General features: G+C 37.2%; 1 protein-coding gene across 3 annotated transcripts; it reads right to left on the reverse strand.

Moving 5' to 3' along the window:
* Positions 1-24085: 24085 nt before the first annotated feature.
* Positions 24086-100574, reverse strand: LOC111153578 (G kinase anchoring protein 1). 3 transcript variants are annotated; one of them, XM_022512700.1, is made up of 13 exons: positions 100549-100574; positions 99964-100097; positions 88867-89119; positions 87486-87629; positions 77274-77351; positions 72603-72726; positions 70281-70303; positions 45587-45736; positions 34481-34582; positions 30953-31016; positions 27717-27787; positions 27121-27198; positions 24086-24418 (listed from the first exon to the last, which is right to left on the reverse strand). In XM_022512700.1, exons 3-13 carry the CDS (start codon positions 89074-89076, stop codon positions 24371-24373), a joined length of 1092 nt encoding a protein of 363 aa, XP_022368408.1. In that variant the 5' UTR covers positions 89077-89119; positions 99964-100097; positions 100549-100574; the 3' UTR covers positions 24086-24370. The 3 variants fall into 3 exon arrangements, with proteins under 3 accessions (XP_022368408.1, XP_022368407.1, XP_022368409.1); XM_022512699.1 differs by lacking the exon at positions 100549-100574 and having other exon boundaries at positions 99964-100121; XM_022512701.1 differs by lacking the exons at positions 45587-45736; positions 100549-100574 and having other exon boundaries at positions 99964-100121.
* Between the last annotated feature and the right edge of the window lie 16386 nt (positions 100575-116960).

A 116960-nucleotide genomic window follows, 5' to 3' on the forward strand; every position in this document is an offset into this window, starting at 1 on the left:
ACTTTTTATTTTGAAATAATGATAGCCTCACAGGAAGTTGCACAAATAGTACAGAGACCCAGATACTCTTCACCCAGTTTTCCCCAGTGGTGACATCTTAACCTGTTGCCTATGATCAAACTAGGAAATTGACATCAACTAGACTGCACGCCTTATTCAGTTTGCACCATGATTTTTAACCTGTATTCATTTGTGTACAGGTGTGTGTTTGTGTGGTTCTCTCCAGTTTAATCCAATGTATAGATTTGGGTAACCATAACCACAGTCAAGACACAGAATGATTCTACCAACCAGTAGAACTTTTTAAAATTTTAACTTTAATTTTTTTTTTAAGATTTTATTTATTTGTCAGAAAGAGAGAGAGAAAGCACAAATGCAGGCAGAGAGGCAGGCAGAGGTGGAGAGAGAGGCGGAGCAAGAGGCAGGGTTACCCCAATGTGGGGCTCAAACTCATGACTCTGAGGTCATTGCATGCTCTACTGACTGAGCCAGCCAGGCACTGTTTCTTAACCTTCTTGTAAGGCAGGGTTTCTCAACCTTGACACCACTGACATTTAGGGTCAGATAATGCTTTCTTGTGGGGGCTTCCCCTGCATTTAGCAGCATCTCTGACCTCTACTCACTAAATGCCAGTAGTGCCCCCAGCCCATCCCACCCCTAGCATGAGAATCAAATGACTCTAAATTCTGCCTAATGTCTCCAGGAGACAAACTGCCCCTGGTTGAGAACCACTGCTGTACAAAGAACCATATTTCATTAAAGTCTCTTTAATTCTGAGTCACTTTAATAGTCATGATAAACCCTTATGGATTTTCCCCCAATTTGGGTAAGTATTTCCAGGATTCCATTATGAACTTGAATTTAACCACAGTTGTTTCTTTTCACCTCCTCAGTTCTTATCAGTAGTCTGGAATTTCCCAGGGCCTTATGAAAATGTCTAAAAATATTCTAGGACTATTCTCCTTTGACCTCTCTTATGAACAGGTACTACTGATATCCTGACTCACTGTCCCTAGCGCAAGCATTGACTATCTTACAAAAGTGGTAAGACTGGTTCTCCCGGAAACATATAAATACAACAATAAATATTTTTATAATTAGACAGACTCAAGCTGAGCTTTATTCTGTATAGAATTCCAAGTCCAGTGATTTCTTTTCAGAAGACAACTTTATTCAAAACATAAGTATTTTGAATGTGTTTCCTGACCTTAGGAGGTTACATTACATGAAGAGTCTGCCCTCGTGTTGCATGAACCGAGTAAAGGAACCATGGGGAAATTTTAGGTGCTCTCTGTAGGTTAAAGTGTGCAAAACCTACTGCATGAAGCAAATCATTTAGGAATTCCAGAGGATAAAATGCTTCTGGGAAACAAAAATTCTTCTGGGTGTTGGAGAGTTTTATAGCACTCAAGAAGTTAACCTGTTGACGGGCACCTGGGTGGCTCAGTTGCTTAAGTGTCTGCCTTTGGCTCAAATCATGATCCTGGGGTTCTGGGGTCAAGCCTCCCTGCTCAGTGAGGAACCTGCTTATCCCCTGTCCTATGCCCTTCCCCCCATGCTCTCTCTCTCAAGTAAATAAATAAAATCTTAAAAAAAAAAAAAAGAAGTTAACCTGTTGAGATATTTTATACAGGAAGCTGAGAGGTGTTTTTTAAAAAGTGTATAATCTTCTTATCATTCTATTTCATCCAAGTAGTTCTTACAAACTTAGTTTCCAAATGGGTTAAAAGTGAAGACAGAACAGCCGTGGGTTATCTGAGTTGTTCTATCATCTATCAAGTACTGTGAACAGTCTGATATTTTTCCCTATTACAAGCTAACAGTTTCAGGAATGCTGGCAAGAAGATACAAGACTCCTAGACCAGAAACAAAATACTTTGTTACTAACAGCAGTAACAGTAGCCAGTGTTTCAGCATTTTCTTGCACCAGTTCCCCAAGCCCTAACTTCTGCAGAAGGATACAGAGGGGGCCAATGACACCTGTGCACACAGTGGGTTGCATTCTAAGAGAGGAACCCCAAACTTGGGGAACTTGGATCTGCTAAGTGGGCAGTAAACCTGCAGATCTTCGCTCTGCGGGGAGATCTGATAGCCTCAAAGATGTTCACTATACAAATATCTTTGAAAAACAAGTCCAGAACAAAGGCAGTTTTCTATTGTAGCTATGACCAATAACCACAAATTCAGTGGCTTGAAAGGAGAGATTTGTTATTTTATAATTCTGGAGGTCAGAAGTCCAAAGCGGATCTTTCTTTTTCTTTTTCTCCCCAGTTTTATTGAGATAGGACTGACATATTGTATAAACTTAAGGTGTAAAACATGGTTTGATGTATGCATATATTGCAAAATGATTACCATTAATTAATAATAATACCATTAATTAATAATTACTATTAATTAATACCTATCATCTCACATAGTTACATTTGTTCTTTGTGATTAGAAGTTTTAAGATATACTCTTAGTAACCTTCACATATTCAATATGGTATTGTTAACTATAGTCATGATGCTGTACCTGACATCCCGAGAGTTTAATCTTACACCTGAAAGTGTGTACCATTTTGTTTTCATTTTTTGTCATTGTCTTATCTAAATTCAAGTTAGTTAACATGTTGTGTATTATTAATTTCAGGGTAGAATTTAGTGATTCATCAGTTGTATATAATATTCAGTGCTCATTATTGACGTAAACCAAGTGCCCTCCTTAATGCCCTTCACCCAATTACCCCAGCTCCCCACTCTCCCAACCCCCCTTCCCTCCAAAATGAATCTAAAGGGCAAAAATCAGAGGCTGTGTTCCTTCTGGAGGCTCTAGAGGAGAATCTGTTCCTTGCCGTTTTCAGCCTGTAGAGAGCGTTCACATTCTTTGGCTTGGGACCAAGTTACTCCAATCTCCGCTTCCATTGTCAATCTCTGACTTTCCTGACCCCCTCTCTCACTTATAAGGACCCTTGTGATGACATTGCCCGTCCCAGATAATCCAGGATAATTTCCCTATCTCAGGACCCTAACCACAGCTGTAGAATGCCTTTTGTGTTTCAAATGACAGATTCATAGGTTCCAGGGATTAGCATGTGGACATCTGGGAGAGCCATTATTCTGCCCACCACCCCATGCAGTGAGCGCCTGTATTCCCAATATGTGCAGAAGTAGGAAAGACCCACAAAGAACTACCTCCTGGGAATATCTAGCCCTTGTTTCTACACTTTCTTGGCTTCTGGCAAACTTTCCCATGAGTATGCCACTCTGTTCATCATTCTGATTAAACTGCCCACCAGAGGCTGGGGGTAAAACCCATTCAGTTTGTTTCATACAGCCCTTAATAAAGCTAATATCAACAGGATTCTAAGTAGCAGGATGAGGCCAGCCGTTAGTAATTGTACTCCTCAGGGGTCCAGACCAAATCAGCTGAACTAATCCCATAAACCAACAAGGTCTACTTTGGCTGCCTCCTAGATATTTTCTGTATTGACTTTTCCCCTTGGCCCAAGGTCATTAATCTAGGTAAAGCAGGTGCATTAGCAATTGTATGTCCTTCGCTGTGGCCCCCACGGAGGAAATCTAGGGCATTTGTATGAATGATAAAGCTTACTTGAGTGCCTTCCAGGGCAATGGGAAACATTGATCTCTTCAGCTAAAGTCAGGACAAACTTTATTCCACTGCTTCTAACTGGGCGGTTGGTTCTCATCATACAAATAACTGCACGCAGGTTGCATACAAACAGCAAGTTATCCCTAGGAGAAACTCATCCAAGTTATCAAGGGCAGCATCATTTAGGAGAGTTCTCCCTGTTATCTCTCTAGGGCTCTGGGATCTCCCAATGGTATTTTCTTAAACACTTGAAGTTCTCTTTTGACCACTCCCAAGGTGCAAGCCACTGTTGTTTTCAAGAGGAAGCAAGTTAACTCCTGACTTCCACATAAAAAGCCCAGTCCTGGGAGCTCACAAGCTGCACCTGCCCCCTTCCCAGTTGTGATCTACATCAGTTGGGGGGCACAGGTTGACAGTGTCTTCATGGTGGCCTCTCAGCCAGTTGGTAGGCCTTTGGGTTCCTCGATCTGCTTGAATTGAGCCTAGTCCTTATTTACGGAGTCTAGTCGAAACTGTCCAGGTGGCATTCATTCAGTCCACAGGACTAGTGAAGGCTCCAGGAATGCGAGTGGGAAAGATATACAGAGATACTGACAATAATTTGCATGAAAGGTTCAGGGGCTGGGCCGTTCCCTGCCATTTTCAATCAGCCTCTTATTAAGTCCATGGAGAATGGTGATCAGTTGTGGTCAGAGCTATCTGGTGGGGTACAGCAGACCCAACAGTCAATTAAATTTGGTATTGGCTCAGGGGAACCTTACCTGAGTGCTTTCCTTTATGAAGAAAGGTCCAGGGGTAGCTTGGAAATATGGAGGATTATTACTGTCTCTCCCTCTCCTGTGCTTCCCAAGGTCCAAGACGTTCTTTCCCCTGGTGTTGGGATTGCTTACTTCCACCACCAAAATACCAGTGTTTCCCCTCTCACTTTTTCCCTAGCCATCTCCCACTTACACCCAGACCTAGTGTCCAGATGGTAAGATGCAAAAGGGATGAGGACATTTTTCTAAAACTTATGGAGACCCATTATGTTCCATGTGGGCCCTCACAGGCCACTATAAGGGAACACGGAGAGACTCTGCTCAGCTATGTAGTTATTATCTCTATGCACTAGGCCCATATCAGTCCAACAGGAGAATCCAGGTAGCTGACATAGAATTAACTTTAAATCCCTTAGGTCCCCATCCAGAAGGGGGGGGGCAGTACCAAGGGGTCCCACCAACTTGGTGCCACCAAGAGAGTATACCAACCAGGCCAGTCTGCAGTTGACATTAGGGGAAAGAGAAGCGGCAGGCCCAAGAATGCCTCGGGGAGACTGCTGGATTTTCAAAGTCTATGTGAACTCCTCACCCCACCCATTTGTCCTTCTCATAATCCAGGGAGTGGCCAAGAGGAGATGCTTCCTTTCTGCGAACAGCCACATGCAGTGACCAAAATATCCCAGCTAATGTCTATGAACTAGGAGAAGGCGAGGGATAGCGAGTAAGAAATCTTTTTGAGTTGATTTCTGAAGTGAACTGTTCCAACACTCGACACTACCAATGCCTGTGATTAGCAGAAAGCATGGGAAGTCCATTAAGTACCTTGACCATTAGCACGTCATCGAGTGGCTTTTGCAATAAAAAGTACACCATTTTCGGGCTGCAAACAGTCCAGAAAGCCTAACACGTGACACAGATTAGCTTCAAGAACCACATGATGTGAGTCGAGTCAGTCAATTGGACTGGAACAGTAACACTGAAGCTCAAACAGCGTCTAAGGCAGGGAGGCGCCCCTGGTCGCCTGGGGAGAGGATCACAAGTCTAAAGGAATCCAGGAGTAGGCGGGGCCACACTCTAGCAGGGTGGGCTCCTTCACTGTGAAACAAATGTGTCACCTTTAGTCAGGGGTCCTGGTATGGCAGACAGTGGTAGGGTAGTTTCTCTTTGCATGAGAAACATTAATTCCTATACTCTGCACCCAGTCTATGACTGGTGCGGACTGTGCCCGGCACGGTGACGGATGCAGATGGCAGTGGTGGTCAGGGCAGCACAAAGCTCTGCCAGAAGCTGGACTCTAGGCAGTCTCCTCAGAATGGGCCCTTCCAGGGACATCACCGTGAGAGACGCATGTGGTTGGCTCCACAGCTGTCGTTTGTTTCCATAGTTCACGTCCCCAAAGAGGAGGGATCTATTCCATCTGCCAGTCTGTGGCTTTCCAAGCTCAAACCAAAGAGCCAGACCATTGGCAACAGCCCAAGAGTCAATAGGGCAGAAATAGAGGGGCCTTAAATTCTGCCCACTGAGGGTTCCACTTTTGGTTCTACACGTTGACACTGACTTGAACGGCTGTTACAGTTCTGAAACTATAGCCAAAGCATCAGTGAATCAAACCCAGGCATGTAGGGGGAACTGTGGATCGAGAGCTCCATTGAACCAGTTGTTTTGCTTCCAGCAGAAAAGTCAAAGGGAGGAGAAGGCAAGGATAGAGCTTCTCTCAGGGGGTAGCTCCCAGTTGTTCTTATAAAGCCAAGGTGACACAAGGGCCAGAGCAGATGCAGTCTTGGATATGCCATTTCCATCTGACAAGCAAGACTTATCGAGGCTTTCTCACTTGGACAGTCATTCAGTCCAAGTTGACCCACCCCAAAATAGGAGTAGCAAGCTGCCAGTTGCAAGACCTTTACCAGTCAGGCCCTCAGTTGCAACAAGAGCTCAGTAGCTGCTCTTCAAAAGGGGTGGGGTGTACGCAGTACCTGGGTTAAGGAGGCTGGGTCCCAAAGCCCTCGCTGGCACCTCTGGCAAGAGGAAGCTCTGATTGGCAAGATCATCAGACCCACGGACTTGTAGCTCAAACTGTGGAGGTTCAGAGGTACTAGCATTTCCCTAAGTGATTGCTCTCCCCAGTCAGGAGAATCTTGCCTGGCACTTACAGTAGAGGAACACAAGCATCTAACACATCAATTCCTCATAGACATTCAGATGTAAAACTAACGACAATAGCACTTTGAACTGCCTGGAGTGCCCCAGCTGCAGGGTCCTGGTAGTCTCTCTCCCCAGAGGAAGCCTGCCCAAATCCTATTGGCTGAGTCCACATGCCAGGTCTCTGTGGAACTGTTAGAATGCTGGCTTGGGCATGTGTCTCCAGCACAGCCACACAGGGGTGAGTTCCTCTCCTCCCCAAAGTTGCCCAGCATACTTGTTGGCTGCATAGACCTTTGGTTCCCCTTGGTGACAGGGCAACCTTGGGGCTCTCCTAATCATCTTTCCCTTAAAGCAGCAGAGGCTGGCACACAGGAAGAAGGAGGGATGTAAGGGGCATGTAAGGAGGGTGATTGCGTGTTGGAAGCGAGGTGCCTTGACCGTGGGAAGTGGTGCAGTGGTTGACTGCAGCTTAAGCGGACTTCCAGTGTTATCCATGTGGCCCAAGCCCTGTGTTAAGCAGCAGAGCCAGCATTCGCTCACATGATTCCCGCTTTAGGAATTGTGTCAGGCCACTGCCACGTTTCCCAGCTGTGGCTGGGGTTTGTGTCCCGTGGCAGATGACCTTTTTTGAGAAGTCCTCCTTAATCTGAGGCATCTCCTGCCTGTTATTGAAATAACATCTCTCAAATTCAATGTCAGATTCAATGTCAATACTAGGGGAAATTTTTCCATGTTGGAAGGGCAGATTGTAAGAGTTTATCTATGTTTCTTTGAGTCTGTTTCTCAAGCTTTGGGTGGTTACCTCATCAGAAGCTTTTGATCTTGATGAAGTCCCAAAAGTTCATTTTCGCTTTTGTTTCCTTTGCCTTTGGAGACATATCTTGAAAGAAGTTGCTGTGGCTGATATTGAAGAGGTTACTGCCTGTGTTCTCCTCTAGGATTCTGATGGATTCCTGTCTCACGTTGGGTTACCTCATCAGCATCGTAAACTCAATGTGGGGTGGAGAAAATAGTTAAATTCTTTTCCACAAGAATTAGTTGGCCTCAGAAAAAGCTGAGAGGGCCAAACCTCCTCCTAACAGTTTGGATTGTAAGTGCGTGCACACACACACACACACACACACACACACACACACAAAACAACAAGAACTCTGACCTTACTGTCATCTCTGGATAGATCTAAGATTAGCATGATAGACTTAAGGGAAAGACAGCTTAGCAGTTGCCTTTTTAAAAAAGTTTATTTATTTATTCGTTTATTTATTTATTTATTTAATAATCTCTATGCCCAACATGGGCTTCCAACTCATGACCCCACGATCAAGAGTCATATGCTCTTCCAACTGAGCCACCCAGGTCCCCCAGCTGGTGCCATTCTTAAGAAGCATTGTAGGCCCACTCCCTCATCTCCCAAGCCAATCAGTTGAAGTTCTAAAAATTCTAAAAATTCTCCAGGTTTCTGCCCATAGCAGTTGTGAATTTCCCTTTCATGTTCACTGTGCTACATGTCTCTGTCACTGCTTTCTGAATCACCCTTCTGAGTCATACCATCAGCATTTAAAACCTAAGGCTTTGCAGAGACGAAGGCAATGTTCAGCTAAATGACGACCATTAGGTACACCGTCAACACAGCCCAAAATGCACAATCTGGATTTTCTGAATTCTTAGTAGACAGACACTCGCTAGCTCGTTGAAGGGTGCCACATCCCACAGTCACCTGAGCCTCACTTCAGAAAAGTTAGAGTTTTCCATTTAGTCGAAAGTCTGGATAAGTAATACTTTTGAGTCTCTGATTAATATAAGAGCAATAAAACCATAGGAACCTTTATTAAATAGCTCGAGGGAGCCAGGACAAAGAGAAAAAAAGTTTCCATTAAATGCTGATGACATTAGCCCCAAATAGCCTGATAATTTGAAATAGGGAAACTGCCTCTGTGATTTCACCTCCAAAGATCAGAGGACGGTTTTATTCTCTCCTGGGTGAGCAACTGGAAGTAGAAATCAACTGTTGAGCAAACACAACTGAAGAGGGGGTTATTACTTCAATTATTTTTCTTTTTCCTATTTGCAAAGCTATCAGAAGGGGGCAGGGACTTGGTTCAATGCATGCCATGTTCTGTTTGTTCTATTTTCCATCCTTCAGTTGCTTGTTTTCTGAGTTTTACTTCAGTTAAATTCTCTTGTTTGAGCTGCTTTCTTGTTTAAGGCTCAGGAGGCACTAGACTGTCTTAACAGAGTTGTTTGTCAAACACATTAGGCTTCCCTAAAGAAAAAGTTAATGAAGAAAGTTTATATTCAGAACTCTCGTTCTGAGAGAGTTCTGAGAGAGAGAGAGAGAGAGAGAGAGAGAGAAGCCTAGTTTCTTCTTAGAAGGATTTAAATAGTTATTTTTATTTAAGGGGCTGGGATCTAGGATCCTTTTCATTTTCTAGCATACCATGAACTTCCTTGTGCAGAGTATTTAAACAAGAGATACTTGCAAACAGCATCCGTTTTTTACTAATTTTGTGATACATAATAGTATATATAGAAAGTGCATTATAGGGGTGCCTGGGTGGCTCAGTGGGTTAGAGCCTCTGCCTTCGGCTCAGGTCATGATCTCAGGGTCCTGGAATTGAGCCCTGCATCGGGCTCTCTGCTCAGTGGGGAGCCTGCTTCCTCCTCTCTCTGCCTGCCTCTCTGCCTACTTGTGGTCTCTGTCAAATAAATAAATAAAATCTTTTAAAAAATTATTTAAAAAAAGAAAGTGTATTATATATACATGTATGTGTATATATATGTATGTGTGTGTACACACACACACACACACACACACACACGTCAACCATATTTACATAGAGATATAATTATATCCAAGATCAGTAAATAGAATATTCTCAGCACCCCGGAAGACTCCATTAACTGTGTGTCTTCCTATCATAATCTTCTCCCATCTGCTAGAGATAATAAAGTAACTTTCAGGATAATCATTTGATTTTATGTTTTTATCTCCTAAAATAATATGCAATGAAGTTAATTTTGCCCACTTTCAAATTTCCTTTGCATAAATGCATACTATTTGTATTCTTTTCTGTCTTCCTTCTCTCACTTAGTATTACATTTGTAAGATCCACCCGTCGTATTGTTCTCTATACGTGGATGGGGCTTGTTAATCCATCTTAGATGGACGCCCCCCCCCGTTTTTTCCTATTACAAACAATGCTCTTGTCAATATCCTTATACATATAAAACATAAGGTTCTCCAAGGTATATATACTTATGGGAGGAACTGTTGGGTTATGGGGTCTGTGAGTCTTCAGCTTTGCCAAATAACGCCAAAAGATCTTCCAAAGTGGTCACGACAATTTACACTCCTACCAGCTTTGTATGAGAACTTCAATTGACCCCAAATTTCACCAACTATTGGTATTATCAGACCTTTACACTTCTACCATTTTGGTAGTGGTTTGTGATTGGAATGTAAATTTTCATATTTTTATTGGTCATTTAGATTTCTCTTTATGTAAAGAGCCTGATATTCTTTTGCCTATATTTTTCTGTTTGGTTTTAACAATCTGCTGGCTACATAATTGTGATTTCAATTTTTATTTCCCTTATTACTAATAAAGCTAATCATTTTTTTTAAAGATTTTATTTATTTATTTGACAGACAGAGATCACAAGTAGGCAGAGAGGCAGGCAGAGAGAGAGAGAGAGGAGGAAGCAGGCTCCCCGCTGAGCAGAGAGCCCGATGTGGGGCTCGATCCCAGGACCCTGGGATCATGACCTGAGCCAAAGGCAGAGGCTTTAACCCACTGAGCCACCCAGGCGCCCCAAGCTAATCACTTTTTTATATGTTTACTGGCCATTTGGATTTCCTCTTCTGTGAAGTACCTGTTCAAGACTCTTGCCTATTTTGAAATTTCAGTCTTTTGTCAGTTATATATATTTCAAATAGCTTTCCACACTCAGTTGTTTGCTTTTTTAGTCTTCATACTATGCATTCATGAAAAGAGGTACTTTTAATTTTAACTTAAGATAGTTGATCTTTTCCTTTATGACTAGCGTTTTTGCACTTTTTTCAGACCCTGAGGTCATGAACGTATTCTCCTATGTTATTAGTTCCTAGAGCTGCCATAACGAATTGCCACAAGCTGGGTGGCTTTAAACAACAGAAATTCATTTTCCCACAGTTCTGGAGGCGAGAAGACGGAAATTAAGGTGTTGGTAGTGTTGGTTTCTTCCGGAGGCTCTGAGAAGGGAATCCGTCCCATGCTTCTATGCCAGCCAGCTCTCGGCTTGCTGTCAGCAGCTCTTGGCGTTCTTTGGTTGCTAGTTCCAGAACTCCGGTCTCTGCCTCCTGCTCACATGGCCTTCTGCCTTGTGCTTCTCCTGTGCATCTCTTCTTTCTCACATAAAGACACTCACAGTTGGATTTAGGGTCCACCTTAATCCAGGATAATCTCATCTCGTGATCCTTATCTTAATTACATCTGCAAAGACTCCCATGGGGGGCCTGGGGGGCTCAGTTGGTTGAGCAACTCCCTTCGGCTCAAGTCATGATCCTGGAGTCCTGGAATCGAGTCCCACATCAGGCTCCCTGCTCGGCGGGGAGTGTGCTTCTCCCGCTGACCTCTCCCCTCTCATGTTCTCTCACTTTCATTCTCTCTCTCAAATAAATAAATAAAATCTTTTTTTAAAAAAAAAGACTCTTTATACCAAAAAAGGTCACATTCGGAGGTTCCAGATGAACATTTTATTCAAGCCATTATAGTTATATCCTAAAAGTTTAGGGTTTTGCCATTCACATATAGTTCTTCAATCTATCCATAATTAATGTACTCCTATGAATGGTATGAGGTAAGAGGGTTTTATTTAAAGATTTATTTATTATTTTAGAGGCCAGAGAGAGACAGAGATAGAGGGGTAGAATCTCAAGCAGGTTATTTCAAGTCTATAAATCCACTTGGAGATAATTAAAATCTTTAAAATATAGAACATAGATACATGTATTTATTTAGATTTTTATTGCCTCTCAGTAAACTTTTATACTTTTCTTTTTAGCGGTCTTGCACACCTTTTTTTGGATTAGTGTTATATACTAATGTTATCTTAAATTATATCTCTTAAAATTTTCTTTTACATTATTTAATGGGATGTATAGAAATGAAATACAATTGTGTGTGTATGTGTGTGTCTGTGTGTGTTTGGCTAAGATGAATTTTAGTTGTTCTCTTTGCTTGTCTAGATTTTTTTTAACATGGAACATATACAGTAGGAATTTTTATTTATTTTATTTTAATTCTTTCATTTTTTATAAACATATAATGTATTATTAGACCCAGGGGTACAGGTCTGTGAATCGCCAGGTTTACACACTTCACAGCACTCACCATAGCACATACCCTCCCCAATGTCCATAACCCCACCATCCTCTCTCTCTAACCCTTCCCCCCAACCCCCCTCAGTTTGTTTTGTGACATTAAGAGTCTCTTATGGTTTGTCTCCCTCCCCATCCCATCTTGTTTCATTTATTCTTTTCCTAACCCCCAAACCCCCCACGTTGCATCTCCACTTCCTCATATCAGGGAGATCATATGATAGTTGTCTTTCTCCGATTGACTTATTTCGTATAGCAGGAATTTTTAAATCTACTTTTTTGAGATATCATTTACACACTATAAAACACACTCAATTTTAAGTGCATGGTTCTGTGAATCTTAATATGTGTACACCTGTATAACCACAACCACAACCAAGACACAGAACATTTCTATCATCCTGGAAAATTCCTTGAGCGCTTTTCCAATTAATCCCTTTTTCCCACTCACCCCGCACACCATGGGTCCAGGAAACTATTCATCCGTTTGACTCTCATTATAGATCACCTTTTTAAGAGTTTCATATAAATAAAATCAGTATGTAATCTTTCATGTCTGGTTTGCTTTATTCCGGAAAATTACTTTAGCAAATTACATATAACAATACATTAAAGAAATCATTCACCCCAGTCAGATGGGATTTATTCTTGGGATGCAAGGATGGTTCCATAGACACCAATCAATGTCACATATATCAACAAAACAAAGGATAAAAATCATGATCAACTCAGTAGATGCCACAAAAACACTTGATAGGATTCAACAACCATTTATGATAAAAACTCTCAACATAATAAAGGCCATATATGAAAACCCACTGCTAACATCATCCTCAATGATGAAAAACTAAGAACTTTCCTCCTAAGTTCAGGAAAAAATCAAGGATGTCCACTCTTACCACTTTTATTCAACATAGTACTAGAAGTTCCAACCAGAGCAGTCAGATAAGAAAAAGAAATAAAAGCATATTGGTAAGAAGTTAAACTGTTACTACTGACAAATGACATGATACTACACATAGAAAATCCTAAAGACTACACCAAGAAACTACTAGGAGTAACTAATTCAGTAAAAGCGGCAGGATACAAAAAGAAATTAGTAGTGTTTCTACACACTAACAAGTTGCAGAAAGAGAAATTTAAAAAAATAACACCATTTACAATTGCATCAAAAACTATGAAATACCTAGGATTAAACTTAACCAAAGAGGTAAAAGACCTGTTCTCTGAAAATTATAAGACTCTTAGGAAAGAAATTGAAGATGACACACAGAAAAATGGAAACATATTCCATGGTCATGGATTGGAAGAATTAATATTGTCAAAATGTCCATTACCCAAAGCAATCTACAGATTCAATGCAATTCCTATCAAATACCAACAGCATTTTTTGCAAAACTGGAATAATGCTAAAATTTGTACAGAACCCCAGAAGACTTTGAATAACCAAAGCAATCCTGAGAAACAAGAACAAAGCTGGGGGTATCACAATTCCAGATTTCAAGATACACTACAAAGCTGTAATAATCAAAACAGTAATGGTGCTGGCACAAAAATATAGATCAGTGGAACAGAATAGAGACCACAGGAATAAACTCACATTTTTATGGCCAATTAATATACGACAAAGGAAGCAACAACATACAATGGGGTAAAGACAGTCTTTTTGACAGATGGTGCTGGGAAAACTGGACAGCTCTATGTAAAAGAATGAAACTGGACCACTTTCTAACACCATACACAAAAATAAACTCAAGATGTATTAATGTCCTAAATGTGAAACTTAAAGCCATAAAAATCCTAGAAGTGAACCAAGACAGTAACTTCTCTGACATTAGCTATAGCAACATTTTTCTAGCTAGGTCTTCTAAGGCAAGGGAAACAAAAGCAAAAATAAACTACTGGGACTACACCTCTGCACAGAGGAAGAAACCGTCAACAAAACAAAAAGATAACCTACTGAGTGGGAGAAGATAACTGCAAATGATATATCCAATAAGGAGTTAATAGAAAAAAAAAATATATGCTCATACAACTCAACACCAAAAAAGCAAACCACCTTATTAAAAAATGGGCAGAGGACCCAAATAGACATTTTTTCCAAAGAGGACAGACAGATGGTCTGCAGATACATGAAATGATGCTCAACATCACTCAGCATCAGGGAAATACAAGTCAAAACCAGGTATCACCACACATCTGTCAGAATGGCTAAAATTAACAACACAGGAAACAACAGATGTTGGTGAAGATATGGAGAAAGGGGAACCCTCTTACACTGTCGATGGGAATGCAAACTGGCGCAGCCACTCTGGAAAACAGTATGCAGGTTCCTCAAAAAGTTAAAAATAGAGCTACCCTACAATCTAGCAATTGCACATTTACCTTTAGATCTTAAAAGCATTTCAGATATTACCTAAGAAAAATTTCATTTTACAGATAAAGAAATCAAAGTGAAATTGAAGTTTTGTGAACTTAAAATACTTGGGAAATATTTTGAAAGTTGCCAATAGAAATGACTAGTATGTATACCAGAAAAAGCAAAGGTAATGTCATGATTATCAAACTTAAACGTGTGTAAGCTTTTCCTGGGGGAGTTTGTTAGAATTTTAGATACCCAGGCCTGCCTCCAGAAATACTGATTCACCACAGCTGGAGTGAAGGCCAAAATCACATGTTTTTAACAAATACCACCAGGTAAGTTTAATGCAGCTGATTTGCAAACCACTTTGAGAAACAGTTACAGTGGAATGAAACTGCATTCAGAATTCTAGTTCCTGGCCCCATGATTTGGTCACTGGGTGACTTTGTGTAAATCACTGTTTAATCTAATTAAAAACTACTGATATCCTGCTTCCACATGAAAGCAGCTTCCCTTTTATTCTTCTAGTGATATAGTTCATAGAATATAAATTATCCACAGGAAATAGTGTTGCCTTCTGTCTCTTCAGTGGGGAGTCTAGATGAAGGTCTCCAGCCAAAGATAAAAAGAGACCTTCTTGCCACTCCAGGAAGACACAGTACCTTGAAGGTGGGTGGAAAGAGCTGAAGAAGAGTAACTGTTCCATCACCTTGGGGTAGGAGAGGTGCCTCTAGGGAAGTCAGGGAGGAACAGTTTATTTACTGAGTCATAGCATATTTAACACATACTTATGTGGCCTTCTTAATTCAAGCTGCATAAGAGTATAGGCCCTCTATTTTAGGCTCACTGGATGCCCTACTGGCTCTTAGTGAGAACTACTATGTTTGTGGCTTGACTCTGTGCATTTAAGCCACTCAACTTTATATTTCTAAGATAGCATGTTTTACTGTATTCAAACCACTGCAATGTAACCAATATGCATCACCTTGTTTATTACTGAGGCATTTGGCCTTCTCGTGCATACAGCGTCTTGTATGCCAGTGGTCAGTTTGAATTTTATTTTCTGTGTATTGTGAAGGCAATGAGGGGTTTTAGACAAAGGAATGGCATAGTCTGATCTACAGTTTTGAAAAGTTGACCTGGTTGTATGTGAATGAATAGTGTGGGCATATGAACAGATGCAGGAAGACCAATTAGGAGGCTTCTGCACTAGTCTGACATAGAGATGATAACTGGGGACACGGTACTGGCAATGAGGCTGGAGAGATATGGGTACATTTGAGATATATTTGGAAGAGAATTTGACAGCTCTAAGAGATGGCATGATGAGAATAGAATATCAATGACAATAGAAGCATGTGGATGGATATTTGAATTATTTATTGAGAGAGGAAAAAATTGGTGGGGTGATAGTTTTGAGATGTGCCTTAAAATATCCAAGTAAGGATAAGTACAGTTGACCCTTAAACAACACAGGTTTGAACTGCGTGGGTCCACACGTGATTTTTTTCAGTATAGTACAGTAGTGTAAATGTAGTGTAAATGTATTTTTCTTCATGATTTTAATAGCATTTTATCTAGCTTATTTTAAGAATACACTACATAATACATAGAACATAAAAAATATGTGTTAATTGACTATGTTAACAGTAAGGTTTCCAGTCAACAGCAGGTTATCAGTAGTTAAGTTTCTGGGGAGTCAAAATCATATGCAAATTTTTTACTGTGCATGAGGTCATTGCCCCTAACCCAGGAGTTGTTCAAGGGTCAACTGTAATTGAATATGTTATCTGTAGCCAACCAATCTCTGAGAAGCCAGGTATGGAAATGTAAGTTTGAGAGACATGAATGTACTACTAGTATTTAAAGCACAGTAACAGATGAACTCACTAAGCAGCATGAGGAAAGCAGACAATTCAGAATGAAGTCATGGAGCGCCATAGCATTAAGAAGTCAGACAAGGAAGATCTTGCAGAGGAGACCATATGGCAAGATAGGAAGGAAAGGAGAATTTGATGATGTAAATGCTTTGCTGATGTACTCTTCCTAGGACTGCCATAACAAATTACCAAAACGTGGTGGCTTAAAATAACAAATTTATTCTCTCATAGTTCTGGAGGCTAGAAGTCTGAAATCAAAGTGTTGGCAGGGCCATGCCCCCACTGAATGCTTTTGGGAAGAATCTTTCTTGGCCTCTTTTAGTTTCTGGTTGTTCCTGGCAATCTTTCCCATTCCTTGGCTGAATACTGCACCACTCCAATATCTGCCTCTGTTGAAACATGGCCTTCCTCCCTATGTGTATGTGTCCAACCCCCCCTCCCTTTTCTCTTACAAAGATAACAGTCTCTGGATTAGGGCCTAATCTCTCTAATCTCACTCAAATACAGTATGACCTCATCTTAACTTGATTTCATGTGCAAAGACCCTAAGTCCGAGTAAGGTCACGTTCACAGGTCTTGGGGGTTAGGACTTGAACAGGTCTTTTGAGGGGGAGGTGCACAATTCAACCCATTATGTTTGAATATTATCAATTTGTGATCAGCATCTGTTCTCACTTTCTTCAAAAGGAAAAGGTATAAACTGTCACTCTCTGCCATATTCTGTTGGTCAAAGAATACTCTTGAACTACCCAGATTCAAGGGACAGGGACACAAACCCCTCACCTTTCTGTGAGAAAAATATGAAAGAATTGGTAGCTATTGCTCTACTACAATCTGCCCTCTGACCATAAACCAAATATACTCATTCACTACCATGACTCCCAAGGTTTCATGTCATTGCAACCTCAGCTCCAAGTCCAGGATGTCAGCGTCCAAATCAGGCCCAGGTGTAGCTCCTCTCAATTTTAGTTCTCTGGATTATCGAGAGACAAATTATCTACCCCTGCCCACACACAGGATTATCACAATAGACACTTCTACTCAGAAAGGAGGAAATTATGAGACACTCAAAAGTTACTGGTCTACTTAGCAAATCTGAACTCTAGTGAGGCATATGTTGCCAATCTCTTGAGTAGAGCCTAATTCAGCTCTGTTTTTGGCTCATCTTAAAAAAAAAAAAAAAAAGTAGCCCTTATTTATGTCTGGATAGCTTCCTCAGACTGCTTCCTGCCAGTAGAAGTTTGATGATCCGAAGGTCTTTTATTTTGTACTGTTCTTACCCCTTCAGGTCAAGCTTTAAATTTTTTGTGCATTTCTTGCAATCAGCTTCACTAGGGAAAAAAACATATCCATACTTGTTTCGGAGACAAAAACTTCTCTACTCTGCTGTCCATTTGGCTGTAGCCCAATGCCCTTAGGATTCTTTGTAGCTCTGCCAGGCACTCACTAAGTCTCTGAAGTCTTAACCAAGGGTCTTAAACAAGTACACCTTTGAGATCTTTATCCTGGAATCTTTATTGTTATCCCTCTAATTTGATCTTTGCCCTGAAGCCCTTTATTATTTTGAAAATCTTTGGCAGGGAAAGCCCGAGTTTAAGTTTTATTTTTGAACCCAACAATTCCTGACTCCTTTATATTTTCTTTAAATTCTGCTCAAGAACTTGTTGCTTTAGTTCATAATTTTCTTCCTGTATTATAGCACAAGCAGTTACAAAACACCAGTTGTAACTCTCTATATTGTATGAAAAACCCTCCCAGCCAGACTTACCCTCATGAGATTTTCTATTTTCCATGCTACTATAGGCAATAATGTTGCCAATCTGTTGTCATTTCAAAACAAGAAGCCTTCTTTTTTTCCAGCTTTTAAGCTCTCACCAAAAGTCTCAAGTCCCTTCACACCCATGAACAAGACCCTTAGGGTCTTTCCACCTTTGGCCAACACCAATATCATATGCACTGAGTTTTATTACAACATTACCATTCTTCTAAGTAACAAATTTTGCCTTGGTTATTTATTGGTGCATAACAAACTATTCTCAAACTTAGTACCTTAGAAAAACAATTTGTTATCTCTCACTGTGCAAAGGGTTGTCTGGGCAGTTCTCACTCGACACCTCATGTGGTTGCAGTCAGAGTGCAGTTCAGGCTAGGGTCATCATGAAGCTTCGACTGGGAGAGATGCCCCAAATGGCGAGCTCACATGGCCTACCGTTGCTGCTGGCCATTGGCTAGGCTGTGGTCATCAACCAGAGTCCCTATAGGTGGTCTTCCATGTGACTTGAATTTTTTAAAGCATAGAGATCTCAACATAGTTACACATGGTATCTGACTTTCCACACAGGGAGCACTCCAAGAGGGTAGAAGTAGAAGTTGCTAGTGTCTTAAGGCCCGGGCTTAAAACAGGTATAGCGTTATTTTTGCCATATTCTATTGGCTAAAACAGTCACAGAATCCACCCAAATTCAAGAGGAGGAATCACAAATGCCACTTCTTGATAGAAGATAGGTCAAATAATTCCTGGCCAAATTAGAGGAAGGGGCAGTCCAGAATATTTGTGTACAGTGAATTTCACACTCACAGGCATGCGCACACGCACACACACACACTTTCCCTGATTCTGTTTGTTTTTCTCTTTTTCATTTTAGCCCAGTGGTTTTCAACCTGGCTGGCAGAACTGACAAACATAAAGAAAAGTAGACAAACCCATAATCACAGTCTGATTTAACATATCTCTCATTAACTGATAGGACAGAGGGTAGAATCATTAAGTATATACTAGATATCAAGAAACTTGATCTAATTGGGCATACATAGAAAATAACTACAGAACACACATTCTTTTTAAGCCCACACATAACACTTACTAGGTAGGTCACATATTGGTGCCTAAGGCAAATCTCAAGAAATATCAAAGCATGTTCACTTACCCCATTTATTGTTTGCAGTTGTATGTCAATTATATCTCAATAAGGTTATGTTTTAAAAAACTAATTTTTTTAAAAAGATTCTATTTGTTTATTTGACAGAGAGAGATCACAAGTAGACAGAGAGGCAGGCAGAGAGAGAGAGGGAAGCAGGCTCCCTGCTGAGCAGAGAGCCTGACGCGGGACTCGATCCCAGGACCCTGAGATCATGACCCGAGCTGAAGGCAGTGGCCCAACCCACTGAGCCACCCAGGCGCCCTTTAAAAAACTAATTTTATACACTATGGTTGTATATATATACTGAGGTATGGAGAAGAAAATTACCGCCTTACTTAAATTCACGATGAGGAGCATACTATGTTTAATATTTATAAAATTCACATCTTAATTTGTAATATGAATATCAAAAAAGTTAATATTGGAAATGTCACCAGAACAGTATGACATGGTTAATGGCAGTAAAACTTCTAAAATTTTTTAAATGGGAAGTAAAACAGGGAAACATCAAGCTGGTTGGTTATATTTTATAAGTTTTCTTATAGCCATACATACATTCATATGATTCACAACAGTACCTTCTCTGCACCAGTTCTATTGTAATGAAGGGTTCTGAATTGAAAGATAAAACAAAACTTCCACATGTCTCTTAAAAATCAACATAATTCAACTGAACATGTCAATATAAGGGGTAAGTTAATACAACCTACTCCCATAAAAGCAAATTACTTAACAAGTGTTTTTCCTTTTTCTTAATTACAAAAAACAGTACATTAGATGAAATTTTGGGGAGAATAAACAATTAACTCATAATTCCCCATAACCCCCTTCCCAAAACAAGAAGTTTTTTATTTCAGAATTATTACTTTCCAGTTTGTCTATGTGCACATATATTTTCACATAGCTATAACCAGTGTACAAGTTATTAGTTTTTATATTTAAACGTTGTTTAACACACTCCATATTTTTACACAGTCATCCTAATTATAATTTTTTTAAAGGCTGCAAAATAACAATTCCCACTGATGTGTTATATTATTTAGTCATTCAAGTTGGATCTTGGGTGAGACATTGGACATTTGGGTTACTTAATGGTTCCCTACTATACATACTGTTATACCTGTCTGGATCTTTTATTTTTATTTTTTTTAATATTTTATTTATTTATTTGACAGAGGGAGAGAGATCACAAGTAGGCAGAGCAGCAGGCAGAGGGAGAGGGGGAAGCAGGCTCCCTGTTGAGCAGAGAGCCCAATATGGGGCTCAATCCCAGGACCCTGAGATCATGACCCAGGCCCAAAGCTGAGGCTTAACCCACTGAGCCACCCAGGTGCCTCTGTCTGCATCTTTTAAAACTTATTCTTCTCTCAAATTATTTTCTAAGGGTAAGTTATCCAGTACCAGTCATTTGTGGGTATAAATATTTTTCTGGCTCTTGAAACATTACTATAGTGCTTTTCATAAAGGCAAAAACCAAAGTATAACGCTGCTAATAGTACATATAATAGTATCCCCTTCTTAGCAACCCCACTTGCAGTGGATACTCATGTTAGGTAACATTTTGAATTCAATTAAAAATTTACCCCAGGAAAACTCCTCAGTGTCAGACTTTAGAGAGTCTTAGACTTTCACTTACCATCTTTCTTGTTGCTTCAGTAATTTTTCATTCCCATACTGTACAAAAGTCATCAAAGTTTACTAATGTCTGTGTCATTGTTTCTTTTTTAAATCATTCAATTCTGCTCACACATTCTTAAATTGTTATATGGAAAAGGTTATATAATTCCACTAACAGAGAGCAGCTTAGCTTAGAATTAAACTACAAATTACAGAGGGTTGATAAGGCAATGAAATTGTGTGATGGCAAGAAAATACCTAATTCGTGGGCTCACAAGACCATCCCTCACCCCCACCCCCAATCTCTTTGTTATCTCGACTGGCTCCTTTGTGTTCATGAACTCTGCAAAGTTCTCCTCAGTCCCACAAAAAACAAACCAATCCTCAATCAATCCTGTGGCCCCTTCAAGGCACCTTGAGGCCCCTTTAATTGCTAAAAGTGTTAAAGAGTTTAACTTGTTTCTCAATGCCTTGCTCTGTGCCACTGAAGAACTACTTTGAAGGTCATTAATGTGTCCTTCAGCTGTCCTATAGTTTTTCCTTGGGCTTATAAACAGACCTCTTTACAACAATATTCATGACCATTCTACCCACCTAACTACTACCATTCCCAAAGTCTGTCCTCAGCAATACCTCTCTTCAAAAACTTTTGCCTTTGAGTGTGTCAACTATTCATAGACCTCAAATTGAATGAATTAAATTCATACTGTTAACTCTAGTCTTTTCTCAAAGGACCAGAACTGAATTCCTACCTCGATGGACTCTACTGTTAGATGCTCTGTGGCCAAATTCAATTTAAGAAGTCAAAGCCCATTCTGTCCATTATGCTACATTCATTCCACCATCAGTCCACCCTGCTAATGGCACTATCATTCTCACTCTCATTTAGGCCTGAGATCCTGTTTACATCTCTGATGCTCTTGTTCATTTTCTCTACACAAGTTTGCTAGATTCCACCTTGGGAATATTTGTTACTCTATTTTCTGACTCCTACTGCCACCTCTCTAGTTCAGATCCTCTTTACCCCCTATTTCTATTATTGGAGCTTCCTTGACACTCTTCCAAATTAAATTCTTCTAAAATTTGCTATTACATCATTGCCATTTCAATCTTCTTAAAGGGCAACTTGGATTACATCACTCCTTTGTCCATAAACCTTCCCATGCCTACAGATTTTATAGAGATTTCCTAATCTGAAATTTAAGATGATAGCTATCCCCAAAACACCTCTCTGGCTGTCTCATTACTGTCCTATACTCCAAGCAAAATGAAGGCAGTCTCCTTCCTCAACACATTCTTTATCTTTCTGTTCCCTGAACACTCCATTGTTTCTCTTTTTTCCATCTTTTTCCTCTTCCTTTTTCGTTACATGACCTATACACTTAAAAGCTGCCTGTCCTTCAGGAAGCAGTTAAAAAACATTATTTTTTCTACAAATAACATCTGACTTTCCTATCAAATACACTCTCCTTATGGAATCCATTGTATTCTATCTTGAATTTTAGTTACTTATGTGCTGTTTTTTTTTTTTGTATTCCTATTAGACTGAAAATAATTTGAAGGAAGAGATTGCATCTTAGTTTTTTTAACCCAATACTTTCACTAGCTTTTCTCATTTGACACCCAATTTCACTCTGTTCAGTCATTTATGGAATATTCACTATGAGTCAAGGACATACAACTAATAATAGAAGTGGGACTTCGACATAGTTCTAGTTCCTCTGGCTTTATTAACACACTACAGAAAACATCAAAAATCCCAGAGAGGCCAAAAATATTTGCTGTATTTAATTAACCAGCTATATAGCCATAATCACATTTTAAGAAAGAACTTATTAATGGAGTTTGAAATAATTAAAATAAATTGCCCAAGATACCCCTTTAAAATGGTAAGATGCATTTTTTCTGTGCTCCAACAGCAATCTGAATATATGACTATTTATTGGAATATTTTATGAGTATTTCTTTACATTTCTGTTTTCTTCCAATTGACCATGGATGTATTTGCATCTATTGTACTTAGCACAACATCTAGCACATGATAAGCTATCAATAATTTCAATGAACATTCAGGAAATGGAAAAGAATCTAAATAATATTTATTAAAAGAGAATGCCCAAGAAATCAATTTAATGGAAAAGAAACCCCAATGATCACTGATTGTGTTTTCTCTCCCTTACTAGATAAAGCTTTCCTGGATGAAACTAAAGTATCAGCCTAGAGGTGATAGATTAAGCCATAGAAGTCGATGTATCAGTGAAGGAAAAAGAATTCAGAGAGAAAAACAGAGCAATGCTTACAGTATCCCCGAGACTATCCAACTCAAAAGAGGATGATCAATGATGTTTTCTATGTGCCCACGTGATTTTAAATCAAGATATCCCAGTAGAAAATGGCATACCTGTTCAGCATTTACTCTGTGCCAGGCACTATGCTAGATGCTAGATAATGTACTAAATGGATGATTTGCAGGCATCAAAAGCAGATGATACAGTGTGCTTCAGTAATTCGGTTCATAAACTACTTGGGTAAATCAGTTATAAATGAAACCATTCAAGTTCTGTCTAGCTTGTTCATATAGGACAACATTAGAAATTTGATTTTGTTCACCAGAGTTGAAAATTATGGCACCATGGAATACAAACATATATAGTTAATGAATTAATTAGGTTCTAATGGCACTTATTCTTAAAGGTAATATCAGGAAAAAAAACTATCTAAAAAAGCTTTACCACTTTATTGAACAATTATTCACCATCTATTCTGTGCCACACAAAGGATTAAGTGCTGGGTATATAGGGAAAATAAGAAGTCACAAATCTTTGCAAGGTTCATGTAACCTCATGGAAGAACCCAGACATAAAAGCAATGATGACATTAAGTATTTCTTTCAAACACTTACATGAAGTGGAATTTTTCATATAATGCTGGTTTTGGAGGTCAAGGTCAGTATTTATATATTCATTTTTGTTGTAAAACCAAAAAACCCTTTGTATTTTAATGAATCATATTTGTATTTCACTGACTATACTAAAAACAAAGTCAATCCCATATACTACTATTTATTTTAGCTATTGATGAAACCCATGACAAATCTCTCATTCATTCTTCCCCGACTTTAACATTCTTTCTTTTCTCAGTGTGTCATGTTTCTGTCCACAAGACAGAGTGTTCTTTAAACGAGTATTTCAGTACAGGTTTTGCTCCTTCTGCCTGGAATGCCTCTCAACAAATTTATAGCAAAGTTATCTACCCCCCTAAAACTACCTCATGCAAGTTTTCTCAATTTCCAAACAATACGCTATCATACTCTAATATGTATGGTAATTATTTTTGCTGTTGTCTTTACACCTCCCCCACTTCTACATCTCCTGAGCATAAGCTACTTAAACAATCCATCCAATTAATTAATAATACTTTCACATTGTTTCTGAAATTTAAAAAATCAAACATATTAATGGAAGAGTAAATTAATTTTATTGACTGATGAAAAACTAAAGTGATAAGAAGTATGGATAATAAACAACAATCATTGAGTTCTGCTGGAATTCTATTTTTCTTCTTTTCACTTTAAGCCAAAAAGACATAAAATTATAGACAGTCTGTTAGTGAGCTAATCATTTTAAAGTTTCTTCAACAAAAACTGCATAGTTTAGCAGTTGCACAGCATTAAATATATACATTTTGCAAAACCCTGAAAGTTTTAATTTTTGTGTTGACCTCAAAGGCTAATGGAATCACCTACACTGGTCGGATTCAGAGTTTCTTTTCCCTTTTCTGCCACCCTGTAAAGAAAAATAGGGCAAATTATTTAGGAAGTATCATTTTGGGGGCATTTTCATTTTAAGAATAAATGAAACCAAAGGCATTTTGAGTATGAGAAAGAAGCAATTTTTTGAGTTTGTTGCAAATTTGAATGTGCATACCACTGAATTATTTTTACAAGGTTTTTTTTTATTATGTTCAGTTAGCCACTGTATAGTATATCATTAGTTTTTGATATAGTGTTCAACTATTCATTAGTTGTGTACAACACCCAATGCTCACCACAACACATGCCCTCCTTTCTACAAATGGTTAAAGCATGTTGTATGAAGCAGTTACTCCTACTTGAATTAGTTTAGACTTAGTAAGATCACCAATATTTTATTTTTTAGAGCTCATTTGGACTGTCTCAGGTTTTTAAAAATATGTAATTTTTTTTACATTTTTTTAAATTTTATTTTTCATAAACATATAATATCTTTTTATCCCCAGGGGTACAGGTCTGTGAATCGCCAGGTTTACACACTTCACAGCACTCACCATAGCACATACCCTCCCCATTTTTGATCAATACTAAAATAAATAATTTGCTTCATATAATCAGCAAATTTGCTAATTCAGTTCATTACCTTTAAGAATAACTCAATTTCTTTTTTTTTTTAAGATTTTATTTATTTATCTGAGAGAGAGAGCATGAGAGTAGAGAGGTCAGCAGGAGAAGCAGACTCCCTGCCAAGCAGAGAGCCTGACGTGGGACTCGATCGTGGGACTCCAGGATCATGACCTGAGCCAAAGGCAGTTGCTCAACCAACTGAGCCACCCAGGTGCCCAAGAATAACTCAATTTCTAATCCAAGTTAGTCTTGTTCATATTAGATAGGATTAGAAATCTGATTTTGTTCATCAGTGGGTTGAAAAGTAGGTTATACTTTTCATATTGCTCAGTGACATTTATGAATCTGTATTTAATTTGCTCCAAATGAAACTCTAACCTATGAGGTAGGAGCATAAAAGATAAGAAGTATTTTACATTTATTACTTTTAACATAACATTTTCTGACTGATTTAAAAAGAAAATACTCATTGTAGAAATACAGAAAGTACCAAGGTAAAATAAAGAATATTAAAATCATCCTTACCCACTCTACCTCCCATTTTAACCATAAGTAGTGGTCTGATGTATTTTTCCTTACAATAACTTCATAGTTTTCCCCTCTATTTTTATAAATTATAGCAACAATACCCAAACTTAGTTGATCAATAGAATCACCTTAATGGTAGTATTTTTCAAATTCTGATGTCTAGATTTTGTCTCAGATCTATTTATTTATAATTACCAGAGGTGAGCTGAACAATCTGTAATTCAAAAAGTTCCCAAGTGATTCTTGGTCACTTTTGTGGTCGGCCAAGTCTGGGAACTAGTACTTGTCTGTGGAAGTGCATTTCTTAAAGTGGTGGTGGTTCTGTCAGGGGCACATGGAATCCAGACCCATTTACTAGTGATGGCAGCTACTCTTTGTTGCTTTCATCCTTGTTCTGCTTATAACTTCCCTCTTGGTGGTCACAAACATTTCTACACCAACATTTTTTATTAAAAAAAAAATCAAGTGTAAGAATGCCCTTATTCATTCCTGACCACATTAAAGTTTTGCACAGGTTCATTCAGAGGGGAAAAAAAAAAAAAAGCAGAAGAGGGTATATGGGACTTAAGATGTGTAATGCAACGTATTAAAAACAAAATTTATTTCCTGTAGCAGGAAAACACAAATATATTTACTAAAAACTCTCCTACAAAGTAGATATCCACTATGCGAAGGACCAGTGTTACACAGCTTAAAACTCTTACCTTGTTTTTCAACAAGATTAAAAACAAAAACAAAACAGAACAAAAAACCCTACACGAAATTCAAGGATCCTTTTTGAAGTCTCCCAGGCAAAGAGAATTCTCCTTCCTAGACTGATGAGAGGTCAAACCTCGGACTGTTCAAACTTCTATGTTCTCCAGGCCAATAGTGGTGGCTTTCAAACCTTTTTGATTATGACTCCTCACATTAATTAACACATTTTCATATCATGACTTAGACACACATACATACATACAAATATTTATGTGTGTGTGTGTATACACACATATACATATACTGAAACAAATAACTGATTTTTTTTTTACTGCTTTGTCCAGAAAAAAATGCTGAATGCCAGCTTGTAAATGCAGAAGAAATAATAGAATTAGAAAAAGTTTCTGTTTTGCAACCACCAAAAGAATGACTGATACAAATATCATCAATGGATGCTAAAACCACTGGGTAAAAAGGAAAGGATATTCACACAATCTCAAAGTATCACTTCACATATTTATTAATTATAAAGGAGAAAAGATATCTTTACAATGGAGATATCTTTACAATGGAGATATCAACTGCTGTACCCAAGTGATCAAATTGATATAGTAGGACAAATGTCATTTATGTACCTTCCCTCAATACGATTCACTGACACATATGCCACATCATATCAAGGATTTTACTTTAGTTATTGTTGTATATACCAATATTTAGAAAAACTCTAACATTTTCTAAAGTGTAAATTATATGACCAATAATAACAAAATTATTAATATGTTTGGCAAACAGATTTTGGACTGAATAAAATAGTGCTTTATTCTCACACAGTATCTATGGTATTACTTGTGATGAGAACACTTTCAAATTATAAAAGCATACCTGGTATTTGGCTAGTTCTGCTTGTAATACTTTCACTTTAGATCTTTCTTGTTCTAATGCAGCATGAAGTGAAGTCACCTAAAACAAAATACTCAATTTAAAAGACTTTGTCTCTTTAGGCAAATACTCTTAATTCTTAACATTTACTCACAATGGTGAATTTGACTCAGAGAACCACCACCCACCCACCAAGCACACACACAATTTCAGTTAGGCATTTTACTCATTTATATATAAAAGACAGATAGGAGAAACTCACTATTCTAAGAGAAAATGCAGAGTAAGGATGGGAAGGAAAGAAAGTCAAATCCATGAATAGGGTAAGTTCTATGTGCCCTTTTTATTTCTATATTAGTCTGCATCAACTAATATACAACCTTATCTTCCCTTAGGCTTTAGGACATACCTACCTCCCTCAGCACAGTAAAAAGAACCTTAATTCATTTGCTATTACATGAAAATAAGGGAGTATAATTTGTTTCACTTTATCACAGTGCTGATGGGCTATATTTTTGTTTAATCGAGTTTCATAATTTAGGACTAAAGAGAAATAGCCTTAAGAAAACCAGTCCTGTATATTTCACAGTTTTTCTTACCTGTATAGTTAGCTCGTTCTTGATACTTTGTGATTCATCAACTTGCAGAAGTATTTCTGCTTTATCTTTCACTGACAAGAAAGGAAAAACAGCAGTATTATCTTTTCAATCACTCAAATATTTGAACAATATTTTAGTGAACCAAGACAGCAGTGCAGGTGGGCGAAGACTAACTGTCCTTATACAGAATGGATGTATTTCTTAATTCTATATAGCTCTTATTTTTTTCCACTGGTAAATTCTGATCATCATTATTACTACAGCAGTTTTTTTTGAAAATTTTACATTTCCTGTGGTGTTAAAATATTAATTGTATAGATATCTTGAAAAATTTTTTCCAGCTATTCTAAAGAGGACAAGGACATAACCAATTTCCCATAGGGATGAAGAAAATATCTTGACTTATCTTAAAACAAGATTTTAAAAACAAGGTAGAATGTTTTTGTTTCGTTTTGTTAAATTGTCAGGGTGAGCAATACTGTAAGGCCCACAAAAAATGATTTTTAACTGACTGTTCATACCAGTAAAGCACTGTCAAGTAAATGTAGCTCCTATGATCATAACTGATTATATACAGCTGTGGTCCTTTGTCTAGAGGTTTTCCCTCTTTGGGGAAGCAAGAGATCTATCTACATTTCAACCCCTAGGTTTCCTAGGCTTCAAAGATCTCTACATGGCTAACAACTTCTTTAATCCATGGTAATGGTTATAATGTATGAAAAAATAACTCCTCAACTTTAAAAAAAACTAGGAGAGACTGAAGAGGTAAAACTATAATTAGTGAAGGAGGAAAAGATCAAATATATGAGTACTGTTAACACCACAGCTCTACCAATATAACACTGTAATTCAAATTTATCTGTCATAGTTTAATGCAGTAAGGTAAGACAGTGCATCAAGAATCAAATCACAGTCTCTCAAGATTCAACTTGGTAACTTTTACATCCCCCCTCCCCAGAATTAGGCATACTCACTGAGAACAAGTGATTTTTAATAATTATGTAACATTTCAATTATAGTCAATTTTCTAGTAACACGCTTGTTTTGAAAACACAAATTTGTTTCATTGAGATTGCTGTATTACGGAAAATCCTGAACAGATCATGAATTTTGCATTTGCTTGAGCATAATTTCACAAATACAGAAAACAGCACCCATGCACACACCTCAAATATCGACCAGCTCTCTCTGTCCACTGTTACTAAACCACACCAACTTTCCACTCTTCCATTGCTTCACAGTAACACACAATCTGTGGACCCTCTGAGGCCTATTTCCACAAGCAAACTAAAGGCAGCCTTTCAAGTAAAGTGCCATATTTATTATAGTATTTGTGTTTAATCACTTTAACATGTATAAAACTGTGTTACTATTTTTATTAGGTTCCCAACTTTTTTTTTTAATGTGTCTCTGATGACTTTTCTTTTCCTTTGAGTGTTGCACTTTCCTAACCCCTTTCCCCATAAACTGTGTGGTTTTAACTGTGTGCTTTTGCAGAGATGGGTGATGTATGTGTTGCGTTATAAAGGAGCTGACTGTATTCACATTCACGTTATCAATGCTAGCATATGTGTGCTCTAACGTACTGTATTTTTCATGTAATGGTTCTATATAAAATTCTTCCACTTGGATTTTTTTTATTTAAATTCAATTAGCCAATATGTAGTACATCATTAGTTTTTGATGTAGTGTTCAATGACTCATTTGTTGTGTATAACACCCAGTGATCATCACACCACATGCCCTCCTTAACGCCCATCACTGATCTATTTGTATTTTTTTTTTTAAGTAATCTCTACACCCAACATGGGAACTCATGACCCCAAAATCAAGAGTTGCATGCTTTACCAACTGAGTCAGCCTGGCATCCCTATTTGGACTTTTTTAATAGTATACAGTATGGACAACACTGATGTTATTTACTGGTAGCCATTTTAATGTATTTTTGATAGAAAGCTTTTATCAGTTAACTTTCTAACATTTCACAAATGTTTCCCTAAATAGGAATATTACTTTGTTTTTACATATTTAAAAAATCATGCATCCAATGTCCAATGAACCCCTAATTTCTTCAATTAGAAATATAGCTTGTAAACAATTTTTTTCATAATTTTGTTCATTGAATGATCCACATGGAAATCTGAAACATGCACAGATCTAAATTAATCTCAAAATGTTGATATCTAATTGTCCAAATAATACCTTTCCCCATTATTAACTTCTACTTTATCATAGTTAAGCTATATAAGTTAGATTATAAAAAAATAGTAAAGTTATTAAACAGTAAGTTCGAATCTATTTTAACACCATATATTCTTTTCAGCTGAACATGATTCTTGGTTTTTACTCATATGTTTTGATAACTGCTTTTTAATACAGTTAAAATTTTTACTGAACAATTCCACTCCCAGTATCTTCAATTTTTGGTATCTTGTTTATTCTGATTCAAGATGAGTTTCACAATTTCTTGAACACTATACAGTACTCACAAGAAGTCTATTTGGGATATCACTGACACTTATTAACAGGGGCTTCATACAACATATACTTTACTAAATGTGATTATCTCTAATCATTTTTTTATTGATTTCCTCGGCTTCCTGCTGGTGAAATATTGCCAAAGTTTAGAGTGGCTGCAAAAGTATAGTTGGGAAGGGGCACCTGGGTGGCTCAGCTCGGTTAAGCGTCCAACCCTTGATTTTGGCTCAGGTCATGATCTCAGGGTTGTGAGACTGAGCCCTATATTAGGCTCCGTGCTCAGCACAGAATCTGCTTGTCCCTCTCCCTCTGCTCTTCCCCCTGCTCATGTGCACACACACATACACACTCTCTCTCCCACTCTAAAATAAATAAATGATTTTTTTTTTTAAAAAGACTGGGGGGAAGGAAAGAAGGAAAATTTAAAATGATGATAGACATTCTCCCTCTAATAATTAAGAAGAGAATCTTAAGCAAGGTCTATTCTTGTTTTCTTGCTGAATGTAGTCCAATACTTTATAAAAATTGAAATTTCAAGCTTTCTCTTACCTGAATAGTTGGAAACTTGTGTTATACTAAGATGCTGTAATACTAAGGTGCTGTAAGACCAAGTTGTAATAGTAAAATTATCAGCAACAATTCAATCTGAATCCCTCTAGGAAATTTTTTTATTTTATCGAGTTAATCATATATCTTGAAAAATCATCTTCAATTTTTTTAAGGTTACTTTTAATTCCAAAAACAGACAAATCACTTACTTTCACCTTCCTGAAGCATTTTCAATAACTGTGCATTTCTTGCTTTTACTTCTTTATACTTTGCCTAATAGTCAAAGAAAAAAGATTAAATTTTTTTAAAGTAAATGATGTAATTAATGACTTACTCTGAATTTATGGAGCTATGAATCTAGGCTTGCTGAAAGACAGAAACTACTTTTGAAAGAAACAGGATGGAGGATCCTATCTCCTTCTACATTAATTCCATGGTATAATAATAGAAATTAATACTATAAGTGGTTGAAAAATAAAGAAGAAAGAGATAAAACTGGAGAAAATTCAGGATAATACTAAATTTTCTTGAAGTTCTTTTTTTTCCCTTAAACAAAAACCCATACAATATAAAATAATTAGATGAAAACAAAGAAAGATGATTCGTAGCTCTAGATCAAGACTGTCCAGTTCTATATTAGAAGTTTCTGCATCTGTTCTATGTCTGCCATTTTCCAATATGTGGCTACTAACTACTGAGAGTGCATAGGCACATACACACAGTACTTACAGAACTGTACAGCACAGTACTATGTCTCCTCATTTAAGGCTTTATTAATCTCTCATTATTTCATTAACTATACGTTGTTAAAGTAACTTTTCGCTGATATGAATTAATAATTTACTGGAATATCTTTCAATTTCTTTATCCAAATGATTTAGCTTCTTCTCATACATAGATGACATAATTATACACTTACAAACAAGAGGAAATACCTTCTCACATTAACATCTTTTTTCCAAGGAATTTTCCCCCTACAATATCCTTATTCAATGTATCTTAAACAGATTTACTTATAAATATTTAATATATTAATACATTGGAGAAAACAATACATTAACTACATTGTGGAAAAACAGAAGATCAGAGAAAGAAAGCAGATCAGTATAAGAAACTTGTCATTTCTTCTCTTAACACATATGTACATAAGTCAGAAGTTACTGATTCCAAAATCTTTCTTGTAAAACGTATTTAATGTATTTTACATCAAAAGCCCGTAAAGATGGCTTTTACTAAACACTATCCAGTAAACTGCTAATAATAAACCAGTAATGACATTCATAATGTTGCAGACAATACCCTGAACAGAAATAAACACCACAGTAAATACAAAGGGAGCAGAACTTCTGAGAAGCTTAGGAATGAATGAGGGAGGTAAGTCAGACAGACACATAAAAATATGAAGGGGAAAAACATACATAGTTAACTACAAGTATATTCACTATGAATATTTATCCACTGTGAATATGAAACTTTCTAAGAAATTCTCTATCAGGGTCTCAATCAATGTTAATATCTTGCTAAACTCTATATCCAGCTCAAGACTTTTGTCCAAGGTACACATCAGTGTCCCCAGAGACCTCTCATAGCAGACTTCAGGTCTAAAATCAACTCATTTGCAAAAACTGCAAGTGAGCAAAATCACCTATGAAAAATCCTAGGCTGTCCGTAAAAATAGCATATATAGTTTTGTATATACAACCAGAACAGCAAATGTATCTATAAAAGCAAAACATACTAATGTCATGCATTTTATAAGAACATAAATGAAATATACAAGACCCTTAATAGTATTTTTAACTTCATGAAAAAGAGAGCACTTAAGTTAAATGATACATTGTGACTTTAGCTGCTGCGTTCTGAACATCTATGCCTACATCTATAGCCCTTTCAAACTTGGCATATACAAAATGGGATATTAGTCCCCTCTGCCCAAACCTGTTCAAAATGTGCTCTTCCTCTCACACTCCACACTTGTTCATTGCTTTACTACAGTGTCTTCACTCCAGGCCTCATACATATATGTATATATATCTTATAAATATATTTATATACATCTTATAATATATTTCAGCCAAATTTTTAGGTAAGAATTAAAGTATATATTCATTTAGCACCAATCCAATGGTTCTCATTGTGGTTCTTTTTTTTCTGCCTACAATTTATGAAGCTTTAGGTTTATTTATTTAATTCTATTTTCTTCATCATGGTAAGAGTACTCTTTAATCCCCATCACCTATTTCTCCCCATCCCTCCCCCGACACCTCCCTCTGGTAACCATCAGTTTGTTCTCTATAGTTAAGAGTCTGTGTCTTGGTTTGTCTCTATTTTTCTCCCCTTTTGTTTTGTTTTGTTTCTTAAATTCCACATATGAGTGAGATCATATGGTGTTTGTCTTTCTCTAACTTATTTCACTTTGCATTATATGCTCTAGATCCACCATTGTTGCAAATGGCAAGATTTCACTCTTTTTATGGCTGAATTATATTCCATCTCTTTCTCTCTCTCTCTCTCTCTCTCACACACACACACACACACACACACACACACACACACACACACATGCTGCACCTTCTCTATCTTTGTTGTGCCCAAAAAAAGAAAAGGAAAATATAAATCACAAAGAAAAAGCTAAGGGAGATGGGTGGATATAGTCCAAAAAGGCTTTAGCAGGGATGATTCCTAAAGACATGTGTAGCAGAGAAAGGAAAATATCATCAGAGCTGGGACTTGATTTATCATTTTTTTCACTATTACATTGTGTGGGGCCCAGAAAAGTACTTGACACATTATAGGCACTCAATAAATAACTGTTGGGTGAATAAATATTAATCAAAAAAGAATGACACTTGAGATGAATAAGAGATTTTTTGAAAAGCCTAAGAAGTGTGTAGAAGAGTAACAATGTAGGTTTTGGTTTTAAAAAATTGTATAAATAACAAGTGTTGGCGAGGATGTAGAGAAATTGGAACCTTTATGCATTGATCATGGGAATGTGAAATGGTGCAGGTGCTATGGAAAACAGTCTGGCAGTTTTTCTAAAAGTTAAACACAGAAGTACTATATGATCCAGCAATCCCACTTTTAGGTATATACCCAAAATAACTGAAAGCAGGGACTCAGATACTTGTATACTAATGTTCATGGCAGGAATTGTTCAAAATAGTGAAATGTTGGAAACAATGCAAGTGTCCATAAACAGAACAAACAAATTGTAGCATATATATACAACGGACTATAAAAAGAATGGAATTCTGATACATGCAAAAACATGGATGAAACTTGAAAACGTTACGCTAAGTGAAATAATTCAGACACACAATGACAAATATATGATTCCACTTACATGATGTATCTAGAATAAAGCAAATTCATTGGGATTAGAGGTCATGGGGGCCGAAAGAAAAGGAAAATGGGGAGCTATTTAATGGTACAGAATTTGGGATGATGAAAAAGTTCGGGAAATAAATAGTGGTGATAACTGCACAACACTGTGAAGATAATTAATGCCAATGAATTATACACCTAAAAATGGTTAAAATGGCAAGTTTAATGTTATACGCATATTCACATGATTAAAAAATCGTATTGCCATTCAGATATTATATTAGTGAGAGTTTAAAAACCTAAACTGCAGAAATATTTCTATTAATCAAATATTATATATATTAACATATAGGAAAAACAGAAAAGTGTGATTTTATAGAATTAGTTTACAGCAGTAAATAATTACAAACCTCCCACTGAGTGATCACATTTTTCAGCTTCTGGATTTCAGCATCCTTCCTTTCAAGTTCCAACTTTAGTCTTTCAATTCTTCCATCTTTCAGAACTACTTCCTGTGGGAGAAAAACACTATTTTAGAACTAAGATAGTTCTGGGGCGCCTGGCTGGCTCAGTCAGTATAGCATGTGACTCTTGATCTCAGGGTTTTCAGTTTGAGCCTCACTTTTGGTATAGAGATTACTTAAAAAAATAGTATCTTAAGAAAAAAAAAGAAAAAACTAAGATAATTTTTGAAATTAGTTTTTGGAATAGTTTTGGAAAACCAATTCTGGTTTACAATATTCCTCTGTGGAAAGTTTAACAGGAAAACAATTCTGATTTTCCTGATTTCAGTTCATTTTTTAGAGCAACCTTAAACTGCTGACTACATTTCTACTTCTACTCAAATATATAATTGTAATTATTACAGTGAAAGCAAATAAGATATTTATGATTAATCTCAAACTATAAACATAACAGAATAATATCAAAGCTTCAAAATATTTCTATACTGGAATAAACATTAAAAGTAGTCTGTTACAAGTTGTTACTAGTCTATCTTTCGACTCAAAAGGATTTAAAACTTATGAGAAATAATAAATAGTAGCAAGTTTTTATAATTATAAAAAGTAAACAACAAAAAACAAACCGCAAAATTAAGAATTTTTCTCTAAATCAGCAATTAGCAGGTAGAAAATATAACTAGAAAAACCATTCCCCCCAAGTTGCTATAAAAAAAAATTCCTAAAAATTTAATTCAGAAAGGTTTAGGATCTATAAAGAAATTTGTAAAATATCGAAAAGGACGTGGAACAAAGTATGTTTGTAGATGGGAAGACTAATTATTACTTTGTAAATTTAATAAAATTTCAATTGAAATTCCAGTCAAAAACTTCATCTGGGAGAACGCAGGATAGAAACAAAAAGTTAAAGCAATGAAGGAGAATTTGCCTACCAAATAACTGGACACCAAACAGCAAAAATAGTTACAACAGTATGGTCAGGGCACTTGAGTTGACAGAGCAGTGCACCAGAAAACAAAGTCCAGAAAGAGATTTAAGATATAAGAATTTATTGTAATATAATTATGGTATTTTAAAGACGTGAGAAAAGGCTGAATTACAGAATAAATGTAGGTTATAGGATAAGTGGCTAACAGGGGAAAAAAAAATCAAGTTATATAATCCTTGCCATCTTGTACCACACACCCAGACAAATTTAAATGCAAAAAAATCACTCCAAAGTCAAATAAGAGTATAAATTAGTTCTATTTTCTAATGAGTGATGTGGCAACATTAACTTATTCTAAAGATACTCTCTGAGCACCTAACTATTAGGTTTGCATGTACTAGGGTGAAGAGAACTGAAAAGACACTCGCTCTCATGGGACGTGTCTGGGAGAGGAGGCAGATATAAACATAAATGCTGCAATTAGAAAGCGAGGTTTAAGCTATGAAGAAAAGAAGCATGAAGAAAAGCGAGCTCTCTCTGATGTAGTGACACTTAAAATGGACTTTGAGTGATGGGAAGGAACTGGCTAAGCAAAAAGTGGAGGTAAGAGATTTCCAAGTAAAAAGAACAGTATGTTTAAAGGCCCCAAGGCAGGAAGAAGCCTAGAGAATTGGAAGAAAAAGAGGCCAATATGGTTGGAGTTTAGGGAGGGGGTAGATAGGGTAGGACAGAGGACTCATCTTGGAGGGTCTTGTGAAACCATGAAGGAATTTGAGCAGACTATCAGCTTTCTATTCATGTTACATTTATGTTTTTAAGGATCACTTTGGTTGCTGTGGAAAATGCATCAGAGTTGATAAAAGAGGTGGAAAACCCCTTTAATTGCTACTGCAAGCCCACGTCAGTGAAGATTATGCCAAGATCAGAAGCAGTTTAGATGGAAAGAAGAGAAGTGTATCTTGCGAGAAATTATTTGGGAGCAGAATCTACAGTATTTTATTAGCAGTTGAATGTGGCAGGTGAGGATGATCACTTCAAGGTTCTAGTTTAAGGGATAGGGAGGGGGGAATCCAGATTAGAAACATGTATAATATTAGGCCCAAGAATTTCACTACTAGGAATTTACCTTAAATAGCTAAGTGAGGTGGGGGCGGATATCTATTTGTGTTCACTGCAGATGTATTACAAAAAACTAGGCATCAATTTAAATGGCCAATAGGATATATACTAAACATATGGTAAATTTATAAAACTGAAAACTCTGAAATCACTAAAAATGATATAGAACTATAAAGTATATTCACATGGTCTCAATATTATGACACTATATGCAAAGGAAAAATTCTGGAAGGACATCCATTAAAAATTTACTAACTCTTAGATTTTATTTTGTGAGATTATTGTTTAAAAAATTCCTTTTTTTTTTAAATCATTTTTTAAATTTATTTTCAGCATAACAGTATTCATTGTTTTTGTACCACACCCAGTGCTCCATGCAGTCCGTGCCCTCTCTAATACCCACCACCTGGTTCCCCCAACCTCCCACCCCCCCACCTCTTCAAACCCTTCAGATTGTTTTTCAGAGTCCATAGTCTCTCATTGTTCACCTCCCCTTCCAATTTCCCCCAACTGCCTTCTCCTAACTCCCCATGTCCTCCATGCTATTTGTTATGCTCCACAAATAAGTGAAACCATATGACAATTGACTCTCTCTGCTTGACTTATTTCACTCAGCATAATCTCTTCCAGTCTCGTCCATGTTGCTACAAAAGTTGGGTATTCATCCTTTCTGATGGAGGCATAATACTCCATAGTGTATATGGACCACATCTTCCTTATCCATTTGTCCGTTGAAGGGCATCTTGGTTCTTTCCACAGTTTGGCAACCGTGGCCATTGCTGCTCTAAACATTGGGGTACAGATGGCCCTTCTTTTCACTACATCTGTATCTTTGGGGTAAATACCCAGTAAAAAATTCCTTTGATCAAAATTGTTTTATACTGAGTATAGAATCACTGAGTAATATAAAATACTATTCTAATTTTGAAAAAACAGAAACACATAAGTATTAAAATAAAATCTACATGAATATCTATCATCTTTGAGTAGAAAATCCCTTCTGAACATAATACCAAACAGAGGAAACTAAAAGGAAAAGCCAATATATTTAACTTGATGAAAAATCTCCAAAAGTACTAAAACAAAATCTAAAGATAAATGAGACCCTACGGTTTGCCTCCCTCTCTGTTTTTATCTTATTTTATTTAAACTGGAAAAAACAGTCACAACCATATGAAAGGCATATAACCAATAAACATTAAGTATACAATCTCAGTAGTAAACAAAGAAATGTTACAACAAACTGGTACATTTAAAATATTTTTTTCTCATTGTGGGGTACTGGAAAGCAATTTAGTTATTAAAAAACTCAATTACTTCATGTTATAAGAATTATTACTTAATAACTCAAAATGCTCACCATCTTTAACTTCAAAAAGTGGTCTATTTAACAGTTTCTACCTTATTAGAGGGGGGAAAAAAAGTATATATCCAAAGAAAAGTAGGACCAAAACAAACTATCAATAGTTTTCTCCAAGTAAATAAATTTAAGGTCATTTTTTCCCACTGCATCTGCAAACTGGGGACAGTATCTACCAACTTCATAGCTAACTGTGCAAATTAAATGAAATAACCATTTTAAGTACTTAATATAGTATCTGGCAAATATATAGTAAACCCCTCAAAGATTCATTTTTGCCATTATCATTTCTCTACTTATCAATAGTTTCCAAAATTTCTTTAACAAAGATTACTTTCTGGGATGCCTGGGTGGTGCTCAGTTGGTTAAGTTTCTGTGTTCAGCTCAGGTCATGATCCCAGGGTCCAGGGATTGAGTCCCACCTGGGACTCCTTGCTCAGTAGGAAGCCTGCTTCTCCCTCTGCCTCCTGCTCCCCGTGCTTGTGCTCTCTCAGACAAATAAATAAAATCTTAAAAGAAAAAAACAGATGACTTTCTAGGGGCACCTAGGGTGGCTCAGTTGGTTAAGCATCCAATTCTGGGTTTCGGCTCAGGTCATGATCTCAGGGTCCTGGGACTGAGCCCTGGGTCAGGCTCTGTGTGCAGTGGAGAGTCTGCTGGAGCTTTTCTCTTTCCCTCTCCCTCTGTCCCTCACCACTGCTTGCACACTCTCTCTCTTATAAATAAATCTTTAAAAAAAATAAAGATCACTTTTTAAAAACAGAAAACCCTATTGTTTAAATGTGCATTCATATTTTTATCAACATATAATTTATTATGTTTCAGGGGTACAGGTCTGTGAATCATCAGTCCTACACATTTCACAGCACTCACCATAGCACATACTCTCCCCAATGTCCATAACCCAACCACCCTATGCCCTGCCCCAGCAGCCCCTAGTTTGTTTTCTGAGATTGAGTCTCTTCTGGTTTGTCTCCCTCCGTGGTCCCATCCTTTTACATGTGCATTCATTGCTATTAAGTCTTATATTTCAATTAATAAATTTTAGAAATACTTTCTAAGTAGAAAATGTTATACACTAAAATGAGGATACAAGGATGTACAAGATAAAGTTCATGTCCACAAAGGATTTGTAATCTGTTAAGAATGATAATAAGAATGTACTGTGTGAAATGTGCCATAAGAAAAACAAAATGCAGGGCGCCTGGGTGGCTCAGTGGGTTAAAGCCTCTGCCTTCGGCTCAGGTCATGATCTCAGGGTCCTGGGATCGAGCCCCACATCGGGCTCTCTGCTGAGCAGGGAGCCTGTTTCCTCCTCTCTCTCTCTCTCTGCCTGCCTCTCTGCCTGCTTGTGATTTCTCTCTCTGTGTGTCAAATAAATAAAAAATCTTTAAAAAAAAAAAAAAAAAGAAAAACAAAATGCTGTGAGGTAAAAAAAGAAGGAAGGATCACATCCAGATTTCTCTTTTTGATGTGTGGGGTGGAGCAGTGAGAGAAAGCTTCAGGGAGATGACAAGTGACATGAATCTTGAGCAAAGCCAGGGAGGATCGAGCATTCTGTAATAGGTGTGCTTTGCTCTAGCTAGGGGAAAATCTGGAAAAGAATATGGCTGAAGTTTAATTAGGTTGAAACTATACCATGGAACAACGATTTTATACTTATTTGACAGTGATCTACATTAAGGAATGTTTTAGATCATGACCCAGGATACACACAGGTCAGTGTATGAATATGTACTTAAGTGTGTATGCTGTGTATGTATACATAGACACACAGAAACAAATTTTGTAAAATATGAATAGATATCATATACTCTTGGTATTTTTCTTTTTTTCCCCTATTATCTACTGTATTTTTCTACTACCTATCTATAAACTTACTAAATTGATTTCTGGAAGGGTTAAATGAGGGGGAAGTCTCAGTTTGAAAAGCACAGCCTGAGGACTTTACATATCAGGGCAAGGATATTATACTTGATTCACCAGACACTGAAGTTTAAGGACTTGGTGTGGCATGGTAGAAGTCATGCTTTTTAAAAAGTCATTTGGTAGCAGTGTAGAAGAGAAATTACTCCTAGCATTAGAAGGCAGGAGGCAGAAAGAGTTGTTAAAAATTACTAACATAATACCAGTAAGAGATAATGAGAACCTAAATTAGAAAAGTGCTTGTGAAAATGGAAGAGAAGATAGATTTGAAAAATATTTCATCAATTAAAAACTCCCAGACCTTGAAACAGAGAAAAGTGAAAAAGGAAGTTTAAAGTCTGGATATCTGGATAAAATGACAGAATCAAGAAACAAAAATGATGGAAGTCAAGCCAAATGCTTAGTTTGGAGTAAATGATGGACATGAGTTTGGACACAGTATAGGTATCAACAGAGCAAAAGAGCAAGATACACAAAGACAATTAATAAAACAGCTCTGAAGTCCATAAGATGAGCGGTGGATGATCTACCCAATGCTGGTAAAGTCGTGGACAATGTAGTAAGTTCATAGCCTGCTTCTAGAAGACAATGTTGATAAGAAAATGTTTATATTCTTTGATTCAATTACTATCTTTTTTCTTTTACATTTTTTCCTTTTTGTTTTCTTTAAAAAATTTTTTTTAAATTTCTTTTCAGTGTTCCAGAATTCATTGTTTATCCACCACACCCAGTGCTCCACGCAATACATTCCCTCCATAATACCCACCACCAGGCTCACTCAACTTCCCATCCCCTTCCCCTCCAAAACCCTCAATTACTATCTTTTAAGAATTTTTTCAAGGAGCACCTGGGTAGCTCAGTCAGTCAGGTGTCTGATGTTTGATTTTTGCTCAGGTCATGATCTTGGGTCGTGGGACTGAGCCCCATGTCAGGCTCTACACTCAGTGGGGAGTTTGCTTGAGATTCTCTTTCCCCTGTCCCTCTGCCCCTCCCCTCACTCATGCACACTCCCCCCACAAAATAAATAAGTAAATCTTTTAAAAAATTGTATTTCAAGGAGGGGTACCTGGCTGGCTCAGTGGTTAGAGCATGTAACTCTTGATCTTGGGGTTATGGGTTCAAGCCCTATATTGGGTAAAAATCACTTAAAAATATAAAATCTTTTTTTAATTAAAAATATAAAATCTTAAATTGGGGATGCCTGAGTGGCTCAGTCAGTTAAGTGTTCACCTTCAGCTCAGGTTATGATCTCAAGGTCGTGGGATCAAGTCCCACATCGGGCTCCTTGTTCAGTGAGGAATCTTATCCCTCTGCCCCCTGCTCGTGCTCTCTCTCTCTCTGACAGATAAATAAATTTTTAAGAAAAAAAAAAAAGAATTTGTTTCAAGAAAATAATTCATAAAAAAATTAAACATAGGAAGATGTTCAATGAATATCAAGTGACCAATTCCATACAACCTAAATATTCAATAATAGGGCAATGAATGACCAAGTGAATTACACTGTATTGATTTGACAATATAATGCATGGTTCATAAAAGGGGCTATAAAACTATATTGCTTATTATTATAATTATTTTCAAAATACCTACGCACGTGGCATTTTCCTTTAAAATCAGTATTCAAAAATGAAACCATATGTTAAGAATGGGTGAATTAGAGTTGATTTATTTTGCACCTTTAACAATTCCTGAGTATATTAATGTATAGCATAAGAGGATTTACGGGTGTCTGGGTTGCTCAGTTGGTTAAGCAACTGCCTTCGGCTCAGGTCATGATCCTGGAGTCCCAGGATCGAGTCCCACGATCGTGTGGGGACTCCATGATCCTGGAGGGACTCCATGATCCATGGGACTCCATGATCCTGGAGTCCACGATCGAGTCCCATTGGGTTCCCTGCTCTGCAGGGAGCCTGCTTCTCCAGCTGACCTCTCTCCTCTCATGCTCTCTCTCTCTCATTCTCTCTCTCTCTCAAATAAATAAATAAAATCTTTTAAAAAAATGATTTAACCATGGCAAAAAGAAGAGCTTGCTTTCTTTGAGAAAAGAGTATAATGGAGAAACGAAGGAGATAAAGAAAGAGAGAAATATTTTCCCAAATGGTCTCAATCTTTTTCTTTTCCCCATTACACTCAATGATACTCTCGGAGAAAATCCTAACTTTTTAATTATGAAAGATATTGCATATGCAATAGAAATATATAATGACACACTAAGGTAAAAAGAAAATAACCCAATAGGTAGATTAAGAATTTGAACATTACCAAAATTTTGGTATCCCCCATGTGCCTCTTCTGAAATCATATCTCTTTCCCTTCCTTCCTGAAGATATCCCCTTTTATGAATTTTATATTGTCATTCTCTTCTTTTTTTAGTCTTTTACTGCATATATATAGTATCACTAAATAATACATTAAATTCACTATTTTTAAAAATATATATAAATGGCATCAAACTATTACTTGGTGACTTGCTTTTTTCATTAAACATTCATAAACATTATATTTTTGATATTCATCTATGTTGCTATGTATAACTATAGCTCATTCATTTCTCCTATAGATTTTGATATTACAAACAACTGAGTTTAGAACATTCTTCTTGAACATGTGTCCAGGATTTAATCTAGGGTAGAATTTCTAGAACATATGGTCTTCCCATCATCTTCAACTTGAAAAGTTAATACCGGTTGCTAGGTTCTGGGGGACAACAAGGGAGAGGCCAGTAAAATGGTCCAATCTTTCAGCTATAAGATGAATCAGGTCAGAGAATCTAATGTACGCCATAGTGACTATGGTTGATAACACTGCATTGCATAATTGATGTTTTAAAAGGCTAGGACTTAAGCATTCTTAAAAAAAAAAAGATAAGTATGTGAGATGGTAAATGTGTTTAAATAGATGGGAGGAAACATTTCACAATGTTTATGTATATCAAATCATCATGACATGCATTTTATTTTTTATGATGTGTATCTTAAGTATCTTCCAATTTTATATCTCAATTATATCTCAATAAAGCTGAAAAAAAAACTGTTGCACCTTTAGCACACACACACACACAAAAAAACTAATACCAAACTGTTTTCCAAAATGGTTATACTAATTTACACTATACCAGTGGCAGTATGCTACTTTTGTTCCTTTAATATTACTGAGCACTGTCAAATTCTTAACACTAGTCTTCAACTTCATTTAGTTTTTCCTAGGCACTGCAATGAAATTATCATCACATAAAACTTTGTTCTCTGCTCAAAAACCTTCAAAAATTCTTTAGTGTCTACTTACTAAACCATAAATTGGTCATAAATATGACCAAACCATAAATCAAACCATAAATTGATCCTCCACAATCTTTTCCAACCTAACTTACCAAACTTACACTATCCTCCTCAAAGGGCCTTCTGTTTTAATTAGGTTGGCTTATACTTCACTGCCTCCATACTCACAGCATTCTAGTTTCTTCTCCCTCACCTGTGCATATTCAAATTCTACTGTTCTGTACATTCCAATTCAAAAGCCATTTTCTCCTAAGAAAGCCATCTCTGATCTCCATTCCTGTGAATTACCATGGCACTTTACCAATATATCTTTTTTGAGACACACCGTTTTCTACCTTGTACAAAAATAATTATATATTGAGTACCATGTACAACATATTCCAATAAAAATTTAAAATTTTAACTACTAATTAATTGCAACTCCTAACAACAGTACATGAGAGGCAAATAATTTCTTTCCAATGGAAAACAGCTGATAAGCTACCAAAGCTGTATTTTATGTTATTAGGTTTGATTGATTTCAAAGTCTTTGTTTTGGTTTTGCTTTGGTTTTAATAGATCATTAACATTACTTGACTGAATTTTTATATGCCCAGATTTGTTCTACAAAGGGTTTGAAACACCTATTTGCTGAAATATACAAATATAATTCTTTCTGTCCAAAAATAATCTGAGATGGCTTAAAAAAAAAAGATATGGACCACAAAGAGAAGAATCATAGTCAATGAAAAAAGAAGAAGCACATATCCTAACCATAAATGCTAACATTATTGCATGGACTATACATAAAATTTGACAGTCAAGGCAAGACTTCAAAACATTAAATTTAATTCAATGTTAGAAAGGAAAAAGTTCACAAGTACTTCTTGTACAGGCAAGGATTTCTTGCCACTAAGTTGAAAATAGATTTCCATGTGGAATTATGTTAGTGTTATTTATAAACCCATCTTACTGCTGCATTAGAATAAAAAGGGTCTGACTTTTTTTGTGTCCTATATAACACAACACAGTCGGTGTTTAATTTGTTGAGTGACTGAATCTATCAATCTTAATGAAACAAAGAGATAATGTCCACTGAAGAATAGCAGGATAGGAAATGGGCTTTTAGATTTTTGGAACAGCCACTGTAGGAATCTGTCAAAGTCAAATTGTACAGAATTGCTGAATCATTATGTTGTACATCTGAAACTAATGTAACACTGTAGGTTTATTATAGTTCGATTAAAAAAAAAAAGAAAGAAAGAAAGGTGAACCAAAGGACTGTTATGTAGAAATGAAGATCTGGCAAAAGTTACATTGCACTGATTTTCAGAACAGAACATTAGCATTGTCTTAAAATATGTATGTATTTTCCAGCAACACCTGGCAGCCCAGGAATTAAATCAGAATAGGGAAAGTGGGCAATACTGCGAAAGCCAGTGCTGTGCACCTACAAGGGAAGAAGAGAAAACCAAGGAGGTAAAGGGAAAGCACTACTGCTGAACACTACTGAAATTGCTCACTACAAATTTCAGGCTGAGAAGTTATTGATGGATTGGAGGTCAATACATGGTAAAAAAAAAAAAAAGGTACAAGCTTAAGAATAAGTTAGACCCAAGAAAGGGGGGTAAATAAAACAGAAGACTAGCAGTTGTGGTGAGAAAAATAAATGCAGACTTATAGGTCTCTATATGATGAGATCTTTTCTTTCTTTTTAGTTTTTGAGTAATGTATTTAAAATGTGAATATCATTTTTAGCTTGTGGACAATAGCTTGCAACCCCTGGTCTACAGGTTAAAATTCCAACTTCTTTGTTCCCCTTAAAAAGACCTTCATAATTTAAACCCAAGCTATTTCCCTGGTCCTGTTACCCCAGCCTCACACTCTGTGCATCTCAGTGCAGAACCTTTTATTTCCTGAATATTCAGTCTAAGGCTTGTGCAGCTCTGGGCCTCTGCTCTTGCACTTCCCATAGGGCCCCTCCATTTCTCCGCTTACAGTTTATTCATCATTCAATGTCTATCCCAAATGTCAATTCTTCAGACACCTTTCACAATTCACCCAAGGTGGAGCTAGTACCTTCTCTATTCAAAACCTCATTTGTATTGTTAATCTCTCTCTCTCCAGCCTTCATCATGCTGAATGATATCTCTATAGGTCTGCCTCCTCTTATCCACACTGCTCTGAGTATCTAAGTGAAGGGCAGTCTCACCCATCTCAGTTTTCCCACTCCCCTATACTGGTGCCTAACAGTACACAGCACACACTCGATAAATATTCAATGAATGGGATACCTCATACTTGTTAATAGAAGTATCTATGCATGATAATGACTAAGATAATATCCTAAAACTCTAGCATCATATCATCATAATTGGATTCTACTGTTTTAAGTTTTTTTAAAAAAGGAAAATTGCATTTTAATTTCACTATGATTTTAAGAGAATTTTCTATTTTACATGCCTGGTTGTGTTCATGAGCTGCGCAATTATCTGTTCCATTATATTCTGTAAGCTGTTCTCTTCTTTTTTCTCTAATAAGAATTTTATGAACATCATCTTCCAGTCTATTGAAGAATCCTCCATCATGTGATAAAGTCTGAGAACTCAATTCCTGTCAAAAATGAATTATGATTTACTATCATTCAACACAAAAGTGTATTCATTTAATAAAACTAGTCAGCAACCAGAAGGTTGGAGAATGAAAGAAAAATGGTAACTAGGAGACAATCAACCATCTGATTCTTCTCTATCTCCAGAAGATAAACAGTAGAGACATATTCTTAAATGTCCTTTTCTTTTTTTTTTTTTAGTTGGGTATTGCTTGATTTAAAAAAAAAATTTATCCATACACCGTATAATTTGCCCATTTAATATGCACATTTCCATGGTTTTTATATATCCAGAGTTGTGCAACCATAACCCTTTTATCACCCCCCAAAACAAGCCCTGAACTTTTAGCAGTCATTCTCCATTTCTTCCTAATACCTACCCCCTCAATTTCCCCTGCACAACACTAATCTACAGTCTGTCTGTATAGATCTACCTTTTCTGGACATCTGATATGAATGAAACCATATAATATGTGGTCTTTTGTGACTGGTTTCTTTCACTTAGTACAATGTTTTCAAAGTGCACCTATATTATAGCATGTATCAGAACTTCATTTCTGCAAATAATATCTCAATGATGGATACATGATATTTTACATCTTCATTCATTGGTTGATGGACATTTGGGTGGTTTCCACTTTTGGGCTACTATGAATAATGCTATTATAAACATTCAAGAACAAGTTTTTGTGTGGCTATGTTTTCAGTTCTCTTGGGTATATATGTATAAGTACAACTGCTGGAACATATGGTAACTCTGTGTTTAATTTTTTGAGGAATTGCCAGATAGTTTTCCAAAGTGGCTGCACTATTTTACAGTCCTATCAGTAGCATATGAAGGTTCGAATTTCTTCACATTCTCACCAACACTTGCCATTGTCTGTCTTTATTGATCATAGCCATCCAAGTGAGTGTCAAGTGGTATCTCACTGTGGCTTTCAGCTGCATTTCCCTAATGGCTAATGGTGCTGAGAATCTTTTCATGTGCTTATTGGATATTTTTATATCTTTTTGGAAAAATGTCTACTGAGATCCTCTGCCCACTTTTTAACTGGATTTGTTTTTTACTTTTGAGTTTTAAGAATGTTTTATATATTCTAGATACAAGTCTCTTGTCAAATATATGGTTGGGAAACATTTTCTCCCACTCTGTGGGTTTTCCTTTCATGTTCCTTTTTTTTTCTTTTTTAAAGATTTTATCTATTTATTTGAAGGAGAGAGAGAGTGCCAGCATGAGTTGGGGAGGGAGAGAGAGAGGGAGAGGGAGAAATAGACGCCCCACTGAGCAGGAAGCCTGATGTGGGGCTTGATCCCAGGACTCTGGGATCACGACCTGAGCCAAAGGCAGACACTTAACCGACTGACCCACTCAGGTGCCCCATCCTTTCACATTCTTGGTAGTGTCCTTTGTATTACAAAATTTCTGAATGTTGACAATGTCCAATTTATGCAAGAAACTACTACTTTACTCAAAGTTCTGAAAATTTACTCCTATAATTTCTTCTGAGAGCTTTAACATTTTAGCTCTTACATTCAGGTCTATAATCCACTTTGAGTAATTTTTTTGTGTGTTTGGGGTGAACAAAGGGTCCAAACTTATTCTTTGGCATGTGGATATCCAGCATTATTTGTTGAGAAAATTATTTCTTCCCCACCAAGTTGTCTTGGCATTCTTGTACAAGATCAACTGACCATAAATTCAAGAGTTTCTTTCTGGATTCAATTCTGTTCTGTCAACTTACAGGTCTACTCTTGTGCCATACCACACTGCCTTGACTAATGTAGTTCTGTATTGCTCCATCTTGCACATTACATTTAAAAAATATTTTCTACATAAATTCTACATACTCATGATAAAGATATAAGATTTTATCACAATCTACTCAATTATATTAAATTAGATATTGTACATGTTCTCAATTAAGGTAGCATTTCTTCTCCAACCTCTTGTTATAGAGAGAATGAAAGGGGTGCCTGGGTGCAGACAGTTAAGTGTCTGACTCTTGGATTCAGCTCAGGTCATGATCTCAGAGTTGTAAGATTGAGCCCAGTGCTGGGCTCCGTGCTTAGCAGAGTCTGCTTGAAATAGTCTCTCTCCCTCTCCCCCATACCCATTCTCTCTCTCAAATAAATCTTTTAAAAAAATAGAGACTGAAGAAAATACTCTTCTTACTCTCATTACTTTCATATATGTCCAACAGTCTTGAACTATAACACTCAAACTTTACCCATTTTAACTGTATTTGTAAGCAAATGACCCAAAAGTTCAAGTTCCTTTCCCTATATATTATCTTAGAAAGTATTTGAAAGAAACAAAAATGTGGATCACTTCTTAATAAACAAATGATATTAAAAATATTTGTGCCGCACACTGTATTTTGCAAAGCACTCATGTAAAGTATCACTTAGACTCTCACTAACATCATAAGAGGTTGATAGTGCAAGAATTATTTTGCCACAAAGTAATTAAGGATTCACTAAAGTTAAATAACTTGCCCATGAGTTATTCCATTGCTAAGTGCTACACATACAACTCAAAGTCTACTGCTTCATAAAATATGTCCAGTACATTCTAGTAAGATTTCACTTTAAATAATAAATACAACAATGCTTAAAACAGTGCTAAGCTTCTATGGAAGGAATAACAGGATGGCAACTAACTGGCTTCTGGATTTCACTTCTTTAAAGAGTGCAATTCCGGCCAGTGTCCTCTGTTACGTGATTGCTACTACCATTACCAGCATGCCCATCGAAAAGGTACTCCGCCCTTGGGTATTTTTCAGCGAGGCAGAAAGTTTCTTTATAGAGTAAAAATAGAATTTTTCAAAAGACAGTTTGATGAGAAACTAGGGAGAAAAGCAGCAAAAACAAATCACCCACAATTCCCCCTACAACACCCACCTAAAAAGACAAAAAAGTGGCAAATGTAAGAACACATATTCTTTAAAAAGTTGGGCCAATTCAATTTCAATATAATTCAAATACTGAACATCTATTATGTGCCAAGTAAACAGCAAAAAAGACAGCATGGTATTTGTGTAAGTATAGCCTTATAGATTACTGGAACATAATTGAGAGTTTAGACATAAGCCTTCACATTTATGGTCAGTTTTTTTCCCCCCAAAGATTGTACTTATTTATTTGAGAAAGAGAGAGCATGAGCAGGGGAAAAGGGCAGAGAGAGAGGGAAAAGCAGGCTCCCCATTCAACATGGGGCCTGATTGTAGGACCCTTGGTCCATGACCTGAGCTGAAGGCAGACATTTAACTGACTAAGCCACCCAGGTGCCCCTGCTCAGTTTACTTTTTACAAATGAATAAGGTACTTCATTAAAGAAACAAGAGTGTTTTCAACGAGTGGTACTAGGAGAACTGGATATACACATTCCAAAAAGTGAACTTGGCCTCTTTTTTCACACCATACACAAAAATTAACTCAAAAAAGAATCAAAGAGGATTCTGAGAAGATTGAGAAAGAAGCACCAGGAATCTGTCTCCTCATCTAGACAACAATTGCACTGGCAGAATCTATGAGATGTGACTGTTTTAGAACTTTGAAATCTGTTGAAGGCTTGAACTTTCAGGACAAGATGGGAATGGTAAACGGAGGTTAATTTTGGTTAATTTTAGCTTTTAGCACAGTAGCAGCTACTCATTCCCCACACTCAGCCACATGGCAGGCAACTATGTGAATGTTTGTGGAGCAGCTTGAACAGTTTATAGGAACTAGGGTATTCAAAAAGGACCCTGTCCTCCAAACAAAGGGAAGCTGCTCTCGTTACTGATTGCGCTCTGACCACAGAAGTGCAAAGAGACAAAGAGGCAGGCAACCATTGTAGTCGGTCGTACCTCTTCAAACTGTAGCAAGCCCCTCTCCCTCCAGCTGAAGTGACTTCTACTGGATTTAAAGCATTAGTGCCCTTTTTTCGTACCTTCATTTTTTACTTTTTCACGTTAGGGACCCAGACATTAAAAACTAGGTCATTGTGGGGCGCCTGGGTAGCTCAGTCGTTGAGTGTCTGCTTTGGGCCCAGGTCATGATCCCAGGGTTCTGGGATCGAGCTCTGCTTTAGGCTCTCTGCTTGGTGGGAAGCCTGTGTCTCCCTCTCCCACTCGCTCTGCTTGTGTTCCCTCTCTCACTGTCTCTCTCTGTCAAATAAATAAATAAAATCTTTTAAAAAACAAAAACAAAAAACAAAAACTAGGTCATCTGAAAACAAATGCCTGTAAGGGGAAAATTAGAAAGTAACTGTGCATGTCCATGGAAAAGGGCTCAGAAAAGACCTAAGAAATTAAGTATACACCTCATGTTCATACCTGGAACACAGACCGCCTATAACAATCATAAAAACAAAAATAATTTAAAAACACCACTCCCTGAGGAAGGAGGAGACTTTGATCTCCAGAGTTTCCACATTATTAGGTTAAAATATCTAGCATTTGACAAAAAAATCACAATGTATTCAAAGAAATAGGGAAGTATGGCCCATTGAGAGGCATAAAATAAATCAACAGAAACTGTCCCTGAAAAAGACTTTTGCAGTTATGTGAGAAAAAGGCTTTAAAACAACTTTCATAAAGATGCTCAAAGAACAAAAGGAAGTTGTGGAGAAAAACAAACAAAACAGTGTGTGAACAAAATGGAAATATCAAGAGACAGAAAACCTAAAAAGATTAAAAAAAAAAATCCTGGATTTGAAAAGTACAACTACTAAAATGACAAAGGCAGAGTTGAGTAAGCAGAAGAAAGAATCAGTGAACCTAAAGACAGGACAATGAAAATTATGTAGGCCGAAAAATAAATGAAGAAAAGCAAACAGAGCCTAGGATACCATCAAGGAGACCAACATGCACAGTGAGGGGATCTCAGAAGGAGACAAGAGAAAAGAGCATAGAGAATATTTTAAGAAATAGTGGCTCAGGCGCCTGGGTGGCTCAGTGGGTTAGGCCCTCTGCCTTTGGTTCAGGTCATGGTCCTGAGGGTCCTGGGATCAAGCCCCGCATTGGGCTCTCTGCTCAGCAGGGAGCCTGCTTCCCCTTCTCTCTCTGCCTGCCTCTCTGCCTACTTGTGATCTCTGTCTGTCAAATAAATAAAAATAAATAACTTAAAAAGAAATAGTGGCTCAACTTTTTTATACCACACACAATAATAAATTCAAAATGGATGAAAGATGGAAATATCCACAGGAAAACATCAAAATCCTAAAGGAGAGCACAGGCAGCAACCTCTCTGACCTTGGCCACAGCAACTTCTTATTAGACATATATCCACAGTCAAGGGAAACAAAAGCAAAAATGAAATACGGGGGCTTTATTAAGATAGAAAGTTTCTGCACAAGAAGGAAACAATGAACAAAACTAAAAGGCAACTGACAAAATGAGAGAAGATATTTGCAAATGACATATCAGATAAAGGGCTAGTACCCAGAATCTATAAAGAACTCATCAAACTCAATACTCAAAAAATAAATAATCCGGGGTATCTGGGTGGCTCAGTGGGTTAAGCCTCTGCCTTCGGCTCAGGTCATGGTCTCAGGGTCCTTGGATCGAGGCCCACATCAGGCTCTCTACTCAGCAGGGAGCCTTTTCCCCCTCTCTCTCTTCCTGCTGCTCTACTTACTTGTGATCTCTCTCTCTCTGTCAAATAAATAAAATCTTAAGAAATCATAAAAAATGAAAAAAAAATCCAGTTATGAAAATGGGCAGAAGGCATGAACAGACATTTCTCCAAAGAAGACATAAAAATGACTAACAGACTATGTAAAAATGCTCAGTGTCACTCATCAGGGAAATACAAATCAAAACCATGCTAAGATACCATCTCATACCTGTCAGAATGGCTAAAATTAACAACTCGGGAAAACAACAGATGTTGGCAAGGATGTGGAGAAAGAGAAGAAAAGTCTTAGTAAAAAAGTCTTACACTATCAGTGGGAATGCAAACTGGTGCAGCCACTGTAGAAAACAGTATGGAGGTTCCTCAAAAAGTTAAAAATAGAACTGCACTGCAACCCAGCAATTACACTACAAGGTATTTATCTAAATACAAAAGTGCTAATTCGAATGGGCACATGCATCCCAATGTTTATAGCAGCACTATCAACAATAGCCAAATTATGGAAAGAGCCCAGATGCCCAACAACTGATGAATCAATAAAGAAAAGAATATGTGGTGTGTATGTGTGCGTGTGTGTGTGTATATATATGAATGTATATGTGTGTGTGTATGGATATTACTTAGCCATCAAAAAGAATGAAATCTTGGGGCACCTGGGTGGCTCAGTGGGTTAAAAGCCTCTGCCTTTGGCTCAGGTCATGATCCCAGGGTCTGGGGATCGAGCCCCACATCGGGCTCTCTGCACAGCAGGGAGCCTGCTTCCTTTCCTCTCTCTGCCTGCCTCTCTATTTGTAATCTGTCTGTCAAATAAATAAATAAAATCTTAAAAAAAAAAAAAAGAATGAAATCTTGCCATTTGCAACAATATGGATGGAACTAGAGTATATCATGCTAAGCAAAATAAGTCAGTTAGAGAAAGACAAATACCATATGATTTCACTCATATATGATATTTTATTTTTATTTTCTTTAAGATTTTTATTTATTTATTTGAGAGAGAGACAGTGAGAGAGAGCATGAGCGAGAAGAAGGTCAAAGGGAGAAGCAGACTCCCCATGGAGCTGGGAGCCCGATGTGGGACTTGATCCCAGGACTCTGGGACCATGACCTGAGCCAAAGGCAGTCGTCCAACCAACTGAGCCACCCAGGCATCCCCATATATGATATTTTAGAAACAAAACAGATGAATACAGAAGGGAGGAAAAATAAACAGGAAAAAAATGTAGCAGAAAACTTCCCAAATTTGATGAAACACATGAGTATAAACATTTAAGAAGCTCAAAGAAGCTTCCACATTAAGATGAACTGAGAGAAAGCCACACCAAGACCCATTATAAACAAACCTTCAAGGGCCACCTTGGTGGTTCAGTCAGTTGAATGTCAGACTCTTGGTTTCAGCTCAGATCATGATCTCATGGGCTGTGGGATTGAGCCCTGCATTGAGCTCTGAGCTCAGCAGGGAGTCTGCTTGAGATTCTCTCCCTCTGCCCCTTCCCAGCTCTCCTCCCTCTCTCTAATAAGTAACTCTTAAAAAACAAGACAAACTTTCAAAAGACAAACACACACAAAAAAAATCCTAAAACTAGTGAAAAGAAGTGAATTACCACATACAAGAGATATTTACTAAGACCATTAGCAGATTTCTCTTCAGAAACTTTGGAGCCCAGAAGACATGGGCCAATATATTTGAATGCTAAAAGATAAAAGCCTTTGAACCAATTATCTTATATGTGGGAAAACTGTCCTTCAAAAATGAAGGAGGGGTGCCTGTGTGGCTCAGTCAGTTAAATGTCTGACTTCCCCTCAGGTCATGATCTTGTGATCTTAGGATGGAGCCCTGCACCTGGCTCCACAGTGCGGAGTCTGCTTGAGATTCTCTCTTTTTTTTCCCTCTGCCCCACCCCTGCTCATGCTCTCACTCTCTCAAATAAAAAATATAATTTTTTAAAAAATTGAAGGAGAAATTGAGACATTCCCAGATAAATAAAAACTGATGTTGTTTGTGAACACTAGACCTGCTCTGCAAGAAATGCCCAAGGGAGTCCTGGCAAGGTGGAAAGGACAGACATTAGACAGTAACTCAGAGCCATATAGAGAAATATACATCTATATAAAGGTAAATATATGGGCAATTATAAAAGTTGATATTACTGCAACAATGACATTTAATATTTTTTGTTTTTTTTTAAGATTTTATTTATTTATTTGACAGACAGAGATCACAAGTAGGCAGAGAAGCAGACAGATAGAGAGAGAGGTGGAAGCAGGCTCCCTGCAGAGCAGAGAGCCCGATGTGGGGCTCGATCCCAGGACACTGGGACCATGACCTGAGCCGAAGGCAGAGGCTTTAACCCACTGAGCCACCCAGGTGCCCCATATTTTTTGTTTTTGACATGACTTAAAAGATTAATGCATTTAATGAAAAAAATTAGTGTAAAAGGTAGTATTACTGTAACTTCGGCTTGTAACTCCAAATCTTGTTTCCTATATAATTTAGGAGACTAATGCACTTAAAATAATCATTAGTTTATGTTTTGGGGCATACAATGTATGAAGATGTTATTTTGTAACATCAACAACTGAAAAGGCTAGGGATGGCAGTGTAAAGGAGCAGATTTTTGTATGTTAATGAAGTTATGCTGCTGTAAATTCAAATTAGAGTGTTATAATTCAGGATATTAAATTTAATCTTCATGGTAATCACAAAGAAAATAACCAAAGAATATACACAAAAGGAAACAAGAAAGGAATTTAAACATTTCACTACAAAAAAATCAACTACACACAAAAGAAAACAGTAATGCAGGAAATGAGGGATAACAAAGCTATAGGGCATTTAAAAAGCAAACAGCACACTGACAGAAGTTCCTCATTAGCCATAATTACTTTAAATGTAAAATGGATTAAACTCCCTAATCAAAAGACATAGATTGGCAGAATGAATAAAAACAAACATCCAACTATATGGTCTCTACCAGAGATTCATATGGGATCAAAAGACACAAACAGGTTGAAAGTGAGGAGTGGAAAAAGATATTCTGTGCAAAAGAGAGCTGGAGTGACTATACTAATATTAGTCAAAAGAGACTTTAAAATCAAAAAAGGTTACAAGAGACAAAGACAGACATTATATTTTAATAAAGGGTTTAACACAGCAAGAAAATATAACAATTATAAATATTTATATATGCAATGACAGACCATAAAGATATATTAAGAAAAACATGACAGAACTGGAGAAATAGGCAGTTCAATAGTAGTAATTAGAGACTTTAATACCCCACTCAAAATAATGAAGAGAATAACCGGACAGAAGTAAGGAAATAAAGAATTTAATACAGTAAATCAACTAGATCTATCAAGTACATACAGAACACTTCTCAACCATAATAATATACACATTCTTTTCAAGGGCACTTTTTGGGATATTTTCCAGAAGAGCCCACATATAGGGCCACACATGAAGTCTCAATAGATTTTAGAAAGTATTATACAAAGTATATTCTCTGACAATGGGAAAGAGTTAGAAAACAACAACATTAGGTGGATAATTTACAAAATTACAGAAATTAAACAACACAGTTTTAAACAACCAATGTATCAAGAACAAAATCACAAGGGAAATTAGAAAATACTTAGGGACAAATGAAAACCCAAACACACCACACTAAAACTTACAGAATGCAACAAGAGCAGTGCTAAGGGAAATCAAAGCAACAACTCACCTTTACAACTTAAGGAACTAGAAAAAGAAGAAAAACTAAACCCAAAGCTAGTAGAAGGAAGGAAATGGTAAAAATTAGAACAGGTACACAAAACAGAATAGAAAAATATCAGAGAAAATTAAAGAAGCCAAAAGTTGGTTCTTCAAAGAGGTTAACAAAATTGACAAATCTTGAGCTAGAAGCATGAAGAAAAGACTCAAATTACTAAAGTCACAAATGAAAATGGGGATACTGGTTCTACAGAAATAGGATTATAAGAAAGTACTATAAAGAACTGTATGCCAAATAAATTGGATAACCTAGATGAAACAAATACCTAGAAACAAAAACCTACCAAGACTAAATCATGAAAATAGAAAATCTGAATAGACCTATAACTACTAAAGAGATTTTATCAGTAATCAAAACTCTCCTAACAAAGAAAAGCCCTGGACCCGACTGTTTGGTGAATTCTACCAAATATTTAAAGAGCTAACATCAACGCTTCTTAAACTCTTCCCAAAAAAATGAAGAGAACATTTCCTAACTCATTTTTAAAGGCAGCATCACCCTGATACCCAAGCTAGATAGTGACACTACATGAAAACTATAGACCAATGTCTCCTAAAAATATAAATGCAAAAATCCTCAATGAAATACTAGCAAACAGAATTCAACAGCTAATTGAAAGAATTACACACCATGACGAAGTCAACCCACGGAAAGAAAAAAAAAATTGCAAACCATGTATCTGATAAGGGATTAATATTCAGAATATATAGAGAACACCTAAAACTCAATAATAATAACAACAAAGGGGCACTTGTGTGGCTCCGTCAGTTAAGCATCTGCCTTTGGCTCAGGTTGTGATCTCAGAGTTCTGGGCTCAAGTCCTGTATCAGGCTCCCTACTCAGCAGGGAGTCTGCTTCTCCCTCTCCCTCTGCCCCTCCCCCAAGCTCCTGCTCTCTTGCTCATTCTCTGTCAAATAAATAAAGTCTTAAAAAAAAAAACCCAGTAACAACAACAAAAAAAAATAGTAATAATAACCTAATTTTTAAAATGGCAAAGGACTCAAATAGACATTTCTTCTAAGGAGATATATGAATGCCAATAAGCACATGAAAAAATGTTTACCATCACTAATGATTAGGGAAATGCAAACCAAAATTACAATGAGGGGCACACGGGTGGCTCAATGAATTAAGCATCCAACTCTTGATTCAGCTCAGATCATGACCTCAGGGCCCTAAAATTGAGCCTCATATACAGAGCCCACTTAAGGTTCTCTCTCTCCCTCCCTCTGCCCTATCCCTGGCCTGAACGTGCATGTGCACTTTCTCTCAAAAACAAACGAACAAACAACAACAACAACAACAAAAACCCACTACAATAAGTTATCACGTCATATCCATTAGAATGGTGCTGTTCAGAAAACAAGTGCAGGCAAGGATGTGGAGAAATCAGAACTTTTGCACACTGTTCATGGGAATGTAGTACAGCCACTGTGTAAAACAGCATGACTATTCCTCAAAAAATTAAAAGTAGAATTACCACATGATCCAGCAACTCCACTTCTGGGTGTATTCCCAAGACAACTGGAAGCAGGATCACAGAGATATTTGTATAGCCATGTTCACAGCAGCATCATTCACGAGCTAAAACATGGAAGCAACCCAAGTGACCACTAACAGATGAATGGATAAGCAAAAGTATACAATGGAGTATTATTCAGCCTTAAAAAGGAAATTCTGCAATAATGGATAACATGGGAGAAACTTGAAGATGTTATACTAAGTGAAATGAAGATGTTATACTAAGTGAAATAAGTCAGTCACAAAAAGACAAATACTGTATATGATTCTACTTATACGAGGTACTTAGAGTAGTTAGTCATAGAGACAGAATAGAATGGTGGTTGTCATGGGCTGTGGAGATAGAAGAATGGGGAGTTATTATTTAATAAGTATAGATTTTCATATTTACAAGATGCAAAGAGTTACAGGGATGGATGGTGATGCTGCTGCACAACAGTATGAATGCAGTTAATACCACTGAACTATACATTTAAAAATGGTCAAGATGGTAAGCTTTATGTTAGAGGTATTTTGCCACAATAAAAAAATGGATCATAGACTTTAAAGGAATAAATAAAACTATAAAACTTCTAGGATAAATCATTGTGGACCTGGGTTAGGCAAGTGCTATTAAATGAATACCAAAAGCACAATCCCTAAAAGAAAAAAATAGATAATCTAGACTTCATCAGAATTGGAAACTTTTATGTTTCAAAAGACAACATTAAGAAAATAAAAAGGCAGGGCACCTGGGTGGCTCAGTGGGTTAAGCGTCTGCCTTTGGCTCAGGTCATGATCTTGGGGTTCTAGCATCAAGCCCCACATTGGGCTCCCTGCTCAGTGGGGATTCTGCTTCTCAGTCTCCCTCTGCCCCTTCCCCCTCACCTGTGTGAGCACGTACTCTCAAATAAATAAAATCTTAAAAAAAAAAAAAAGGCAGATCACATCCTGTGAAAGAATATTTACAACTCATATATTTGGTAAAGAACATGTATCCAGGGGCGCCTGGGTGGCTCAGTGTGTTAAAAGACTATGCCTTCAGCTCAGGTCATGGTCTCAAGGTCCTGGGATCAGGCCCCACATCAGGCTCTCTGCTCACTGGGGAGCCTGCTTCCCCTTCTCTCTCTGCCTGCCTCTCTGCCTACTTGTGATCTCTGTCAAAATAAATAAATAAAATTAAAAAAAAAAAGAACTTGTATCCAGAATGTGTAAAGGAATCTCAAAAAAAAAAATAAATAAGATGACATACTTTAAAAATGAACAAAATATGTGAACAGACATTTCACCAAAGAAGACATAAAGACTCGCTGATGAGTGCATGAAAAGATGGCTCAAAATCACTAGTCATAGGAAAATGCAAATTAAAATGAGATACACTACATACCCACTAGTATGGCTATAATCAAAACAAGAAACAATATCAAGTGTTAGCAGGGATGTGGAGAAACTGGAACCCTCATACATCACTTGTGGGAATGAAAAATGGTACACTCTGGAAAACAGCTTGACCATACAATGCAGCAATTTCACTAAGTATCCACCTAAGAGAAATGAAACAAGTATCTACACAAAGACATGTATGAAATATTCACAGCAAATCCCACCACTTGTTGAATAAACAACATTCACACAATGAAATGCTATTCAGCAATGAACTGAGGTGGACTATTGACACATACTATAATGTAACATGGACAAATCTTAAAAATGGACTATGGTTATGGTTGCAGTTTTTCAAATTCATTATAAGTTACTGTATTGAATTATACACTTAACAAAGGGGGAATTTTATAGTATGTAAATTATAACTCAGTAAGACTTTTTTTAAAAAGAACATCCATGAAAGCACCATTTTACTTAAAAACTAGAACATTACCAGGACCTTGTGCCCTACTCTAAGAGTAACTGTTAACATGAATTTAGTGTTTACTATTTCCATATTTTATTGGTTTTATTAGATGTCACTAAACAATATTCATTTTTAATTTTTTTAAATTTAATTTTTTCAGTGTTCCAAGATTCATTGTTTATGCACCATACCCAGTGCTCCATGCAATACGTGCCCTCCTTAATACCCACCACCAGGCTCACCCAAACCCCCAACCCCTTCTCCTCCAAAACCCTGTTTGTTTTTCAGAGTCCACAGTCTCTCATAGTTCGTCTCCCCCTCCAATTTCCCTTAATTCACTCTTCCTTTCCTTCTAATGTCCTCCATGTTATCCCTCATGCTCCCTCCATCAGAAGGATGAATACCCAACTTTTGTATCAACATGGACAGGACTGGGGGAGATTATGCTGAGTGAAATAAGTCAAGCAGAGAAGATCAATTATTATATGGTTTCACTTACTTGTGGAAAAACAGTCATTTCGCATGAGTTTTGGGTTTTTTTTTAACTTAAAAATTTTTTATTTATAAAAAAAATTTTACTTATGAAGTTAGACATTTTTTATGGTTTTTGAAAAATGCTTGATTTTGTAAAATGCTTGATGTCTCTTAACTACATTTAAAATTTCTATCCTTTGAGACAGCAAGAAAACAAGACAACCATCTTTTTTTTTTTAAAGATTTTATTTATTTATTTGATAGAGACACAGTGAGAGAGGAACACAAGCAGGGCGAGTGGGAGAAGGAGAAGCAGGCTTCCTGCCAAGCAGGGAGCCTGATGTGGGGCTCAATCCCAGAACCCCGGGATGAGCCACCCAGGCACCCCCAACCATCTCCTTTTTAACCATGTGACAGGCATTCTTTCTGTGTCTGAATAATAATTATGAGTTGTGTTTTGAAAATATGTTCTCTCAATTGTGCCTCTTTTTACATTCTTTTTGATATTGCATAACGTTTTATTGATTTTGCATAACAATTTTTTTTGTTAAAAAAATCCCTACCTAGACCATCACAAATATATTCCGCATTTTCTAGTTCTAAGGGCTGTACAATTGCCTTTCACATAGAAGTATTTAATCTAGTGGAACAGATTTGAATGTGTGATGAAAAACTGAGATCCAATTTGTTTTTTTCCCAATATGACTAACAACTGTCCCTTGCTTTTCCACATATAAGACATGATGTTAAGTAATAAGCACACTGTGGAATTAGCACAGGAAGAAATCAACCACTGAAAAATACAGAGAGATTAAAAAATAGACCACTGCATATGTGGAATCTTGATGAATGACAGGTAACATATTAAATATGGGTTCTTCTTTAGGAGCTCTTCGCTATTTTTTAGCCTTTGTTCTTCTAATATTAGTAATTTGCTGAGTTTGGGGGGGGAGCTTTTAAGATTTTCATTGGAAATGCAAAAACAATTTGGGGAAAACTGTTACTTTCATTATAATAAAGCTTCTTATCCACACAAACAGCATGTCTTTGTATCTATGTAGGTCATCTTTGTCTTTCAATAAAATTTTATAATCTGTTCCATTAAGTTTCTGCATAACTTCTGTTAGATCTTTAGATACCTTATAATATTTTGTTGCTTCTGTAAATAGCATCCTTTTAAGAAATAACTTTTCTTTCATACTTGCATAAAGAAAGTCCAATTCTAAGTTTTTGTTGTTTGAATTTTTAAATTGAGTATATTTAACACACAACTATAGATTCAGGTGTACAACATAGTGATTCAACTTCTCTACATGTAATGCTGTGCTTACAAGTGTAGCCACCATCTGTCAACATACATCACTATTAGTGTATCAGTGGCTACATTCCCTATGCTGTGCCTTTTATTCCTGTAACTTATTCATTCCATAAATAGAAGCCTGTATCTCCCACTGCTCTTCACCCATTTTGCCCATCCCCCATCCCACTCTCTTCTGGCAACCATCAGTTTGTTCTCTGTATTTGCAGGTCTGATTCTGCTTTTTGTTTCTTTATTCATTTGTTTTATTAAGTTCCACATATGAATGAAATCATATTTGTCTTTCCCAGTCTGACTTATTTCACTTAACATAATATCCTTAGATCTATCCATGTTGAGAACATACAAAGCATATATACAGCCTGAAGAATAATTATGAAATGACATGTTTATAAGTTACTAACAAGGTAATAGAACTCTGCTAGCACCCCAGAGGATTCCATGCTTTTCTTTTCTTCTTCATTAGAGATGTGATTATTTGAACTTTTTGTGATAATCTCTTTGATTTTATTGCCTGTCAAGCTATGCATGCATCTCTAAATGCGTTTAATATTGCTTATTTTTGAACTTTATATGGAATCATGTTGTTCCTGATAACAGTAATTCAGTCACTTTCAATGCTGATTAGTATTCCATTGACTAAATTTGCCATAGTTTGTTGTTCATTTCATGGTTGATGGACATTTAGATTCTTTACATGTTTTGATCTTAATGAACAATGATGTTTTAAAGTCTTATACATGTATAGTGGTCCACATAAGCACATATTACCACCGAGCATGTACTCAGGAGTAAAAATACCGGGTTATGGGTTATGGGCATCTTCAATTTTATATGGTTTGGAAAACTAATGTTTCATTAAAATTTTTAAAATTTAATTTTTAATTATTTTTTATTTTTTTATTGTGGTGTAATTGATAGAGAGCATCATATTAGTTTCAGGTGTCTAACAATTCACTGTATATACTGCAAAATGATCACCACAGTAACTATAATTAACATCTGTCACCATACACAGTTATACAATTTTTTTTCAGTGATGGGAACATTTAACATTTCAAATATGCAATACAGTATTAACTGTAGTAACTATGCTATATTACATCTCCATGATTTATTCTGCAACTGGAAATCTATACATACTTTTGATTCCCTCCACCCATTTTGCCCACTCCCTCATCTGTAACTATGAGCTGGTTTTAGGGGCTCTGTAACTATGAGCTTGGTGTTAAGGTTTTTTGTTTTTTTTTTTTTTTTTTTAGATTCTGCATGTAAGTGAGATCATACATTATTTGTCTTTGACTTATCTCACTTAGCACAATGCCAAAGTCCATCCATGTTCTCATAAATGGCAAGATTTCATTATTTTCTATGACTGAATATTTCATTGTACATACATATACTACAATTTCTTTATCTATTTGTATCCATTGTAAAACTTGTTTCTACATCCTGGCTCTTATAAATAATGCTGCACTGAACATGTGGGTGCATATACCTTCTCCAATTAGTGTTTTGTTTTCTTCAGATAAATAACCAGAAATGGAATTGCTGGATCATATGGTAGTTCTACTTTTAATTTTTTGAGGAACCTCCATACTGTGTTCTATAGTGGCTGTACCAATTGATATTCCCATCAATGACGCCTGAGGGTTCCCTTTTCTCCACACCCTCACCAACATTTGTCATCTCTTGTCCTTTTGATGATAGCTCTTCTAACAGGTGTGAGGTGATGTCTTATTGTGGTTTTGATTTGCATTTTCCTGATGATCAGTAATGTTGAGCATCTTTTCATATACCTGTTGGCCATCTGTATGTCTTCTTTGGAAAAATGTCTACTCATATCCTCTGCCCATTTTTTAGTGAATTGTTTGGTTTTTTTTGCTACTGAGTTGTACAACTTCTTTGTATTTTTTGAACATTAACTCCTTATTAGATATATGATTTGCAAATATTTTCTTCCATTCAGTAGATTACCTTTTCATTTTGATGATGGTTTCCTTTCGCATGCAGAAGTTCTTAGTTTGATGGAGCCCCACTTGTTTATTTTTGCTTTTTATTGCCTCTGCTTTTGGGGTCAAATCCAAAAAACTCATTGCCAACGGCAATGTAAAGTTTACCACCTATGTTTTCTTATTGGAATTTTTAAAAAATTGTAGCTGACATACAATGCTACATTTATTTCAGGTGTACAACACAGTGATTCAACAGTTCTATGTGTTTCACAATGCTCACCACAAAAGTGCAGTCACCATTCAGTGTTATGATATTATTGACTATATCCCCTATGCTGTACTTTTCATCCCTGTAACTTACTTATTTTATAACTGGAAGTTTGTACTTCAGTTTTGCCCATTTTTCTACCATCCTCCCATCTGGCAACTGCTAAGTTGTTCTCTGTTTATGAATCTTCTATTTATGAGTTTTATTTGCTCATATTTTTAGATTTCACATATAAGTTAAATCATACAGTATTTGTCTTCCTCTGTCTGACTTATTTTACTTAGCATAACACCCACTAAGTTCATCATGTTACCACACTTGGCAAGATTTCATTGTGGTTTTTGTTTTTTGCTAACTCTTCTAGGAGTTTTAAGGTTTTGGGTCTTACATTCAAGTATTTAATCCATTTTAAGTTAATTTTTGTGTATTGTATAAGATAGTGGTCCATTTTTCCCAGTACCATTTATTGAAGAGACTGTCCTTTCCCCATTGTATATTCTTGCTTCCTTTGTCATAAATTCACTGACCACATAGGTGTGGATTTATTTCTGAGCTTCTCTATTTTGTTCCATTGGACTGTGTCTTGTTTTTATGCCAATACCATGCTGTTTTGATTACTATAGCCTTATAGTACAGCTTGAAATTAGTGAGCATGATATCTCCAGTTTTTTTTCTTCTCTAGATTTCTTTGGTTATTCAGTGTCTTTTGTGGTTCCATACAAATTTTAGGACTGTTTGTTCCAGTTCTGTGAAAAATCCCACTGGAATCTTGATAGGGACTGAGTTGAATCTGTAGATTGCTTTGGGTAGTGTGGACATTTTAACAATATTAATTCTTCCACTCCATAAGCATGGGATATCTTTCCATTTATTTGTGTTTTCCTCAACTTCTTTCATCAATGTCTTATAGTTTTGAGTCTACATGTCTTTCAACTCCTCGGTTAAACTTATGCCTAGGTATTTTATTCTTTTTGATGCAACTGTAAAAGAATTGCTCTCTTAATTTTTCTGATAGGTTGTTATTATTAGTATATAGAAATGCAACAGATTTTTGTATATTGCTTTCATACTCTGCAACGTTAATGAATTAATTTATTAGTTCTTTTTTTTTTAAAAATTTTATTTATTTATTTGACAGACAGAGATCACAAGTAGGCAGAGAGGCAGGCAGAGAGAAAGGAGGGGGGAAGCAGGCTCCCTGCTGAGCAGAGAGCCCGATGTGGGGCTCGATACCATGACCCTGAGATCATGACCTGAGCTGAAGGCAGAGGCTTTAACCCACTGAGCCACCCAGGCGTCCCTAATTTATTAGTTCTAATGGTATTTTGGTAGAGTCTTTATTGAGCCTTTTCTATACACAATATCATGCCATCTACAAATAGTGACAGTTTTACTTTCTGATTTGGATGCCTTTTATTTCTTTTTCTCACCTAATTGCCCTGGCTAGGACTTCCAATACTATGTTGAACAAAACTGTTTGTAACAAGTTACCTCTTCATAACACACACAAGTCATCAGATGCTTGGATTTTTGCTAAACTGGAGGTTAAGTAATATTCTCTTTGTGGTTTTAATTTGCATTTCCATGATTACTAATGAGCTTGAACATCTTTTTATTTATTTTTAAGCCATATAAATATCCTCTTTTCTGAGTACTTGCTTTTCTATAGATTCTTCAATGACTTATTTTAGAAAAAAATCTTTTCCTACTCTGAAGATCATCCTTTCACTTATCTATTTTGATGGAAAGAAGTCCTTAATGTATAAATTTAAAGCTAGTGGGTTTTGTGTCTTTCCTACCCTAAAGTCATAAAAATATTCCTGTATTAGCACCTATAAGCTTTGTTAACAGAACCTTTGACTTTTAGGGCTTTAATCCACTGTGAGTGAATTTTTATGTATGATATGAAGTAATAATCTAATATTTTTTCCATAAAAATACTCAATTGCCCAAACCCATGTATTTTTAAAAAGTTCATCCTTTACCCAGTACTATTCCACATCACTCTGTTATAGATCAAGGTTACACTCGTGGTTGGGTGGTTGGCCTGTTTCTGGGCTATTTTGTTCTAATGGTCTATTTATCTATCATTATGCCTATACCTTAGTGTATTAATTATTAATTTTATAAGAAAATCTTGATATATGATTGGGAAAATTCTCCTTTTTCGTCATGAATGTTTTGATTATTTTGGTCCTTTGCACTTCCACATTAATTTTTTAGAAGTGCTTTAGTTTTTAGTTTAAAAACTAAATTGTCAAAATGAAACAGAAACAGACTCAAATACAGAGAACTGGTGGTTGTGAGGGGCTGGGTGCGTAAAATACATTAAGGAGATTAAGATGTACAAGCTACCAGTTATAAAATAAGTAAGTCATGGGGATTTAAAGTACAGCATAGTGAACATTTTCAATAAAATTGTAATAACTTTGTACAGTGACAGATTGTAACTATACTTACTGTAGTAAGCATTTTGTAATGTGTACAAATATTGAATCATCTTATACTAATATAAAATATATATTATCTTATATATCTTATATCTATATAGATATATCTTACATATATTAATGTATCATTATATATTATCTTGTACTAATATAAAACTAATATAATCTTGCAGGTGAACTTCACTGGTTGGAACTGCACTGATTTTACAGATTAATTTGAGAAAAAGTGATACCTTTATAATAGTAAGTCAAGGTATATTCCTCTACTTAAGTCTTTACCTGCTTGCAATAAAGTTTTGTAATTTTCCCAATATAGGTCTTACACATTTTTATGAAATTTATTCCTAGGTATCATTATATTACTGTAAAAAGCATTTTGATTTTAATTACACTGTTAGTGGCATACAAAAATACAAATAATTATTGAAACTGTTTCCTCATCTATAGCGAAAGGAACTAAAGCTAGGATAATAAAAAAAACCTTTTGTCAACCTTTGTACCAGGAATGCAAAAATAACTTCTCTTATTTCACAAACTCTTATACCTCTAACAAGTCTAAAATGGTATATCCACTTTGGAAAACTCTTCAGTAGTTCCTTACAGTTAAACATACATCAAGAGAATAAAAGACACAGCATAAGGAATATAGCCAATGATACTGTAACAGCATTGTATGGTGACAGATAGTAGCTTACACTTGTGGTGAACATATAACATACACCTTGTCAAATCACTATATTATATAACTGAAACTAATGTAACATTGTGTGTCGACTATATTCAAATTTCTAAAAATGAAAGAAAAACAAATAAGCAAACATACATTTACCCCATGACATAGCAATTTCATTCTTAGGTTTCTACCTAAGAGAAATTAAACATGTAAAGACTTGTACATGGATGTTCATAGCAGCATTATTCATAATTCAAAAAGTGGAAACAACCAGGGCACCTGGGTGGCTCAGTCGGTTAAGCATCTGACTCTTGATTTCAGCTCAGGTCTTGATCTCAGGGTTGTGAGTACAAGCCCTGCATTGGGCTCCATACTGTGCAATGAGCCTACTTAAAAAAAAAAAAAAAGGTGGACACACCCCAAATATCCAAGTGATTAATGTGTAAATAAAATCAAATACAATGGAATACTATTAGTGATAAAAAGGAATGAAGTACCGATAGATGTTACAATATGAATGAACTTAAAAAAACATCAGGCTTAATGTAAGAAATCTCAAAAACCACATTCTTATGATTCCATTATATTAAATGTCCAGAACAGGCAAATCAATACAGATGATATACCGGTTACCTAAGTTGGGGGAGGGGGTTAGGACAGAAGAGGTATGGGCAATAACGGGTAAGAAGTATGAGGTTTATTATGGGGATGACAGAATTATTCTAAAACTAGATTACAGTAATGGCTGTACAACTCTGTATTAATATACTAAAATCAGCTGAACTATACACTTTAATGGATAACTTTGAAGTATGTAAACTATACCTAAATAAAGCTGTGGTTTTTTTTTAAACATTTATTTATTTGAGAGAGAGAGAGAGAGAGACAGTGAGAGAGAGCATGAGCGAGGAGAAGGTCAGAGAGAGAAGCAGACTCCCCGTGGAGCTGGGAGCCCGATGCGGGACTCGATCCCGGAACTCCAGGATCATGACCTGAGCCGAAGGCAGTCGCTTAACCAACTGAGCCACCCAGGCGCCCTAAAGCTGTGTTTTTAAAATATTTTGTTTAAGTCATCTTTACACCCAACATGGGGCTCAAACTCATGACCCCAAGTTCAAGAGTCATATGCTCTACCAATTGAGCCAGCCAGGTGCCCCTAAATAAAGCTGTTTTTTAAAAAATCTTCTAATAGCCTTACTCAAAATGGCAAAAACAAACAAATAGACAAACAAAAAAAAAACCCCACAAAATGTCTATCAACAGGAAAATAAATAAACACATTGTGATATCATGGAATACAATTTAACAATGAAAAGGTATGCACAACAACATCAATGAACCTTCAACATTCTGGGAGGGAAAGAGCCAGACCAAAGAATAACATACTGTATGCTTTACTTCAAATAAAGAGGCTCTTGCCCTATCCTCCTTCCCGGTTTGTTATACCAACCAAATAAGCATCTTTTTCTTGCTTATGTTGGATTGAGTTGGGCTTCTCTTACTTAAAACAAAAGAGAGAGGGTTAACAAGTATACAAAACCAGTGCTCTAACCCCTGAGCTATGGAGCCAGGGTTAACAACACAAATAAGGGAAGTATAATCAAGACAAATAAGGGAAGGCATGGGAACAAAAATGAGTTCAGGACATTGAAGAATAGGAAACAGGTTGAGTTGCTTAGATAAAGCCAGATTTTAGGTGAGATTTTTAAAAACTATGTAGAATTTCTTTGCTTTTAAATTTTAATGGGCTATTATTGCTGTTCTCCTCCTGTGTTTCGGTAGTGTTAACTGTAGGGTTCAATTTTTAGCATCTAATATTTAATCACATGTTGATCATTTATCATAATTTTAGAAATCAACAGAGTCAACTGTACTTTTCAGCTAACATAGTTAGGACCTAAAATGAATAAATTATTCATCCAAGCTCATATATCTAAGATAGACATGCAGGAAGCATTGTGCAGCAAAAAGGAAATAGGGTATGGAGCCAGATAAGACCAGGTTTGTTCCCTATTCCCTCTCTCACCTAGTGCTTTTTATTTTTGATGTAATTTTTAAATACACAGACAGACTAGAAAACTTCAAAAATTTACATTGTGAAAAGCCTTTCTCCTATCCCAATAAGCCCTCCTTCCCCAACCCTTTGACAACCACTGTTACAACTTCTTGGGTACTCTTCCAGAGATAGTCTATTCGAGCATATTGAAGACTTGACCTTTAAGACCTTAAGACAGATGATGGCCACTAAAAATTTTAAAGCTACTGAATGGTACTAGAAGGACTGGGGCTGGGAAAGCAAGATAAGAGTGGAGCTGAAGAGAAGCCCTGCAGCACCAGTATTTAAAAAGGCAACATGTGAAAATTGAAAACACCTTTAAGGATCAAATAATGCTCCTCAAAAAGCATGATTAGTTAAGGCTTCTAAGAGGTATATACAAGCACCTATTTTTTTATTCATTCTGCTTGTCTAGAATTCTTATGGGATGTTCTTGACTATACTGAAGAACAGATAGAGGACTGGTGTAGCAGTGGCAACCAACATTTCCTGGTCATTTAAGGAAGAAAAATTAATTGTTCCCATCCTCTACTCCTACAAATGTCAATTTTCTAATCATTTCAAGGTGAGAAAGATTACAAAGAAAGCACTGAGATTAATAACGTAATCAAGATGGATGGAGAAAGAAAAAGGAAAATGATGAAATCAACCTGAGAACAAGTTTAGTCGGCAGTTAAAGGAATATACAGAAGTTCAAGTACTCCTCATCACCAAGCAAAAAAGTAAAAAAAAAACCCTTTTCTCTTTTGAATTTTATCCAGTAAATACCTGATTTAAGAAGAAATGGATGAGATGCACACTATTCTCAACAGAGGTTAGGAATTTTAAAGTTCCCATGGAGGGGTGGAATCTCTTGGCATTAAGTAACAAATTACAGATGGAAAGAATAAGTCAATTATTGAGCATACATATAACAAAGACTTGTATATTTTTAGGAGTAGAAAGCAGATCTCATTTTAGACTTGAAATCAGACATTTTTCAGATTTATTTTTGAACTCTGAAAAAATTCTTCTAGATTCCTAGATTCATGGCATAAATGCTACAAAGCCTAAATATTCAAGTCCCAAGAAAGTGAGTAATAACTCTAATGAAATGGAATATAAGTTTGGTATATTTTTAACAAGTATCAAGGAGAATGTGAATTACATGTTCTTTTGACCAATTTCTTAAAATAGTTAACGTAGGAAATAAATTAGAATTAGACAGCATTTACAAAAGTAGAAAATGTCTTAATCATTAGGATTATTCAGAGTGAATTTTATTACATATCAAATTATTTATTAACAGAAGACAATCAGAACACAGCTCTAAAACTACAATGAAAGACAAAATATATGCTGTAACACCTATCTATGCTTGTTTAAATATAACACAGACTGAATACATTAAATACATGAGATCCTGTCAGTTCGATTTTCTTTTCCTCTTTCAAATCAGGAAAGAAGGAAAACCATGGCACAGTTTATAAAAATTATTTTTCCCTCCACTAACAGTTGCTGGAAGTCTCTTAGAAATAGATGGACCATTTGTATGTGCTTTGTTATTTACACAAAGCTATCCTCCAAATAAGTCAATGGATTAAAAAAAATGGAATCAGTCCAAAAGTACATGTTTTTCACTTTCAAACATAAAATGAATACTCAGACTCTATTTGTGGTCATTTAAATTTTAATCTAAAAAATGGTGACAGTGATTTTCAAATAAAAAGAATTTCCACCATCTATTTTAACATTGATTTTGTGCTTCTGTTCATAGTTAAGGACTATACTTTTAACATAGTGACAATTATTTAGATGTGGTTTTCTAGAGATGATTTCATTTCCCTAACCTGTCAAGTAAATACTTGAAACAGTATCAAAAGTGGCCAAAAATCATACATGTATTATAAAGTAAAAACAAGAAACATCTCTGACCATTCAAAAAATCAACCGATGGAATTACTAACAAGAATACATAGGTAACAGAACAGTGAAACTTTCAGATTAGTAGTCAAAATAACTCCTAAAATTTTTTTAGTATCTTCCTCAGTATTAGAAGATATTATAGTGCCTCCCAATTCTAAAAGGTTTGTAGAATCTGGTACTGGAGTCTTAAAAATAAAAGTGATCAACAGCCCGAGGAAGTTATGTGTAGGCTGCACTACCCTCTAATGGTGAATGTTAAAAGTAGTAAATTATCCATAGCTATAAACTACAGAATCACATCTTACCTCACAATTTCCATAATTCCAAAATATCTTGAGACATTGTTTCAGGATATCAGGATATTTTTAATAAAGACTGGAGTGTTAAATCACTTTTCCCTAAAATTTTAAGCTTACATGTTGTAACCTTTTGGTGTGGGTGGGTGTGTACACACTCACAAATTAGGATACTAAAGCCAAATAATATTATACCTCCTTCATGTGAATAATATTTTTATTCTACTGTAATGTATTTTATAACTTTATAATGGCCAGATCAACATGACTGAATTCATCCACAACAAATCTATGGGCTATCCTTTATACGGCTAAGTCTCAAAAAAGACTTACGGCCAAATAGTGAAGTATTATTCTTAAAATCATCAAATGTTTTCTAGAATAAAGATGGTTACAATAACACTTACCTCAGTCTTTTTACTAATGGTATCTGTAAATGAAAAAAAATGATGAAAGTTCATTGAAGAAAATTACCATTAATGTTTTATTAGTATTAATAATTATTAATACCCAATAGGTAAAAATATTTAAAGTAATTGAGAATAATTTAAAAATTATAATAAGAGTTACAAAAGTCACTTGGGGTTGTCTAAGATATCAGATTTCCCTCTCTAGTTATAAGATGTTAAATTTCAACATATAATTACTAATTTGCTCAGCTTAGGGACTATATCTTGTAACTCAGTTAAATGCCACCCATACCACAGGGTATTATTAAATTTTAAACATTTGAACTCCAAATAATTTAGGTCTTTGGCTTCACATAATTTTGGGGGGACAAAAAGGAAAGCAAATATGTCTAAAATGAAATCACAAGGTATTACAACTGCAAAATTGTATAGAACACTGCCTTTGTGGGGGGGAAAAAAGCAGAACAGTATTTGTCATTTAAACCTCTTAGTTTATTTTAAAAATATACATCATAGTGTTTTGATAATACTATAAAAAAATCTTAAAAATTGATGTATATTTATAAAATGAATAAAAGAAAGAAGGTAATACGAAATATACCCAGATTAAGCAAATCATTGATTCTGTAACAACACAGCATTTCTGGAAAGGGATTACAGAATGAGGAAAATGAAGACAAGGGAATCCACACAGATTCAAGGTTGAAACTAAAGTACACAGAGGGAGCAAGTGTTCTTACTTAAATTAGAGATGACTGGGATATCTAATATTTAACAATGCTTCTTGTACATAGAAGAAAATTTATATTCTCAAGGACTAACAATAATTTAATAGAATAGCAACCTTATGACTGAGAATTTAAAACAGCTCTCTAAACCATCTGTTGATCAGAATAGAATCTATAAGTATAATAAATGTCCAAATCACAGGTTTTAGCTCAAACTACAAAATCCTATTTATTCCTAATTTCCTCTTTATTCCTAACATCACAGCCATTCTTCTAATGTTTTACTTAGCATACAACGTGATGCCAGAACCTGAGAATCATGACTGCTTTAACCATGTCTTGAAATAGTCGTCTACCTTCCTTTTAACAGTACCATACTGATGTCTTTCTCATTCTAATAAATTTACATAGCACTTATAATAAAACATATGAGAAATAAAGAAGTTTTAAAAAGCATTCTTTTCATGTTTCTGCCTAGTTTTTAATTATATTTTATATAAAATTTTTCTTGCCAAAATTGAAAACGCTAACATACATCTGACCTTTTAACCTCAAATAAGAAACTTAGTAAGAGAGGCAGACTATAGGAAAAACAATCCTGATCCTTAAACCAAAGCAACATAATGCTCTAAATTTATTCCTAATTTCACAGATGGGCTTGCTTCTGAAAACAGTAAAGTATTTCATTGTGTCTTTTTTTATTATTGCTACAGTATTATTAATTCTCACAGAACAAATGCCCAGTGTATTAAGGCTAAATTCATATGAGTCAAATAGATCAATCTGTCAATGAACAAGAAACAGTTAATTTTGTCAGCAACTATTCTGACTGGCGTAAGCACAATGCTGTCCAAAAAAATTTTCTGTAAGGATAGTAATGTTTCATACCTGTGCTGTCTAATGTAGAAGCTACCAGCCACATGTAGCTGAACATTTGAAATGTGGCTAATGTAACTAATGAATTTTTTTTTATTTTAGTTCATCTTAATTAATTTATATTTAAATTGCCACACATGAATAGTGGCTACCATATTTTACAGCACAGACAGGGTTTTCATGACTCCTCACATCAAAAACAATGTACTTTATGGTCTGTCTTCAAGAGTTTGGTGGATGGTGTAGTTTCCTTGTCTTCTCTGTTCAATAAAAAAATACAAATGAGATTATAAAGTTACAAAATTTGCATTTTAATTTTCTAAGGTATAGTTCCAGATAATTTGAAGAGGTTGACCAAAAATGGGTAAAATACTATTCTTGGTCTAGTGCAAGTCCATTTACTTTATAAGGGCAATAATCATGTTTCAAGATGACTCAAAAACTACAATTTTTATCTACAGTGAGTTTTAGAAAATGGACAAATTCAGATACAAAAAGATAAATTTGTACTGAAATTTTATGGGGATTTAATGACTGTTTTTAAACTTCCCCCCACATTGTTTCTTTCTAAACAGGTCTACATTTTTCACAATCTCAGTAACACATCACCAAAACAATTTTTACTTATTTTAAAAATTAGCAAGGAACTTAAAACTTAAGTTTACAAAGACTTAAAATAGTCTCTCTATCATAATAGATTTTGTACATAAATTACCTTCAGATTGAAAATCTTTTAGTGATACTGTGAGAGGTTTGTCTTTTCCCTGATGAGTCTTTCTTTTATCTTTTTTATTCATAACCTTTGACTGAGTTGAAGCATTTTCAGCATTTTCATACTCCTAAAAAGAATTACCAACGATAATTAAGCTTGGTTTATCACTGGTAAAAAATCAACATACCATTATAGGTAATATATTAAAGTTTTATTTTTTTTTAAAGGTAAACTGCAAATTTAAAAAATCAATACATGAAGCTAGCCAAATTGTATAAAAGGATAGCTCTTTTTTTTTTTTTTTTTAGAGAGAGAGAGAAAGCACACATGCCAGTGGGGAGGGGCAAAGGGAGAGGGAGAGAGAGGATCTTAAGCAGGCGCCACTCTCAACACAGAGTCCGACGCAGGGCTGGATCTCATGACCCTGAAACGATGACCTGAGCTGAAATCAAGAGTCAGATATTTAACTGACAGAACCACCCAGGCACCACCCCCAGGATAGCTCTTTTTTATTTATATACTCAATCTCTTGCCTCTTAAACATTAAAATAAAAATAAAAAGCTATACTTTGTGGTTTATAACTTCTCCTAGTTGCCACCTCTTCTTTATTTCAGGACCAAACTCAAGACAATCATTTATAGTCAATTTCCTTTCTCACCACCTCCGCCAAATCTGGCTCCCCCTGTTCTCTGCCACTAAAATTAAGGTCAACCTCCCCCACAATGCCAGATCCAAAGACGTTATTTTTTCAAACACCTCTTGGTTTTCTCAATACACTCTGAATACTCTTTAGTCTCCTTTACTGGCTTCTCATTTCCAAACTCTTCTCACCATTATTCCATTCTTAAGATATTCTTTTGCTTTAGACCCATTGTTCCTCAAAGTTTAAAGTTCTATCTATATACTGATTTTTGTATGTACAGACAATTCAGCTGCACTGTTCAGTAAGCACAGCCCAACTAAATATGTTCACCCTGCCTGCCCTCCTGGATCCTCCAGTAAGTACCTTGTTTAATGCCACCATCATCTATACAACTGTGTAGACTAGAAACCTGAGTCATCTCTATCTGTTCTTCCTGCAGACTTTATACACAAATCAGTCACAAGCTCTTGTGGAGTTTATCTCCTAAAGATCTCTTATATCTGTTCTGTTCTCTTCAGCCCTTCTGTCATTTCCTTATCTTCTTTTGCTGGACACTGCAACACCCTCTAATTTTAGCCCCTCAATTCATCTTCTACATGGCTACAGCATAAGTTTCTAAAACGAAGACCTGAAACCAATCTAAAAGTTAAAAATATTCAATAGTTCTCAGCCAACAGATTTATAAAGCCCAATCTCCTTAGCCTGGGGCATGAGATTCTTTATACCCTATCCTTCAGAAAGTGTCTTTAGCAACTTCAAATCAAAGATACTATAATCTTCACATGCACGTATCCTGTATACTTGCCACTCTCTCCCTGACAATGCCTACTTTCTCTGGCCTACACTTGACCTTTTAATACACCTAGTTAAGACTCCTCTTTAAGAATCCTTCTCTAAAAACCATCCCCATCAAAGGCAAAGAAAAGTCCTCCATATTTCTGAATTCGCACTGCACTGGGACCATGTCTTTATCTTTCTATGACATGCTTTGCACATTTTGGCTATTCAAAAAGTATCTGGCAAATGAGTAATAGAACAGAAAAGAAAATGCCATCCCAGGGGTGCCTGGATGGCTCAGCAGGTTAAGCGTCCAACTCTTAATTTCTGATGCAAGTCCATGATCTCAGGGTCATGAGACTCAGCCCCACATTGGGCTCCACACTCAGTGAGGAGTGTGCTTGAGATTCTTTCCCTCTACCTCTCCTCTCCATGTGCACTCTCTATTCTAAAGTAAGCGAAGAAAGAAAGAAAGAAAGAAAGAAAGAAAGAAAGAAAGAAAGAAAGAAAGATAGATAGATAGATGGGGTGCCTGGGTGGCTCAGTGGGTTAAGCCTTTGCCTTCAGCTCAGGTCATAATCTTAGGGTCCTGGGATCGAGCCCCGCATCAGGCTCTCTACTTGGCAGGGAGCCTGCTTCCCCCTCTCTCTCTGCTTCCTTGTGATCTCTTTCTGTCAAATAAATAAATAAAATCTTAAAAAAAAAGAAAGAAAGAAAATGCCATCCCAAACTTTAGTTCCTAAAAAAAAATACACTAAAAGAATTATAGATATTTTATTGGAATACTGACTTAAAATTCAATTACTACATTAATGCAATCACATCAAATTAACCATTGCATACAACAAGAGTTCCTCCCTTTTCTGAAAGTCATTAATGTCTGATAGAACCAATGCTTTTGGGTAGCAGGCCTATGACCGTGCCAAGAAAACTGGCTGGGAGCATATTTTATCAGCACCATCTACATAAAGCAATATAGATCTAAAGATATAGTTAGTTCTTTTAGCTTTAGAATCTAGACATATATCTCATAGCAATAAATTATTATATGATAGTACTCTATTTGATAAATTTTATCTCTGAATTAAGCAAGTCAGAAGAACTTTTTTTTAATACTTTTCCAGTGTAACTTGAAAGTCCATTTTTTTAAAAGATTTTATTTATTTATTTGATGGACAGATATCACAAGTAGGCAGAGAGGCAGGCAGAGAGACAGGCAGAAAGAGAGGGGGAAGCAGGCTCCCCGCTGAGCAGAAAGCCCAATGCAGGACTTGATCCCAGGACCCTAAGATCATGACCTGAGCCGAAGGCAGAGGCTTAACCTACTGAGCCACCCAGGCGCCCTGAAAGTCCATATTAATAATTAAATAACACAAAAGCTAGTTGTATTCATTTTTCTAATTGCCAGCTTTGTGTTTAAATGGGCAACTAACAATAAGGATCATAGTTATTCTTGATTATTCAGGATAACAGGAATAGGGACACAGAAAATGAAATGAACACATATAATATACAAAGTCTTTCATCCTTTTCCCTTGAAATACAAGTAAAAAGCAAAAGCACCTGCTATAAATTTTAATTCCTCTCTTCCCTTCATCTTAAGTGAAGGAGCTAATGTACAATGACATAGTCTAAAGGCCCTTAAGCATGACCAGGGTCACTTATGATCAACTACAATCACAAACTGAATATATTTTACACACCAAAAAAATTTCCAATGCATATAAAGGACTAAAATGTCAAATTATATGAAAATAATAAATGTTCAATTTAAATATAGAAACTGGAAGCCAACACTACCTTTTACTTAAATATTCCTATAGTTTCGAGCTGTACAATGCACTTCAGCACACAGCCCAATATTACAGTTTAGATAAAATTCAGAGTTCACAAGGTCAAAACATCAGGAATGGCCTCCCATTTAATTATCAGGTTATCTCCAGCAGAGAGTCTCTTAGTGGATGCCCCTGTACTCATACTTATTTAGATTTTTAAATCTACTTATTTCCTGTGTTAATTTATTATTTTTTTAAAGATTTTATTTATTTATTTGACAGATAGAGATCACAAGTAGGCAGAGGCAGAGAGAGAGAGGAGGAAGTAGGCTCCCTGCTGAGCAGAGAGCCCAATGTGGGGCTCGATCCCAGGACCCTGGGATCATGACCTGAGCCGAAGGCAGAGGCTTTAACCCACTGAGCCACCCAGGTGCCCCTTCCTGTGTTATTTTTTTTTTTTAAAGATTTTATTTATTTATTTGACAGACAGAGATCACAAGTAGGCAGAGAGAGAGAGGCAGGCAGAGAGAGAGAGAGAGGGAAGCAGGCTCCCCGCCGAGCAGAGAGCCCGACGCGGGGCTCGATCCCAGGACCCTGAGATCGTGACCTGAGCTGAAGGCAGAGGCTTTAACCCACTGAGCCACCCAGGCACCCCCCCTTCCTGTGTTAATTTAAAAAATAAGTTAAAATAAATAATCTGCTATTAATTTCATTTCCCCTCTTCTCTTCATCTTGGGTGGACTAATTTAAGGAAACATTTCAAATCACCAAAGTTCAGTTTGTTGCCTCTCAAAACCTAGGGAATAACCTTATTATAAAAAAATCTTGGAACACTGAAAAGAACAAAATAAAATAAAGATGTTTAAAAAAATAAAAAATAAAAACGCTCCAATCTACTGGGTGTTGTACATAAACAATGAATCTTGGCGGGGGGGGGGGACTGTAACGGGGCACCTGGGAGGTGCAGTCAGTTGAGCACCCAACTCTTGGTTTCCGTGTGGGTCATGATCTTGGGGTCATGGGATCAAGTCCCATGTTGGGCTCCATGCTCAGCACAGAGTCTGGTTGGGACTCTTTCTCCCTCATCTCCTCCTCCCCACCCCTGCTCTCTCTCAAATAAATACATACATCTTTTTTTAAATATTTTTAAAAAGATTTTATTTATTTGACAGATATCACAAGTAGGCAGAGAGGCAGGAAGAGAGAGAGGGGGGAAGCAGGCTCCCCACTCAGATCATGGGATCATGACCTGAGCCGAAGGCAGAGGCTTTAACCCACTAAGCCACCCAGCACTCCTAAATAGATAAATCTTTTTAAAAAATTATTTTAAAAAAAACTTCATAATAATATTTTGTTACAGTGGTGAATTTTTAGGACAAGCTTTAATGGAGAACTCTTATACAAACTTCAGAAAGGTTGGTCCTAACCTCTGAACACTTAAACTTCTAAAATATCTAAATCAATAAATGTGTAAATACCTTTTTGTGTTCTTCATATTCTAATTTACTTAGCAACAATGCCTTCTCAAGATCTGCTTCAAACATTTCAGATGTCAGCTAGAACAAAAAGAAAGTTTCACAATTATGCCACACTAGCTAAATAACCATGACAATATATACAGGAAAGGGAAACAAACACATTAAAAAACAATCTGGGTTCTCCAAATTTATCTGTCCAAGCCAAAGTAGAGAACCTTGTAGTTTTCAGAAGATACGAAAGCAAACTTCCAATTTTGAGGTTTCTATTTCCCTATTCACTGTCAATGATATATCATACATCACATAATTTTTTTCTTTAGTAAAAAAAATTTTACAAAGAAATTGACACTGTATTAGAGGTCAATGATGGTGTCCAGTTTAGGACACAGAAAATTTTAATAGTGACCTCCACTCAAAAATGTAACTGAAATATAATCAATAAACATTATAAAACATACCATTCCCTTAATATAAAGTAATCCACAGAAGTACAGGAACTTTAAATAAGGTGACCAAATGTTCTGGTAGATCTCTGATGTTACAGAATAATTATTTATAGTGCGCCTTTCTACCTCTATCCTTTTATTTGATTGTCCTACCTTTAAGGTCATCTAATACAATAAAAAATAATTCTTTAATTTGTGATTTATATCTTTTGGTTCCTCTTTCCCACTACCCAAAATCCTCTTAATTTCTTACAATCTAGCTCCTACTATCAACTGATCAAATTACTCTCCAAAATTACCAGACAAAATTGCTATGGTAGCTGAATGTAACTTTGGTTTCCACCATTGGAGACAAGTTTATAACTGCAGCTGAATACAGGAGAGTTGCCACATGACAGGAGTAAACTTCCTAGATTTGTGTACATGGATGTGTCAACCTATGTGGATTAGATACTAAAGGCACAAATTTAGAGGACATCTCTAGTGTTTGTCCAGAATCCCTTCTTTTTTTCCAGTGAATAGCTATACTTCACCCCAATGTCCTGTGATTCTAGTAGGACAGCCAATCACATAACCCTGTATACCACCCATCACCAAACCCACACAAACATCCAAGCTACCATCATCAAGGACAAGGTGATGGCAAGGGATTCAACTCTTTTTTGATGTCCTAGGAATTAAATTTTGAGAACAAATACAAAGCAAGTAGTGTTTGATCATCTGATGTGACACCCTCTATAAGTGAGCATACTAGTTCTACTGGTTCACATCTCTAAGCACTCCAGAATATTTAAGCTTCCATCTCTCCCAAGGCACACTTTAGTTCTTAATTCAAATCGGTGAATCCTTTCAACAAATTACTTCAGCCAACAGTAATCAGAATTATTTCTATTGCTTAATGACAAAAAAACTAAACTAAAACAGAAACTGACTCCAAAAAGGAATGATTTATTTCCAAGGAATAACTTAAAAATTAGAAAAATGTAAACACTGGACACCATGAACTAAAGTTTTGTTTTGTTTTGTTTTAAGATTTTATTTATTTACTTGACAGAGGGAGATCACAAGTAGGCAGAGAGACAGGCAGAAAGAGAGGGGGAAGCAGGCTCCCCGCTGAGCAGACAGCCCAATGCGGGGCTCGATCCCAGGACCCCAGGATCATGACCCCAGCCGAAGGCAGAGGCTTTAACCCACTGAGCCACCTTTAGTTCAGGTGTCCCTGAACTAAAGTTTTTATCCCTAACTAAGTTATCCCTTTGAAAGCATCTCATCTAAACCTACACTAAGACAACAAAAAGAAGGGGGAAAGATTAGGTTTATCACAGAAAAAACTAATCTAACTCAGAGAAAAATGCAATTAGAATTAAAATGGTAAATAAGGCTATATAGCACTAGAAAATACGGTTAAACCCAGAGTAAACTGTACATATTTCTATAAAACTAAACTGAATTGAAGAATTAATCCAAGTTAGTAATCATCAGGAAAAAGTAGTAACCTTCCAAATATTTATAATACAAGAGATATTCAAAAACAGTATGTTATGGGGCACCTGGGTGGCTCAGTGGGTTGAGCCTCTGCCTTCGACTCAGGTCATGATCTCAGAGTCCTGGGATCGAGTCCCACATCGGGCTCTCTGCTCCGCAGGGAGCCTGCTTCCTCCTCTCTCTCTCTGCCTGCCTCTCTGCCTACTTGTGATCTCTGTCTGTCAAATAAATAAATAAATAATCTTAAAAAAAAGTAAAAAAGAATTGGATTCATGTTAGCATTACACAAAAAATTTTACATCAGGGGTGCCTCAGTGCAGTCCACTGAGCGTCAGACTCTTGGTTTCAGCTCAGATTGTGATCTCAGGGTCATGGTACTGGGCCCTGCATCAGACTCCACAATCAGTACAGAGTCTGCTTGGGATTCTCTCCCTCTCCCTCAGGTCCTCCCCCAACCCCTGCACACTTTCTCTCTAAATAAATAAATCTTAAAAAAGTAAAGTTTACATTAATTTCTCCACCTAAACTCAAAGCAAACAGAGTATAAAATATTTCTTTGTAAGTAAAGTCAGGAAGTCATCCCAACACAGATAAAGTAACAAAACTATTTAAGTTTATTCTAATCAAAGCCAGTTCAATTTACCATGGAAATTTTAATCCATATTAATGATATTTTACATTTATAGAAAGGGTATTTAATATTATTTCCAATATGTTAGATATTCTTGCTGATATTCCAAAAATTAGTTAATAAGCAGGAGAATAGATTAGAGTTGGGAGTCAACTAGAAGATGTCCAGTATTCCTTTTCCTATTAACTCAAGAAATTAAATATTAAAGTAGCTGATTGTAACAGCATGAAAAAAACTGAATGGAACTTTTAAAGTGAAAAGTCTCCTTAGCATTTGGTTCTAAATGCAGCAGTTCAGAGCTTTTAATTTTTAACACAAACTAGTATACAAGGAAACACAAGTAGGCAAAAATGATTTAAGTTTCAATTTAAATCTCTAAAAGCTAGAACAAATTTTCCAAAAATGTCCATATGATCAATCAACTAATAAGATAATAGACAACCTTCTACGTGTTGCTTGTAGGGCTTTAAGGCAGCTTTTGCCCTCAAAGAATTTCTGCTCCAGTTGTGGACAGAACACTAAACACATACGAAGCACAGGAAATAGAATAAAATATTGAAAATGCTACAAAAGTGGAGGAAAAAAACATACATGACAAATAAAATTCAGAAAGGCATACAGAAAAGACATTAATTTGTTTGTCCATAAATGGTAGATATAATTTGGAGAGGTAGAAAAAGGAATAGAAGAATTTCAGAAGAGCCAAGTGAACAAAGACATGATATAAAATTAGATGCATTGTGGGATACACCAAAGAAAGGGGATACCTGATAAAGTGTGAATTCAATAGAGAGAAATGTAGACAAAACCTAGGCTTTGGGAGAACACTTAGGTAGATCATTTAAATTCCAATTCCATGTATGTTAACTGACCTTGGGCAAATTACATGATTTCTATAAATATGAGTTTCTTCATATATAAAAAGGAAATAGAAATATCAACGTACAGGGCAGTTTTAAAGATTTAAAGCTATTAATACATGTAAAGTGCCTAACCCAGTGCCTGCCTGGCACAAGACGCACATACAGTAAATTGGAATTCCCCTTCTCTACAATGGAGAATAGTGGAAAATGAGGTTGCTTAGGTAGGGCAGAATTAGACTCCTGACATTCCCTAAAAAGTATGGACTCAGGACAGATGAAAGAGAATTGCTGATGAAAGCAATTTTAAAGAATTAAACTGGAACATCAGAAAAACAAAGGCTTAGAATCAATGTGTTTGGCTAAACATCTGTAATCTCAGCATACAGAAACTTGAACCAGAACATAAAAGTGCAGAAAATAAAGAAGGCTATATCCTAAAAAAGAATGACCAAGTTTTAGAACATTGACTGAATATGAAATATGAAAGAAGAAAGAATCAAAGATAAGATCTGTGATCCTAGATAACAGGGAGAATGGTAGCACAACACAAAAACAACAAGAGAAAGAAAACATGATTCTAAATTCTCTAAACATATCTCACAGCGTTAATCATAAGACTACTATAAATATAGTTGTCAACCTAATTCATCAGTACATGTACAGACAGAACTGAGAGGGGGGACAGTCTGAGCCTAAAAGACAGGTACCAGGGCAAGAAAATGCAAAACCACCATGATTTTTTAAAAAGTATCTTCTATTAAGTCTGCAGATTGAGATTTCTGCAGCACTTGCGGGAGGAAGAAAGGAAGACAAAGAAGAAATAGTAGGCACTACAATGCCTACAAGACTGAAGAAGATACTTACATGTGCCCAAGAAGGAGCACTTCAGATCCCCTTTCAGCTGGTTTCCTTCATTGCCTACTCCTACTCCCCATCTAGCAGTAAAACATGTTTTTTCAATTTAAACAAACCTATAGCTCAAGGGCTTATGATCAATTAATATGAAGAACCAATGAAAAATGGAAAGGCCAGCAAGTCTTTTGGAACTAGATCTAAAAAAAATAATTTGTAAGTCTAAGTACCATAACAATTTTACCCATTTTACATCCAAGCAAAACAAATTCCAAATGAAGAGTTACTCCTCATTTCCCACAGGCATCATGGGAACAGGATTTTGTAACACAACACAGACACCATTCTGAAGACAATCTAATGCTTACAACCAATTGCTTCTTTAGCCACAACAGCAGCACTGCCCTGTGGTCCTCTAACTCCATGAGCTTCAGAGTGTGGACAACATATTTTTCACTGATCGGGAAGGCAGACTTATTTTTCCAAAAATCTTCTAATATTCTTATTAAACGTTACAATTTTAAAGGCTGTCAACGTTCTACAAAACCTGGATCTGTGTGTACACACTATTAGGTTCAGCTTATTTTGATAAAGTATCTTCATGTCTTCTAAGTGTTGTTTACATTTTTTAAATCTGCATTTTTGTTGTATGCTTTATTATGCCGCCCAAGTAACAAAGATGGTTTAATGATTTACTGAAGGATTAAAAGTAGGAAGGAAAACAGAACTGTAAATAATGCTACTTATAGAAACACCATGAATTTTTAAGTGAACAGAACTCTAACACAGTGAATATAGAACATAAATCTCTATGTGCCAGACAATACATTATAAGTAGAAAATTATGATAGTGAGCATTTGAAATTATGATAGTGAGCATTTGAAATTTTGACTTATTGAGTCAATTTATTTGTTCCTAGCTGCCTGCTATGAAACATGGTCAGACCAGTGGCCTGAAGACCATAGTTTTTGTTTCACTTTCAAAGCACAATAACTTGTATATGTCTTTCCAGAACAAGTACCACATAATGCTTTTTCCAGAACAAAGGTGATGGATTTTGTTGCTAAAGAAAGAGCCAAAAAATACAGAGGATTTATGAATTTGCACTCCTTATAGGGAAACAAGTGCAAGTTAAAAAAATTGCCAAGGGACTTCTTATACCAGCCATGAGGTTAATGACAAATATCACAACCACAAACAAACAAAAAACATAACAAGCTATTGGCAAAACACCTTTATCAGATGGACCAGAGGTTTCACTGTACAAGAACAATTACGATTGTGCACATGCTAGCCGATACTTCACTTTAGAGCTGGACAAAACCAGTTTCAATAAGATAGTGAATCAATAAGAGGAAGAAATATACAATGATATTTTATCAGTTTATCACTAAAAAATCCGTGAGTAGAAATTTTTCTATTCAGTTAATTTGTTTTTGAGCCATGATGCGGACTTAACATAAAGTCCACTAGAATCAGCAATATCAATGTATCATGAATAAAGGAAAACAACATCTACACAGAGTTTTATTCCCAGGCAACAGCTACTGGTGAAGAGGATGTTTCTTGATCTTAATTGAGTATTTTTTTTTAAAGATTTATTTATTTATTTATTTGACAGAGATCACAAGTAGGCAGAGAGGCAGGCGGAGAGAGAGACTGAAGGAAGCAGGCTCCCTGCTGAGCAGAGAGCTCGACGACGACGACGACGACGACGACGACGACGAAGACGACGACGACGATGACGACATGGGGCTTGATCCCACGACCCTGGGATCATGACCTAAGCCGAAGGCAGAGGCTTTAACCCACTGAGCCACTCAGGCATCCCTTAATTGAGTATTAAAAGAAGTAGTAAAAATTATAAATATAACTAAATCAAAGCCACGGACTATTCATCTTTTTTAAAAATGGCTTTACTGAGATATAATTAACGTATTTCATATATCACATAAAATTCACCCATTTCAAGTGTGAAGCAAGTACCACTTTTGATGCATACAACTCTGCAAAGAAAATGAAAATATAAGACTATCTTTCCATGTTGAAGTACACTGGGACACATACAAGTCTATGAGAGGGAAAATGAGATAGAAACATTTCTTTAAACACTAATAGTGCTTTAAAGATTATCTCTACAATTTCCAGCAGCTTTCATAGCATACCTCAGCAAAACACACAGTATTCCGAATAGCCTGAACCTATCCTTTCAGGGTTAATGTGTCACAATTTTTAATGTTAAGGAAAACATAAGAATTATGGACCAAAATGTGGTCCAGGCAGTTGGTCTATATTGGTCTTTTAATGAGTAAATTCAACTATTTACATTTATTTATTAAATGAAATGTCTATTATTCTTTTTTATACCTTATTTCAAAGGCTTCCTTGCATATTCCTGGGCTTTGTCACTTTGCTTATATGGACCAGGTTTAACTTTTTTTTCTTCAACTGATTTTAAGCTCATAGAAAGAAAAATTGTTCTCTTTAAAATAAAAAAAAAAAATCACATTTGGAACTATATATCTTGTTCCCATTATGAAAAATTTTAAAATACCCACTGGCTTCTCCAACCAATTTCCTTCCTAATTTTTGTATTCAAAAACAGGGATTTCACTTTAGACAAATTTTTCACGTGAGTCGATTTCTCTTTCACAAGCATTTATAATCACAACTTAGAGTTAATTCTGCACTAAATTGGTTTCAATGTTTGCCACTAGTGTTTTCCAATTGTTGTGCTCTTTATTTAGATTTGCCTTTTAATTGGCAGGAGCATATCTCAGAAGAGTTTGCAGAAAGGATACTGGTGGTATGCCTCCTTAGCCCTTTCACATCTTGAAATGTATTTCTTTAGCCTTCACAAAAATGACACCTTGGCCAGATATGGAACTCTTGGTCCTAGCATTTCAATTCTGGCATTTAAAGTAGCCAGCCTGATTTTTCATCTTGTTTTCTCCCGTGTGTGGGTGTATATCCATAGTTTATTTATATTTATGTACACACATATATATATACACACATATGCACACACATATATATATACACACAGAGTACTATTTTGTCTCTCATTCTTGAAATTAGAATCTTTTTAAAAGTCTTTTTAAAAGTTTTCCCAAAAAAGTCTTTAAAAAAGCTTAAGTTCTTTCAAGCTCAGACTGGAGAACTTTACTTAGCTTAGGAAAATTTCTATCAGTATTATCTTTGGGATTTTTAAAATTATTTATTTTTAATTTATTAACATATAATGTATCATTCGTTCCGGGGGTACAGGTCTGTGACTCGTCAGTCTTAACACAATTCACAGCACTCACCATAGCACATACCCTCCCCAACGTCCATCACCCAATATCAATATTATCTTTAATGACTGCCTCTATTCTGGTTGTTGTAGGGACACTAATTATGCCTCTGTTCGATTTCACTTCTGTGTTCCAATCTATCATGTTGATTATATTGGCAAAACACAGCTCAAATTTCCTCCATACAACTGACTCAGTCTTCTTCAGTGTATAGTCTGTTCTTTAATCTAATGAAATTTTTAATTCTGCTACGATTTTATTCCCCCAATTTTTTATTTCACCCACTTCCCTGCCTTTCAATTTCTCTTGTCCACTTTTCATCTCAGTCTACCACCTCACCTTGCTTTATAACATTACTAATCTCCTCGACTTTTACAAGATGTTCTAGCCCCTGGGTTTTTATTAAGGCAAAAGAACAGGTAGTGTCTACAATCAACTTTTGCTTCCTGTAATAAATTTTTTTCAAAGTATACTTTCACTTTGGACACTAAGTACAATGTTCTTTTCCTTTCGTGGGGCACAAACTGCTTCAGTTGATGTGAGATCAACTAAGATCCAGTGTTCGCTCACATGGAGAAGGAATGGATGCTTCATTACTGTCCACCTAGCTGCTATTTAATATCAGCTCTCAGATTTTATGCTCAGGCTTAACTGATGTAAACTTACCTTATTGCCTTGGTGATTTAAGAACAGGAAAGTTTGTCTTAGCAAAATTTCTCTTTTGTGTTTGAAATAAGTAGCCACATAACAAACAAGCTTTCTACAGCCATCTCTTTGTCTCATCTCCCTCAATACTGGAATTTCTCATCATGTTATTCCTTTACTATGTCAGGGAGAACACCCACCATACTATGTGCTTTCTGCCTAGTCTAGTCACTCCCTGGTTCCTACTTTTAAAATCTGTTATGCCACATAGTAAAATAGATTCCAAATGGTTTACTATCTGTCTGTTCCAAAGCCTGCCCTTATCTATTCTTCACTTACCAATATAATTATCCAAGGATCTACTCTATCTCTCAAGACCTTGATTATTTTCCTGCAAGTGAGAATTCCAAATATGGTACCAGGTTTTCCTAAGTGACCCAAGACCCAAGACTCAAGAGTATACCCAGAAAAAATCCTCTGAAGTTCCTGAGCCTGGGATAACATTCTTGTACAGGGTCAGGGCCAAGTCAACTATTTCTTTTTCATAATTACCTGGTCATTTTGGCAGCATTCAGAGGGGGAAGGAAGAAGGGCAATCAAATATCTGTGCTCAAGTTCCCACATTACATGAAATTTATTGTGGTGCAAATTTGAGTAGTTTTCCTTCATTAATTTTCCAGTGCCCTTTGGGCACTGGGAGAAATTCTTTCTGGTGAAGACACTGGTCAATTCTATTACTGCCTAAACAAGTAGATCATTACATTTATACTTGTAAACCAGAAGAATCTGTCATAATGAATACTGCAGAAGGAAAAAAGAAATAATCAAATAAAAACTAGAGGCTTTAACACAAGATGATTTATCCAGTATACCACTGTCTGGAAATATCTTTTAAGCAGCATTTGTGCACAGGTCTCGTGTAATAATTGACACTATGATGATGCACCTAAGGTATTACAAAATCCTAACAAAAATGTTATCAGTAATATAGTTTTTGTGTTAAGAGTGCAGTTTAGTATGTTCTAATTCTTTCAAAACTGGTAACCAAAGCATGATGGGTATAGTACTCTACTAAACCAAACATCTGCTAGAACAATACCTATTCCCAACAGATCAACTGCCAGTTTGACAGGTAAGCAAATAAATTACTATTCATTTCCCACACATACAGCATCTCCTAGAGTACATTCCAGGTTAGTATGTTATTTTCCTGAACAGCACACACACCAGAACTGATTGATCTTAAAAATCATCTATTTGGTTTTGTATTAATAATATTTAACAGAAGCACAATGTGTCATGTAAATGTCATGTAAAAAATGTCATGTAAATAACCTAAATAGGTTCAAGAAACTAACAAAGGCCATAAACTATTGTACATCAAAGTTGAAAACCAAGGGGCGCCTGGGTGGTTCAGCAGCTTAAGCATCTGTCTTCATGATCCCAGGGTCCAGGGACAGAGCCCTGCATTGGGCTCCCTGCTCAGCGGGGAGTCTGCTTCTCCCTCTCCCTCTGCTCCTCTCCCCTACTCATGCTTTCTTTCTCCCAAATAAACAAATAAATTTTTCCAAAAAAAGTTGAAAAGGAAATCTTCCCCTTTAAAGTCTTCCTTTTTGAAGCAAAATTGTAACTGAGTATTTTTAACAAGAGACCTTGGACCCTACAAATAAATATTGATTTTTTTTTACCTGAAATAATTTAATCCTGTTATTTTACCTTCCCAATCTCTCCCCCATTTGTAAAAAGGCAGATGAATTGAAAACTCACAAAATAACTGCTTTGAATTGCCAAAGCTAACAAAATAATAAATGTATCAATTTTTTCTTAGTGGATGAAAAACAGAACCTTATTAAAAGTACAAAGATGTGTGAATTAATCCAATATAAAATGCTCCTCAGAACAGTGGTGTCATGGACTCAGATGCACTATCGTTTTAAAAATGCATAAATTCACTGAAATACAAAGCAAAATAATCTGATTTACTTAACTGTACCTGCTCATCTCTTTGCCTCCACTCTTGCCAATTTTCTTCTCGTGAATCCTTCTGCACTGGGTTTGGTAATGAAAGCTCATGTTGAGCATTACAAATGGCATGGGAGGATTTCTGGGGAATTTTCTTAAAAGCAAGATTCCTGAGCTATGAAACAAACAAAAAGCATATTAAAGTCAGTCTACCAATTTTGGAATACTAATGATTTTTTTGGTAAGTTAAAAAAAATTCAATAATATTTTTATATTCCAAATACTATTCCATTCATTATGTTCTCAGAATTACTGTGTTCTTAATCTTTGTAAAATATTAATTTCATCATATTTAGATAGCATTGGTGGGTTTGAAAATGGATTGTATTCTATTATACCATCATTTTAATGATTCTGATTTACTTAAGAAGTTTATAGGAGTAGAAAACAGTATAACAAGTGTGCTTTTGACTAGGCGGTACACCTGAAACTAATATGACATTGTATGATTTGTGGTAAGCATAGTATAACGGATAAACTTGTTGAATCACTATATTGTACACTTGAAATTAACATAGCATTGTGTCAACTACCCTCAAATAAAAGAAAAAAAATTTTAATGGGGATAATGATAATATAATTTAACTCACTGATTACCTTAAAGGATTGTTGTGAGGAATAAAAGACTCAATAAAGGCAGAGTGCTTAAAATATGCCTTTCTTATAATTAACATTATAAATTTAAGATATGTATATATATATGACATATGTCAACTATACTTAAAAAAAAAAAGGCAAAATCATGGATTAAAAAAGATTCAAGTTTAATGGCTTACAAATTTTACAGTTTAAATAGTGAGAGAAAGTATTTTGGTAGTCCTTAAAAATACAGGGCCTAGTCCACAAAGTAACATAATGAGCTGAAACTGGACCAGCCAAACTCCCAACAAAGTGTCGTCATCATCACCATCACCATCATCATCTGAGATGCAGTAGTTAGGAACGGTAAGAGGTTATTATGGATTGAATTGTAATCCCCCAAAAGATTTGTCGTAGGCCTGAAAAAGGCAGGGTTTCTGTGAATGTGACATTATTTGGAAAATGAGATCTCACAGATGTCATCAAGATACCTCATGAGGGGTTACACTGAATGAGAGTGGGCCTAATCCTATACAACAGTTGTCCCTATAAGAAGAGGTGAAGACAGAGACACACAACGCCAAGTAAAAGCAAAGGCAAAGACTGAAGTGACACAGCCATGAGCCAAAGAATACCAAGGACTGACAGCCACAAGGAGTAGGAAGAGCCCAGGAAGACCACACAGTCTCACAGACAGCCTGGTCCTTGCAGACTGCTTGGTTTGGACTTCTGCTTACACTGGGAAAGTAGACATAAACAGTTATAATTTTTACCTCATTTGCTTCACTCTGTTGCTGTTCCTTCTTTTTTCTTCTTTTTTCTCTCTTTTTCTCATTTGTAGTTGATTTGCTTGCTTGAGACTTTCCAGTATTCCGACCTTTGCCTTTTCCAGGCTCAGAATCAGAACCACTGCCACTATCTACTTGCAACAGGGCAAAACGAGAAGCAGTAGTGGGAACAGAACTAAGTACTGCTGAGGCCATTGTAACGATTTCTATTTTAAGATATTTCTATCAAGAATAATTCCTGTGGGGAGGGAAAAGAAGGGCCAGATGAGTAAACATCATCAGTAAAATATGTTCTAGATTCTAAAAGTCTTAAACACACACACACACACACACACACACTTCTCCTGACACTGGATTTAGTCATATTTAGATTCATACCCACAGTTCTACTGGCAATAACATTCTTTTTTGAGTAAACAATATAAAATTATATAATATAAAATAGAAAAAAGGAGACTGAGATTTCACAGCCAACTATTGCAAGACTACCACGAACAAAACGTATTCATTTTTCCATATATGGTTTTTAAAAACTCATGATTTTCTTCTTTTAAATATACTGCTATCATATATACATATTTACAGAGGACACCCTAAATCAATATGGAGCGGGAGGAGTATTTTTCACTGCACACAGAGGCCCTTAGTCCAACTCCATGTTAATCTCCAACTTTCAAGAGGGGGAAAAAGGAATAGAAAAGGAAGAACACTCTTATCATACACAAAATATTGCCTTAAGTTTGATTCTGGAAACTACTACTAAGTCACAGAACTGACAGCAGAACAGAGAACCTATATTTCCTCAACCAAAGGATACTTTTCAAAATTACGTTCCACATTATCTTCTGCTTCATCAGTTTCAGTGTACCCTGAGAGACCTTTTAGACTCAGGGTATTAAAGGTCCTACGGTAATATCTCACCCAAATCATTAATTTAGTTTTACAGAGGAGGCAACTGGTGCTTGGACTGGATAAGTGACTTGCTTAAGGTCATTCTGCAAGTTAGAAGCAGAGTCATGACCTAAACCTAGTTTTGTTGAACTCTGCTCTCCAAGTTCAGAGTAAGAGGCCCTGTAACTACTAGAAGGCTCCGTGCTCTTTCCATTCAAAAAGAAACAGATTGTGAAACTCAGAAATTCATTCATTTTATTTTGAAATGTATCAAGTACACAACCGAATAAAAAATGTTTGTAAATAAATGAACACTCCAAGATTCCAGCACTAAGATTAAGAAAATTTTAACCATTTTGGAGGGGGGGGATGTTGGGAGGGCCTAGTGGTGGGTATTAAGGAGGGCACGTATTGCATGGAGAACTGGGTGTGGTGCATAAACGATGAATCTTGGAACACTGAAAAAATAAAATAAAATTGAAAAGAAAAAGAGAAAATTTTAACCCACCCTGTGCCTCGCACCAACAGCATCCCAACTGCCCCTGGCCAGAGATAACTATTACCCTGATTTTTGTTAATCATTTGCTTTTCTTTATAGTTTTAACATATCTATCTCAAGCCACAGTACCCCTATCCAACCTAGCTATTGTCACTTCTAAAATGTCCTCTTGTTTACACAGATTACAGCATTCAATGGGATATGGGACTATGCAAAAGTACAAATACTAGAAATGAGAATCATTGGGGTCCATTCTGAAAGCTAACCACATACTACAGTTTGTATGTTTTTAGGAGGGAACAAAAAAGAAAAGGAATCTTCCATTTTAACTAAAAAATCCAGAAAATTATTTGAAAATCTTTGAGTTTCCTGTTAAAAATAAAGAAAATAAGAGCTGATATTTGAAGATACCACCTAGTAGTTATTAAAGTATTTTTATTATAAATACCAAGTTAAGACCTATTGCGCCTATGCTCAAAAATACACAAATCAAGATAAATACCATAACATATAGAAATGACTTCATACTGACAAACTATGACATATTTTTAGGCTTAAATCTTTGCTGCAAGCATGAGAATTAAGACTTCATAAGTTCGTACAAGGGAGAAGACATGACAAAATAAAAAAGTTCAAGACTCAAAAGGATTATGGAGGGGCATCTGGGTGGCTCAGTGGGTTAAGTCTCTGCCTTCAGCTCAGGTCATGATCTCAAGGTCCTGGGATCGAGCCCCACATCAGGCTCTCTGCTCAGCAGGGAGCCTGCTTCTCCCTCTCTCTCCTCTCTGCCTACTTGTGATCTCTGTCAAATAAATAAATAAATAAATCTTAAAAAAGAAAACTCACTTTTTAAAAAAACGACATTATGGAAAGCATTAACTCTACTTCAACTTCAACATGCCACGTGAAAAATCCTTTAAGTTTTAGCTGCTTTGAGTCCTTTAAGTACAATGATCCTACACAGTTGCTCAACAACTATTAGTACATTTAATTTTAACTATTGGGACTACAACCTGCATGGGTTAGACATTCACAAATATTCACTGACCCTCCCTGAAGGAGAATTATGCACCACTCTCCTACTGAATGGAGACATGACCATGTGAGTTACTTTGGCCAGTGAAATATAAGCTTCAAACCCTTTAAAAGTCAGAACACGGTTTCTGCTTCTGTGATTGTTGAAATATAGGTTGAGATGGGAGTCTCCATTGGTCAGGTCTGATGTGTCTGAAATTATAATGAATAAAGTCTCTTATTAACCTGAAATGGATACGCAGCTTAAGCAAGTCAGCAACATCGCTGCTTTAAGCTGCAGAGATTTTCGGGTTGTTGTTACAGTATAACTAGCCTTATCATGACTGATATCTTACACAAATTTCTTTTCCATTCTAGGACTGATATCAAAACCATGAATGCCACATTTAGACTGCTCTGCTTGAGTTAAACGTTCGCATAAGTCAAACACATCTCCACAAAGCTCACAGAATTTTCTTTCTGTGGCACAGGGCAGAGCTTCCTTACCAATGTATCCTCCAATAAAGTTTCCCTTAGACCTTTGGGCACCTAAGAAAACTCTGGAGCATTCAGAGATGCTGGGCAGGCCACCACTGGATGCAAGCAGCCTCATCGGGTGCCCCGAAGAGGGCAGTGCCTGCACATGCTGTGCTGCGGTTATCCGTCAACTGTGAAGAGGGAAGGACGTGAGCCCCTTCATCAGACCAGCACAGGATGCACTTGTGCCTGTCAGGGTAGGCAGGCCCAGGAAACTGTTGGGTAAGTTTGTGCTCTAGCTACCCCAAATGCAATACACGCAGTACAGGGGACAGCAGCTGCTGTCAGAGGAGTGGGAAAGTACAACGTCTCCTAGAAAGCAAGGTTCCAAGTAAAGGCCTGAAAGCTCTCCATTCACAAGGCACAGATACTTCCTCTCACTTGTCAGTGGTACGCCTTTTTTTTTTTTTTAATATTTTATTTATTTATTTGAGAGACAGTGAGAGAGAGCATGAGCGAGGAGAAGGTCAGAGAGAGAAGCAGACTCCCCGTGGAGCTGAGAGCCCGATGCGGGACTCGATCCCGGGACTCCAGGATCATGACCTGAGCCGAAGGCAGTCGTCCAACCAACTGAGCCACCCAGGCGTCCCAGTGGTACGCCTTTTTAATGGCATAAAGTGTAGCTGCAAGGTGACTGCTCAAACAATGCATATGCTTTCTGAAAATAAGAGCTCGGTCATTTTAAACACTTGAAGTTAGAAAGTCCAATTGAATCTGAACTCCTTTCATTTTATCACAAGAAATTCTTTTTTTTTATTTTTTATTTTTTATTTTTTATTTTTTTTTTTAAAGATTTTATTTATTTATTTGACAGACGGAGATCACAAGTAGGCCGAGAAGCAGGCAGAGAAAGAGGAGGAAGCAGGCTCCCTGCTGAGCAGACAGCCCGATGCGGGGCTCGATCCCAGGACCCTGAGATCATGACCTGAGCCGAAGGCAGAGGCTTTAACCCACTGAGCCACCCAGGCGCCCCTATCACAAGAAATTCTTACTACAAAAATATTTAAGAAATTCTTTACTACATTTTCTATGAGAAAAACTTTTGGATTCTTTAAAAATAATTTCAACTGTTATAAATGATTGAATAGTTATTAAAAATGGTTTATTTTTATTACCTACTAATCCAAATAAAATCTCAATGGGAACTCAATCTGAAGAAAGTCTGGACCAGGAATTGTATGTTCTTATTTCAGGGACAAAACTGTTATTTATTTATTTATTTATTTATTGAAGATTTTATTTATTTATTTGACAGAGATCACAAGCAGGCAGGAAGGCAGACAGAGAGAGAGGAAGGGAAGCAGGCTCCCCGGTGAGCAGAAAGCCCAATGAGGGGCTCGATCCCAGGACCCTGGGATCATGACCCAAGCCAAAGGCAGAGGCTTTAACCCACTGAGCCACCCAGGCACCCACAAATCTGTTATTTAAAAACTTCTGTTCATGGAAGCAAGCAACAATTTTATCATGAGAAACCCTGAAAAGATTCTAAAGTTTTATACAAATTCAGCATTTAATATCTTTCCTAATTCTTTATATTTTGTTTTACTTATCCTAATCATATACTATAAAGAAAAGGTAACACGTTTTTTCCAGCCCGCTCTACATAGACACTGAGGATCCCTTCCCAGTTTTGGGGGCAATGAGATGCTCTGGTCTTTCATGTTTGTAATGCAGAAATCAAATGGCAGAAAAGCACTAGCCTATGATGCCAACCTGGAACAAGAATCCCTAGTCAAACCTGGTCAACCTGCGGCTTGCTGAGAGCTCCGAGCAATCCACCTGATCTCTCAGTTTCCTCATCTGTGAAATGGGGACAAGAATACATATTTCACTGTGATGTTGTAAAGATTAAATAATCTATGTGATGTGCTTAGAACAGTTGCCAGAATAGCAGAAGCACTCAACTGTAGATGGCTGCTGGTGTTCTTAATACAATTACTAACCAAAGCATGACTTGAGGTCCTATGAGGCACAGAAGAACTGGCACAAGCTATTTAAAAATTTGGCTAAGCATGTCTGACTCGAGTGCAAAAAGTGGTTGGAGACTTAAATCAACATCTAGCCCTTCTCAAAGTTAAGACTTTAACCTATGAAATGAAGGGAAAAAGTGTTTAGGCCCTGAGAAGTAGGGGTCAAGCAGTCAACCACTGAAAAGAGATTATACCTAACAAACTGCAGAGGGAAACACCAATCTACCTGAAACCCAAGAATCACAGAAGGGACTATGTTTTAAACAGTAGGCACACAGCAGACAGACAATAAACAATTCCTGAATGAATGAAAAGAAGTAATAAAAGAATGATAAACTGAAAAGAAAGCATTAGAACAAAGAGTATTAAATGAGAAACAGTAAAAAAACAAAAAACATTTTTCTGAGGAGGCAGCTACCTATGATACACCTCAGCAACCTGAGTGTCAAAATACTTTTAACTCAAGAAATGGTAGACAGAAAGGAGGAAATGTTTACCTATAATGATCCCTTGTTTGGTCTGGGGCAGGGCTATATAACATTACAGAATAGTGGCCGCCCCTTGCACTATACATAACAACTGAGGGGGTAAGGAAATGGGACAACTGAAAGAGCTTCATCATCTATGCTACATACTATACTTTAAAAGGCAGGGGGCGAGGGGGTGCCTGGGTGACTCAGTGGGTTAAGAGTACAACTCTTGGTTTTGGCTCAGGTAATGATCTCATGGGTCCTGGGCTGGCTCCATGCTCAGCATTGGGTCTGCTTGAAAGATTCTCTCCTTCTGCCCTCTCCCCATTCACAAGCACACATGCATTCACATGCTCTCTCTCAAATAAATAAAAATCTTAAAAAAAAAAAAGTAATAGCTAACACATCATCTACCTTAACAGCCAAGAAAGAAATCGATGCAGCAAGTAAAAGGTACACTAACCAGTACTTCAGAAGTGCGGGGAGGGGGGGGGGGAATGTAAATTTTAACTGAAAGAAGGAAATAAAAATATTTAATAATCCCAAATTTATAAATATTATATTGCTTTCATACATACCAAAAAGAAGGAAATGCACAGGTTGCGCATTATGCTTATTTCCTTTTTAGTAGTTTTCATTCTTTCCCCAAATATTCTATAATGACCATATTTCTTCTATAAGAAAAAAAATCATTTTGGAAAGGGCAAATGGCTATCTATACCTAAATTCAAAAAGATAAACATAATGTACTCAATGCAATATTGACTTCTCTGTCCTTGATGCTCTGGTCCTTCCTGTTAATGATGCACAAAAGACAGAGAACAATTATCAAAGACTGCTTGGTGCATGCCTTTAAGAGAACATTACCTTCATTAACAAATTGTTCAGAATTTGCAAAAAGATGGTTATCTTATACAATCCAGGGATTTATTTGAAACTTTTTTGGTAAACATTGGAGAGAAAAGGGGATAAAAAGGCAGACCATGAAAACACCAGGCTTTTTTATTTTTAAAGACACTATTTCAGGGAATGGCTAGGGTTAATATACCTTCAGAATACTATTCCTTCAGTCTTGTGTCCTAAACTTCTGCATCGCCACCTACTGTCATAGCTAAGAGATATCAGGATGAGTAGGTTTAAATAGAGCACTTCTCATTCTCCCTACCATTTTCCTTTTCTTTCTGTCTCATGTGGTCTTTAAAATACAAATACTCAAATGCTCAGATGTTTATATACCCTTAAGTAATATAAACATAATTAAGATATACAAAAACTACATAGCAGACATCTTGTAAGCTACCAACATCGGTCAGTCTATGAATGCGGTGGCTAGTGCTATAAATTAAATAGACATTTACATATTACTAAGATTCTATACAAATCAGGTTTTTAGTCCAGAAATATAATGATTACTCTTTAAGTTTCCCCTCTTCCCTTTGAGTCTCCTTTTAAACATAAGTTAAAGGCAAAGAACAAAGCTGGAGATATCATGCTTCTAATTTCAAGCTATATTACAAAGCCATAGTAATTGAAACTGTATGGTACTGGCATAAAAATAGACACATAAACCAATAGAACAGAATAGAGCCCAGAAAAACGATCCCAAACAAGGTTATTTAATTTACAACAGAGGAAGAAAAAATACACAATGAGAAAAGGACACTCTCTTCAATAAATGGTGCTGGGAAAACCAGACAGCCATATGCAAAACAATGAAACTGCACCACATTATATCATACAAAAAATTAACTCAAAATGGATTAAACACCTAAACGTGAGACCAGAAACCATAAAACTCCTATGGGAAAACAGGCTGGGACAACTGGGTGGCTCAATCATTTAAGTGACTGACTTTGGCTCAGGTCATGCTCCCAGGATCCTGTGATAGAGTCCCACATTGGGCTCTCTGCTCAGCAGGGAGCCTGCCACTCCTCTGCTTGTGTGCTTTCTCCCTCTTTCTCTCTGACAAATAAGTAAAATCTTAAAAAAAAAAAAAGAAAGAAAGAAAGAAAGAAAAAGAAAAAGAAAAAGGAAACAGGCAGTAAGCTACTTGACATCACTCTTGCTGATATTTTTGGATCTGAGGCCAAAGGCAATGGCAACAAAAGCAAAAATAAACAAGACTACATCAAATTAAAATGCTTTTGTACAGCAAAGAAAACCATCATCAAGACAAAAAGACACCCTACTGAATAGAAGAAGGTATTTGTAAATCACTTATCTGATAAGGAGCTACTATCCAAAATATATAAAGAACTCACACAACTCAGTGACCAAAAAAATTCAATTAGAAATGGGCATAGGATCTGAATGACACTTATCCAAAGAAGACATATAGATGGCCAAAAAGCATATGAAAAAATGCTCAACATCACTAATCATCAGGGAAAGTAAAGTCAAAACCATAATGAGATGTCATCGCACACCTGTCAGAATGCCCATTATCAAATAAGACAAGAAATAAAAAGTGTTGGAGAGGTTGTGGAGAAAAGGGAACCCTTTCATACTGCTGGCAGGCCACTATGAAAAAACAGTATGGAGAGTCCTCAAAAAATTAAAAACAGAACTACTATATGACCCAGCAATTCCACTAGTAAGTATTTACCCAAAGAAAACAAAAACACTAATTTGAAAAGATATAAGCACCCCTATCTTCACTGCAGCATTGTTTATAATAGCCAAAATAAGGAAACAATCTAAGTATCCACTGATGTCTGAATAGATAAAGAAAATGTGGTATATATACATAATAGACTACTACTCAGCCACGTAAGGAAATCTTGCCATTTGTGACAAAAAGGAATGGACCTTGAGGGCATAATGCAAAATGAAATAATTCACAAAGAGAAAGATTCCACCATATATGTGAAATCTAAAAAGCAAAACAAAAGAACAAATAAAACTCACAGATACAGAGAACAGACTGGTGGTTATCAGAAGGGAAAGGGGTTGGGAGATAGGTGAAAAGGGTAAAGGGGGTCAATTGTATTGTAACATAGTAGATAACTAGACTTATTATGATGATCACTTTGCAGTATATGTAAATATAAAATTATTATGCTGTACACCTAAAACTAATGTTATATACCAATTTTACTTCATAACAAAATAAAAATAACTTACAAGTACTTGGAGGAGGACAGAAGAAAATTCCCAAAGATAATTTTAAAACAACTGTTTTAGGGGCAGATGGGGGCTCAGTTGGTTAAGCGTCCAACTCTTGGTTTCAGCTAAGGTCATGATCTCAGGGTTGTGGAATGAAGCCCCATGTCAGGCTCCACATTCAGTGGGGAGTTTCCTGGAGATTCTCTCTCCCCCTTTCCCTCAACCCCCACTTGCGTTTTCTCTCTCCCTCTCTCACTCTTTCTAAAAAAAAAAGTTTTAAATGTAAAGACAATTGTTTCAGGTCAAAATGCACAAGAATTAAAAAGAAATTATATAAATATGCAGGCAGCTCATAACATTGAAGTACAATATTCTATAATTTCTTAATGACTACCATTAGTAAAAACTATTAATTTCTCTATAATCTAAATCTCTAAAATCTCTGAGATCACAGTAATATCAAATTATAGTGAAGTCTCCATTTTAATATATACTCGATACTCGAATATTATAGCACATGTTAGGGCTTCCTACAGTAACTGTCCTTCCTTAGATGATGTACTATAGCAAAATAAACTAAAAATTTCCTGAACACGCATTTAGTTTTACTTGTTCTTATCTTTTTTTCTGTTGCCTCTGGATAAAACGCCCTCCTTCTTTTTGACATAAAACTTCTATCCACTCTTCAAAATCCTGCTCAGGGGCTAGCATCTCTATGAAGCTTTCTCTGACCTGCCCCTCAACTCAATCATTCCCTTCTCTGTAATATGTCCGTACTTTTATATTTATTATTAAGTGGATTCCGTTAAAATTATGTTTGTTCTTGTGCCTAGCCACCTACAATCATGAATTCAACATTCTGAAAGTCAATCCCTAACAAAACCACAGGACTAAGCACCCAAAAGATAAATTTACTGAATTTTAAAAATATATTTGTATTCCTCAAGTACACAGCTATCTATGCACTGAAATACGTGCTTTAATATGGAATGTACAGCAAAAGAAAATGCAAAGTACACTACAGATAATGCTCAATTCCCATAACGTAAATGTGAATTAACTAATTATTAGCAGTTCACATTTGTTTCATTAGAAGTGCCATGCTACTAAGTGATCACCGCAGCTAATTTTGTTTAGGAAACATATTTGCTTAAGAAACATAACTGGTTTTAAAGTGTTGATTTCAAAAAAAATTAGGATACATCAGGTAAACTCTAAAAACAAATGGCCTAAATGGTGAAGGGCAGGATTTCTAAATGGCTGGTATTCTTGGACTCTCCCACCAAGATTCTGAGGACCACTGCCACTATGATCTCATCCCGCCAGACTATGACCTCTCTAGGGTCAAGAAAAATGGTAACAGTAGCCATACCTCAGTCTAGAGCAACCAGATATATTCCTTTAGTAAAATGATAGTCATCTTCCATTAACCATCAACCAGTTTGGCCTAATCAAACAATAAATTAATATGATGTAGATATAATTAGTGTGGCCTCCTAGAAATGTAACTTAGATTTAAAAAGACAGATTGAGCATAAAATGAAATGGCACTGAGTATCAGTTATTTAGTACCTGGTGAAACTTTAACAAATATAGTATTTCGTGTTACGTGTTCCTCAAATAACACAACTAAACAATATCTTTCACTTTGGCTTTTTATAAAGTTCAACTTTTTATAAAGTTCAACCAACAACTGCCAAGTACAGACCAAAACCACGCTCCCAACACACTTCCTGCAAACAAAACTCATAAGTTTAATGGATATGTCCTAAATTCCTTTTTTTTTTCTTCACAATTAAGTACTGCTGCCCTAATCCTATCTGCACTTAATTTTGGGGGCTGAAAAATCAAAAAGTACAAGCAGGTATTGAGTGAGGGGCTAAAGAATTCTCCCACGGATAAAACACGTGTATTTTCATTTGCCCCAATGGTCAATTCCAGGTTTTTGCTCTTAGTCCACAGGGTGAAGCTACTAGATTGGTATTTTACAGATAAGTCTGTTGTAACCCTTTATGACAATTAAGAATATCTCCCATTAATGATAATGATAATATCTCCCACTAACACCAAGTACAGTTACAAACCTGTTGAGAAACAAAATCTAAAAACTTCCATAGACTGAGCATTTTTAATTTTTCAATTTCCCATGAAGTTTCTCTAATATTCTTATGGCTCCAGGTCAAATTTATTAAGCTGATGATTCAGGTTACAATCACAAGCAGTTACTACATAAAGAAATAGATAATCTGAACGATGCAGAAAAAATTTCATGGGCTTTTCAGTTAAAAAAAAAAAAAAGTGAGCTTTCATTAGTGCCTCTGGTGAAAGCCGTAGCACTCACTCAACCGTAAAATCTAAGGTAAGAATGAAAAATCTAAAAGAAGCTGGAGAGAAAAGACAATGTAATAAGCCATTTTTGTCATTACTGTTCCGTATCTACTAAGCCCCCTACATGCCAGAGATCTGACAAAAATTCTCAAAGACTGCTGTTCCCAAGAATAACGGCAAGTAACAACATTCAAAACCCCTCTCATTTACTTTTCAACAGCTAGCGGGGAGGAGGAGGAGCACTTTATTCAAAAGTAATCCACCATACCTCATTCATGAATGAAAGCCAAATTTCACCCATAGGCTGTCAACCGATGCTCCAAAACTTACTCGCACAAAGTATACTGAGAAAGAAATAGGGCTGGGCGAGCCCTAACTCGGGCAGAGAAGCGGCTTCCAAACCTGAAAGGGAGAAAACAGCGAGTCAGGTCGTGGCTCCAGAAATTTCCGAGCGCCCAGCTCCGGGCGAGGGAGCGCGATACCCGCGGCGGGGAGGGGGCGACGGCACCTGTCACTCGGCGGCCCCGCCACCACCGTAGCCCCCCCACGGGCCCGGGCCCCGCGGAGTCTCGGGAGGCTCAGCCACGGCCCGGGCGCCGGGGCCTGGGGAGGCGCGGGTCCCTCTTCTCCGCCCTGAGCCCTGCGCTCAGCGGCGGGGCCGCGGCCCTTCCCGAGGAGCGGCCCTCCCGCGCCCTCTGCCCAGAGGCTCCGGCCAGCGGGGCCCGTCGCCTCAGGCCGAGTCCCCAACCGCCGAGCCCGAGGCGCACGGAGCGGCGCGGCCGAGGCACAGCCTCCGCCTCAGGGGCGCCGGAGCGGGCCCCCAGCGAAGCGGGCCCGCCCTCCGCGTACTCACCGGGCCTCCCCGGCCGCCGGCTCGGCCCTCCTCTCCCTCCTCCCCCCGCCGCCGCGGCTCCCGGGGCGGCCGCACTGGGCGTTGGGACTAGGCTGGGTCAAGGGGCGGGGGCGGACTCGCGCCGGGCAGGGGTCGCGCGGCGGCCCCGCGAGCGGGCGCCGGGCACTAACGGGCCGCGCGAGCGGGCGCCGGGCTGGGAGGGCTGGAAGGGCTGGGCGGCCCGCGGCGGGGAGCGCGGCTGCAGGCTGCGGTGAGGGGCGGGGAGAGCGCGGCGGCGAGGCGAGGGCGGGAGGGAAGTCCCGGCGGAGGGGGCGGTGTGAGAGCCGCGGGGCGGAGCAGGGGCGGGGCCAGGCGCGCCCGCCGCCGCGCGCGGAGGTTTGTTTATTTTCTCGGTTGGTTGAGGCGCTGGCGCGTGGGTAGAGGTTTGCCGGTGACGTGAGCGCCCCGAGTTGGGGGAGAGAACCAGAACCACCTGCTGGAGAAGGGGAGCTACGGGGGCCGGGCAGGGTCCAAACGGCTCGCGTAGGCGGCGGTACTGCCGTCCTTCGGGTTACCGGGAAGAGAAGGGCTTTCCCCGGGCGTGTGGAAGGAGGGAGGCCTCCCGGGAGAATAGGGCTCCCGGCCATCCCCCCTCAGTTCGGCGGTCTCACCTGCGTCGCCGAGAGCAGTCTGAGGACTGTGGAGTGAAAGAGGGCCGTGGGATCTGGTGGCCTGGGTTCGACCTCCAGTTAGTGAAGTAGGGATAGTCCTGAAAGTCAAGACTGCATCAGCTCTTCGTAAGATAATCAGCGTTGCTCAGTTCTCCGTAGAGTTACACAGCACTTCAGGGTTATCTCCCTAGGTGCTCCGTCAGGGAGTAGGATTCTCATTTCACGAGCCAAGTAACTCACCCAAAGCCTCACCGCTAATAAATGTCAGAACCAGAACCCAGCTGTACTCATTTCACATTCTGTACTGCTCACCACTGATCACAGCGTCTCCCTAAATCACTTTGATTTAACTAATAGACAGAAGCTCCCATAGGTAATGTCGGCAGGGGTACGGACGGTAAAGATGTTAAACCTTGTCTTCGGAGAGTAAGGAATAAAGATAAAACCGTTCTAATAAAAGACAAACCATGCTCGGTGCCATATGAAAAACACAAAGAGTACTGAAGATCAAAAAACTGCTCATATCTGTCTGGGGGATCTGGAAAGAAAGGCGGCACGGAGGAGGAGCCATTTGAAATTGACCCTGAAGGAGATGGGGACGTTTTTATAGCAGGAAGGGGTAGCATGAGAACATTTATGAAGATCAATCTATGAAAGTCATGGTCAGGAAAAAGTAAATGGTTAAATTCCAGGGCATGTCGAGAAGTAGCAGAGACAAAAGGGAATGGGGCCCTATGCCAAGAGGGAGAATTTGTATTTAACACAGTACTTTGAGTTTTTCTGGTTTAAAAGTTTTGGGCCTCTCTGTGAATGGATACGGAAGTCAGAGGTGAGAAAAACTCCAGACAGACCTGCAATAGGCCAGATGAGAGGTATTGATGAGTCTAAGCTAAAGGTAGGGCAGGAAGATGATGTGGAAAAGAAATCTACAAAATTTGGCAATCGATTAATTGGTTTTACAAGAAGAAGGGATAACATGAGAATATATATGAAGGTGGAAGCAAAGAACTGAAGATAGTGGAGGTTCTGCGTGTGTAGGTAATTACAGAAGAGACAGAAGTAGGAACTGCTTTCTGGGAGATCAGTTTAGATTTGGACACTAAGAATTTGAAAGATCGTTGAGACAGCCAGCTAGAGGTGGATACTACGAAGTTGGAAATAAAAACTTTGAAATATAGGAAAGAAGGTTGAGCTGGAAAATAGATTAGTAAGTTAACAGCCTAGTGGTGATATCACTGTGAGAGAAAAGAAGAAAACAAAGGTCAGAACCTTGGAGAACATCTTCTTTAGAACTTTGCTACTCAGAAGTGTGGCCAATGGCCCAGCAGCCTTGCCAGGGGGTTAGAATGGTAGAATTTCAACGTCCTCAATCCTGAAACATGCTAAATCAGCACCCTCAATTTAACAAGAACTCTAAGTGATTTGTATCACATCATAGTTTGAGAAACTCTGACCTAGATAAGAGAAGCCAACAAATAAAGAAGGAATCTAATCTAGATGAGAGAAACCAGGAAAGAAAGAGGGAAGAGGAAGTAAGAGGAGAACCAGGGTAATGCAAAATCACCAAAGCAAGGTAAATTGGAGTTTCACAAAAGCAGGGGCAGGAAAGAGTGTTTATCGTCACTATCTAATATCACAAAGGTTAAGGAGCGCAAAGAAAAAAAGTGTGTTTGAATTTTGTAATTGGGTGGTATGATCATACGACCATGTTGTTCTAATTGAAAGCTTGGCAACTACTCCTTTGTGATGGGGACAGCCTAGAAATATAATCCCCCCTACTCCCCCACGCCCATGTATATGGGACATATGGAAGTAGGCTTGTGGATTTGATAGAAATTCTTTTCTAGTTACTTCTATTTTCTCAGTGAACTAAGAAGCAAGATCATCTTGGCAGACTGCTAGTTGTCCATCACAATCTCTTCTCCCCTTCCTCTTGGGCACACAGACTATTTTTCTCAGCTTTTCTTCCAGTTAGTATGGTCAAGTATTAAGTTATTGCTAGTGGAATGTGAGCACAAATGATGTCTGCCACGGCCAGGCCAGTGTGTCTCCATGCACTTTTCCTTCCTGCCAGGTGGATTATCGAGATGACTACAAGCCCCTGGTGTTGACAGAGCCACAAAAAAGAAGGTGTCCCGATGGAGAGTTGCCTGCTGATCTGGAACCCCCACCGTCAATTATTATGTGAGCAAGATCTAAATTTCTCTATTAGGTTGGAGCTTTAACGTTTTGGGGTCTGCTTTAGCCTTACTCTATCTAATGTAATCAGTGACTGATGGGGGGGCTTGGGAGAGTGAGGAGGGAGGAGAGGTGAAAAAACATTCTGATTGTGGGATAGAGACTGACTAGGGAAGCATAGTAGGGTTTTCAGGCACTAGGAAGGGCCTGCCTGAGGGAGCGGTCATGAACTTACAGTCAGACCAGTCATTATGGTTGTGCGTTTTCCACTAGCCATATTCCGTTGTTTACGTGCAAACACTGAGTCGGTGGTTTGGGATTAACCAGGACTGAGTAGAATGGGGAGCAAGGGGCAAAGTGGCTGAGGGTAGAATCAAAAGGAGGCACCATAATTTCAGAGGAGGTAAGAGGTAAGGCTGTAAGAGGGGTGGGGAACGGTGCAAAGATGGTAGGGCAAATAGATTGGTGATTCTGATCAGGTTGAAGAAGAGTTGGAGTTTTGTTACTATAAAGAGTTACCTGGAAAGATAAGAGGTGGGTTGGAGAGTAGGAGGCTTGAAAGCAAAATGAAAAGTGGGACTATAGTTGGTAGTAATGTCAAAGTGTAGGGAATGATCACAAGAGTGGGGTGTTGAGATAGCTGTGGGTATAAGATCATTTGAAGAGGGCTGGTCAGGGAATTGAGAGTGTTTGAAAGATATGATAGATATGTATCCGTCTCACAGAGAATTACCAAAGGACTGTTAGTAATGTTGGAGTAGCAAGTAGCCTTGGAGACCGTGGTAATGAGCCTGGTACTAAAGTCTTCAAAGACTGAGGGGTTGAATTCTCTGAATTAGTGTTTCAAGGCCATCAGTGTCTCTCTGTGTTAAACTCTTACTGAGATCATGTTTCATTTAAACAGGCGCTTTTAAGTTTTGTGTTACTAATGTGGGATTTGTAATTGCTTCTCTTTGACCTCTCCGATTACAGATGGTAACTGCTTTCTTTAAGAGGAAATGCCCATCTGTCTGTATAATAAAACAAACACATGCCAGGCTTCCCAGTTTAAATGGCTGTGCTTTAAAATTTGTCATAAACTACTCTGTTCTACCTCCAACATGTATCCTCAAAGAGATCCATCCAATGTGGTGCTTGCTATGCTATGTCAAATAATGGGCTGTTCAAAAGCTGTGTGAAAAACCTTAGGTATAACTTAAGTCACCAATAAATAGAGATTGACTAAAGACCTGACAAATTGAAAATGAAGAGATTGCTTATAATTTAGAAAATTATCTACCACGTTGTATACATAGGGACTCTGGAGTCAGATTGCTGTGGGTTGAACATAACACCCATCTAAGGGGTTATTGTGAGGATGAGATATGTAATATATACAATAAAGATAAGCATTTAAAAGACTGCTTAGCACATATAAGCCCACGACAAAAGTTATAGTTATTCTATTACTGTAATATAATTCTTGTAGAATTGCCTATAACAATATTTTAGCCTTTTTACTTAGAAGATATGTTCATTACATCTATCCATGTTAAGACCTATTAGTAAGGAGACTTCTGGTTAAATGTGGTGCATCAAACACACCTTTTTCTCCACTTACTCCAAATACCCCATTAAAATGACAGTGAAGCAGGGGTGCCTGGCTGGCTCAGTCAGTACAACGTGCAACTCTGGATCTCAGGGCTGTAAGTTGGAGCCTCACATTGGATATAGAGATTACTTAAAAATAAAATCTTTAAAAAATAAAAAAAGTAAAGTGAGGGGCACTTGGGTGGTTCAGTCGGTTGAGCATCTGACTCAATTTTGTCTCAGATCTTGATCTTATGGTTATGAGTTCGAGCCCCATGTTGGGCTTCATGGCCAGCACGCCCAGCGTGGAGCCCATTTAAGAAAACAATAATAATTGGGGCACCAGGGTGGCTCAGTCGTTAGGCATCTGCCTTTGGCTTGGGTCATGATCCTGGGGTCCTGGGATCAAGCCCCACGTCGGGCTCCCTGCTCAGAGGGAAGTCTGATTCTCCCTCTCCCACACCTCCTGCTTGTAGTCCCTCTCTTGCTGTCTCTCTCCATGTCAAATAAATAAATAAAATTTTTAAAATAATAGTAAAATAAAATGAAATGATAGTGAAGCAATAAAAAAAAAGTATAAAACCATAACGTGAAGCAAAGAGGAAAATATTCCTGCTGAAGAAGGATGTCAGCGAACCTTAGGAACATGGAAAGCAGATGAATGAGTGACAAGTGACTTACCAAAACCCAGAAAGTTAATACCTACGCCTTTGGGAGGGGTAGAGCCAGCCAGAGTGGATCCATTCACAACACAGACTCTATATGGGAAGGCTCTGAAACTAGAGTTGCTATAACTCTGAAAGCAGAGGTGAAATGGGACTGGAAACTGGAATTCATTATGAAAGTTGTATAAAGAATAGTGGGATACTTCCTTCCCCTGAATCCCTATCCCTTCCATGCTGCCTTACCTCAGTAGAAGATGGGATGTTTACTTTCGGAAGAGGTTGAGTCAGAGCTCCCTTGGACACCAGGCAGGGCTGAGGATAGGGGTGACTCATTCCACAGAAAAGCAGAATTAAATGAAGTTTTGCATATTGAATCACAAGACATATCCTGCCTGATTTATTCCCAAAGTCAGGTTCTAGCTATTTGAAGAAACCTCACAGGAAAGAGCCTCAAATATACTAAGAAAAGAAAGAAAGAGAGAGGAGAGAGAGGGAGGTGGGAGGAAGGAGGAAGGAAGGAGGGGAAAAAGAAGAAATAGAGGAAATAGAGCTAATGCAGGGAACAGAAAAGGATGTCAAAATGAAAAAAAAAATCTCAAAAGTTCTAACTCGGGGTGCCTGGGTGGCTCAGTGGGTTAAGTCTCTGCCTTCGGCTCAGGTCATGATCTCAGGGTCTTGGGATTGAGCCCTGCATCGGGCTCTCTGCTCAGCAGGGAGCCTATTTCCCCCTTTCTCTGCCTGCTCTTTGCGTACTTGTGAGCTCTCTGTCAAATAAATAAATAAAATCTTTAGAAAAAATGTTCTAACTCAGAAATTCTAACTCACATATGCTCAGGTGGCTACTGAAGGGAGGTACCTTACCAAGGTCAGGGTATAAACCAAGACACAGAAACACGGAGGACCTGATAAACCAAGAGCTCTGACAAAAGGAGAAAACAGAATTCCTAAGATGAAGGTGAAGAGAAGATCCAGGTTGACACCTATGTGGCAGCCTGGAGAGCAACCAGTCCATTTCAACATGGAAGGACGGAGGGCTCCAGTGGGGATGTCACCAAAAAGCACAAAAACAAAAACATGGAACTGATTGATTACCTAATGTGTTCAAGCCTTATAAACAAAATCTCAAAGTTCAGATGGAACATAGAGAGATGAAATGGTGACAAGTATGGAGAACAGTAATCAAACCCAGGAACAGGGGAATATAAACTCCAGGGCAAACCAAAGATTTGTAGTGGACTGTGTAGTGGTTTAAGAATATTTGATGTTGGGGTGCCTGGGTGGCTCAGTGGGTTAAGCTTCTGCCTTCGGCTCAGGTCATGATCCCAGGGTCCTGGGATCAAGCCCTACACCAGGCTCTCTGCTCGGCGGGGACCCTGCTTCCCTCTCTCTGTCTCTGCCTCTCTGCCTACTTGTGATCTCTGTCTGTCAAATAAATAAATAAAATCTTAAAAAAAAAAAAAAAGAATATTCGACGTTACCTCCCTGGAGGAGAATTATACTTCCCTGCCCCACCATGAATTGCAGCAGCCACTAAAGTAGGGGCACAAATGAATATGTCACTGCCAGCCTGAAGCTTCAGGAGCCATGTCTCTGCCCCTGCCACAAGACAGGCACTGTTCAGAGGCTGCCTCTGGCCATCTAAGTCCTGAGTGAAGACACATGGCCCTGAACTCCACCTGACCTGCCATTGGCTGAGCAGCATCAGTGAGAAGCCAACCTTTATTGTTGTAGGCCACTGAGGGTTTGGTGGTAGTTTGTTAATGCAGCATAATTAACCACTCCTGACACCACACGGAGCAATGTGGCAACATATAATAGGCATTACAATATATACGATAAACACCCAACAATATGATAGAAACGTATTAGGCAATTAATAAATGGCACAAGGTGTCTAAAACTGAAAAACTAAGATGTGGCCATAGAAATAAGATCTTTAGAAATGTGGAATAAAGTAGCAAAACAACTTTTTTTTTGGGGGGGGGGAGCAGACATCAGAGTGATGACAGTTGGAGCAGGGACTTCTGTTTATCATTATGAGCTTTGTAGTTATTTGACTTTTAAACCGTATGCATTGTCACTTGGGGAAAAAATTTAAAATACATTTATTTTTTAAAACTGGATGGTAAGTGAAAGGAGAGGAAGGTTGTATTATTGTCTTTGACTCAGCCAGTTTAATAAACTGACCATTAATCACCCCAACAGTAATAATAGGATTGTAATTGAAGCCTAATTCTTTTTTTTTTTTTAAAGATTTTATTTATTTATTTGACAGACAGAGATCACAAGCAGGCAGAGAGGCAGGCAGAGAGAGAGAGGAAGGGAAGCAGGCTCCATGCTGAGCAGAGAGCCTGATGCGGTGCTCGATCCCGGGACCCTGAGACGAAGGCAGTGGCTTAACCCACTGGGCCACCCAGGCGCCCCCTGAAGCCTAATTCTTGATTAGTACTTTAAAAATAACTTTTTTTCCATGAATTCTGAATAAATTGAAGCACCAAAAGCTAAACTTTTTCATTCCACCGTCACACTGTCCTCTGCAAATAGAAATGTTCATGCTGCTTTCCTAGTATTTTGACTCAGCTACCTCCTTCCCTTGCCCTTACAGTGTTGTTATTTACGGTATACTATTTATATGAAGTCTAATGTCACTAACTTGAATTTGAAAAATGACCTACATGTATATGTAATTATCTTGTGAAAAACCATTTTATACTTTAAAAAATGATTATTTTTTAAAAGATTTTATTTATTTATTTGACACAGAGAGAGAGACATCCAGAGAGGGAAGACAAGCAGGGGGAGTGAGAAGAGGAGAAGCAGGCCTCCCACCGAGCAGGAAGCCCAATGCGGGGTTGGATCCCAGGACCCCAGGATCAGGACCCAAGCTGGAGCAGATGCTTAATGACTAAGCCACCCAGGTGCCCCTAAAAAATGATTATTTAAAAAAAATCCTCTTACACTAGACCAAAAAACTTTTTTTCCTCAGATGGCTTGCAGTGATTAAAATTGATGTTATGGGGCTTCGTTTGTATGGTATTTTGTACACCATTTGTCTATGTCTAAAGGATCTGGAGCAGCAAAAGTAGACTAGTCCAACTGCCATATAATTTGGACAGAATAAATGTAGCAGGCTTTCCATAGCCTTTGGACACTTTAGTGTAGCCCCTTTCTGATATGAGCTCTCTTCCTTCTTTTTTTTTTTTCTAAGATTTTATTTATTTATTTGACAGAGAGAGATAGCAAGAGAGAGAAGCACAAGCAGGAGAAGCAGGCTTTCTGCCGAGCAAGGAGCCCAATGTAGAGTGGATCCCAGAACCTTGGAATCATGCATGACCAGAGCTGAAGGCAGACACTTAACGACTGAGCCGCCCAGGTGCCCCATAAGCTCTCTTCCTATCCTCATTCCTAGCCATCCCCTATACCCAGCACTAATTCAGTCATCCAACAGATACTTATTTGGGGTCCCCAGGGTACTGCTATGCAGTTCCCAGAGTATATGATGTTGTCTCTCACTTCTTTTATTTTTTTTAAAGATTTATTTGTTTATTTATTTATTTGACAGACAGAGATCACAAGTAGGCAGAGAGGCAGGCGGGGGGCAGGGAGCAGGCTCCCTGCTGAGCAGAGAGCCCGATGTGGGACTCGATCCCAGGACCCTGAGATCATGACCCGAGCTGAAGGCAGAGGCCTAACCCACTGAGCCACCCAGGTGGCCCTGTCTCCCATTTCTTAACCTTTGCAAAGGAGTTTCCTGATCTAAAATGCTATTCCCCCCATTCCTATACCTTCTAAAAACCAATCTGTCCATTAAGACACAAGGGCCACCTTCCTGGGGAAGCCTTCCCTTAATCCTAAAAGTTAAAAGCCCTTCCTCCCTACTCCCATAGCACCCTCTGTAGTTTAGTAAAACTAGAGCCATTATATTCTCCTTTATATCTTGAGCCCCATTAAAGCAAGAACCTGGCTGGTTTTACTCACTGGTATGTCACTGCTGTGCCAGGCTCACTGTATATATTAGAATGGGCAAAATGTTATTGTCTGTCTTTCCTCAACAGACCATATGCTCTTGATGGATGGGTCTGTGATTTATTCATCTTTGTTTCTTTTAGCCTTTAGCACTTGGCATAAGACCTAGCACCCAGAAATTTGTTAAAAATGTGTTAAATAAATTAGCTCTCTCTGCATTATCGTTAATCTTTAAAATATATGCATTGAGGGGGGTGGCTCAATTTGTTAAGTGTCTGCCTCCAGCTCAGATCATGAACTCAGGATCCTGGGATTGAGCTCCTCAGCCAGCACCCTGCTCATCAGGGGTCCTGTTTCTCCCTCTCTCTGCCCCTACCCATGCTTGTGTGCGCTCTCTCTCTCTCAAATAAATAAAATACTTAAAAATATATGTACGCATTGAGGAATATATAGAAAGTAGAAAGTATCCTCATGATCAGAGTGACCATGTGCTGAGGATTATGCCTTTTATATTTTACTTAAATAGGAAAAGTACATGTTAAAGACCCAAGACTGAGACCACAAATGCCAAATGACCCAGCTGTGCTCTATGATCTTACCACCTGTAATCTAGATAAGAAATAATTCTTAAAGGGATAATCTTAAAATAACCAGCCAAAAGTGTATCAGCAACAGCAACAACGAGTTGGAATTTCTGCTCATTTAGTCAGTTTGTATGGGTCAACATTGCCTGCATTTCTTGATGTGAGGTATGGCGTATTTCTAACCCAATTTACTGTCAATCAAAGCCAAATTATTACCAATATACAAAAATCAGTTTTATTTTTATCCACTGGCAATGAACAATCCAAAAATGAAATTAAGAAAATAAGTCCGGCATAAACAATGAATCTTGGAACACTGAAAAAATTAAATTTTAAAAAAGAAAATAAGTCCACATATGACAGCATCAAAAGGAGTAAAATATTAAGGATCAAATTTAACCGAAGAAACATAGGACTTATGCACTGAAAACTATGAAACATAGTTGAAAGAAATTAAACAAGACCTAAGGAAATGGAAAGTCAGCCCATGTTCATGGATTGGAAGACATAATATTGTTAAGACGGTGAGTTCACAACTTAGTTTTTACAGCTTTATGGTATGCCTGACTCAGGAACATTTCCATCTAAAAAAGCCTCCTTGATTCCCTACTCCTTTAATCTGCTTTATTTTCCCCATAGTGCTTACCATTGAAATGTAGTTCCTTAGGTGACAGAGCTTTTATTTATTTATTTTTTTAAAGACTTTATATACTCATTTGAGACCGAGATAGAGAGCACAGGCAGAGGGAGAGGGAGAAGCAGACTCCCTGCTGAGCTGGGAGCCTGACGACTTGGGGCTCGGAGAAGGACCTGGAGATCATGACCTGAGCCAAAGGCAGATGCTTAATCGACTGAGCCACCCAGACATCCCGGTGACAGGGCATTTAGTTCTCGGCTCCATCCTCAGTAATAAAAGGTTAATAGACAACATTAAGCAGGAAGAAAGCTTTATTTATAAAATAAATATCTATAGAAATTTTCAATCCATTGTGTATAGATGCCCTTTTTGTTATGTTCTCAGAATACAAGTAATTTAAGTTGCTAGCTCACCCTTTGGAAGAGGCATATATTCTTCCCCGCATAAGAGCTAAGTTCCAGCACACTGGCCCTGACTATAACGGTGTTTTGGTTTGCTGTGGCCTTGCCAAGTAAACTCACACAAGCTGGTCCTTATGTCTAGTTTCCCTTCTCTTTACTGGGAGATAGTAAACTTTGTAAAAACAAAAAACAAAACAAGACAAAAAAAAAAAAAAAAACCTTACTGAGAAGACCTCAGTAACCCCGAAGGTAACTCTTCCGGGAAGAGTATCCATTAGTATTCTTCCTTTCTGATTTATTTGTCACAATCCACTAGAATACTTCTGATTGGAGGTTCCATTGCTCTTGAAGTCTTGGCCTGTTCTTTGATTATTTGGCTGGGCAGGTCATGGGTGCTCTGATCTAAACAGAGACAAAATATTCTGTAACATTGACAGATGCTTGCAAAGTGAGGGGAATGAGCTTCCCTCAAAATGCTTATAAAGGAAAGACCACCATGGTAATGTCACATTTCATTCTAATACGCTTCTTGTATATAGTTGCTAAGAGTATCAAATGCCGAAGAATGAAAGACTTTGCTGTTACTTTGATCACATATTTATACATGTCCCCAAAATTAACTTACTATTTTACAGTTTCCTTGAGAGAGAAAAATTTAAGTTTAAAACATCTTTGTGACTAGCAAATGGAAACCATTCCTCTCAGCCTTAAGAAGTTATTTTCTACCAGAATTCATCAATAACTCACAAATGTAATTGTTACTAAAGAAATAAGGAACAAATAGGCAAAAACTGGTGGTTAAAAACCCAGTAAAACATACTCTTTAATTCACAACTCAAATAGTCATGAAGCACTTCTTATGCCTATAAAACACTCAGCCAAGTCTTTATTTTCTTAAATTTCACATGAAACTTCTCCAGAGAGTACTGTTATTCCCACTGTTGCTAACAAATATAACTAAAACTCAGAATTTGTTTAAAAATGTTTTAGGATATATGTATAAAATAAGCAACCACATTTGTGCTAAAATATTATCCCATTTTGACAGCCAACTCTATGGAAAATCTACTTAAAATTCCATCATAAACATATATGATGCATTCATTTGGTAAAGTAACAGACTATTTGCCTTATAGAAAAACTAGCAATTTCCCTCCCAATTAATTTATTAAATAATTACTTTTAGTTGCATTTGAAAAATAAGATTTTTATTTAAAATGTAAGGAAGTGGGGGCACCCGAGTGGCTGAGTTGGTTAAGCATCCAACTCTTATTTTTTTTTTAAGATTTATTTGAGAGAATGAGAGAGAGAGAGAGAGAGAGCATAAGCAAGTACAAGCAGGGGGAGGGGCAAAGGGAGAAGCAGACTCCCCACTGAGCAAGAAGCCCAGGACCCTGGGATCATGACCTGAGCCAAAGGCAGACCCTTAACAAGACTGAGCCACTCAGGCGTCCCAGCATCCAACTCTGGATCTCAGTTCAGGTCTTGATCTCAGGGTTGTGAATTTAAGCCCTGCCGTGCCCAGCATAGAACCAATTTTAAAAGAAAATTGGAGGGGAGCACCTGGGTGGCTCAGTCAGTTAAGCATCTGACTCTTGATCTTAGCTCAGGTCATGATCTCAGGGTGTAAGATGGAGACCCATGTGGGGCTCCAGGCTGGACATGGAGCATGCTTAAGATTCTCTCTCTTCTGGGGCGCCTGGGTGGCTCAGTGAGTTAAGCCTCTGCCTTTGGCCTGGGTCATGATCCCAGGGTCCTGAGATCAAGCCCCACATCAGGCGCTCTGCTCCGTGGGGAGCCTGCTTCCTCCTCTCTCTCTGCCTGCCTCTCTGCCTACTTGTGAGCTCTGTCAAATAAATAAATAAAATCTTAAAAAAAAAAAGATTCTCTCTCTTCCTCTGTCTCTCCCCCTTCCCCTAAATTTAAAAAAAAAAAAACTCATATAAAATGCAAGGGAATGATTCATAAATTGCTTTTTTTTTTTTTAAAGGAAAGGCTGATGTTTCAGAAAAATAGCATTATTTAATGTACTCCCATTAAGATTATAACCTGGGTCATTCTGGTCATGTTGTGATCATGTTTTACAACTGATGACACCTGGTGCCAGCTGGGAAAATTTCCAGTGAAACAGATTGGCTTAGTTCCATTCCAGGCTTCACCTGGAACAATTCAGATGCTGCCCACACCCTAGGTGATGGGCATTTCAAAAGGAGATTGGCCTCTTGTTACACAAATATGTTGCCCTGTTCCTGTTCTTCCCATCTAGGAAAAAAAAGAAATCATGCTAGAAAGTGAAAACAAAATGTTGACCATTTTAATACTTACGCATTATTACATGAATCAGCCAAATTCAGATTAACTCCTCACTCCTTTTTATTGTGGACAGTGAAATGGCACTGCAGGCCACACACAAAAATGAATAACATCAGTTCAGTCTCTCAGGCAGGCCAGTCGCTGCTGGTTTGTAATCATGAATGGAAGTCTTTCATCCAGGGGTTTTTCAGTAGAAAAATTGGGGGGGGGGTATTTTAGCAGAGAGAAAAATTAAGCAAAATGGTTATGTGTTATATAAAGATAAATCCTGGCAATTTTGCCTACGGTGTTTGTTTGGGCGTACTATTCATGGTTCTTCAATGGTAAAATCGCTTCAGTTTTATTTTCTTTGGTTTATGTCTTGGTTGTTGGAATCTATCCAAAACTACTGTTTCTTGTAAATCTCTATTGAATAGCTCCTCAATTTCCATCCTAATTCTATCTAGGGTGGCTTCTTTTCATAGAATTGTGAATTTAGCAATCCTAGAAAAAGGACCAGTATAAAAACTGGGATGTGTATTTTCAAATGGCAAATTCAGGAGTAACTAGGAGTGTTCTTCCAGGTTTAGAGATAGCCAAAGATTGAAGTTAAGTTTTAGTGTTGTTGCCAGAGAAATAAAATATATTCCCTCAAAGTATTTTTGAAAATTCTTGGCTGGTTTATAGAATGCTTTAAAATAACCCTTTTTATCTCCTGTTCTTATCAGAGCTATTTGAATCCTGGAACTTTGTGGGGAATGAGGGGGTAAGTAAGCCATAATTGCCATGTAATTTATTGTTGGTAATTGGGGAGGAGTGGGTAGGGACCAAGAAGTGGTTCTTTTAAAAGACCTGTCAGATCAATTAAATTCTAACAGCATTTACCAATTCGGACTTGAAAAATTATACCTCTTTTTGTATATACTGTAGTAAACTTGAAAACACAATACAGTATATAGTTGTTTTTAAAATATATTTCTTTGGTGTTACTTTAATTACACAAGTATTAACTAAAAAATGGAATTTTAAATTTCCAGCAACCGTAAGTATGAATTTTTTAAAAATATTTAGTTTTCTACTCTTCTGTGTGAATGATCTGTTCCTTGGTCATCTAAGGATCTTGCTCATTGTAAGTCTATGAGATTGTTGTATTCTTCTTTTGAAGTAATGTAGAGATAATTCAGTGGAAGTGTTTGTAATAATTTACCTGTAGAACCTAAGACTTAAGTCAATACATTTAGGTTCAATCATATTGTACCACTAGCATTTCCCATACTGGCTATCCTCTTGATTCACTGTGGAAATTCCTAGGGAAAAAATATTTAAAGGGACAAAGAAGTATGGAAAATCTCAAAAGTCAAGTTTTTCTGAGCTTTCTTTTCCTAATTTTTCTCATTCTAATTACCTCCATGTTGGGGTATTGTTGGAATCGTTATAAAAACCAAACACCATTCTCGTATTTGGTGCTGTGTATGCCCCACAATTTAAGAGCAAGGAATGGAAGCAGTCACTCCTGCTGTAGGAGGCAAAGTGGTGCACTGTTTGTGGAAGACTTAGAACACCAAAACTTATCAAAAGTCAGTTTGCTTTTTATTGTCAGCATCAAGGTAAACAATGACAGTAACAAAATATTCCTTCCCCTTGGGAAGATGTTCCTACTACTCTGCAAACACTATTGCCATACAAGCTCAGAAATATCACAAAACCAATGCTCTTGAGATGGTTATTGTGGAAGGATCTCCTTTCCCCCTTCATTTCCAACTGTCGAAAATATAAACGTAGACGAATGTGTTAGTACCAATGAAGGCAACCTGAGGCCTGTTATAAATTTAGATGTAAAATATACGTAATTAATACTCTTTAATATTCCAGCGAAGTTGAGAGAACGGTGAACAAGTGGATACTGAACTTTCAGATACTGAAAGATACTCCAGTGTTTTAAACAGTCACAGATATGTCCCTAAGGAAATAACTGGGACCCAAACATGCCATTCTTGCATTTGGTGCATGAGAATTTATGGTAACTATAGACTCAAACTCCCACTCAGCATCTGACTCCCTTAGACTTAGTGTAAGACCTTTATTAACCTCTTCCATATAAGACATCTATTCTTAAATGAGCACTTACCATGCTGTTGACCTAAGAAAAACCCATTAGGAGAAGAAAACAAACATTAAAGCCTCAAATCACCTTCATTGATACTCTTGCCACCCATAGTTCCCATATTTATATAATTCTCCCATCCTGTTATCTTCCACACTCTGAAGTTAGGGAAGGAACTAGTACTTCACAGAGGCAAATATGTTTCCTTCCAAATGCTCTGTTTTAAGTGGGGGAAAAAAACCCATAATGAACCACAAAAAAAAGAAAACCCACAGACATATTTCATTTGCATACAAAAAAGCAAACATGATGACAAAATGATTAGACTAAGGAAAGCATGTGAAGCAGAGTAAAATTTATTACTAGTATAAGTAAAAAAAAAATTTACTTGACTTGGGCGAGGTGCCTTAATTTTTCTTTCCTTTGTGAGGGCACTAAACTAGAAAGACGAGAGGTTCACTCCCAGAATGTATTTGTTATTCAGGACATTACTTGTGTTTATATGTATGTGTTACTGTATGTACATGAAATCTATCATAGTATATGGATATATGTGTAACCCAAAGGAAGAAAAAAAATTGTACCTTTCTTATTTAGGAGTCAGATCACATTTGCATTATTAAATCTAATCACTGTTGATTTGATATAAATTTTCTTGCTTTGTGAGTGCGAGCGCTTTGGCTTTTAGAAAGTATGTTTCTATTTCCACAGGTAAAACAAGTATGGGTCAATTTCTGAGGCAAACTAAGATTCCAGGGTTAGAATATATTCTTATTCTAAATTATTACTTAATCTTATAAGGAATTTACACTTAGGACCTTCATTAATAAATATATCATTATACTTTGTTAAGGTACTGACCTTTGTCATATCTATATATAGTATACACACACTTACATATGATATATATTAAGTATATATCATATAAACTAGAGGCAAAAAGAAGAGACTAGCTTAAAACCAGAATCTGACTTGAAATAGTCTCTGCTAAAAACGTATTTTCCAAATTAGTTCGTAATTCCCTGTCGAAAGCAGTTTCTCACTGGGCCAGTGCTATTGTATAATGTGGTTCAATTCCCAGCTAAGTCCATGGCAGTCTATCTCACCCACAATTTAAATGAATTTCAGTACCATGCTTAAGAGATACAGACCTATTCGCCGATTTAGAAGTTTGTTTTGTTTGGGTTTTCTTCTCTAGGAACTGGTTTTTAGCAATGAGAACAAGGAAATAATTAAAACTTTCCAAACATACCATAGAAGATATATACATCTATAGTATACAAGATGATTCCTTCCTCCCCTTCATCCTCTTTCCTCCCCTTCTTCCTATATCCTGAAGGAAGAGCTAGTGAGCATAAGCTTTAAT

The sequence above is a fragment of the Enhydra lutris genome, unplaced genomic scaffold (assembly GCF_002288905.1).
Source record: "Enhydra lutris kenyoni isolate GAN:26980312 unplaced genomic scaffold, ASM228890v2 scaffoldscaffold33, whole genome shotgun sequence".
Taxonomy (NCBI): Eukaryota; Metazoa; Chordata; class Mammalia; order Carnivora; family Mustelidae; genus Enhydra; species Enhydra lutris.

Excerpts from the sequence above, each read along its gene's own strand:
- LOC111153578 (XM_022512700.1), bottom strand. The coding sequence starts at position 89,076 with ATGGCCTCAGCAGTACTTAGTTCTGTTCCCACTACTGCTTCTCGTTTT. Across the intron at positions 45,737-70,280 it reads CCATTAGTAAAAAGACTGAG|GAATTGAGTTCTCAGACTTT; the intron begins GTAAGTGTTATT and ends CATTTTTGACAG. Across the intron at positions 27,788-30,952 it reads AATGCTTCAGGAAGGTGAAA|TGAAAGATAAAGCAGAAATA; the intron begins GTAAGTGATTTG and ends CTTTCTTGTCAG.